Genomic DNA, 121,896 nt, shown 5'->3' on the forward strand with positions numbered 1-121,896 from the left:
CCAGATTACCCTCCAGGTTACACTGCAGGTTACACTCTAGGCTACCCTCCAGGTTACACTCCAGGCTACTCTCCAGATTACCCTCCAGGTTACACTGCAGGTTACACTCTAGGCTACCCTCCAGGTTACACTCCAGGCTAATCTCCAGATTACCCTCCAGGTTACACTGCAGGTTACACTCTAGGCTACCCTCCAGGTTACACTCCAGGCTACTCTCCAGATTACCCTCCAGGTTACACTCCAGGTTACACTGCAGGTTACACTCTAGGCTACCCTCCAGGTTACACTCTAGGCTATCCTCCAGGTTACCCTCCAGGCTACACTCCAGGTTACACTCCAGGTTACACTGCAGGTTACACTCTAGGCTACCCTCCAGGTTACACTCTAGGCTACCCTCCAGGTTACACTCCAGGCTACACTCCAGATTACCCTCCAGGTTACACTGCAGGTTACACTCCAGGCTACTCTCCAGGTTACACTCCTAGTTACACTCCAGATTACCCTCCAGGTTACACTCCAGATTACCCTCCAGGTTACACTGCATATTACCCTCCAGGTTACATTGCAGGTTACACTGCATATTACCCTCCAGGTTACACTCTAGGCTACCCTCCAGGTTATACTCCAGGTTACACTCCAGGTCACACTCCAGGCTACCCACCAGGTTACACTGGAGGTTACCGGGGAAATATTTTACATAAACGACCAGATTATTTTATTTATTTTATCAGTTATTTGTTCTTGTTCTAAATTTGCCTTCCCTTTCCCCTCAATAATTTTTTTATTTGCCAATTACGTGTACAAGTGTTTCTTTACTATTTAAATTCATTATAAATCAGCTGTTGTGTTTAACTATCTATAAATATAGGCGCGAGCTAATAATTGTACTGTGTTTTTAACATATTGCGTGATTATCCGCTCGATAAGTATAACCTTAAACCTCTAAATTTTCATCTGTCATGTAGGTTTGCTATAATCCGTTTGCTTTTATATTTATCTTTAAACAATTTTATTTGATATAAGTCTTACTTATAATAGAGCGTAAGAAAGCTTCACACATGAATCTTGAGCACGCACAGGGAAATACCACTTCCGATACTTGTAATGAAATATTTCATTGACCAAAGATCTAACGGTGACGCAAATTTTAGCTCAAAATAACAACCGAGTAAAAATGGCAGTCGTTCATAGGTTTAAAATGGCAGATTCATGAAATCTTTGAACGGCTGCCATTTTTGACTCGGTAGTCTTTTTGTGTTTACATTTGTGGCATTGTATTCTACTAATAAATACCTTCATTTGATGTACATATCAACCTATGCTTACATTTAAAATATTCTCCTGACTCCTAGCGGGCCTGAGGAAGTGGCGGATCACTGAATGTGTGATCGATTTTTATAACCAGTAACTTTGTACAAAACTTTGTAGGTCTATTTCAAATATAAAGAAAAAATTTAATCGGTCCGGGACTTTTGGTACATACTGTATAGTGTATAGTTCTTTTGTATGGTTCAGAGATATGGACGCTAACAAAAAAGATCTATAAGAAGTTAATAGCGTTCTAAAATAAAATGTTTAGAATGATATATAGTCCAATATCCGTAAACGGGGGGGAGCGAGCTGGTCTAGTGGTTAGATCGCGGGACTTCAGTCCCTGGGGTCTCTGGTTCAAATCCCCCCAAATCACCAATGGATTTTATCTATGTGATATTGCCGCAACCCCTAGGTCTAGCCTGAAGTAATGTGAAAAACAATCCCAGACTCGTGCCTAGCGTTTTAGGATAAAAAAAAGTAAACGGGAGAAAAATAGAGAAGTCAGTAACTTCTCGCAAAGAAAACTTTGTAATGAAATGTGGTAAAAGTGTTTGGAGTAACAGAGAATGTTGCAGCCATGAAGATGTGTGGCAAAATTAATCCGTATGAAACCAAACCTGTCAAACCGTGACGTAAGTTGAGCTTGAAGGGTCTGGTTGACGTCATCAATTAAAGTGGGGTAACGACGTAGTTAGTTAAGGTCATTGTCAATGTCTTTGATATCTAAAACTCGTCTATGCCATTATAATCACACACACACACACACGTCACATGCAATCGCCCTGGCAACAAGGCCGACATTTTGCGGGACCCGGAACACGTCCCGCTTCTACAGGGTAGGAAAACTCTAATTTTATTCCTCATGCGGGTCGACCACATAGACCGAAAGAAAAAATCTCCCTTACAAATATCTTTCTCCTGTAACCTAGCAGAAGCTAATAGATCTTCAGTCTTGTTATCTCCAAATGAAAATGTCTTTCCATGTGCCGTATTCTGAAACAGGTTTTCGAAAAGAGGAAATCTCAAATGATGACTTGCATGATAATATGGAATTAATGAAGATATCATAGTTTATTGTAACTATGATAATTGTTCCAGTTCATTATTTTATGAGGGCGTTTTTTTAGAGTACTTGTGACTTGTGGGGGGGGGGTTTACTTGTGGTATAACAGATTAGATCAAAAACCTACTACTAGCGGTGCCTCGTCTAAATTTGGTTATTTTGAGAGATGTCAGTTATTTTCGTCTGAAGGCATTGGACCTGTTTTGTGTGATAGAGATTATTGTTAGTTGTAATTTCCGGTTAGAATAAGTTAGTAAGAGTGGGTTTCTTGTCAGCAGACAGCGTGGGGAAAGAGTTGGTCGTTTTAGTCAACTCCATTCTCCATTTAGTTACAAAACTTACAAATATGTTTGTTTATTGTATGCAAAATATAATAGGTAACACTTAAAACACTTTTCTTACATTTTTCCTTAATCTTTAAGTAAATGTTATTCACAACCTCAAGCCAAATTTCTAAAAACAGAGTCTTTTGGCCTGGAATGTAGTTATGAGTTGTTTTTATTATTATTGTTTTCCCTATTGACCTGTCCAATTCCTGCCTCTGGACTACGGAAGGTAACTACAAGTATTCAAGAAAGTAAACTTTCTCACTACCTTTTGTACCCCACCCCCAGCATTTATTTTGCAAATAAAAGAAGCATTACCGTTGCAGACGAAATCGGAGTGAGCTTTTAATATACTCGATAGCAGAATTTGTAGGCGAATGGAAGATCAAAATATGAACGAAATTGAAACTATATTGAGATCTACCAAAAAGCACTTCATCAAGGAAAAAACAAAAGATGAAGAGAAGGAAACATGCTTGGAAGAAAACATCAAATAATAAAATGTTAATAAGAAATTAAAGTAAACCTTACCATAGCCAAACAGGAACAGAACAAAGATTTAAGTGTTTAATGAAACCAAAAAGTACATTGACAAATAAAATGTATTTTGGACCAATAAATTAAAAAGAGGTGAGGTTTTAACCTAGGGAAGACAGGATGGGGAATGAAGTTGGTTGTTTTTTTGTCAACTCCAACCCTATGTTTTAGTATCAAATGGCCTTTGCTTACTTACAATACTTAAATTATTGTGTTTATTGTATACATAATGGAAATAAGGATCCCTACGACCACCTTTCCCGGTTAATGGGAGTAACCCTAAATAACCATTGATTGGACTACATAGCATCAAACTTGCTATGTAGTCCAAGCATAATTTAATTTATTGGACAATTAAAAGTAAGCTACAGTAAACAATTAACAGATAGTACGTACCAATAATAATGTAAAATAAAGTGGGATTTAAGGTTAGATTTTCTGTTTGGGGTATAAAGGATAGGGAGTTGAATGTTTTAGTCAACTCCATTCCTATCCGGGTAATAATTCAAACTAACCGTTTGCCCTAGTTACAATACTTTGATCATTTTCTTTGTAAGCTACACAATATGATTCCTCAAGAAATGATGGAACGAGTATTCGACGGTTTTTCAAGCGAGTCGAGGAATGTCAACGTGTTCAAGGTCGTCACTTAAATTATGTCGTGTTTAAGAAATGAACAAATGACTTTATCAACTAAAAATGGCATAAGATAACCTTTGTTTTAATGTGGTATTTAGGTGTATAGTGTAAATAGTATTTAATTTGAGTTATTTATAAATTGTGGTGTTCTCATTGCCTCACCCTGTGCCTTAACAGCTGTTAATTGAATCCCGTCCGAAATTTTGTCACAACTATAATAAATGTTTAATTTCCTGAAACAGAAGTCCAAACTGAGCCTCATAACCACAAAAACTTGTGTGTCGCTATCTTGAGAGGAAATGGGCAAAGTTTCATCAAGGGGCAAGTTCAATTTAAATGATATACTGATGTTGATTAGACTATATATGTTGGGCCTAATTTCGAATTGTAAATATGCACGTATAAGACAATGGTGGTTTCTTTATACTTGTATAACGTGGCGTCTATAAGAAAAAATACAAGACATATAATAAATGAGTTAGAGTACCTCGTGAACCCAAAGTCTCTTGTAATACAGAATGTCCGTTAAGTGTTGCATTAGCGTAAAATCCTTCCCGGAACACGTTTGAAGGAGACAAAATCAAAACTGGTAAAGATAATAAATAACTATTTTAACCGAATTGATTAAAAGTAAACTTAATATGGATGCTCGAGACTTACAAGTCCTCGGATCGTGTCAAATTATTATAGTGTGTAAATTAAGTATGGAAACAAATCTGTATTTTTTAAACCAAAATAGATAGAAATATTGGGTTTGTGGCATTGACTGTTAACCAAGGTTCCGCAATTTTTTGCATCAGAAAAAATTTTTCACCCCCTCAGGGGGGGTAGGGGTAGGGGGTAACTTAATTTTTTTAAATAGCAACCCCTATTGAGTGACCTCTCATTTTGAAGGGTTTGTCAAAAGAAATACAATGCCGTAAACCCGAGGTCGATATCTTACCCCTAACCAGAATGGCGGCCATTTTAAATTTCGAGATGGGCAAACGAAATCCAGTGTGGATACCCATAATTTACCTTTTAAATGGGTTACATTGGGTAAGCCGAACTCCAGATACCATTATTAGATTGAAAAGTGGATGTTTTTATCGTATTCAAAATTTTGCCCCAGCCCCCAAAATAGGGTATTTTGGGGGCAGCCCCAAATTTTTAAACGCAACCCCCTATTGAGTGACCCCTCGTTTTGAAGGGTTTGTCAAGACAAAAGCAGTGGCACAAATCTTAGGTCGATATGTCATCCCTAGACGAAATGGCAGGCATTCAACATTTTTAATTGGTGAAATGGGCGCTTTTTTACCCAATCAAGTTTTTGAATGCCTGCCATTTCGTCTAGGGATGACATATCGACCTAAGATTTGTGCCACTGCTTTTGTCTTGACAAACCCTTCAAAACGAGGAGTCACTCAATAGGGGGTTGCGTTTAAAAATTTGGGGCTGCCCCCAAAATCCCCTATTTTGGGGGCTGGGGCAAAATTTTGAATACGATAAAAACATCCACTTTTCAATCTAATAATGGTATCTGGAGTTCGGCTTACCCAATGTAACCCATTTAAAAGGTAAATTATGGGTATCCACACTGGATTTCGTTTGCCCATCTCGAAATTTAAAATGGCCGCCATTCTGGTTAGGGGTAAGATATCGACCTCGGGTTTACGGCATTGTATTTCTTTTGACAAACCCTTCAAAATGAGAGGTCACTCAATAGGGGTTGCTATTTAAAAAAATTAAGTTACCCCCTACCCCTACCCCCCCTGAGGGGGTGAAAATTTTTTTCTGATGCAAAAAATTGCGGAACCTTGGTTAACAGTCAATGCCACAAACCCAATATTTCTATCTATTTTGGTTTAAAAAATACAGATTTGTTTCCATACTTAATTTACACACTATAGACTATCGCCAATTATTGCTACGTAGGGAGTTCGTGTGACGACGTTAGATCACCCAAACTGACTAGTAAGGATAAAGAAGAAGATAAAGGAGGAGAAGGAGGAAAGTAGGGGAAAAGGAGAAGGAAAAGGATATTTGGGTATGAGGGAGTATGGATAAAGTATAAGATATAAGAGAGTTAAGAAATGAAAGATGAGAGATAATCGATAATTACTATGTTTTGGCTTGAAAAACTATACAAAATAACACATATATTCTAAAATGTTGCCCTATTCATAAGAATAGTTATGATAATCTAATATCTGAGTTATGATAATCTAAGTCCAACAATCTGAAAGCATTTTGATTACATCTACAGTTTGAAATACTACTAGCAATTTGAAGATCTTAATTTATACAATGGAAATAAAACTTAACTAGTGGCTTGTAGGGACAAGGTCTCTAAAACTTTAATCTAAAACCAATTATTGTAATATAGTAAATCAAACGAACAAATAATCAAAATTATCTTTATTTTAGGATTTCCTTAAAATCAGATGTTATGTTAGGTCATAAAGTCAATTCAATATTGGAAGTAGTTTTGGACCACCCTTTCTGAACATCTGAAATAGTATATTACGTTACTAGTCCTGAAAATAAGTGTTTGCCGGACGAGTGTGGTTGTTCCCGTGCGAGACGAAATCGAGTACAGGATTACCATACGAGTCCAGTACACACATTTTGGACGAGTTACGTACGATAGTTTACGCCATACTACTAAATCCCTACATATCCTTATATATTTCCACCAACTAAAGGACTAAAAATCACTAGTCATAACAGAGGTTATGTTTTTGGTTACTCACTGTTACCTAAATACAGTATAATCAGCTGATTGGTGTCCGGTAAAACTCATTGCAGTACAGTAGTACGCAATGAAACCCCATTTGAATAAGCTGGCGGCAAACAGCTGTTTTCTGGACTAAATCCTTGCGTGGGAAGTTCGTCAAAATAATGTAGTGTGGCGTAAAATAATTATACTTCGATGTGCTGGAGGTTTGCCTTATGTTGAATTAAAGACACCTAAAGGCAATTTTTATCAGCAGTTTTTTTATTATATCTGCAAAACTTATATTATATTATCGATGAATCTAAGTTATATTGTTTATCCGAAGTTAGAGGATTAGAGCGACCCTCACTTTCCCACGCGCAAGCATACTCACTCGCCCAGCTAACGTGCTAAAGGTGTTTTTTACCAACAACCCCTGAGTCACTAAATCACATTTTTCATTTTCCTAACTGATGATTTTACATGATTTCTACTCTAATTACTAACTCCAAATATTATTACTTGCAAAATTATTCCAAACACAGTTAAATTGTAACAACTCTAAACTGTTAAGCTAGGTTTAAAAGTAAAGTAAATAAAACAGGACTTTTTCCGATGGACAATCAGTATTGACACCCGATTTATAGCACAGGGCAGATATCCTGGAATTAGACACTGGAGTGCTGCACCACCCTTACATTTCGGTATATTAGGTGGCAGTACTCAGTTATGCCTAAATATCTAACTAAAGTGTGAAGAGCAAGAAAGATAGTGTGAAGTTAGTGTTAAGTAATAAGGGGAAAGAATTGTTTATGATTGATGACTTTAAATTATTAAAAAACCCACTGCAGCAAACCTACAGGCAAAGTGAGTTACCATTTCTCTCATTTGATTTTAACTGAAATTTCTCCTTGAACATGTCGGACGAATTCTCTATTTAAATTATGCCTACAATCATACTACTATCCATAAACAAATACTAACTTTTTGATTGATATGCATTCTTGTCAAATATATCTTAACTTGATTCATTGATTCGATTCTGTAGGGGCGGACCTTGTCCTGTTGCACGTAAGCCACTGATGGACTTTTTGTGCTCCCAACTTGATATGTCGGAGTCCGTCAAACCTGAGTAGATTAATGAACTTCAGCATCCTATCTATGAGCTCCTCCTGAGGAAGGTGTCTGCCCCTTGTCATTGCTCCAAAAGTACTATCCCTTACCTCGTTCAGAGCTGTGCAGTCATAGAGCAGATGGTCTGCAGTCTCCTCTGACTGCCACATTTCCTACATGCAGTATCTCCATTGTGGATCCTCAAGCGATTCAGGTGAAATTTCAGGAAGCCATGGCCAGTGACCATACCTGTGATCTGTGTTGCCCCCTGTCTGTCTAAACGTAGAGCATTGGAGGCGACCGTCTGTCTGGTAAGGAGAGAAGAGGGTGAGCTTACTTATCATATGGTGTTGAAGCCTAATCCATCTTGTCCTGTGTTCCTCCTAAGCCCATGACATGACTGAGTGACATGCATACTCACGAGAGATTCCACAGAAAGGCTGTGGTCTCACGAAGTCTGAGGATGACACAACTTTTACTAGCCTGTCAGCCTATTGTGTCCGCCGGGGCTGTCTACTGCCTAGGTGATGAGTCACCTACCGGATGTATTCATACAATGGTACTCTTTCCTAACAGAATAATAATTTACCACTTTTTAAAATAGATTTGAAATCTACTAAAAAAATTATGAAAAATTATACCAAACTCGACTAGATATTTGAAGATTTCGTCTGATTATGACAAAACAAATCTGGTAGGCCTAACAAGTTTGGTTTTTGGGCGACTCATGATATTTTTTAGAGAGAGGGGGGTGTGAGTTAGTTATTAAAACTGCAATACGTGACCACTGACCAGTGTGTATAGTGAGAGTCAAGGGGTGCACATTGTGTCGTGAGTGCGTGAAATTGGGCCAGTTGCTATGTGTGTTTGGTGCGAGTGTTAAGAACTGCGTTTATTTATGTTTACAGTTAATAATATTATAAGCCAATTTAATTTGTTAGTTTTTTAATCGTTCTGTTATGCCTCCTTCAGAGAAACGGTGTAAGGTTTATCATTCCCAAGCTCGAACTAAGACTTTAAGAAAACATCTTGCAAGGGAACCGATCAGAAACAATTTCAGACCGCTGTAGGTGAATAAAGTATTGTACAGCATTGTATTTTTATTTTTATTATATTGCATTTTAGGCTATATAGAATATTATGTATAGCATTCTAATATTATATTATATTATCTTAGTATAGTATTGAAAATCCAAGGGGGAGCGATGTGGTCTAGTAAAGCGCAGGACTCCGGTTCCTGGGGTCCCGGGTTCAAAACCCGCCAAATCACCAATGAATTTTATCTAAGTGATATTGCCGTAACCCCTAGGTCTAGCCTGAAGTAATGTGAAAAACAATTCCGGACTCGTGCCTAGCGTCCTAGGACAAAAAAAGTATTGAATTTCATCAAACAGGATGTTCCACAAAAGAGGACGCACCACAGATCCTTGGGGAACCTTTCGTGATGTTCTTGCTCACCTTTCTGTTACCAGATCCTTACGGCATGGTTATGTATCGGAAGTAGTCCCTTACCAATCGGTAGATGCTGTTTGGACATCGCCAGAAGAAAGAGAGAGAGATAGAGATGTGTTTGGGCGAAGCCCAGCGGTCCCACAACCACCCCTGGTTTAAGTCAGAGACTTTTTCACCAGGCAGCTTTCCTGAAAAATCTTCGGATTCCTCTTCCAGCTGTCAGCTTCATTCTTTGTCCATCCAGGCAAATTCTGTGCCTAATCAACACCTCTCCCCTCACCTAGTACCCTTTGTACTAGGATCATTGGATTTTCTTTTTTCAATCTTCTTTCTTTATTTCGTCTTTCCTAACATTTTTCCAATTCAAATTCCAGACTGTCTTCCTGCATTTTCAAATTCATGCTTTTTCTTTCCTATCTTTCGACACATTCTGTCAAACTCCTTCGCAGATTCTTTAGTTCTCAAGAAGTTGATCTTCTCCCAAGCCCATGTGTTTTGTCAGAGGAATTCCCTCATGTCGCTTCTTTCTTCTTCGTAGAAAGGGCCCACTCCATCAGTACGTGTTGCGATGTCTCCAGCTCTCCACAATGAGTGCAATGATCATCATCAACGAGGTCGAAACTTTTCAGCTTGGCCTTGAAGTTTCCGTGTCCGCTGATGAGCTGCGTCGTGTAGTGATCTGTTTCCCCATACACTTTATTCTTCCTGAACTTCACATCCAGAACAAACGCAAATGTTTCCCTTCCTTTTGTACTTGATTCCCACCGTCTCTGCCAGTCAACGAGTGTTTCTTCTCTTCGGTCCTCGTACTTTCCTTGATGTCGACACCTTCTTCTTTGTCCCTTCTTCTCTTAATCCTTTCTTCAACCATCAAGTCAAGCGGGATGACCCCGGAAATCACTCGGACAGTTTCATGGGATATCGTTTTGTAGCCTTTGATCACACCCAACAACAGTTTTCTCTGCAGGTTCGTCAACTTAGACTTCTCACCCCGTCCCCTCATTCGTTTACCCCACATCTCACAGCCATACGGCATTATTGGTTCAAGCACACCGATGTACAATCTTCTCAAGTTCTCGCTTCTCATGCCATTGTTCGCCTTGGCCAGTCCTTTTAACTTTCCGAATGCCTTCATAGTCTTGTCGATTACTTGCTCATAATGCCCTGCAAACTTTAACCAACTTCTTACTACGACTCCTAAATACTTCGTCTCATTTGAACACCGGATTGTCACGTCACCCATAATGACACGGATGAATCTTTCAACCAACCTTCCTTTCAGGAGCATCATCACTGTCTTTTCCCTCGAAAAAGTCATCTTCCAGTCTTCGCCCCCACCTAGTGACCTGGACTCCGTTGCCAGCTCTTTGTGTCACGGTTCTCCCTCGGAAGTAGTCTCTTAATTACCAATCGGTAGATGTTGTTTGGACATCGCCATGTTCTCAGAACTCTCAGAATCTCTGGCCACCAGGCGGAGTCCAGGAACAATCCTACTAGGTATTTTTCTTCCGTCTTTTCAACATCTCTTCTCATATCCAGAAATGCGTCTACCGTTCCAACAATTTCCATGAATCCATATTGTACCGTAGTGGATTTGCTATCTTCCCTATCCATCAATTCTTTCATCCTATAACTATTAATCTTTTGCCTAGCTTTCCTACGACAGATAAGAGGGTTGCTAACCTTTAGGGTATTTTTCCTCGCTCTTCAGAGATTTTTGACAATGCCTTGTTTCCACAAGTGATGAAACCTGCCTTATCTCAGCATCTTGTTGTCAAGGGCTGTCCCAGGGGGGGGTCAGGGGGGTCATGACCCCCCCCAAAATATTTTTTATATATATAAACTATTATACCAGGGGAACTTTAATAATTTTTATTGCAAATCGTTCTGCTAAATTGAAATTCATTGTAGTATTTACACTTGTGGCGAATGAAAGGACTAATTACAAACTCTGACCTAAAACTCATCGTTTGAGTCTGACTGTTTTTTTTACGTTATGAAAAGTAGGGAAGATCGGCAGACGACGGACGCTTTCAGCCATATTCAGCAACGGCAGTGTCCGATGCTGACATTCGACGTTCGGCCGCATTCTTCTTCTTATTTAATTTTTCGGCATTTAATGTTATCATTCATTTTAACCTAGATGATTGAAAATTTTAATTGGGTTTGGGTATTGGATAAAGAAAAGAAGTTGTATCAATAGTCAAAGCTTGAAAGGTAGTTGAATATTAATTTATCTGAGTTGAGCGTTAGGAATCTGTAATTACAGTAATGTAATTCAATGATTACTGTAGAAAAATTTCAATATTAAATAGTATTCATATTTAGAGCACCTGATATCATATTTAAGAATACCACAACCCAATTGGCATGTTGCTAGCCATAAAACAACAACAAAATGGTAGTGTCTCAGATTTAGATGTGGAAGGGACAGATTTAATTCCCAAGCACAACCACAAAGTCGTTGCACAAAAACTTTATTCTCACGTTGACCCCTTGTAAAATGCCACTGGCACTGGCGTAGAAAAAATTAGAACACTGAGAACCAATTCTCCAGGCGGTAGCAGTGACGGGACGCCGACGGCAACGTTAAAGTTGGGTAGTGTACTTTGTGTAGGTTAACTGTTGCTTACTGGGCAGGTATAATGCAGTCGTTTTGGGTCCAAGTTCTTAAACACTTCTTAAATAAAATAAGTTCTCTGGTTCAAAATCTTGGTCTGATTTTGGACATTTTCCGTTTAGCATGCACATTGGCACCAGTTGAAAGCATGGTGGAACGAAAATACATCCACCATGAGTTGAAAGGGTGTTTTCGTAAATCAATAATGCTTGAATGTGTTGTAATGTTGCGGTATTCCTTTGATATTAAAACCCCAAGTCTCAATAATGCAAAAACATGGCATTATACAAGTTTATTTTTAGACATTTCTTTGACCTTTAAATAAACTGGGAAGCTTGAACACATTAAACTAGGCCCTCAAAATCGCTTCAAAACCACTCGTTTTAGCACGTTATTTCCAAATTTTTCCCCGGGGGAGGGCCCCCGGACCCCCCTCCTTTGCTGGGGGGTATTCCATACCCCCAGGCCCCCCGGTGACCCCCCCCCAAAATATATGTCTAGGACCGCCCTTGCTTGTTGTACAGGTTCAACAGCGTCCCCTTGATCCTTCCAAACATCCTGTTAACTACAACAAATGGTTAATTTACCTCTGTCAATATCCTACGGTCCTTGCGTAGTTTGTCACTACTGCAGTTTCGTGCTCGTGGAGCACAGTTCAAGTGAATATCACAAAAGTTAAAACATTTTCCTCGCCTGAAGGTCGTCATTTTTTTTTAAACACTGAAAACACATACGCACGAACGGTACGAAAAAACATTTACGAACTTGGCCAATACATTAAAAGGTTACACACGGGGTTCGGCACCGGTAGAAGACAAGTCATGACTGACGTGTGCTGTAGTCTGTAGCCCCTCCATCCTCACTTCTCTTATCAGAACCTTTTCTTTGGTCATGTCCCAAGTAGCAAAAATCTTTGACAAATCGTTGGCCCAACGTTTCTGTCGATCGTTGGCCAACGGTATGTTTTGGCACTTGGTCTTACGGTTGGCCAACCAACCAATTTTTGCTGAAGGGCCAACCATCACATTGGGCATAAACATAAAAAACACAAAATAATAAAGATTTAGTATGAAAAGCATAATTATGAGTTGAGTAAATTCTCAACATTTTTATTACATAGTTCATAAAAACTTATTTTGAAAATAAAACGAGATAACAATTTTTGGCCGGGACGGGTCTCGAACCCGGTACCTTCGACTTGTGTGCCTCACGCCTTACCTCTGGGCTGACTGTGCTTGTTGATTGAGAGTGTTTTCAAGTGGTGAAAGAGTAGCCGACAGGTGCAATGGTCACAATTAGTACTTAAAATATTTTTGATGCTACAGTATAATATGATTCTGTTAATCTGTTTAGGCCTCAAGTAGTTGAATTGTTTTTCTGGTATTTGGAGAGGATACTAGTATTTGAATATAGATTATTTAATTACCATTAGATTAGTAGGCTACTGTTATAATTGATTGTTATATAATTATTTAATCTTTTCTCTATAACTATTAAAAACTTGCTTAAATAAATTAAAGAATATTAAAAAAATGAATTATAATAATTATTATATGTTAAGCAGGTGTTCCCCACTGTATCTAGTATCACAACATCATCTGACTACATTCATTATTGATCCAAATTTTTACAATATTTGTCTTATATTCTGCTGCCATAACATTTATGTACTTTTAAATAAATCAACTTGTTAAAATTCGTTTTAGAATGTTTTATACTTAAACCCAACGAATGCCCAACGAAGGCCCAACGATTCTTTCCTTTGTAGGGCCAACGAATACCAGTTTCCGTTGGGCCAACGTTGGCAAATCGTTAAAATTTCTGCCAACCATTTCCCAACCGTGCAGACCATTTCCCAACCGTGCAGACCATTTCCCAACGTTGGGCCAACGATGTGTGCTACTTGGGGTTCCAGGATGTGAATGGCGGTATTATAAATAATGTTAGACTGGAATGAGATTTGTTCGTTTAAAATATGGCTTGGATGTACTTTAGCTGCTCGGTTAATCTCAAATTCCTCAATGCTGTCCATATACTTTTTTTTAGAAATATGCATTACTTCTAAATTTTTCTGTATCGGTATAGCTATGGTTTGAATCAATATGGTTGGCAAAAGTTGATTTGGAATTCTTTCTCGGTAAATGTTCCTTAAATCTAGTTGTAAAGAGCGTGATGTTTGTCCAATATAAAAACCGGGGCAATCATTCATGTTATTTTATACACTCTTAACTACTTCGTTCTTTATTCCATCGACTCCCGGGCTTTTCTATCCTTCAGCAGTGCAACGCATGCAGTTAGCTATCCTTCCGTGAAATCGTCCTCATCCTACTTCTGGTTCTGATAATGTCCAGGTTGCTGAGGGTGGGTGAAGAGGCTTTGGCTCACATCGACTTCTCCAGGCTTTCTTCTTATTTCTTCGGAGGGGGGGATTTCTTCGGGACGCCTCAAGATATTTACTCGAGGGAACGAGTGATGTGTATTGCTTATTTAAGTGGTGCCTTTAAATAAGGGCCACAACTTAGTTTTGTTTTGAGGCTGGTGTTACCTCAGCGAGGTGCAGTGCAAGCTAGGTGGTGCCTTTAAAGGGCCACACATGAAAGTTGGTGGTTTTTAGCTTGGTGTATGGTTTTGACCCAGTGTCCTTTCCATGTCATGCATGCACACACACTCCCACAAATTGCTTATCAATCTTTTGTTAATCATTTGGTGTCTCTTATTATTATTTACACAGTTTATAATTTGTTATCATTGTTACCATAGTCTATGTTTTGTCTTATTTTATTGTTGTTTTAATTGTTTGTTTTAAAGTTACCATCATTACTGCTTGTTTTAAACTTGTTACCATTATTAATAGGCATAGTCTACTTTGTTGTTATTTTTATTGTAGTTCTTAGGTCCCATTATATATTTATCAGCTTCATTATTTATTATTGTACGATTTCTGTTACCTCTGACCTTATTATTTGCTACTTATTTATTTAGTTATGGTTCACAGTCTGAATTAGCATTAATTGATTATTTAGAACTTTCAGCCCCTACCATCTTGTAGGCTATATCTAGTTTTATACAATATTGTATTCATGGAGAAACAGTTTATAAATAAATAAATATAGTGCATAATCCTACAGTACCTAGCTCTTATAGTGAGTAACATTTATGCAGCACTATAGAACAAAATTCGAATTATGCACTGTATGACAAATTCACGAGTAGGCAGTGTAGGATTATGCACTATGAGACTCCATGAAACTAAAAATATTGTTGTTTGATGTATTTAGTTTTTCTTACTCTTACTTTACACGAACGATACGAGAATAGTTTAGTTTGCTTGCCTTTGCAAAAATGCCAAATGCCAATCTGCCAAACAAACTTAACCTCAAAATAAGTAATTTTTAAATGTTTTAACGTTTGAATTGAACTGTATTTTAATATTCATTATCATTACTAGAGCGTTATCTTTAAGCAAATGTAATTATTGTTGTAGGTATTGACTTTGAGTGGTTTTTTGAAATGTGAATTTTATAAAATCAATGTAAAACTGGATTAGTTGCTACCGACACTAGCCTATGGTTCTCACACTTGACTTGGATAAAAACATAATTTGGTAGAAACAAAACAAGACACAATGGTTAATTTTGTAATCCTATTAGGCCTACTCTACCGTTCATTGACAAATCATGAGATATAAGACTACAAAATTACGTTCAAATCGTCATCAAGATCAAGTATAAACTCCTAATGAGGTAAGTTCAGATTTTCAGGGAGAGGTCTCTTGAAACTTCAGACAATTAATTACTACACCCTCATCTTAGATTTTTACAAGGTTAATGAACACTGACAGCTTTATGGACTCAATCTTAGGTATATGAGGACATCCTTCGGCAGTGCTAAAATTGGAAGGTAGGCCTACTTTTCTGTTAAGGGGAACATTCATTATTAAATTACCGATGATTTCTTTTCGATACATCGATAATTTTGTTTTCTTTTACGATTCATATTCCATCTGTTTTAATATCTTCAAACACATTTAAATTACAGACAAACAGAAATAGCAAATAGGCCTAGATGTCCAAGTTAATATATAGGCCTACTTAGTTCAATAACCTAGTTATTGAGTTAACTTCCTACCTGAATTACCTCCTCTTCATCGATGACCAGCCTAGGCTGGATAGATAGCGTCAAAGAAAAAATAAAAACTAATTTAGATATAGCCTATTTAAAACTGTGTGGTGGCGGTTGACAGCTAGTTCATTGCGCCAGCATACTTGAAGAACTCAGTAGTTGAGTAAAAAGGGTTCTCCAATAAAAATTTTTTAATTTTATTTGTGAACACTCTTGTGTCAAGTTCTGTTATTTTACCAGGCAGAGCATTGTGTACATCCTGACAGTTAGTGAAACTGTCTCTTGTCATAGTTAGTCTATAGCGATCTGTATTTAATTTACGGGCAACTCGGACATTATGGTCATGCATGTCACCCCTTGTTTCATGAGAGTTCAAATTACTTTCGACATGCAGAAGGCAATTATAGGTGATCTGATTGTAAACAGTAAAAACATTCAGCATTTTGAAAAGTGGTCTGCAATGTTCCCGTCTTTCGCTGCTTGTAATTATTCTTAGGGCTTGTTTTTCCAGTTTGAGAATCTTAGTACAGGCGGGTGCGTGGCCCCGGAGTATGATGCCATAGTTGATGTGACTGTGAAATAAGGAGAAATAGACCATCAGAAGATATTGTTTAGTGAGCTGGTGTTTAAGTTTTCTTTAGAGGAAATTGACTCTACTCAGCCTAAGACACACTGTGATAAAACCGAGGAGTTTGACTGGAATATCTTGAGATGGAGATGATTTACTGAGTGTGCACAGGAGCTTTTGCGTTTTAATCTTCGTTTAACCTGAGGCCATTAAGTGAGAACCAATTTCTTTCCCCTTCAAACAGCTGGTCAGATTTGGTTATTGCTTCGTTGGGGCACTGTCCCTTGCCGTACAAGGTTGTGTCATCTCCATAGAGTAGGGGATCCCTTTCTCGTCCAAGGTCATTCATTAGGATTATAAACATGGTGGGCTCTAATATAGAGCCTTGCGGCACTCCATGGTCCATCGCAGCTGGAGCGTAGAACGCTCCGTCAACTGACACAATCTGGTACCTATTTTCGAAATACGAGTAAAAAGTCTTAAGCACTGTCCCTCCAACTCCGTAACGTTTAAGTTTTTCCTACAAAGTGTCATGAGACACCACGTCGAAAGCCTTCGACAAGTCACAAAGGACCAGTGCCATTGACTGCCGATCCTCAAAGGCCTTTAACGTTTCTGTCACCAGGGAAGTAAGAGCAGGGATAGTTCTTGAAATTTTCAAATAGTCGGGGAAGATACCTTCGGCCAGACAGCCGTTTACTTGTAATTAATTAGTTTTAATTGTACAATCATTATTGAATTGGGATTTATTTACTTAAAAACTCTCTTGATATCAGTCTGTAAAAATAACCTTGGTAAGTTTGGCTAAGATATTTTTAACCACAAAATTTGCATAAGACCCGATCTCAATTAAATAAAAAATCCTTCTAACACAATCTACTCTTGTTTGTTTCAGTGATAAGCAATGGCATCGACGGCTGAGTCGTTGAATGTGGATTTTGATCATTCATGGCAAGACAACACAGAATGCTTGACTCTAGATTTTGGACCATTCGAAACGGTTCACAGATGGAAGCGTATGCCCGAGTGTGATGAGTTTGTTGGAGCTAGGTAAAAAGTTTTGGTTACATTCAATTTAAATTACTTAAACAGTAATTACTTAAATTACTTTTACCAAACCATCATTCACAAATCGTTAATTTTGAATTATTGATTTATTTGCTTCGAGTAATGCATTATTCCTCAAAGTGGCTCAAAGAAATAATTATAACATTGTCCTTCTATGGACACCAGCTGTGACCGATTTAAGAGTATTTACCTCAAAAAACAGAATAGGCCTATTAAAAAATGTCAAAACATGTTTCCTAGTCCCAATATCATGTAACTTTGTCAGTAAATTAAAGGATTTTCATTTCATTTCATTTTTAGTCTACATAAAATATATTTTTTTTAATTCTAAGTATTTGTTTTAAGCTTTACAGACAATTTAGAAATTGTTTTGAACATTTTAAGATGACAAGGAGCTGCTGTAACTCTTTAAATAAATAATAAACAAATAGCCCATGGAAAAGATTTGGTCACTAACGTTGGCAGAAACAGCTCAATTCTAAACCACGTTTCGACTTGAAAGCGTGGCAGTAAGCGGTCTATTGTCTACTACTAAGCCAATTATTGTTTACTTCTTGTACTCGACATTGCACATACCCCAGCACGCAGCTTCTATCAATTATCAATTGGCTCGTGTGTGAAGATTGTTTTTGTTTCAACCTAATATTAGTACATTAAAAAGTATCCAATACGTATTAAAAATAAATTTTCTTTTATCATTCGTCATGTTTTTATGGTACAAAATCCATACTAATAATAGTAATTAATTTATTGATCAAGTATTTTCTCAATTTTCTTGATAAAAATATTATAGTGATTCATACACAAGTTAGGTTAGTCAGTGGCTCAGTCTGTCGCGCCGCAGACGGGGGGCCTATCATGTATGCCTATTTCTTTTATAGGCTACATGATTGTATATTTCCTTTACATACCTTACATTATCACCTTAAACATGGTAAGTAAAATAATTACGAGTGCATCTTGTGATGGTTCAACATAGAAGGATTTATTCCGTTAGTTACATTAGTTACTATAGTGGTAGTGGTGACCACAGCCTCATGAATATAGTAAACACCAAGGTCTATACAACTGACATATATAACATGATACATTACAGGGCCCAAAGCTGCAATGTTGTAGGTTCAGATCCTGGTACTTACCACTACTTTTTATCATTAGTTCACGTTATACTGTACGTTGCTTTGCTGTATACGTTACATACACAGGTCCATAGCCTATTTGGATGGGCAAATGCAAGGTTAAAAGAGGCCACCGACCTCTTAAAATAAGAAGCATTTTTAAATTTGCAATTTGAACTATATATCAGTAATACAAATAAAGGCTACAGATATTATAAACACGCTTGGCCATAATTGTTTTGTGAGGCTGAATAAGTCTGGTTGACTATCAAGACAAGAAAGGATCTGAATAGTAAGAGCTGTGATTTGATTTCGGAGAAGTGTGGTTCGGTGTCCAAGGACACTTGTTGGTCAGGTGTGGACAATGTTTTCAGAATGCTGTGCATAAATACCCGGTGCTACACGCCCATATACTCAACCTTCCCCCAAAGGCCAAACTCCTAAAACGCTACTAGGCAGCAGTTGATAAACCTTAATTCTGTAGTTGAAAGTCATCAAGTTCATGTTCCTTCCAATCTCCTGGCTGTGATTTAATTGGCCCTTTTCAGGAACTCTTTAGAGATTTAAGTTTGGATCCAAGATTTGTCTTTATCATTAGGCATACAAAGATGATGCTTGGAAATTTTCAGTTATTAAATCTAAATATATACGTATATACAGGGTGTCCATAAAAAACTATTCAGGACTTTGGGAAATGAATCCTCATACTAAAAGGAAGAAAAATCAAATTTGAAGGTATATCTGAAAATGCATATCTACCCAGATATCCACATTTTGTTTTTTATACAAAACTATATTTATCTGTGAAGTTTTTTATTCGATGATTATGACATTTTGTAAGCATGTTAACATACACAAGACATATTATAGAAAGAATAACAAGGTTGGTCCGATTGTAAATTTCAAAATGGCGGCCATTTGAATTTTTATAACTTAAATAACTCAAAAACAGCTAATCCTATGAAAAAATGTCAACCATACTTTTTTTAGCATTCCCTATCAAACGACACCAAGATCAAAAAGATTTATAACTGAAATGGAAAGTTTTTTTGTTGTAAAATCAGGTAAAATTAAGTGTAGGCCCTTACTACTTGTACTCGACACTTGTACCCTACTTGTACTTGTACTTGTACCCTACTCTACTTGTACCCCTACTAACTTTTTTGGTGATTATGAAACCATTTTTGGAACTTATGAAACCAAATTTCATACACATTGAATAAAAAACTTCACAGATAAAAATAGTTTTGTATAAAAAAACAAAGGGTGGATATCTGGGTAAATATGCATTTTTAATCATACCTTCACATAAACTTTTTCTTCCACGTTTTTTATGAACACCCGTATATCTGTGATATGCAAGAAACCTTCTTAACTATCCTTAGGATAACTTTCATAAACACATGGGAGCTTAGCTTTAACAAAATCTGGGTCTATATTTATGTTAGACAGGAGTTGGTTAACTGTTGAGTAAGACGGCAATGTTAAGGCAAAGATCTGATCTTTTACTATTCAAATGAAATTAATTAATAATAGTGATACACTAACTCGCTTTGAGAATGGCTAGTAGAAAATGCCCTGAAGGCAGCTCAAACTCTGACTACTGTGTAATATCCCCCAAAAGAATTTACTCTCATAAACAGTATTAACAATTAATAATCTGATCCAATTAAAATTACCTTCATTAAAATCTAAGAACCCAACAATCCCCCCTTAAACTCTAAACTCCTATAACAAAATTTCCCCTTACCAACTCGCTGCAAAGGACGATCCTTAAGACAAAGTAACCAGTACTCACCCAACACACCTCTAGGCACCCTGCCCCGGCCGACTGACCCCTTTCCCTACCTCAGGTGGTCTACTTATTGAACTTGACAGCTACTGAGTGGAAGGCCCTCAATAGCACACATAAACAACTCCAGTTCACTTCCCAGCTTGCAAGACCTGACCACAGGTCATCAGCCCAGCTTGCAAGACCTGACCACAGGTCATCAGCCCAGCTTGCAAGACCTGACCACAGGTCATCAGTCCAGCTTGCAAGACCTGACCACAGGTCATCAGTCCAGCTTGCAAGACCTGACCACAGGTCATCAGTCCAGCTTGCAAGACCTGACCACAGGTCATCAGTCCAGCTTGCAAGTCCTGACCACAGGTCATCAGCCCAGCTTGCAAGACCTGACCACAGGTCATCAGTCCAGCTTGCAAGACCTGACCACAGGTCATCAGTCCAGCTTGCAAGACCTGACCACAGGTCATCAGCCCAGCTTGCAAGACCTGACCACAGGTCATCAGTCCAGCTTGCAAGACCTGACCACAGGTCATCAGCCCAGCTTGCAAGACCTGACCACAGGTCATCAGTCCAGCTTGCAAGACCTGACCACAGGTCATCAGCCCAGCTTGCAAGACCTGACCACAGGTCATCAGTCCAGCTTGCAAGACCTGACCACAGGTCATCAGTCCAGCTTGCAAGACCTGACCACAGGTCATCAGCCCAGCTTGCAAGACCTGACCACAGGTCATCAGTCCAGCTTGCAAGACCTGACCACAGGTCATCAGTCCAGCTTGCAAGACCTGACCACAGGTCATCAGCCCAGCTTGCAAGACCTGACCACAGGTCATCAGTCCAGCTTGCAAGACCTGACCACAGGTCATCAGCCCAGCTTGCAAGACCTGACCACAGGTCATCAGCCCAGCTTTCCTACCCTCCATTAGAAATATGTCTATAAAACTGAATTTTATGAGGGTGGACAGTGTTTGAATTAAAAGTCAAATTAAATGTTAAATTAAAGTCAGAAGAATAAAAATCCAATATAATGCATGTAGGCCTACATCCAATCATTCCTCTAAAATACTATAAATCATTACTTAAATTAAATTATATATGATTAAATCTCATTATAAAATCAAAAACAGACTAAAATAATAAACAATTTTAAAATCAACCATAGTTAAAACATTTTAAACCTTTATTACAGTTAAGTTAAGTTAACTTAAGAATAGGTACAGTTAAGTTAAGTTAAGAATACATTTCATTTGAACAAGTGATTTAGCAGGTCAAAGTGTAATGTCTGATCAAAATCTTATTTAAGAGTAAGCAAATTACTAATTAGTAAGTAAAAGTCAATCCACAGTGGACAAATAGAATGTTTCCGCACCACAATTCATAGAGGGTTGTGGTAGACCTTTCTTTACACTATCATAGATTTTAATGACCAATCAAGAGAGCAAAAACACAATTTAGAAAACACCCAATTGACCACCAAGCTGATAAAAGGTGCTTACCTCTTTAGAATCATATTTTACAAAAGGGAGACTACTACAGTGTTTCTTGTTAGTCAACATTTGACTTGTTGAATATATCTAGCATTGAACATAAAAATGTAGTGTTAAAAATAAGCATTGTGGCTGACTGCTTGCTACAAGCTGTTTCTAGTTTCTAGCAATGCAATCGAGAATTCTTACAAAGCATTTTAATTTGTCTCTACGTACTCTAGATATTATTCCTATTAGAGTTGACTATGAGAAGGTCTGATATACCAATTGTAAATTGGGGTAGTCCTTTGATGAGTGATTTGTCACTAAGCCCTAATTTATTTCTCATACAGACGAAGCAAGCATACGGTAGTAGCATACAAGGAAGCAATCTACGTGTTTGGTGGAGATAATGGGAAAACCATGTTGAATGACTTACTGCGTTTTGACGTCAAAGAGAAATCGTGGGGCCGAGCGTTTGCTACCGGAGCACCTCCTGCACCCCGTTATCATCACTCAGCGGTTGTAAGTATTCTGTTATTGGACGGTCGTGTTGTTTATGTAGTAGACGGACTAGGCTACCGTAGTTAACTTTTGTATACTGAAGTAGATATCCCATCTATATGGACCAGCTGTAGCCAATTTTCTATTTGAAAAGAACATTAATAAGGTATCTATTCAGTCGTTAAGCAAATTTCAAATTAGCAATGGACATCATCAAAAGAAATAACATTGATTACTCGGATCTTGATTATGTATACAAACAATATGCATTGAATGGACCAATATGTTTACAAAGGCTTGTTATTATTTTATAGTAAATATGCCTAATGTACTTAAATTTTTGAAATATAAAATGGTTTAGGTTACCTTTTGCGTCGAACGATCCTTGTGCAGTAATTGATAACTACAGCTGTTTCATGCCGCTAGGGCACATCTTCAGGTTGTAGAGCGTCAAGATAAAATAGCTGTCATCCGTGGATGATTTTGTCGAAATAAATATTACACAGAAAACACAAATAAGAAAACATTTAAATACACGAATTTAACAAACTTGGCCAAGTGACAAACTGACAAACACGCGAGACAGGCGCCGTTCATGACGCAACTTTCACCGGCGCCTGTCTCGCGTGTTTGTCAGTTTGTCACTTGGCCAAGTTTGTTAAATTCGTGTATTTAAATGTTTTCTTATTTGTGTTTTCTGTGTAATATTTATTTCGACAAAATCATCCACGGATGACAGCTATTTTATCTTGACGCTCTACAACCTGAAGATGTGCCCTAGCGGCATGAAACAGCTGTAGTTATCAATTACTGCACAAGGATCGTTCGACGCAAAAGGTAACCTAAACCATTTTATATTGCAATTTTCGATCCAGAGGCTAACCCATCATGAAATTAAATTTTTGGTCCCGGGTTCTAATCCCACCAAATCACCAATTGATTTTATCTGAGTGATAATGCCGTAACCTTTAGGTCTAGCCTGAAGTAATGTGAAAAACAATTCTGGGCTTGTGCCTAGCGTCCTAAGATTAAACAAAATACTTAAATCTACTATTTTGGTGATTAACTGTATTACATAATTCAACACACTGATATCTGTTACTAAGGTATGAAGTGATCCAGTTTAATTCTTTGCTTTGAATATGCAACATCTTAAGCTGATTGAGTAAAATATCATGTGATACACTATCAAACCCCTTGGTGAGATCGAGTAATATTCCAATTACATGGTCTTTTCGATCTACACTGTCTATAATTGATTCAATAAAATTAATTCTTGCAGTAAAGCCTTGTTGTTCCTCATAGAATGGAAACAGGTTGTTATTTTCAAAAAAAGAATAGGCCCTTCAGTTGCTTTTTCAAGAGCTTTTAAAAAACCTTTCCCAATACAGGAATACATTAAATAGGCTGATAACTGCTAAGTTCCTCAAGCGAGCCCTTTTTAACAATTTGAACAACTAGAGAGAGCTTGAGACAAGATGGAAAAGTACCCTCCATGGTACATTGCTTGAAACAGAAAGTCAAAGAAGTCAAAATAACCTCAGATATTTGTTTTAGCATATTACTAGATAAACCAATAGACATCTTTAGTGTAGGAACTATTTAAAGATGCTATAACCTGGCTCCCTTCCTGGCACATCAATTTGGAAAAAATACATTTTGGATTTTCAACACCAACATTCTCAAAAAACTGCAAGGAGTCTCCACTGATGATTTCACATTAGCACAGACCTCTTCAACCGATGTCAAAGAGAAATCATTGAAGTCGTTGGGAACCCGGCTTGCTGTAGTGTGTCTTGCCTGCTGCCTTGCCTTTTTTGGGGGTGTTCATAATATTTTTCATTTCTCAACTGTTTTGCTGGTGTAAGTGATTTGCAGTATTAGCAACAAACTATCATCAGTGTGTCAAGTCTCTGAACACAGATGTTCCAAAGATTAAAGTTTTTCAGCCATTCCAGCTCAGGAGTGTACCACTTTTTTTACGGCATTTCAACCTGCTCACTTTTAACTTAAACTAGAGGAAAGGTTACGTTATATAAACACAACAGTAGTTCTAGGAAAGCATCAAAATAAAAGTGTGCCCACTTATTTTATATTGTCATATAATTCCCAGGTCTCATTTTAAAACAGATATTTAAAATACAAAATATTATTTGCTGACATTTTTCTCTTAGTCCCAATTAACGACTTTACAGTACCACTATTTAATACCACATCCTAATTAAGGATTTTACAGTACCACTGTTGAAAACCATGTCCTAGTTAAGGATTTTACAGTACCACTGTTGAAAACCATGTCCTAATTAAGGATTTTACAGTACCACTATTGAAAACCACATCCTAATTAAGGATTTTACAGTACCACTATTGAAAACCATGTCCTAATTAAGGATTTTACAGTACCACTATTGAAAACCACGTCCTAATTAAGGATTTTACAGTACCACTATTGAAAACCACATCCTAATTAAGGATTTTACAGTTCCTACTATTGAAAACCATATCCTAATTAGGGATTTTACAGTACCACTATTGAAAACCACGTCCTAATTAAGGATTTACAGTACCACTATTGAAAACCATGTCCTCATTAAGGAGTTTACAGTACCACTATAGAAAACCACGTCCTAATTAAGGAGTTTACAGTACCACTATAGAAAACCACGTCCTAATTAAGGAGTTTACAGTACCACTATTGAAAACCATATCCTAATTAAGGATTTTATAGTACCACTATTGAAAACCACGTCCTAATTAAGGATTTACAGTACCACTATTGAAAACCATGTCCTCATTAAGGAGTTTACAGTACCACTGTTGAAAACCACGTCCTAATTAAGGATTTACAGTACCACTATTGAAAACCACGTCCTAATTAAGGATTTTACAGTACCACTATTGAAAACCATATCCTAATTAAGGATTTTATAGTACCACTATTGAAAACCACGTCCTAATTAAGGAGTTTACAGTACCACTATAGAAAACCACGTCCTAATTAAGGAGTTTACAGTACCACTATTGAAAACCATATCCTAATTAAGGATTTTATAGTACCACTATTGAAAACCACGTCCTAATTAAGGATTTACAGTACCACTATTGAAAACCATGTCCTCATTAAGGAGTTTACAGTAGCACTGTTGAAAACCACGTCCTAATTAAGGATTTACAGTACCACTATTGAAAACCACGTCCTAATTAAGGATTTACAGTACCACTATTGAAAACCATGTCCTAATTAAGGATTTTACAGTACCACTATTGAAAACCATGTCCTAATTAAGGAGTTTACGGTACCACTATTGAATACCACGTCCTCATTACAGCTTATCTGAGTTTAACACGTTCGCTGCTGAGCGCTAGATGCCGGGACGGCGCCAGTTGCTGAACTAACGCTCGGCCGCTGCGTGACATTGCCACCGATACACTGAATTACAGTAAAAACAACAGAAGTTATACTGGATGGCAATGTTCTGCAATAAAACTGGCTTTGGATATAGTACTAAGTGATTCTGATAGATAGCAGCACTACCCAGGTTACAGTCGGTAAAGTAGTGTCGCTATCTAGCAGGAAAGAGGTAAAACAAAGCCCTGTTCCAAACGACCCTGGTGGTGATTTGGGAAACTATATTTTTTATTGTCAGAAAAGTACGTCCCCACGAGCTGCAAAGAAATATAGAACGCTTGTGACGTGCTGGCTTATCCATAGCAACGTTTAAACAACAATGAACGGTGACGTTCTGGAACGTTCTTAGCTCCTGGCGCCGTGGCCCGGCTGACGTTCCGGAACGTCCGTAGCAGCGAACGTGTTAAAAATGCAATGCACAGTGATCCGATAATTCAGGACTACAAATTGGAATTTTATATTCATGTACGCCTATGTACATTGTCCAAAAAAGCATTTATACGTGAATGCTAATTATTACCACAATATAACCAAAATTTTCCTAAGAAATACAAAAAAACACTTGAATACCCTCGGGTTCATATAGGTCCATAATCTTTCATCCAGTGTTCACATATACAAATCAGAGAATAGCCTTTTTATTCACGATCACTTCCAAATTTTCAATCTTGTTACCTAGACAATGAATGTTTATGTAAAAAGAGCACTGTTTAGCCTCCACTAAATTAGACTTGCGCCTATTCTGGTCTTTATGACGAGGTTGTTCATTCTAAGAGTATGTTTCTTTATTTACCTATGTAAAGAGTATCTTTCATATCCTCCTCTTTTTATAGTTGTACAGAGTGTGCTACAAAATACTATTCAATTTGCTTCCTTAGTTTTTTGTTACTGTAATGGGCATTAAAGTTACTATAGCTTACAATACACTGTTTTTGATTGATTGATTGATTTACTTTCTCCCCCTATACATAGTATATGGAGAAAGTATTGTTTTCGTCAACATTTTTAAGTTTTTGTGGATATATCCGTTTTGGGTTCCACTGTACCCAAAAAAGAGGTTTTTCGAAGTGATGTATCTGTGTGTGTGTCTGTATGTGTGGATGTGTACAAAGCTACAGACACCTGTGGTTCGATTTTGATTAAATTTGGTATGTAGGTACTAATCCATGGTATCTCCAGCCCTTTTTTTATTTTTTTGAAATTTTGATTTGTAATGGTGATATTCCCATAAAAACCCATAAAATAACGGAAACATTGGATTTTCTCAAAAATGGCCCAAACGATTTCGATAAAGATTTAATATGTTGTAGCCCTTTAAATTCTGAACAAAATTATATAAGTTAACTCCCATTACTGTACAAATTATGGTTCAATCAAAAGTTATTGTAAAATATGTTATTTTCTCATAAAAACCTCATAAAAACCTCATAAAATGAGAGAAAATCGTATTTTTGAAAAAAGCCGGTTTTGATTGATATTAGTATATGCTGGTCCTTATAACTTTCCCATAAACGGAAAAAATGGATTTTTGAAAAAAAAACTATTCTGATTAAAATTCTATAGTTATGGTGCTTATAATTAATTACAAACAAAATAGTGCAACCCCCCCCCATTCCTGTAAAAATTATGGTTCAAAAGTTAATAACAATTTTGTGATTTTACCAATTAATCATAGTTACTCTCCTCGCTTACCCATGATAAAGGTTGTTGACAAGCTAATGGGAGAAAGTATGTGTCAGATTGCTGATACCGTTTATTTCAGTTTGGTGTATTCGACATTATCATTTACATCTGCAGACTCTGTGTTTTAATTCAACAACTTTAATTAGCAACAACTTAAACTTCTGGAATGTCCAGTTCTATCCATGGTATAACTTATACTGTGTAGTATACAATTTTGTAATAAATGTTCGATGTTAGATACGTTGATAGTGTTGTAGGTACACATTTTCAAGTTTTATCAAAGGTACCATTTAAGATCAAAAATTGTAAATATGTCGGCAAGTGTTTTTTTTCCCAATTTGTTTATTTGTTGGATTATAACAAATTTATTTGTTAAAAAATTATGTGCTTGAATTTCAATAAAATTTGACTCACTTCAAGAAATTAATGGAACATTTTTTTTTTGGACAGACAGTGGAGTCTTGGGAGGGAAAATGATCCATTCTTAAAAAAGTACAGTAAGTAATTGTTTTAACTATAGCAAATAAAGTTTGTTTTTATTTTACAGGTGTTTGACTCGTCAATGTTTGTTTTTGGAGGTTATACTGGTGATATACATTCAAACTCAAATCTTACAAACAAAAATGACTTGTTTGAGTATAAATTTCAAACAGGTCAATGGATTGAGTGGAAGTTTGTTGGAAGGTAAGTTTTAGCTAAGGTTCCATATCGGTATAACTGTATTAGCAAATTTTCCATATAGATAACATTAGTGAATTTGCCTGCCATGTTGGTAACATTAGCAAATTTGCCATGTAGGGAATTTTAAGCTATTTCCACCATAGGTCTCATGGTAAGACCTGGACCTGGAACCGATTTACTTTTTTTGTTTTTATATACTCAAAGGCCAAAAACACCATTTTTTCAATATATACGAGGCATGTTTTTTAATCAAGTGCCGTTTTTAAATTTCTCCGTTACAGTGCTGCAATTAGCATTTTGGAAATTTGCGCTATGTATGTGCATCTATTGGCAAGCCTGCTCCAGAAATTTTGCAACAATCGACCGTGTTTACATCCAGTTTCGAGCATTCAAAATGGTGCCGCCAATTGAGACTGCCGCTGACTGTGAAGTGTGCGGTGTAATTCAATTTTTAAGTGCTCAGGTGTGAAAGCCATTGAAATTCATCCACAGATTAGTGAAGTGTATGGCGAGAACATTATGAGTGACGGAATGGTACTCAAGTGGGTAAGGGCATTTAAAGACTGCCTTACCAACGTTCATGAGGAGCAAGGCACTGGGCGGCCATGTCATTACTGATGAATTGGTGTGTAAAGTCAATGAAAAAGTGAAAGAAAACAGGCGGTTTACGATCTCATCATTATCTGATGAGTTTCTTTTAGTTGTGAGAAGTGTCCTTTATGATATTGTGACTGAAAAATTAAGTACCGAAAATTGTGCTCACGCTGGGTGACGAAAATGTTGACTGAGGTGCACAAAACCAAGCGTCTAGGCAGTGCATTGACTTTTCTTGAGCGCTACGTGGAGAAAGGTGATTATTTGTTAGGTCAAATTGTTACAGGCGATGAAACATGGTTGTCTTATGTTAACCAGAGTCAACAACTTGGTGGTCAGCACCTAGACAACGATGATGAGGTCAAAACAACGACCTTGATGACTCACATAAAAAATCACATAAAACATCGTCCTTGGATTTACTCCTTAAACGTCGGAGTAAATCCAAGGACTATTTTTATGTGCGTGTATGTCTGTGTAAATGCGTCTTCGTAGTGTATACATTTAACGAGTCCTGGATTAAAAAATTAAGCTGAGTGAAGCCCACAAGATTAGATTATTCAATATAATAAACCTCGCCTAAAACATGTCATGCAAAAATAGGATTAATTTGTTTTTCCTACAGCCAACCAAAAAAGTGGGCTTCCTTGCACAGATTATAGTACAGAAAGCCTTACTAGGACACACAGTTTTTACTTAAGCGCACACCAGTATTCCAACCAAACAACACAAAACAGCTTAATTTTATTATGCACATAATCCGTGTACGCTTGAAAATAATTCGGCAACACTTCAAGATATTACGACTACGATCAGCTGGTGCAGTGTTTCCTATTTGGTTCAATGTTTGGATTTAACCTAACCTAAAAACGTGTTGTACAGTGTTTGAAAGACTAATTAGTAATTATATATATGATTTATTTATAGTAACTGTAGGAAAAATATAATGTGTAACACGAGTGCATACTGCCTTTGCTGCACTCGAGAAAAAATGCCACTTCGCCCACTAGTTACACAAATAACTATTGTACACCACACCCATATCCAAAATCCTAAAAGTTTTAAACCCAGTGTTCTATGATTAATACCAAATCTAACAACTACAACTGTTTGTAACAGAACCCCGGTCCCCCGGTCTGCTCACGGTGCAGCAGTGTACAACAACAAGTTGTGGATATTTGCTGGATATGACGGGAATGCAAGATTGAACGACATGTGGACTATATCCCTGCAGCCTGTGAGTACTTGTCATAAATTAAATATTTGAGGTCTATTAGTCTTAAACTAACTTATTGATCGGTCCCTTGTTAATTAGTTGAAACTCTTGAATCGATTCTGTTACCTAGATGTCTGCAAAAATATCTTAAATATGGCTTTCTCAATATTTCAAGCTGCTAAATGTGTATATCTGTTAATCATATCACACGAGTAAAACAATTTTTTCCCCGTATATGCTACTGGAATGGTTATTTTTATAACTAGTGGCACTTTGCTGCTCATGAAAGAATGTCACAAACAACAATAAGGTACATTTTACTTCTTCGTAGAAAAATTTTTAATATGGAGTGCGACAAGGACCAATCCTGGGACCACTGTTGTTCATATGTTATACAAAGGGTTTACCAGATGTATTAGATGATGCTGAAGTCTGTCAATATGCTGATAACATTAGCTTACTTGTATCTGGTAATACCCATCAAAAAGTAGAGTCAATACCAAATAACCAATTTCCTAAAAAAAATGTAAACCTTTTAGTAAATATAAATAAGACAAATTGCATATCTTTCTCCACATATCAGAGTAATAAACAAGTTCAACACAGAATTTTAATGGAAGGAAAATGTGTAGAAGAACTGCAAAATTTTGAATTACTAGGACTTTTATTGGACAAAAATTTTAATTGGAACCTTCATATTGAACATCTTGGCCGCAACATTTCATTATTGATGTTTTCTCTGAGAAAAATGTCAAAATTATGTCCTATAAAACATTTTAAATAATTTACTTGGCTTTTATTCACTCCCAACTTTCTCTTTTGGCATTACCTTATATGGAGCAACCTCTAAAAAAATAAATAGGAACAAATATTATCATTTCAAAAACAAGAACTTCACATCATGTTAAACATTCAAGATTGGAGAGCTTCAGTTAAAGAACAGTTAACTTGGTATTCTTGCTGTTTTTGTCCAATATATCTTTGATTTGATATTGTTTTTAAAGAATAATTTACCTAAATTCGAGACCTTGGGTTCATGCCACAGCTATGGGACAAGACACAGACATAAAATCTGTTTTTCAAATAAAAAAACCTTCATATGCCGGGATTAAGTTTTATAACCTGCCTGATTACTCTTTTACAAATAACAGACAAAAATAAATTTAAAAATCAACTAAAATTGTATGTTATCCAAGCCCGTCTATTCCCTAGATGAATTTTTTTGTTGACTGTGTTGTAAATTTGTATGTTATCTGTTTTTTGTATTTTTATTTAGCCTTTTTATACATGGTTAGTTTTAACAGTTTCATTTAAGTAATGCCATTCTGGTGCAACATGTACTCTTGAATAAAGATTATATGACTAGAGAGAGAGAGAGAGAGATAGAGAAATTATTTATTAACAACGATTTGTTTGCAGCAATACATTTATCAAATAAAAATATCTCGTGATTCTCATGGTTCACTGTACAGAGTGACCTGTGCGTGATAGAGGCTATGACTATTTCCCAACACTGCATGGAAATGATCACATTGCCACAGCTGGTATTTTTATTTTGTTAGCATATGATTGTGATTGGTATATATGTGTGTGTGTGTGTGTGTGTCCGTTAGCACGATAACTCGAGCTAAAATCATCAGATTTTGATGAAATTTGATACAATCATGTAAACCTACGTTTATTCAAACAAGTTCGGGAACCAGAATGATCGGACCATGGCAACAGGGTTTTAAGGGTTAAAAATGGGGTTTTATAATTTTTGACCCTCAATACATAAAACTTCTCAATTTTTCTCTAAACCATTTTAAAGAGTTAAAAAAATAAACAAATAATTTAGTATATTGAAGTGATTTTGTTAGGTTTTGTCTTTTAAGCCCTTTTTTATACTAGGCCTATATTTGTACAAAAGAACAATTGATTAGCATTACTGCAGTCATAAAAAATGTTGTTTTTACTATCAAGAATGATTATACTTGTAGACAAATTAATATTTTGTTTGAGAAATCAGCTGTTTTGTAAAATAGCTCAATTGAACAAAATGCCACTTTATATTACAACTGTAGTCGTAGTTTAATAAGTAAATACGGTTGTTCACATTACATTTACATTACATATTCTTTATTGTTCATTCGTTAAGAATTACAATAGTGTCAATACAATAGTGAATTGTACGTGTTAATTTCCATAATTTTCATAAAATTCCTTTATTGAGTAGAAGGGTCTTGCGATTAGCCACTTCTTCAACTCCTGGTGTAGCTTGTTGCCAGTCAGGTCTCTCAGGTAGTCAGGTAGATGGTTCCTCAGTTTGCAGCCGGTGTAGGAAGGTTTTTTCTCCCAAAGATTTGTGAATTGTTCATTTAACTGTGAAATCAATAAAGCTATCGACTCACTGAACAAGTCTGATCACTTAAATGTGTAATTCATTGGTCAAATAAGATTCGGAGTAGGGAAAATTGAGTGTAATTTAAATGTGTCTATGGTGCCATCAGACGTTAACAGGGCTCCAAGTACATTCAAACTTTTAGGTTAGGATTCAGCTACAAATTACTATACTTAACCACAGTTATTCGATAATTTTTCTAGTAATATTTAGCTTGCAAAATAGAAGCATGATTAAGGAAATCTAAACTTATTTTAGTTTATAACAACATTAAATGTTTTCTCTCATAAGTACCGTCTCTGAGCGACTGCTCCAGTTGCTCCTCTATTGCTACGCCACTGGGAGTGTGTCAAACTATTAAGTGTCAACTTAAGTGTGTCTATAGTCAATCCCAGTACTCAATTCAATTCATCATTTAGGGAGACCAGAAGCAATGGGAAGAGATTGCTCAAGCCGGCGACTGTCCACCTACATGTTGCAATTTCCCTGTAGCAGTCGCTCGTGAGTCCATGTTTGTCTTCAGTGGGCAGAGTGGAGCAAAGATTACTAATAGTCTCTTTCAATTCCACTTTGAGGACTTGAGGTAACCTACTGATAAATAATTCTCATTTTTTATTGTTCATTGACACTAGTGGCATTTTAAACTTTTTTTTAGAACAGTTAACCCTGGTCTTGTTAATCCCAAAACCTAATCATTCTATTAAATTGTTGGCTTTACCAAACAATATATAAATTTTTTGTAACTGAAAAAGTAAACGGACAACCTATTTAATGTCAACCATGTTTTATCAAATGCTGCATCGAGATTATGCCAGTGTAGCTAATAATATGTTTTTTATTTATTTGTTAATTTGTACTGTTTTACTCATTCTTCACACATTGTAAATTATATTTCAAAAGTCGAGGTATGCAAGCGGCTTGATTTTTAAGCCCAGCCGAACCTAGCCTACAAACTCAAGAGATTAAACACTAAGTCAGAAAGTTAAGCTCGAGCCGAGCTTATACGACCGTGATCAAAGTTTGCGTTTGCAAAGATTGTGTGATAAAATTCCCGTTTTGCTGCTGTTGCGGAAATTGACAATGATTTTTCCGTAATCGAGGAGAAGATGATGATGTTTTTTAAGATCACAGTAGGTGTCCAGGATTTTTCCAAGATCGCAGAAGACGATGGTAATTTTTACTTGACGAGGGAGATGTTGAGTATTTTTCCGCCATCGCATAAGACAGTGATGATGTTCACACAACTGTCGGTGTAAACATCGGCCGAGGAAATCGTGATTTGAGCCGAAGAAGAGATATTCACTGTTTGACCGTCGACTCGCTCGCGAGAAGCCTCTTCTTTCACGAATACGATCTACACCATACTGCTACCTTATCCATTCAGGTTAGCAACGTTTTATTTTAGACTTTTCCTATGTTTGTTTTATTTTCGTTATAATATACGCACACTCGTCTGTCACTCTTTTTTGCCTATTCAAATTCGATTTAAATTTAATAACTTAGAATTCACCGATTTTAGGTTATACCCGCCAGTCTGCTGGTCAGTGAGTTTTGAAGTGGTGGCTATAGTTTGGTTTGATTTTTAGCTACGAAATTATTAGTAACCCATTTGTTCAACGAATAATTATAACGCCCGATTGGTAATAAACGCTAAATTCTCCGTTTAAATATATTAATTAAGTCTCCACGACTCTTTAGGGATTCTAATACCGTAATTTGTTGATTCAATCGCCGCACTCTTTTATTTTCTCAGAGCCTTTAACTAATTATTTTGAAGTGTAATACGAGTAGTCTATCGCATTGGCTAAGATAGAATACTTGTAGGCCCTACAGAGTCAGTATAAAAGTTAGGCAAAATTTACCAAAACTCTTTAACGAAGGTGACGATGATATAGCTCCGACTGAGCGTCTGCAGGATTTTCTGAGCGCTTCTAGAGTTCTGAGCCTTTGATTAAATTTAAATAATGAATTGATCAGTCAAAGCCGTGACAACTTTGTACCGACCCCTGGATTTTTCTCGGCTCCTTCTGAGCACTCTGGGGAAGAAACGTGAGTGTGGCTGGTTCTAGGGGTAGGCCTAGCCTGACTTTGTGAATACCAGTTCCCCCCCCTAGAATTTTACATCACACATCTGTGGGAGATGTTTGGGATTATGCCACAACTGCGGAAATTGATGATGATGTCTACATGATCTGGGAGATGTTCAGGGTTTCACAGCGATTGAGGAAAACGATGACGACGTCCGTGACCGCAGGAGGTAATCAAAATATTACTGCTGTCACGTATTATAGTCTAGATAACATTGTGATGAATACAAATATCACTAAATTTATGATTAAGTAGGGCCTAAAAACTTGAATATAGGCCTACTGTCATTTTTACCCGTAACCATATAATAATAATAAATCTTTATTGTCATTTGGTAATATAAAAATTACAATAGACAAGGTCACATTTGTTACATGTTTTGTTACATATGTTATATAAAATATTAAATAGGCTACATAAAATGTTAAAAGTTAAATGAATCTTAAAAGGATAAACCATCAGTAATAATAAAAACTTATAATGGGAAAAAACTATAACAAGAACAAAGAATCATCAAGACTGCTTGGCCTCACATTTAGGAGTTGAAAAATCTACATTCTGCAAAAACTCCTCGACTGAATAAAAAGCACGACTTGTAAACCAATCTGATAATTTTGACCTATACAAATGAATGCTTTCCTGATTTATAAAATATATTGGAAGTCCCATATATTGGAAGCCTTCCCATTAACACTAGTCACCAGCCCTAAACTCGTCTGCAAATTCAGCACACAACATCCAGCCAGGTGCTTGAGTTCGGCATGGGGATAACTCCATCTGCTGGGGCCACGGAAGTCTGGGGTTCACGGTTGCCCTCCTGTCATCACAGAGGTTTATTCCGCCCCACCTCTCTTCGTAAACGCTGGGGCTCGTCTGGTCTGTGGGGGTCTGTCATGCCTCTTGTTGCAGTTACCGCAGTTGCGAGACGTCTGGGCATCTGGTTTTGCACATAGATCCTTGTCGGTGCTGTCGTTAGGAAATGCGGCTCATTGCACGGACCCCTGTCACTACCCTTTCCACGGCAGTGATGACCACGTGATGACTTTCCATCTTAAGTCGTCATCCCCGCACTCGTCTGCATGTTCACATGTTGTCCAAGGGGAATCTAGATCAACACACAAATCCCTGCGTCGTCGTGGTACTCTGGGGAAATATGCTGCAAACGGTGCCGGGCCCGGAGGCTGAACTGACTTCCTGGTGCCAAACACCCTGGTCTTATTCCCATCGAATAGTACCTAGTTTTGGGGGGAGAGTACCTCATCCCTACCATCGGGGCATCTTTCCCCACTTTTTGTGCTTTTTTGTGTCTCCGAGTACTTTTGTACCTTTAACCTCCAAAATATTAAGGTGAGGGTTAAAATCACTTCATAAAAAATTATTCTTCCTTAAAAAATATTTGTAATATAAACCTTTCTATTTTTGAAAGATTTTCATTTTTTTCTTATTCAAAAACTTTTTCAAATTATTCTAATATCATTTATAATATTTGTCTTGAAATACTTTATTAAATAGTTTTAATGAGTTCAGTTAGCCTATTTATTGTTGGAATACTTGTATTTATTTTTAAATGCTATTTGTATTCTTAGTATATGATGACACTAAATTTCATAAAACATTAACACTTGAAAAAAATAAAATTTATTGATTGGTGAAATTTATTATGAACTTACTTCCTTTTTTATAATCATTTAATGTACTCAAACAATTATATTCAACTCAACATCACACAATAAAGTGGCATTTTGAATAGAAAGTTTGTGTAAAATTAACTTATTATTTGGCATTATGATGTAAAACTGATATAGAAAAACTCAGCTATATCATAAAATGCAGGCACACACCTCTATTAAATAAATACATAGGCCTAAATGAATAAAAATGCCTTTATTTCCAAGCATCTCTCGGTACAATTTAACTGTTTTACAGAGTAAATCAGGTCAAATACCAACTAAAAATACAATACTATTATAATAAGACATTGTGTTATAAAATACAAATATTAAATATTAACAGGTAAACTAGTTAATTTAAAATCCTATCACTTATCACTTGTGAAGATTATATTTTTCCTTCTGTGAAAATTTAAACCACTTTGGGTGGATGCAAATTTTCCTGTTAGTAACAAAAATATGCGTACGACTAATAACATAAGTCTAGAGGGATAAAGAACTCATAAAAGTAAAAGTGTTGACCTCTCTTTTTACTTATACCGTATATATATAGTATACATAAATTTTTTTGTCCTTGGACGCCAGGCAGGAGCATTTTGATGTTAGTATAATTTTAAATATAAGAGTAAAACTAGAGAAGAAGCCAAAATAGTTACTTTGGTATGTGTTACTGTAACTGGCACTCATTACAAGAGTTAACAGTGCTGATAATTAGAGGTAACTGATCTTACTGCTGGGTGACCATATTTAGAATTTTTTTATGACTACATCTGTAATACTGATAACATTGAGAAAAAGTACCTATCAGAGAAGAGAATTTATAAAGTTGCTCTTACCTACTATCTGAAACACATTACTGTATTGCCCTAGTAGCCTATATCATTAATTTGTTCTACCATACTCATTTTATACAATTTATTTAAAGTTTAAAAAGTGTAATGACAAGTTTGTTATTAACATCAAGAAAGTTCTCTTTTTTTTAGAGAAATTTCAGGTAATCTCAATTCATTTAGCAAGCATTATGCTTGTTATCAAAGATTTTGTGGTTGGTATATTAAGCAGGACTACCTAACTGAAAAAATATTGGAAAGTAAGAACACAAAGGAACATAGAAATTTTGAAACTACTAAGTTAGGTTAGAAAATGCAATGATCCAATTGTTTATTTATACTTTCAACTATTATTGTCAGTAAGGTAAGCCTGCTGTTCAAAAAATCCACCACAACATTCTTGAAAACTGGCATAAAGCCATCCTTAAAAAAAAGTTAGTTATTACACCTCTTTACGGTGTTTTCCTTGGTGTCATTTTGCATGAATTAATTTTAAACATGATTTAAAATACCCTTGTCGCAGGAAACCTGCAGACTTAGCAAATTTCCATTTTCCAAATAGGTTTTGACTAAAATACTTCCTTAAACATGTCACACTTATTCCCTATTTAAATAACATTAGATTTTCAGTCCATGCTTCTCATTTTTTTTGTTTATAGCCTGGGGGATGGAATTTGCTTCTATTTCACTCAAGTCAGAGACACTAACCACTAGACTAGCAACTCTTTAAGAATTTAATTTAAATTTCTCAAATTAAAATTATTAACAAATTATATTCAGATTCAGTGAGCTTAACTTTATAAGTGGCAGCCCTTGGTTATTCATTTGCCTTAAAATTTTTAGGTGGAGTCGTATATCGACGGAGCACATTCTACGAGGGACGCCACCACCTCCCACAAGACGCTATGGTCATACGATGGTCGGATTTGATCGTCACCTCTATGTGTTTGGGGGAGCGGCTGATTCCACGTTGCCTAATGACTTGCATTGCTACGACCTAGATACTCAGACTTGGAGCATTGTTCCTTTGGCTCAGGACTCCAAGGTCCCTTCCGGGCGACTGTTCCACGCGTGTGCTGTTGTCGGAGATGCCATGTACGTGTTTGGTGGTACGGTTGACAATAACGTGCGCAGTGGAGAAATGTATCGTTTCCAGGTAGGAACTGGTTCATTGTAAGTAGAGCAATGGATAAAATCATCTTGATAAAAAAGACAAATAGAATAAGTTTTTTACTGTCAAAACTGTGATTTGAATGCCAATATTATTATTTATGTTACAAATTTCTCATGGAGGTCTAGTAAGAAACATGATCAATGAAAATCAACCCTCACCATTATTTTTTTTATTTTTATTAACAAATAATAACACCTTTATTGCAATTAATTAACGATGCTGCATTTCAATCGTCAATTAATTTCTTAATCTTCCGCATTTGATTTTCAAACACCAAAGGGCGCTCACGGAAGTTACCTCCGGGAGTACAAAAACTATACTAGTTAGTATAGTAGTAGTGTAGTAGTATAGTAGTACAGTATTTTTTACTATATGAGTAAAAAACCTTTACAATGATGAGTAAAAAACCTTTTAATAGAAATAAAAATGTAAGAAAAACATATTTATGTGTTACTAGTGGAACCCCGTCGAAATCGACGGTTAATCTTGAGGTTTTATGTAAATTCAGCTAACTGCGATGGATAGAGTGAAGTCATTAAAATCTTAGTTAAATGAAGGGAGGATAAGCATTAATAAGTATGACGATTGTGTTCCCTAAAAAACGTGATTGATGAATTCGTTTAACACAATATTTCCTACCTTTTTATCGGCTTTAGGTTGCCCTAAAGGTTTTTTAGGAGTCTTATAATTGTTTGTTCATGAGTTTGTTTCATACCAATGCCACTTTCACTATACGGGAGAATGAGTTCATATAATTAGTCTATCATGTTACGGAAAGAGTCAATTTTATTACTAACCACTAATTCCATCTGCTTTAGGAAAATCATTCAGATTGTATCCTGATTTATAAGTAATCTTCATCTTTGGTCATAAAAATACAGACTTCTATCAGCATATTAAATCAGTTTTTTGTTTGATAAAAATATCTGATTCTCTAGAAAGCAGAAACATTCTTACTTCGATCTCAGCAATTTTAATTCCTTCTCTTGCCACATCGACCCATGTATTTAATCATCCTGTTCTTACTTGATAATTCATTAACTTGTGGGGTAGTTTTGCCTTGGCCATATAGATCACATAAAGCTGTGCATGTATTTCATGGATTGGAATTAACCATAATTGTAGGAAATTTTATCACAAATCTTGAACATTTGCGAAACCAAATCCATAACCTAGTCCGGTAACAAATTATGCAAATGCGATGAGATGTGATGACACTGTTGTGTTTCCGAATGTTTTGTATGTAGTGAGGTTTAAATGCGTTGTTTGACCTAGCTACATGTGTACATCAAAGTAAAAACTGTGTACACATTTTTTTTAATACCTGAATTGACATTAGTTCACCTACTTTACCAAAACCATAGACTCCGTAGTTAGTCTATTCCAAAACTTGAACACAGCTCTCATCCTCAACGTACTCATCTATGACACAATTTTCAACCCGATTATCAAAAACTGTTATACCAATAAATGAATCTCAGGTGTTCTTTCTTGAATTTAAAAATAAATGATGATTGAAAGTAGGAAAAAAAGGCAAGTGCCAACCTTACAATATATATAAGCTAACCCGATAAGGAATAGTTATATGTTCCTTTGAAATTGATATGTCACATTTGTTGTTCAAAGGTTTATTGCGGACATTTTCCATCACAAATGTAAAAAACAATACACAACGTTTCGGGATCTGGAATCTGATCCCGTCTTCAGGTGAAAAAACTTAACTAACACATTACAAATAACAATACAAAAACGCCCAACCTAAGTTGGAATACACTACAGAGGGTAGTAGTCAAAAAAATATGCACTGTATAGCAGTCAAGTCATGATACAACATGCAATTAATAACAAATCACAAAACACTATAATCTATAAAAGGTTTAACGTAAAACCTAGGATTTGGATTTGGATTTGGTGTAGGATTTGGCTAGTAACGGATACCCTCGATCCATTATAAACAAATGCAAGAAAGATAGGGCTACGCGTGAACCTTTACAAAATCGCAAGGAAAAACTCGTCCACATGTCAATCCCGTATGTGTCAGGACCAACAATGAACTTCAAACAAAGAATGTCACATTTATTTCACAATTTAAAATTTTCTAATCATAAATTCATCATTTTGTAGAAACTATAAAAAACTTGATAAATAATAATGTAAACATTTAATTTTGACAGTTTCAGTAGACCTTTGAATACAATTTTAATATTAACAGCTGGTTCATTAAAAGTAGTGTAAAATTATCCATATGGTCGAAATGTAAACAAAATTGCAGAGTGAACTTTAAAGGCCACTGGGGCAGAGCCCCAAGGAAATTTACCTCGTTTATCTTTTGAGAGCTCACCTACTGACCAATACCTTTCTTTAGACACCCCTACCAAGTTTCTACGCCCAGCCGTTCTCTCAAATTAGCTGTGACAAAACCCTCGTTTTCCTCCATAAGAATAACATGGGATGGGAATTTAAAGGCCACTGGGGCAGAGCCCCGAGGGAATTCTCCATGTTTCTCTTTTGATGGCTCATCTACAGACCGGGACCTTTCTTTAGACACCTCTACCGAGTTTCTACGCCCAGCCGTTCTCTCAAAATAGCTATGACAAAGAAAAACAGTTTCAAATTAATATATAGATTACATTATTACTTAAGTTGTATTTAAAATAGAAAATTTTATAATAAACAATAAAAATACGTAAATGTTGTGGATAAAAAAGACTTACTTTTTGTACATAGTAGGCCTACTATCTTATAAAATTAAAAGAAAATTGCAATAGGATGCAATATGATTTTTTCTCATAATACCTTTGGTGTTTTTATGTCTTAGATAAAAACACCAAAGGTATTATGAGAAAAAATCATTTCATACAAGGACAACTTATTTTATCAAGGCTCTTAGAAAAATTGCATTAGTGTATGAAATAAAAACACCTATGGTCTAATGGAAAAAATCATTTGTTGGAAGAACTACTAATTTTGTCAGAGGTCTCTACTCTCTTCTAAAAAAAAAATGTCTCCCTTTCAAAACTAGCCAACAATCGCGCAATTAGTTCTTCATCAATTTTATAATATTGCAAAATAAGGTCAAACACAAGGACGCACACGGAACTAAGCTCCGGGAAACCGGTTACATCACAGGGTGCACATGGAAGTTACTTCCAGTAGTGATGCGAAACACTCCTCAAAGTCGACTGACAAATGGGAAAGGGGTGGAAGTAGCCGAAACCGACTATGCAAAAGAGGTGTGTGAGGTACGCATACAATGGTTTTTATAACAAAAACTGTAGGTAGTGACATGGAGGTAACTTCCGTGATGCGCCCGATAGAAGGTTAATACAGTGGATTCTCTTTAATCCGAACGCCTCATTGCTGTACTCTATACACAGTATAGTAGATCTTTATTGTATACTGTATTTATTGATATATGCACCATTATTGTTTCTATTGTAATGTACAGTACTTTTTATTCACTATGTTTACTATTGTATTAAATAAACACTGTATTTTGCTTTATAAAGCATTTTTCAGTTTTCCCGTAACAATTGCGATCTATTTTAGCCTCGTTTCAGCTATTGTTATGTAAAAACACTAATATGTTCTATAATCCGAACTATTCAATAGTCCAAACTACCCCCGGTCCCAATTAGTTTGGATTAAAGAGGGTCTACTCTAGATACAACATGTGTTTACCTGCTTTGCTTGATCTCAGTCATTGAGTTTTTTCAATAACACTTTTAAATAAATAAAATAAAAGAAAGTCGTATCTAGCCTGCCTAAAATGTGAAATGTTTCATTTGGTTTTCGTAATAAGAGGAATTGATCGAATAGGCCTATATATTATTTATTTCTTCTGCATATAGGTACATAAATAGCATTGATATATTTACAAAGACACTAAATCAATTCAGTAACACTAATGATTAGTGATATGTCGATACCAAAACGTATGAATTCTCGATTCTTATACCACTTTTTTAATTTCACAAAATTTTCTATATGGATTGGTTATACTGCACCAACCCCTGTTATTATGTCCTTCCCTAAATTATTTTTGGAATTCTAAACCTTTTGTAATACATTACATAAATAGGCCTACCATATCAAAGGTAAATAAATATATTTAAAAAAATATCAAAAAGAAAATGTTATAACTCCAGGTAATATCATGATTGTCTCCTACGGTCATGGAGACATCATCATCGTCTTCGCGATCACTGCAAAATCTAGAATATCTTTAATATGCAAAATTCCGGTCATCTCCCGTGGTCGATAAGATCATTATTGTCTCCTGCGGTCGCAGCAAAATCCTGAATATCCCCGAGGGTAACAGAAACATCAACATTGTCTTCCCCGATCGTGGTAAAATTCTGATCATCTCCCTCGGCTGTGTAGACACCATCGTCTCCTGCGATGAAATGTCGTCGTCGTCATGCGCGATCGAGGCATAAGCAGTAATTTTTTTGTGCAGACGTGTTGGATATTGGTATCGGCATAAATTTTTGACAATAGATTATCAATAATGATAGCAATGTCCAAGAATCGATTGTATTAAAAATCGGTTACGAGAATGGGGGATGCCTATTAACAATATTAAATTATTTGGATAAAAAATTTAATTGAAGGATACATTTCATATGTAAATACAGCAAAATCTTAGCTTTACTGATCCAAATAGGAATAATTTAGGTTTATAATATGTACCATTGTCAGATGTAAATCTGTGCTTAGTGTAAATATTATTAGGGACTTAAAAATAGAATTTCACGTGAGACCTTAAGCACTTTGTATCATCTTGAAATAAAAATCATTCCAGAAGAATATCCAATGAGAAATATATTTGAACTGAGGTTTCTTTCAGGCCTTAAAGCATTTGGACATTATCAATGAAACCATCTCTAAATGGGATCACAACATTTAAGTTTGTTAAACAATTGGTTACTCTTGTCATTTCAGTTTTCGTGCTATCCCAAGTGCACTCTGCACGATGACTTTGGTAAGTTCTTGGAGTCGAGACAGTTCTGTGATGTAGAGTTTCTGCTGGGTCCAGATGAGGTTAAGATCCCGGCGCATGTTGCCGTCGTGGCCGCTCGCTCCCAGTGGCTGCGTCATCGCATCCAGCAAGCTCAAGAGACCAGGGACAAACACCTTGAAACAGTAAGGATTTAGCTGTAACAGTTGAAATTATAAATCTATATCTTTAAAATAGCATAGTTGCGGCGTGAAGGTTATACTGTAAAATATTTATATGGCAAGGTGTCTACTTCCAAAAAATCCTAATCTCCCAAAAAAAGTCCACTATATTTAATTTAGGTCTAGGGTCAAGTATGTCCTAAAAATCATGCAATTTTGATATATTCCCAACTTTTATATTGCACTGTAAATGTTTCAATTTTCAACCAAAGAAGTAATTAATTGTCTATGAAACGAGAGCATGATAAGTGGGGTTAGAGTTTGCCAAGAGTATGCTAGCAAATTTTATTCTGAACTGAAATGTGCGGAGTCAACAAACAAGCGTCTTTTGTCAGTTGAAAACAGTGTGCCTCGTCGAGATATATAGTAGGTATTTCATTATACTCTCCTATCAAAACTCACTCAAATTTCCTGTTGGAGACCCTGTATGATCCCACTATGGAAATGGGTTTTTATGGGGTAAAAATGGGTTATTCTAATTTTTGACCCTCAAAACATAGAATTTCCCAATTTAACTCTAAACTATTTTGTAGAGCTTTAACCCTCCGAGTGTTATGTGTAGAAAAATCGACACATAACACACTTTGTGTAGTGTTTGGTGTCGATTTTTCGACTCACAAACACTGTTTACGGCGAAGGCTCTATGACTGACAAAATCGGATTGAACTGGATCGAATTAGGTATCGTTTTATTTGGCAGATTCTAAGCTTTCTCCAGAGGTCTGTCTCTAAGCGCTTTTTTTTTCTCGAGCCGATCATAATTGTAGCAGACAGCTGACGTGCGTATTTGTAAACAGCTTGGTTAACCCCGCACCGATGACTGATGTGTTTTATTACGTTTATCATTGTTTTAGTGTTAAAAATCAAAAGTAGTGATATACGTGGTGCATTATAAGAAGATTTAAGTGATTTTGAAGGGCTGGTTGATGATCCTGAAGAAGTAGGTAGTGATATTGATGTAAATTATCAGCCAGATTCCTAGCTATGGTTAGGCTAGCTATGCATTTTTAGCTAAACGCTATGTACCGAAATCTGTTTTTTGCCCATAACTTATTTATTTGCGAATCTACTTCCTTATATTATTATATTTTTGGAATCCTCATAAAATTCTGAACAAAGTGGCTATTTTCAAATATTTATAGGCCTATAATTTAAACAATTTCATTGAGCGCAAACTTATTTTTTTTTTCCAAAATATTTTTTTTACCTAAAATTTTTTTTTAAACAAATGTTCCCTATGTTTTATGTATAATATTGAAGCCCGTGATTTTCCAAACAAAATGGTATATAGAACAGTATAATTAACATTGTTTTTAAGCTTCTCAGATCCGTTTTAAAAAAACCTTGCAAATGCGCAAAAAATAGGCAAACATTAAGGCCAAAACTAGGGACACTCGGAGGGTTAAAAATAAATAATTTAGTATATTGAAGCATTGTTGTACACCTAATAGTTACAGATAAAATATAAAAAGACCTGTAAATTTAAGACTTGTTAAGTAATATATTTTGATCAAATTTGGCAACTTTGTCTATTTTATACTACGCTATTAACATTTAAATGAAAACACATTTTTATACCTTCCCTCTAGCAGCAAATATAGTAAGTACTCATAAAAATGTGTGTTATTTAAGTAGGAAATAAATCTGACAATTTTAAGGGAATAGGTTAATGAAAATCCAACCAAGTAAATGGAAATTCCCTTAGTCTGCAAGTTTGTTGGGGTATTTTTAGATTCATCAGGTAGCATATTTCAGCTAATTTCTTATTGTGGAATATCACAATCTTTTCTATCATAATTCATCTTATAATATAGGCTAGTTAGTAAATTACCACAACACTCTACACGACGGTGGTTGTCAATTGAAATGATTTACACTTACACAATATTGCATTGTTGTGGTGGACGAGTTATACATGCTGAGTGGGGGTAGGTAGCTTTGACGACAGCATAGTAGCATAGCATTGTTGACTGGTAAGTTTACAGGAGCCTTTCTGTTCAGAGCTGAAGCTTACTGTGTAGTGTTGTGAATCATCGAGATTAGTACTATTTCTAGTTACATAAGAATTTCTAGAACTTGCAGTGTGCAATGACCAATGTTCCAAGGGTCCGATACCAGGTAATATCCTAAGGCCTTTTTAAGACTAAATCTCTTTATGGAAGGTGAATAGCTCCATAATAAAGTGATTTCATAAGCAATAGGAAATATACTATCATCGTACAATCATGGGATACAAAGGGTCTGTGCAGGGTGTCATAGTGCCGGAATGCACCGGAACACAATAAAAATGTAGTTACCATACCATAGGCCTAAGAATGAATACAACATAAATGTTTTTTTTTTCTACGCCAGTGGCATTTCACGAGAGAGTCACGAGAGAATAAATGTTTAGTGGATGTGCCGAGGATTGAACCCGTCCCTCCCGCACCAAAGTCCGAGACGCTAACCACTAGGCTAGCAACACAACCATGTTGCCAAAATCTGACAAACTACACCACTTCGACATGAGTAAACTGAACGCGAGTTATCTAAATAACAACGTACGGCGGCATCAGGAATGTTTTTAGAGTTAGCAACTCTGTCGCTCTGTTGTTACTAGAGTAAAGCGTGCCAAAGCTAGTATGTCTGCTGTTACTACTATCCAAGATCTAAGTGATAGCTCACTGTTTTGACTCTCCCTTATGTCAATGTCACTTTTCAATGCTTAAGTCATGTTTTTTGTGTGTGTTTTGAGATTTTTTTGCAAATTCAATTATATTGAGCTGTGAATAAGTGACTAGGTTCGCTTTCGCTATTAACACTGTAATGCAATAGAATCCAGTTGAAAGAAAAGTGGTATAAGAATCATCTAAGACTTTACTTAGAACATTGTTTTATGAACTATAATATATAAAATAAAGCCTTTTTTATACGATAAATATTTGTAAAGCGATGGTTTTTATTTGTTTAACAGCTTTATGAAGTGTTTGTCAAATTTATCTTTGGTTATTTTTCATCCTAACCCAAATTACATTATAAAGCAAACAATATTTGTTGATGACACATAATAGTCTGGTGAGTATGTCTGCATCTCTCCATCTGCTACATTGTTTGTATGAATTCATGTATATCACTGTGAACATAAAACTCAAACTCAAACTCTTTATTTGCCATAAAAAACATTACAAATTTGAGCATAGCCCATGTAACAGATGGCATGTCAATTATAACTAGAGTGTAAATTAATTATTAAAAAATCAAATACAATGGATGATAAGATATAGTCTAACAAAAATGAGAATATATACAGTACAACCCCTGACTCAGACAGATGTGCTCATTTGAAAAAAAAAATCGTCCACTTTATAAGGACATGTTGCAGCTAGATGAGTTTCCAGTTTTTTTTTAAATGTGATAGTTTTTTTTTTCTTTTTTATCTCTGGTGGAAGGTGATTAAATAGTTTAATTGCCATGTAATATGGACCCTTAGATCTCCAAAAGAGACAATCTATGTTTAGGGTACCGCAGAGTGTCTGTGTTTCTTGTACCCTGAGTCCCCAGACTGTTATTTGAAAAATATTGTTGATGTTTTTTAAAGAATTTCAGAACTTCAAAAATATAAAGAGCTGGTACAGTTAATAGTTTAGAATTTTTGAAATATTGTTTACATGATTTTCTAAATTTTAGTTTAAACATTGCTCGAATGGCCTCTTTTGTAAATTGAATATCTTTTCAATTACAGATGTTCCACCCCAAAGGATGATGCTGTACCTAACAATTGATAAAAATAACCATGATAAACCTGAAGACATGTCTTTATATCTGAGATGTTGGCAATAGTTCTAATAGCATGAAGATATTTATTAAGTTTTTTTTGTATGGCCAGAATTTGATCATGCCATTTTAAGTTGTCCTGAAGTATAAAACCTAGAAAGTTCACACTAAGGGAATTTTCACAAAGTTCTTCATTTGGCATGAGGAATTCCTCATTTATTTGTTTGTTTCTATTGTTAGAAGTGAAAGCTAAGATTTTTGTTTTGGAGCAATTCAAACTAAGACAGTTTTTGGATAGCCAGTCAGATATTTCTTGGAGAGTATTTAAAAGCTTTAATTTTGTTATTTGTTTGTTTTGACCCATAATTATTGCTGTAGTGTCGTCTGCAAAAAGGTAAAGTGGAGTATTAATGTTGATTGGCAAATCATTAATGTACAACTGAAACAATACTGGCCCTAAAATAGATCCCTGTGGCACCCCACCCCATATTTACATACTCTTACTTGTGGCGTTACCAAAACAATCTGCTATCTTTTTGAAATGGTACAACATAAACACACTATATCAGCTTGAATAAATGTTGTTTGAAAAATATAAATTCTTATATACAGCATTGCATGATTTAACTTGCTTTAACATGCTGGAAAGGTTTTAATAATTATTTTCATAATATTTCACCTATCTATTTTTGGTGTTTCAGTTATTCGGTACCACGCAAGTCCCATTCAAAGACATTCCTCTTCTGGAAGTAAAATTAATAGATGCTGTGCCTGAAGCGTTTGACATGGTTCTCAACTACATCTACACTGACCGAATCGACCCGACCAAAAAAAGTATGCTTTTCTGAGTGTTTTGGATTGCAAAATATTGCTTGGTTTGGATATTAAAACAGACTAGGCATAAAAAGAGCTGTTACTATAGTCTGAACATTTGATGAGATTGTATTACATATAGTGATAGAGTGTGCCTGTGTCGCTGAAATCCGGCATAAGGATTCTCATTAGCACACTCCATGATCATTGTGATCTCGTCTTGATCTCTGTTGGATGGACTGCCAAATCATTGATAACAGTTAATTATGATTATTGATTAGGTTGCTTAATGCAGTTGACAAATCAATGCTCTAATCGAAATTCAGCTTAAGGCTCGTTAATCAAACAGTGTTCTCAATCAAGGAATTATTCATCTTTTAAGATAATGGCAAAGTAACCAAACCAAATAATTATTATAAAGCAGGAAAACTTTATATTTCATATATTTTGACGCTAATGTATTTACTATTTATTGAAAAAAAAAATAAATAAATGTGTTAGTCTATTGCCTATTTACAGAAAGAAAATAAAAATATGTCTAATAGCTCTTGAAACATATTTTATATTTTTGTATAACATATATTTATAACATATATTTATTGAAACATATGACACTTATACTGTTAACTCACCAGACGGTAAATACATATAAAAGGTGGTAAAAGATGATTGATTCCGATTGGACACTCCAATCATCATCGTACCCAATAGGCGAATGAATTATTTCCACAACTTTTTTTATCATACAACTTTTTTTATCAAGAAGTTGTTTATTGTCAATTGTCTAATGCAAACTAATTAATTTAGAAATGGATGTAACATATGCACAAGGACCGAGGATTGTTGTGAGGATAGCAAGAGTCCTATCTGTCACAAGAAACACCAGCGTAGAGGTATAGTTCAAACAGTAAGTGTGCAGCTTTATGTTTCATGTGCCTGTTTGGACTCTTTCCCATTCCGGTAAATCTGTTAATGTAGATATATTGTCTAATGTCTATGGAAATATCTTCACACAGTTTGACACATTTCTTTGAAGCCTAAACATCACACTTACGTGTTCTTTATTGGCAACTAGTATTTTAATTTACAGTGTGTTTTTTTGTTTCAGTTGAAGATCCAAATTCTCACAAGATTGTCCTCTTAATGATGGACGTCTATAGGTTAGCAGTTCAGGTAAATTTTACATCTAAACCTCTTTTCTTAATCTTAATCTTACTGTAAAGGACCATGAGGTCCTAAGATCGCCTCAATAAAGAAGGATATTCAATACTTTTCTTTTGAGTAGTTTCATGTAAAATTGTTATTTAGTTTCAAATTTCATTGGTAAAGTCACCCTGGAAATGAAATGTGTTTTCCTTAACTAGGGATATGACGATACTGATTCTCGATACCATCGCTACTTGGACATTGGTATTTCACAATTCAATTAAGTGGTGGTTAACCACAATTATAAGCTTATCTAGACTTGTTATCTTTCTCATCTGTGTTTATTCATGATGGGATTTCTTTACTTCAGCATACATAGAGAGGAGGATTGATTTAAGCCACTAATCGTTTTTGCTGCTGTACTAGATACATCATATGCTGACAATGCTTTTAAAAATATGTGCTTAAACAAAGATAAAAAAATCCATCATAGTGTATTAACAACACAATTAATTTTAAGACCAGATTGTAAAATGATAGATGGGGGTGAGTTTATTTCATTTTGTTTATTTCCAGGAATATGTCAACTAGGTGGTCTGTCATGGTTTTGAGGTGATTAGTTGATTTCCATACAATATTTAACAAATATCCTCACTTTTAATGTAAAATAGAACAAGTATGAGGTTTCATGAAAATATGAAGATCTAAATTTTAAGTTTGAGCAGTTCATTTACTAAAATTCCTTCAACTGATCGTGCAATTAACACGTTCAGTGCTGACTACATCAATTGATGTAGTCGTGCCACGAGCGCTCCTATCGGCCTACATCAATTGATGTAGTTGCGCAACCCCCACTACATTAGTTTAGTAGGAGCTCAGCCATTGCCGGGGAACGTTAAAATCGTTGCTAGTCTGTAGCTTAGAATGTGAGCTTTATTTTCGTGTAGGTTGGTACTAAAATTTCCCGTAAAATCCCGTCTGACAATGCTTTTGTCCCGGTTTCGGGGATTTTCTCTCTTCAAGCCATATTACAAGGCCACTGACTACTGATCTAGGCAGTGCACCTTTGGGTGTTTTAGGGATCAATGTCCAATCTCGGGGTAACGTAGTACAATCACCGCTGCTCTTTTGTTATTCGTCAGATTGAAATATTTGAATGCCAATTGCGTTCGCTGTTACGGTGCCGCGCCGCCGCCATTGGCGAGCGCCTGTTGGAATGCCTGCCGCACTGAACGTGTTAATTAGTCAAACGAATTAAAAGCTTAGATAAATTTAAAAGGTTACCTACTGGCAAATATATTTTTATATGAATACTTATGCGCTGAGGTAAAAATACATCCTTTTTGGATTGTTTTTACATAGCATTATGTAAGAACTACTTAACTTTGTCCATTAATTCAAAAACAAAATATTTTCCTAAAGTTGTCTTTGAATATAATTTTATTTTTGAATTGTCATTTAAAATTTGACCCCAAATCAATTGTCATTTTCAGTTTCATATGAAGAGGCTGGAACAACTTTGTGTTCAGTATCTTGAAACGTCCATCACTCATCGAAATGTCTTGGAGGCGCTTCACAATGCGACCACACTCAAGCTCTTCTACATCAAGGAATTTTGTCTCAAGTTCATAGTTAAAGAGTCAAACTACAACCATATCATTATGAGCAAGGACTTTGAGACGCTGGAAAAGTCTCTGATGGTAGAAGTAATCAGAAGACAGAGAATGCCTCATATAAGAACTCTACTTGAACCACAGTTTGATAATACAGGTAATTGTTTCCTTTATAGGCTTTTTCACGCGTTCACTGCGCTACAAGATCCCGAGGTCTCGTATCGTACCAAGCCCGTAGTGCAGGACCCATAATTTGGCTTCTTTCCTAAAGTTGCGACATTGATATTTCAGCGTACAGTTATCGTAAAGAAATTAAACTTGTACATATATAATGCTTTTTCTCTTTATGTATCAACTAGTAAACATGAAATGAACAAGATAAATAGATCTCGTAACACACTGAAGTAATAAATTTTTACTTTATTACGATACGAGAGCCAAAAATAGTTGTTCCTAGCACCACATGAGGCTAATGGGGTGATTATAGTATAGTAACCATGGCAACTTTTGTTGAATGCTTGGATGAAAGAAGGAAACCCAAGAAATAATTCAAGAACAAAGAGAAAGAATAATGGCGTTTTTATGTTGTTATCTTTATGAGTTATCTAATGTTTTTTAGGTTTACATAATAATTGTTTTCGACTACGGGAACATAAATTATTTTTTATTATTGATGTGTTTCTCTTCTGAAACAGCACTAACGGATGCGTAATAATGGTCATTGGTAAATTACCTAAAATATCACGATTGTGCAATGTTGTATTTTGATGTAAAAAAACAAATCATGACATTAATTCAAATATTCTCCTGGTCCCTAATAAATCATACAAAAATCAATGCAAAATAATTGTCAAACCGGACAAGGAATTTTCGATAAACAACTTTGTATTCTTTTACGATTGGAATTCCCTTTCCCAGCCCTTTAGGCCCCTTTTATTCACCGCGGGTGCCCGCTGCACCAATGTGTCACCTGCGATCGACCGCTGTCACGTGGATAGTGTAACAGTGCTGCCAACCTAAACGACCAGTACTGCCGAATGACTAGACCACGTGTAGTGAGTGACACTGGTGAATTGTGTTGGCAGCAATGCGAGAGCGACGGCGGGCACCCGCGTTGAATAAACGATCCCATACGACACAATGAATATACGAACTGCTACCCGCCGGCGGTTTCTAAGTGCAAGCAGGTGAATTTACAAACCGCCGCGGGTACCCGCAACTTCTGAGACCGCTCCTATTTGAATAAAAGCACCCATTTACAGCAATGACAGCAATGCATTTATAAAACCGCGGCGGGCAGCCGCCGTGAATAAGAGGGGCCTTAGAGAAGTGGTGCAAGTCTAAATATAGCTTCAAGTTTGCAACCACCCCCTCCACGCACTGTGGTCCGCACTCATTTCGAGGTCATTGCCCAACCCCAAAATTATAACAAAATAAATACAGTAATTTGTAAAAATATTTCATTTGTATTTTATTTAGCCTGAAATCAGCCTTAAGGAAACTATTATTATAAAAAGTGATAATAGAAAGATAAAATATATATTTTACTGCGGTTACGATTAATAGGAATTCGTAAATAAACAGTTAACACATATTGTTCTTAATTTGTTATTGTAGGAAAATTAATAAATACAAATAAAAAATGAACTATTACAGCTGTGCGGTACGAGATCTCAGGGTCTCGTACAATGACGTCATATTCACTTCCTGGGCTGGCTGAAGATTGTCAACATTGTACTGGTTCACATAAACAAACACTCAGCACTCTCTCTCGCCTTTCTTTGTGAGGTTGTGATGCCCAAAAGATTACTGTGCAACGTAATATCGGGGTCTCGTATCGCACCTGGGTAATCATAGCGGACGAGACCTATAGATCTCGTAATGCACTATTGGAATAATGCAAGAAAATATACAATGCAGTGAACGTGTTAACAACAAAAGATCCTATCTATTCCTGATTCAATGTTCGATGTGAAGTACGGAGTGTCCATAAGCCATGTACATGAAATTGCAGTCTTAGGGACTCTCGTCCGGGGATAATTAGGATCCAAAACATTTCTTTAATTCTTTAAACATTTTTTTCCTTAACCAGAAACATACTATGATAACTAACTCAGATAACCGGAGCTCGGATGATCAACAGTGTACTGTATTCTTTTTTCCTGGCTTAACACTTTACCAGACAAAAGTATTTTGTGTCACAAAGGAAGTAATTGCGGATGGAACCTGGCTATTATTTATTATTTTATTGTAACCATTAAGCAAGATGATAAATTATGTTAAAATAATCTTGTCTTCCTTCTAACCTCATGTTGACTACACAGTTACTGACATACCAGCCTGATCAAACCGACATGTAACCAAATGATGGACCATAAACATAAACAAATGCCAATTGTAAACTAAAACTATTAATCATAACATCTAGTATGGTTTCGATTTCGGCTGTCAAATATTGTTTCACACTTTCCTTTGTACATACAGTAGAGTAGACAGCTCAACTGACCATGAGAGGACCAGGCCTGTTTTTAGGTTGGATAACTTGTAAGGTCTATTAAAACGGGCAATCCCTTAAAAAACTATAAAAAATTAAATGCTATTCATTTGTAATTCTGTTATTATTATTCTTAAGTTGTGAATTCATTATTTAAAAATTAATTACACTTATCTCCTTTTTTTAAGTATTCATGATAAAAAAGTCACAAATAAACCCAAAATACGGTAAAAGTCAAATACTTTCAGTGGAACAAATTATAATCGTAGGCAGGAGTCAACAAAAATCCATATTTTAATATTTTTAATACCTTTAGAAATATTAATTTATGCTTTCCAAATCTATCGTAATACAGTACAAGACTTAAAATTAAAGATACAAGCAACCATTTTGTTATAAGACAGGACATTTATTTATACAGTAACATCCTGCAGAGTTTTGCGTGTTCCCGTCGCTGAGCGTGGGAGCAGAAATGCCAAAATTCCTAGAAAGCGGTGGTTAAACTGAACCGCTCTCGGTTAAAACGAACTGTAATATTTTATGAGCGAAGGTGGATAGTTTGATTATCGGTTAATGCGAGCAGTGACGTAGCGACAGTGGAGCAAATGGAGCATTCGCTCCAGGGCGGCAAGCATGAAATCACTGATCAGTCAAATAAGTGAATACTGTAGTGATTCGTGAGATTATGTTTATCGTGGTATTTGAGTTGTTAATTTATTAATACACCACTGTTTCTTTAGAATTGATGTTTAGTGCTAATAATGAACTATGAATGTGGTTAAAAATATTTCTACAAAGTATGCTGGTGGTGAGGTGATAAGTTTTGAACAGAGGCCCACCAAACCCTGATTTAGTTATTACACAATATCCTGTTAAAGTAGGAAAGGAATTATGTTTGTACTGTTCAATTATGCCTTAGATAATGCCCAAACGGGCATTAATTTTTGTTGTAAATTTGCGTCCTTTGCTCAGTTCCCGCTGTTAACGTGCTCTTGGTAAAGCTATCCTGTTTTGAGGAAATTTCTAAGTAAGGATAAGTTCCCTCCAATGAACTTCATTTAAATTCATGTTTTTATTTTCGAACACCTTAATCAAATAGGTATTATTATGTCTAGATTGCATAAAAACGCTAGTTTACAGTTATTAATTTTCAAAACGGACCCCCCCCCCCCACTGCCTGAGAGAGGTACTGGGGGGCAGGTTGGGCCATCCCTGCTCCAAGGCGCTCCAAACCAGGCTAAGCCACTAAATGCAAGGCCTGCTCTGAATATATTATTTGGGTGTTCTTATCGATATTTTGTTGGAAAGCATCATTAATCCTTTATTATTTTGTATAGTTTACTATTTTTGTGCATAATTTGTGCTTTGGATTGTATCCTTTTGATTTTTGCATTTAATTTCTAATTTTTTGTTCAGAAAAGGGTCCAGTCCGAGAGGGGATCCATTATAATTTGTACACTTGTTAAACAATTTCTGGTGTATTTTCTAGGTACAACGCTTGAGCAGGATATGGAATGCTTTCTCAAGTATTCTGGCAAGGAGTTTTGTGACATTACCCTGATGTTGGATGGAGAAGCCATCCATTCCCACAAGTCTATCCTGGCAGCACGCTGCAGCTATTTTGAAGCTATGTTCAGATCGTTTATGCCTGTGGACAATGTTGTACATGTAAGTGAACCATTATGAACATTTTTTATTTGAAAAATCACGTGTACCATTTAATAGTTTTATGAAATTTCCAGTTTAAAGAGTCTTAACAGGTAAGTAGCTATTTCCATTAGTCTAGTCCAGGACCACAATAATTTTTCTTGTTGTTTGTACTTCTAGATTTGGATTAAACATGTAAACGACATATGGTGTCCAGGATGATGAAATTCTGAATTCTATTAATTCTTTCAAAATTTTTGGAAAGTATGGGAATGGTTATTTGTGTAACTAGTGCGATGTGAGAAATGTTTACGCACGAACCGCAGGCGAGTGTGGAAAGTTTCTTGAGTGCTGCAAAGGCACTTTGCACTCACGTTACACATTATATTTTTCCTACAGTTACTATAAATCATAGAAATAATTAGTCTTTCAAACACGAAACAACACGTGTTAGGTTAGGTTAAATCCAAGCGTTGAATGAAAATAGAATGTTAACACAAAACAACAGGTTAAGTCGTAGTATCAATACTTAAAGGCTGTGGTTGAAACGCTGCACCAGATGATCGTAGTCGTAGTAACTTTAAGTGTTTAAGTGTTGCCAACTTATTCTCAAGCGTACACTCCTTATTAAGTACCTATTAAAGCACACTGTTTTGTATTGTTTGGTTGGAATATTGGAGTGTGGCAAAGTAAAGTGAGTGTGGCAAAAGTAAGTAAATGCATCAATTAACTACTTTGCGTGCTATAATCAGTGCAAGGAAGCCTGAAAAAACTGAAGGGAAAAACTTTATTCTTTCCCCTTCAATTTGAGGTTCAAATTGTTTAATTATCTTTAAATATCCCTAGGCAACGGCCGTTTAAAATCCCGGTATTCCTTTGTGGACACTCTGTATTTTGAGTTTGAAACGGTTTTGAGGTAAAGCCTAGGATGTGAATTAAAAACCCCCTTACTGTAACAATTTAAAAATGTTCAAATAAATAATGATGTCTCTGTTTTAAATCAGAATATTGTTAATGTTATTGATAAGCTATGCATTCATAAAACATCTGAAAATTCCTATTGGAAAATAAAATAAGCATCTTGAGCTAAGAATTATTTTAAACATGCTTACCACCAAGGCTGATTGTACAAATATGTACAGGGTGGTAAAATATCCCGGAAAGTTTTAATATACTTTTGACCATTTTATTAAAAACTGTATAAATTGGTATACCTATGAATTCCTAGTGGATCTTCCCCCCGAGAAGGTAACACATCCCTGAATATTGTTTTAAAATAGTTTTTATGACTAGTAACTTTGATCTAAGTTTGTTAGCTCTATCTTTATTATTTTTTAAATATTTAACCGCTTTGTGACTTTTCTACCATCCTGTATAGGTAACATATCTTTGTTCGTCTTCAGTCTTAAAACAGTAGTTTGGGGATTGGGATTACTAAGCGCCATTTGTTTTGTGCTTAAATGTGGCCAACCTACTGTTTGTGAAAACCTAGGTACACATCTTCAGATTCAGATTCAGATTCAGATTCAGAAACACTTTATTCAAGATTTACATTTTACAAATATAAATGCAGAATGGCGTCAATAAATACAATTAATTCTATAAAATATTATCAAAATGCTCACTAAATGAGTAGTAACATTTGCTTAATATAAATATTTTCAATTTCTTTTTAAATGTCTTAATATTATTAATTTCCATTAAATCTTTAGGCAGAGCATAAAAAAACCTAGTACCTGCAGCAGTGGGTTTTTTATTATAAAACTCTAAATTATGCCTCTGGATGGCTGGGTAGTTCCGATGCCGAGTATTATAATTATGTGACATTCCCAATTTTGGAAGTGTATGTGTATTCATTTCACTTTTTAGATTAATTATAGTTTTATAAATATATAATCCATACACTGTAAAGATATTTAATTTAGCAAAATACTGTTTTGCCGATTGGTTTTCTCCTAAGTTTAACATGATATGTATGGCTCTCTTTTGTAAAATTAATATACCATCTAAATTTTGAATGGTTGTTGCACCATATAATTCAATGCCGAATGCAATATGTGAGTTTATGTGAGCATAGTAAACCTTCAGTAAAACATTCAACGAGCAGAGTTTAGACAAGTTGTGCAGCATAAATAGACCTGAACAAATTTTACTTTTTAGTTTATCAATGTGGTACAACCAAGATAAATGTTGATCAATTATTAGTCCTAAAAATTTAGTTTGAGTCACTTGAGTTAAGTAATTGTTATCAATTTTTAAATTAGGTTTTAAAGGTTTTTTTTGGGCAGTTGAAAAATTTATGTAATTGGTTTTCTCTGAGTTAAGCAATAAGTTTTTGCAAGATAAATATTCATATATAGATTCAAGGCTACTATTGCCTATATATTCAATGTCATTTTTTGATCTACCAGAAACTATTAAATTTGCATCATCAGCATAGAGGCATAATTTACTATTTAAGTTTGTTAGAGCTGAAGGCAGGCCTTTTATATAACAGAGGAATAAAATTGGACCAAGAATAGACCCCTGAGGGACTCCATATTTGACTTGTTTTAGAGATGATTTGACTTTAAGTAATTGATTGAATTCTGTAATCGTATTCAGTTCAACATATTGCTGCCTGTTTTCTAAATATGATTTAAACCAATTTAGTGAATTACCAGTAATACCAAAATGTTGTAATATTGAAATAAGTGTCTGATGTGAAACGCTATCAAAAGCTTTACTAAGGTCCATGAAAATTCCAACAGAGTTGTCACCTCTATCAATGGCATCAATAATAGCCTCAACTAGATCAATACCAGCAGTTGTTACAGATTTTCCAGACCTAAAACCATGTTGTTCTTCGTCAAATAATTGATTATTTTCCAAAAAACTTACCAATCGGGAGTACATTGCACGCTCGTAGAGCTTAGATATGGTGGGCAATATTGATAAAGGCCTGTAATTAGATGGTACTGTTTTTTTTTTCCATTTTTGTGTAATGTTTTGATTCTAGAAATTTTTAGTTTATTTGGAAAAATTCCAGAAATGAAAGAAGAGTTGATAATATGTACCAAGGGTTTTAGTAATGCGTTTTTAGAACTTTTTATAATGGGCATTGGAATCTCATCGTAGCCTGAAGTGAACTTGTTATCAAAAGAAGATAATATTTGCTCGAGTTCTGGTTCATCTAAAGGTTTAATATGGAATTTTGATACATTATTTGGAATTGGCATTTGGACAAACTGTCTATGATTATTTAGTTTAGGGTTAATATATTTGTCAACAACACTTACAAAATACTCGTTAAAAACTTCACTAACATCTTTAGGATTTGTATATGATATTTTGTCTACAACTAATTTAATTTCATCGTTGTGAAAAGAATTTTCTTTAATCTCATTATTTATTATTTTCCACGTGGCTTTGATAACATTGTCAGCATTTTCTAGGCTACTTTCAATAAACCTCTTTTTGGTTGCTATCATATCTGTTGTATAATTTTTCTTGAGTTGTTTTAATGTCTGGTTTAGTTCCCTGTCTTTGGTTATCCTTATATGTTGGCTAAGGTCAATAATATTTTCCTTTTTCCTTTTTAATTGTGGAGTGATCCAGCTTTTAGCCTTTGAGTAAACTCTTGACTTTATTTTTGGAAAACACAAGTCAAAATAATAAGTAAAAATTTTTAAGAATACATTGTATTTATCTTCAACTGGTGCAAAATATAGTTCAGACCAAGTTTCTTGTGCCAGATAGTTATTGAAGTTGGTGATATTTTGATGAGTAAATTTCCGTTTTTCTTGTGTTAAAGGTTTAGTTTTATTTTTTACTGTGCAATCTAGGATTTCTAATAATTGAGCATCGTGATCGGATAGTTCTGTTATTATACCCGATGTTGATCATTTATTTCTTGGAATTGATGTAAATATATTATCTATACTACTTTCACCATCCAGAGTTACTCTAGTAGGAAAATCTACCAAGTATTGCATATTAAATTCTTTTAAAGTGTTACAGAATATTTTATAGCCAGGAGAATTTTTTAAAACATTAATATTAATATCACCAGCCACTACTACTCTTGAGTATTTTTTGAAAATAATATCAAGTACACAATTTAATTTTTCCAGAAAAACAGTCTCAAATTGAATTCCTGGTGTTCTATATACTCCGACTAATAAAAAAGAAAATCTATACATATTTACTTCAACTAAACAGCATTCAAAGTATTTATCTGCCAATATATCCTCAACTGCAGGTATCATTATCTTTTTACTTTTTATGGCCAGACTATTCCGAGCAAGAATCATGACCCCTCCTCCAAAATATGATTTTCTACAATAATAGTTTATAGTTCTGTAATTTACAATAGATGCATGTTGGATTTCATTTTTATTTAATTTGTGTTCACTTATGACAACAAGTTCAGGTTTGATTTCTTCTAAAACAATTTCCAATGATAAAGTTCGAGAAGAGAAGTGCTGAATGTTTTGGTGTAGAATTTTAATTTTATGTGAACTTTTAACATTAGTGTATTTAATAGGTAAAGAGGAGGGATTGGTAACTCTTGCTGGTCCAATCTGGTTATCTATAAAAAATGACCATCACTGCTGCCAGAAATGAGAGTCTTTGGCAGTTTATCCAAACACTCCGAAGCACATTTACTCTGCTCTGCACTTACACTCACTTCACTTTGACTGTTGGACTCATGATGATAATTATGTTGAGATGAGTTGAGGGGTGGAAAGGTTGACATGTTTGCCAAATCAGGAGTGTCTGCAGAGCCGTCTTTGAGCTGAGATTATGGACTTGAAAAGGACAGTGTTGTATTTCCAATAGTGTGTATAACTGAGTCAAAAGATGATTTGGAGTTGGTAGGTGTTGTACGCTTGTTGATTTCTTGAAGTAATCTTTTGACAAAAGCCTCGTGAGACAATCCGTTTCTTAATACTCTGGTAGACTTCTGGTCATAATTAACAATTATTATCTTCGCTTCAGTTTGGTTATGGAAATTCACAAGACAGGAGACAAATTGATGTAGTTCTATTTTATCCCGGACACAGCCCATCGGAGAACAGATCAACGTCTTTAGCTTCCTTAATTTAAAGTGATCCGTCAGTTGTAAAAAAGCTTGTGTGTAATCCTCATACTTGGGCTTACCATAATAGACAGGCTTCGTTACTAAAGCAAACACAGTAGCTCCTTCCTTTGAAACTTGGCACGTCAAATTGCTGTTCACTAAATCATTTTGTGAAGGTCTTCCGAAAGTTTTCCTGAACTTAACAGCTACACCGCCACTCATATGGCCATTGCTGCTGAAATCACCTGAAATCGTGTGGGCAAAGGCTACTGTGGAATCATTCTTGTATTGATCAAAGATATGTTTCACGTCCTCCTCTTTTAAAACAACGCTGTTTTCATGGAATAATCGGGCGGTATCACCATCAGTTTCTTGGGATCGTGGAAGTATTATGTTCCTAACCATGCATGCAATTTTCTTCTTGCCCTGCCTATTAAAGTGGAGGCCGTATGTTGTAAATAGATTGCGGGCGAGATCGCCAAGAGGTAACAAATATGCATGGATGGCTTTATCGACCAACTTCTCAATTTCCAAGTTAATATAACTCACTTTGTTATTTTCTTCGGGTGTGTGGTACTTAACTGGCAAGTCAGCAACAAGAACATTAGTATGAGCAGTTACATCAATAACCCTCCTCAGAGTCTCAATCACGTTGTTTCCTCCATTTTTTATATTGTCATTGGATCCTCCTATGACAATAACAAAGTCTTTTTTATTAAATGTCTTCGTTAGTGTTTCAATGTTCTTTGTCACCATGTCAAGAGTGGCATTCGGTTTAAAAATGCTACTAATGTGTTTAGTTCTAGTTGGCCAAACCTCTGACAATTCTGAGCTCAAACTCCTCCCATGACTATCAGCCAGGATTAAAATATGATGTTTATTGACATTATGGTTATTTTTTTGCTTAGACCTATTTGTTTTCCTCTTGGATATATTTTTTGTTGTTGCTTTAACATCCGTAATGTCAGTCGAGTTCTCTTGTTCGGGCTTATCTTTGGCAATCTCGTCAGGTAAAGAGAGGACCTCAAATCGGTTAGTCAACTTAAGAGTGTTTAAAGGTTGTATAAATTTATCACAGTTGTTACACAATGAAATGTCTTTAGGTTTGTAATGTTCATGTTGTAATGTTAATGTTCATGTGTAATCTTAATGTTTAAATGTAAACTTTATGTATCAACTTGTAGTTATATATTAAAGAAGAAGTCTGTTGGATTTCATGGACTACTACTTGATATTTTGGATCTGGAATCCGAAACTAGTAATCCCAAAATTACTGTTTTAAGACCAAAGATGGACAAAGGTACGTATCCTATCACATACAAGAATTATGCTATATTTTTTTTTAGATACAAATTGGTGAGATGGTTCCTTCACGGCAATCATTCGACTCTTTACTTCGATACATTTACTATGCAGATGTGAACATGCCTCCAGAAGATTCTTTGTACCTCTTCAGTGCTCCTTACTTTTATGGATTTACCAACAATAGGCTACAGGTATTTATATTTCATAGTTCTCCAATAGTCAACATTCTTTTGCTGTAGCTCTAAAGACTGCAGTTTTGACCAATGTATATCTCTGTCAGCACTTCATAATCAACCCGAATAAACCATAGAACTCCAAAGGCTGGCAAGTTCCGTAGTTGGCTTGTACAACTTGTGAGGAGTTTTATACTTTGATCAGTTAGGCATTAAGTTCAAACATTTGAACAATTTCCGCTACCAACCTAACACTTTTCTATCGTTTATTTATTATTGATTTTTAGGCATTCTGCAAGCAAAACCTAGAAATGAATGTTACTTTTGAAAACGTAATCCAAATCTTGGAAGCTGCTGATAGAATGCAAGCTACAGACATGAAGAAATATTCCTTGAATTTGATCGTCCATCATTTTCCTAAGGTGAGAATTAAGGTTTTTTAATTTAGCTTTATTTTGTGAAAAGTAAATATAAAAATCTTAGTTCAACTTAATTATTTACTTGAAACTTTTCATAACATATGGGGTTTTCCATTCTTAAGTTGTGCCTTCTTTTAAGGAATAAGGGGCCATACACATATTAGGTAACACACTTTTTCGTAATTTTAAACCCCCCCTTCACCATGTAACGCACCGTAACGCTTGAAAAATCCCTTCCCCCGTTGCGTTACGTAACTCGATCGTTGTAGACTTTAATAACAGCTTAAGCATTTATATTTTGCTAGTGGAATATAGATTTAAATAAATCATTACACTTGTAATGACTTTTACGCCACACTACATTATTTTGATAAACTTTCCACGCAAGGATTTAGTCCAGAAAACAGCTGTTTGCCGCCAGCTTATTCAAATGGGGTTTCATTGCGTAATACTGTTCTGCAATGAGTTTTACCGGACACCAATCAGCTGATTATACTGTATTTTCGTGGCAATTAGTGGTTATAAACAAAAACATTGTCATAACCTCTCTCAGAGGTTATGACTAGTGATTATTAGTCCTTTAGTTGGTGGAAATATATAAGGATTTGTACGGATTAAGTAGTATGGCGTAAACTATCGTACGTAACTCGCCCAAAATGTGTGTACCGGACTCGTATGGTAATCCCGTACTCGACTTCGTCTCGCACGGGAACGACCACACTCGTCCGGTAAACACTTATTTTCAGGACTAGTAACGTAATATACTATTGTTTGGTTATCTTTTTATGGTAAAACCAAAATTAATACAAACAAACAAGATTGTTACTAATAATGAAGAATAAAAAGATACGTGGACCTATCTTTCTATACAACTAACTGATTTAGATATCATTTTAATTATTTTTGCATTTTTAAAGAGGAATGTGTGCGTTCCTTCCCACATATAACAGAATAATGCTATGCCATACCCCCTCCCCCCTTTAAGTGCGTTTCGTAATATGTGTATGGCCCCTAATCATAAAGAAGTTTTGTAAAAAAGTTAATAATCGTAGAATAATTAAAATTATGAACATAATACTCAGCACAAGAGTGATTTTTAAGGGTGATGCATTTTTTTTTTTTTTTTTTTTTTGTAAAATAAGGCAACTATAAGGGAGAATAAGGCAACTAGGTTTCACCTCATTTTGCCTTATTTTGCAACTACAAAATATGATATTTTTACTACTTTTTCGTTCAATCTTTTTAAACTTAGTGTCGTTTGATAGGTAATTTCAAATGCTAAATAAAAGTATAATACCCCCGCCGAAGCAAACCTGCAGACTAAGCGAATTTACATTTGCCTGATTTGATTTTCAATTAAATCTATTCAAATAACATTAGGTTTAATGAGTACCTAAGTTTGCTGCCTACATGGAGGGTAATAAAGTGAAAGTGTGTTTTCTAGTAAAATATTAATAGCTTAGTATAAAATAAATAGATTTGCCAAGTTTGATCCAAATATATCCATATACAAGCAAACTACAACAATTTTCAATATACTAAATTATTTGATTTTTTAAGCTCTTCAAAATGGTCTAGAGAAAATTTGGAAATTTCTTTTTTTTTGAGGGTCAAAAACAAGAAAACCCAATTTTTACCCCATAAATCCCCCCATAAAACCCCGTTCCCATGGTCCGATCATGCTGGTTCGGGAACTCATTCGAATAAATGTAGGCTTACACGTTTGTACCAAATTTCATTTGAAATCGGATCATTTTTGCTCAAGTTATCTTGCTAACGGACACATATATATACAGGGTGATTGATAAGTGTGCCGGCTATTTTATTCGAAAGTTTTGAGAGATATAACAAAATGTTAAATTGTAACTGCCTTAGATTTTTTATTTTTAAAAAAATTTGGTCAAGATGAAAAATTAATTTTAGCTGCCATTTTTTCAATATGGCCGCCAACTTTGATTTTTCTTTGGAATACCCTATATTTTATGATTGTTTTGGAAAGTAAATGCAATTTAAAAGTAGGGGTGTGCGAGTACTCGAACCTTCGAGCTTTTTGGTCGAGCTTTTCATTATTCGGCTCGGCTCGAGGCATTTTGAAAAAGCTCGAAGTTCGAGCCGAGCTTTTAATACTAAGTCAAAACTAAAAAAAAACACTTAATTTGGGTCGTAATTGGAAACAATGTTATCACAATTCTACGTTGTTCAAGCATTCAAGGTTTGATAAGCACGAACCTCAGCTCAGTCAAGACGCAATGATTATCGATCGTAATTTTGAGGAGATAGTAAAGAGACAAACTACCACCTATCGCGATGTCTTTCTAACACAGCTATTCGTATCGTAATATACAACGCAGTGCGAGTGCGTGATTGGCTCGTCGCTATGCGTCGCTATGACGACACACGGTTGCCGTGACAACCTACAGTGCGCACTGAGCACTGCGCCTTGTGTGGGAGGGGAGATTGTACCAACAAACAATTTCAGGAATTCTATTTTGGGACGGATGAAAGATAAGGAAGAAACAAAAAGTGGTCACGTGTGCAAATGTAGTGGGCGACACAATAAGGCTGTAAACAAGTATCAATCGTCGTGTCGTGTCGTTGTTCCTTGTTTGTTTACTTTTTCAGATTCCTTATCAAACGCCCCTATCTGCTATCTCTCTTTCTCTCTCTGCTCTCTCTAACAATGTACTGATTGAACAGATTGTGGTTGACGACTTTTCTACTTATAAGTTTCCCTGCGGTTATTTTAGTTCAATCAATCCCATAACCTTTCTAATGTTTATCAAAATAATTAATTATCTGTTTTGTATTTTATTTCCTTTAAACCAACCCCTATTTACCATCTGTATTTTATAGAATAAAATGTTTGTTTATAAAGTTTGACTGGCCACACAATTTTGTACCTATTTTATTTTGTATAAAGTAACAGTTACTTTGATGATTATTTAAATATCAATAAGTGGTGGTGCTGTAATGAATGCTTTTTATTATCAAAATAAGTAATGGATTATTAATTTTTGATAATACATGGGTCATTGAATACCATAATGTGATGTAGTTTCCTATTTATAACTTGCAAATAATAATAATTGATAGTTAATCCTGGAAAATGAAAAATAGTGAATGCATTCATAACCCTGTTGTCAAAACAGCAACGCGGGTGTAAGGGTTTATTGTTTCAGAGGCTAGGGTGTTTCAAGGACAAAGTGCTGGGCCTCCCGGCTCAGGGGGGGAGGGGTGGTGGTGAGACTGAGAGAGAAATGGGGGAGGAAACTGGTTTTGGCTATTTATTGATTAGTTCACCGACCCTTCTAGATAACAGAATTTAGTGACAGTGTTAAATCATCGTGTTCATTATTTCATTTCTTGTTTACTTTGTGTGTTATTCTATTAATTTTAGTGTTTTGGTCTATTTCCTCTAAATGTCAATTATATATTTTTTAATATATAATTTTACTTTTTACTTTGTCTCTTCACCTTTTTGGATCCTAACCAATCATGTTCTTTTTTTGATTAATACGATTCATAAAACAAAAATATTTTGTGCATGGAAAACAACAAGAATAATCACGTGTTTTTATATTTATTTATTTATACAAAATGGAATAAAGTATTCATAGTAGTTACAACATACATATTTAATCGACTTGCTAGTTGTTTTGTTGTCATTCAAGTTAGCGCTGTTCTGTTATGAAAGACAATCTGATTGGCTCAGTCTGCACTGCATATCTCATCAGGCCTTCAATCATATCCTTTTATTTCTTGCATCTTAATTTAGTTCAGTTCAGTTCTTATCGTGATTATCTACTATTTGATGTCTTGACAATTCTCAATGTTTTTAGACATATTAAAATAATATTGTGTTTATTTAAAAATTGACTGAACATTATTATTATTATGCACTTTTTGAAGAAAAATGTTTAATAATTTATTTTTTTGATAATGTTCAGAATTCAGAATTATGTTTGAAATTCCAGATAGGGTTAGTTGCAAAACATTTTTTGCTGAAAATAAAATCATGACACTCTCTAATATTTTAATTTTTTACAATTTAGTTTCCGTTAAAGATAATCTGAATAAATTTGTTCCTTGCAACTCAATCCATGGGTATATCACCAGACAATCAAAAGATTTATATATTCCTCAAGCCAGGCTATCAAAATTTATCAAAAGTTATAAATATTTGCAAATAAAACTATTTAATAAACTTCCAATACATTTTAGAAATCAGGAAAGTATTAATTTGTATAGGTCAAAATTATCAGATTGGCTTACAAGTCGTGCTTTTTATTCAGTTGATGAGTTTTTGCAGAATGAAGATTTTTTAACGCTTAAATGTGAGGCCAAGCAGTCTTGATGATTCTTTGTTCTTGTTATGGTCTTTTTATTTATTACTGATGCTTGTTTAAGTTTTTATTATTACTGATGCTTTATCCTTTTAAGATTCTTTTAACTTTATTTTAACATTTTCTGTAGAATATTTAATATTTTATTTAACATATGTAACAAAACATGTTGACCTTGTCTATTGTAATGTTTATATTACCAAACGACAATAAAGATTTATTATTATTATTATTATTATTATTATTAATAATAATAAGGAAAAGCTCGGCTCGAAAAAGCTCGAGCTCGAAAATATTTTAAAAAGCTCGGCTCGGCTCGGCTCGAGGTTGAAAATCACTATTCGCACACCCCTATTTAAAAGCGTTTTTGTTCTGGGCATTTTTTCTCTAAAGCTACTCGTTTAGGAGTACTGCGTGTTACAACTAAGAAAAAATAACTTGCTGTGTACATTCTGCATCATGTAGCTCCTAAACGAGTACGTTTAGAGCGAAAATGCAAGGAATAAAAAAGTCTTTGATTTGCATCTAAATTCTAAAAAGACCATAACATACACAGTTTTTCTATTTTCAAATTTTCCTGCCATTTTGGGAAATGGCGGCCATTTTTGAAACTATGGAATCAATAGACAATAGACAATGATCTTTATTTACATGTTCGTTGAGAACAGTACATGCATCAGAATAATAACTAAAATTTGTGGATTTAATATGTCGTTAAAGCTGGTTGTCAAGGAATTACTTTTCTGAGTAGAATGGCCTTTCTTACATCCATGTTGTTAATTGGTTCTTGAAACGGTGAGTTGGTTTATTTCTAAGTTGTTCTGGTAGGTTGTTGAAATACAGGGCCCCTTTGTAGGATGGCTTCTTTTCAAAGAGACCTAGATGGTGAGGTGGTATTGCAAAGCTTGAGGCGTTCCTGGAATTGTGATGGTGAATGTCTCTGTTTCTTGTTTGATTTGTGGAGATGGCATGGAGAATTGCCTCACGGATGTAAAGTGAAGTCAGTGTGGGGATTTTTAGTTCCTTAAACGCATCACGACTGCTTTCTTTTTATTGAAGAATTTCTTGATAAGAATCAATATTTCTTTATAAGAATCGATATTTCTTACGTATGTTATGGATCTGTTTAGAATCTAGATGCAATTCTTTTTTTTAAGACTTTTTTACTCTTTGCATTTTTGCTCTAAACGTACTCGTTTAGGAGCAACATGATGCAGAATGTACACCGCAAGTCATTTTTCTTAGTTCTAGTTGTAACACGCTGTAACTCCTAAACGAGTAGCTTTAGAGAAAAAATGCCAAAAAAAAAACGTTTTTAAATTGCATTTACTTTCCAATACAATCAAAATATAGGTTCTTCCATTAGAAAAATCAAAGTTGGCGGCCATATTGGAAAAATGGCGGCTAAAATTATTTTTTCAACTTGACCAAAATGTTTAAATTAATAAATCCAAGGCAGTTACAATTTAACATTTTGTTATACCTCTCATAACTTTCGAATAAAATAGCTGGCACACTTATATTAATAACCCTGTATAAATGTATATATGAATTTGAACGGATGGTGGAACTGGCTTCTAGGGACATCAAAATGAAAAAATAAATTGGTCCCGGGTCCAAGTCTTACCATGAGACCTACAGTAATAGGTTATTCCCTATGGGAAATTCGTAAAAAATCAGCCATTATATGTCATTTAAATTTTAAAACTAAAATGGTCGCCATTGAAATTTTGGATTGGGCCAAGATAACTTTGGTGTTTAACATGGGTCTGTTCTACTTTAGCATACATACCAAGTTTCATAAAGATCGGTTGGAATAATCTTAAGATAAAAATGTTTACGTAAAAAAAATTTGAAATGGTTGATATCTGGTTAACAAAGCGATTTTGAGTACATGTGTGTTGTAAATTCCAGGGAGAAATAAAGTTATTGACAAAAACAGGCTAGGCCTGTACAAATGTATTCTGTAGAGTGCTCAGAAGGAGCCTATAAATATCCAGAGGTCGATACAAAAGAAGTCAATGGGTTTAACTGACTTTTGTAATATAATTAAGTGCTCAGAGTTTAAGAAGCGTTCAGGAAATCCTGCAAACGCTCAGGTGGAGCTATATTATCCTCACTCTCACAAAAAGTGTTGTTGAGAATTTTGCCTAACTTGTAGGCCAATTTGATCAAACTACTCATATAGATCTATACTTTACTATGCAAAAAGTAATATGAGAAATGAAGTTAAGGTAATTTACTTAATAAAAATAAATTCCTACAGATTCTTCTAGTTTTATATGCAAATACAGTATGTACAATTGTGTGTAATTTTTTGTGACAGATAATTTTATTTTTCAGGTCGCGCGTCTGCCCAAGATTCGGCTATTGAGCCAAGAGCTTCTCCTGGACATTCTGACAGCTCTTGCAGACGACATGTCCGACAGCAAGATGTGCCAAGACATGTCCAGTATAAGTCTGAGTAGTGAGACCTACTGACCTCATTTTCGGAGGGTCAAGAAACTCTCATCCCCACTGTCATGAATACTCACTCTCTATCTTACATAACCTTCGACTGACGGACGTTCTCTAACCCTTTGACATCAGTATGCCTACACTCTGTTGTGGCTCAAATCAACTTTGCCCATTTTCATTCTAAAAATGGCTACAACTTTCACCTGGTGGAATATTTACTCTTAACGAGAAGTGTTGTTTTTCTTTTCTAACGATTTACACTCAGAAAAATTTTGACAGAATCGATCAAAATGAAGAAGGATTGTCCCTGTTGCATCTATGTAACTGAAACGTTGACAGAAAACAGGCCTTTAGTGGTTGGTTCACTTCTTCTTATGTCCCACCTTCACATCCTAAAATGCTAAACTCTAGCCTGGAAACGTTTTACACTTAACTTCAGTCTAAGCCTAGAGAGCTGAGGCATGATCACTAAACTAGATAAAATCTATTGGTGATTGATGGGATTCAGACCCAGCACCTCACAAACAGAAGTTGCACGCCCTACCATTAGGCCTGTTCGCTCTCCGTAGTTGGCTCACTGAACTTCTCAGATGTCATCGTAATTTAAAATTTGTGTTAAGATGATTAAATTGACGTTAACTATTGTTCATGATTGCAGATCGCACCTCCTTACTCTCAAATGACATCTGGCTCTTGCTTAGGTAGCTGCATGCAGTTTCTTTTTATGTAAAATTTCCAGTGAAGGGGACAAAAATTCTGACGCTCTTATCTAGAAGGAAAGAACGTCTTACAGGAACAAAACTCTACTGCAATACCCCCATTTAGGTAGGACATAACAGTGTCCAAGGCAGGTTAAAGGCCCTTGGCCTGGAGAACAATCCAGGGCTAAGGACTTTAAAGTTACTAGACCTTTCAAAAAATGTAGACACATAAATATTTTTGTGTCTAAAAAATTCAATTTTTTTATACAATTTTCTTTGAGAGCGTTTATGAAGTAGGTACTTTTTCAACTAAACATTTTCTCCTGAGTTTCTCCTGGCTAATAAGCATTTCTTCTAAGCTATTTCCACATTACACCAGGATATAGATTCACTTTAAGCCAAATATGAAGATTTCTTTTTGCCATGGCATGAACTGGCTGCAAGGCTGCCTAGTCATACCTTCCATGACAACGGTTTGCTTGTATAGTGACATGAAATGGACTGTACTCTCAGCCTAAAAAGCCTTGATACCATTGTCACAGTGAGTGTGTTCCGAGTTCTTTGCTGGATTTTCTTCACAACCTGATTCTGAATCGTCTCTATAAAAGGTCTTTGCAAGAAAGGCTGCAGATTTTCACCGTCAAAAACTTTGGATGGATACAGGAAGTCATTTAAATCAATCAGTTGATAATAAACGATGTTTTAGACTTGCTATGAACATAAGAATTGTACTTATAAAATGGTTGAAAATGATTAATTTATAAACGTGTTATTAATGGTTATGAAATGTATTAACATTTTTAATTGTTGCATTATTTACAGAGTCAAGAATGATTTTGTTGTTTCTTTGATCATTGAAATATCCGTCCAGTGTGCTATCGATAGGTTGAGATAACAGCAGATTTAGTCATTTGTTCCTGGTGACAGCCAAGATTCAGCTGCCACTTGTACATTATCCAATTCTCAACATTCCGACACTTCTCTCCTGCTTAGAGAACATGGAGAGACTAGAAAGACATTGATTTGTGCTCTGCTTGACCTTCTGCCTTTACTACCCAAGGATTTCATATGTAGAGCACTGACCTGGTGGTCCAAAAAGCTCTAAAACTTCTATACCATTGTTACAATCGCTCCCATTTGCAGGATGTCTCTTCACAGAGTATTGCTATTTACAACTCCTTCACTACTCTAAGGTTCATTACGGTTTAGGGAGATACGGTTTTGTATTGTTTAATATTTATTATTATATTAAATGTTTATATATGATAAAATATTTAATATAGTCCTAAGTACAGTAGTACAAGAAAACCCCAGACAGCTTCAAATGTGTCTTTCAATTATTTTAAATTCAAATGTATATGCTACGTCAAAAACCTAGTAGTAAGCTAATTTAAAAATTATTTATAAGTCATTTTCAAGAGAGGTTTTAAACAAATAACAGTTTTAACAGTTTATGCATTTATTTTATATTTATTTAAGATATGATTTTATGACGATAAGCCCAATTATTATTTTTTAATTTAACTTAGAGATAAATGTATTATTGATTCAGAAAGTATTAGAAAGCTTATTAAAATTGTAATGCAGTCCACCTTCCTAATGTTATGATGTCAAATTTAGTTTTTCCCAGAATGTTTAGATGTGTATGTCCTTGTCTTTTAATGAACTGATAAATGTATGATTTTGTAACTATCATTTGGCGATGTATTAAGTATTAACCTCTAGGTATAACTGTTATTGTGATCAAACAAAACCTATTTCATTGTAAGATGATTATTGTTAAATAAAAATGTATGTTTTTTCCTTGTATCGATTGAGTGTTATATACCACTTGACTTGTTTGATTTTAGATAAACTCATGTTCTTAATCAAATAAATTCTCATTAATTTAATAGGAATTTAAATTTAAATTTCAATTTAATAGGACTACCATGTACTCAAGTATGGTATACAAAAACTTTATACTTTTGCTCCAACTCCCCCATGTAACAATGGCACAGGTTTTGGTATCAGACGCAGATGGCGGAAAGAAATCTGTTGCAAGAACTGCAAACATGTTAACTATGATCGAGTGTGATTGATCAAAATTTTTACCGCTGGTTTTACAGATTTGTTTAGGTGTGATATATTTTCTGTCCTTGTGGAATGATGTTTTTTAGTCAAAGAAGGCGATGTGTTTTTTTTTTTCATTACTTGCTAATGACAATTATCAGACTGAATCCATGTTTACAGCCTCCTGAGCTGTAACGTAACCAAAAAGCAGGCTGTTGTAATGATTGATAATCGATCGTGACTGAGTTAGAAAAAAATTATTGTTTTGTTAGATAGTTAATATGAAATCTATGGCAAATAGAAATATGATTTATACTGATTTTAATGGTTTTATATTTAGAAAAATGCTTCCACCGACCTTCGTTGATATTGTGGAGGTGTAGATCGGCGACATCTGGCTGGGGTACCCCATCTTTATTGCTGTTGGTCGGCCATGATGGCGTCTCTATCCTGTCCAGTATTGTACACTTGAAACTGTCACTTATTAAAAGTTTAAAGAACACAACTAAAAAGTATCTCTCTAAAAATAATCAGTAAAATAAAGATTCCTTTCGATAAAATAAAAATCTTTGCCAGGGCAAATAAAAGTTACTAGTTTAGAGTTTATAATTATTGTGGGTAGCGTAATGCTGGATGATGTAATCGTAATGATGAACGGCAGTGGACTGTGTCTGGACTGCGGTGGGTGTTTGTGTGGTGGACACATGATAAGAGAGTACAAAGGTCAAGAAAGAATTGGTTCCTAACACAGGCTTTATTTTTGTCAATCAGCTCCAAAGATGTAACTTTGGCTATGGGCCTTCCAGCATTACAATGCCATCTTCAGACACATGCAAATCTTGGCTGAAGCAGTGTTGTTAAAGTTAAAACTCAAAACTCGCACTGATATGGACACAAAAAAAAACAGGCCTGTCCTACACACAGTTTCGGTTGACATTGTCCCAATCTGAGCAAGACGCCAGCCCATAGATGGCATTGTAATGCCAAAACGGTCATTACAATAGTTACAAATTTTGATCTGATTGACGAAGGTAAAGCCTATTTTTTCAGACTGAATCAAATTTACTATTGCATTTTTATTTTTATTTATTCTTTTAGTTGACTCAGAGAAACCTCAATCTTCCCTATCTGGAGCTTTAAGTGCCTAATTTCAATCTCAGCATTTTCTTGATAGCTTGAATAGTCTTCAAAACCTTTTTACTAAGTTTCTTGTTTTCTAGAGAGTGTTTTAACACGTTGAGTGCTAATGATTATGAGTATTGAGACCCTAAAATAAAATAAAAAATTATGATGTGATTACTTACTTAAAAATGAATGTCAGGATATCCAAAATGATTAAACTAGATGTCTCAATGTCTATTTTGGCTGAAATTGGTGACGTCACTCCGGGGCGGGAATTCTCGTCCTTAGGTACTTCCGGTCCTTGTCCAACCTCCAACTATTTTTCAGCTCCACACGTCGTCATTCACACAGTAAATTGTGTTTTTTTTCACATTTAATAGTTCTTATGAAACCACTATTTGTATACAAAATATATTTACAACCCCTCCCACCCCCACCTATTAAGTCTTTTAGTGTACTGAAATTTCAACCATAAAATGTTTTCAAACCTTTTAAATAATATGTAAGAGTTTTATATTTTGTATTGAAATAATAAAAACTATAACTAAAACATTAATATTACAAAGTGTACTAAGTTAACACCCCGCACAATATAGTTGACACAAACATGAAGCACGGTCAAAAGATTGGGATGGCCGATACGGAAACAAAGCTCACCAAAAGTTTTAGCAACACTTGTTCAAAACGGGGCAATCGAACACAACGTTCCCCGTGCGAGGCTGAGCTCATACTGAAGCAAGGTTGTTGTTATGGGAGGAGGACGACATTTCCCGCCCTGGACCAGTGGTGCCACTACCATGGGGTGAGATTTCTCGCCACGTGCACTCAACGTGTTATCAAGCTTATTTCCTTCCGAGGGTAGAGAAATATTTTCTTTTAATTTATTTCAAGAGAAATAAGGATTTAATTTATTTCAAGCTAATACATATTATTTATTTCATACTAAGTATTTAATGACAGGGATCAGGTCAACAATAGCATCACTAATGTATCTCTCTGATTTAGGTTTTTTAAGAAGGATAGAGAAAAGGTGATAAAATTGGCATCAAAAGAAGACATAGGCCTAGTATAAGGTAAAAAAATTGACATTTTATATTTAATAATAATATTTTTTATTTACAAACAATTCAATAACTTTAAATACACTATATACAGGTTCATAACATTTAGTAAAAAATTAAGAGCAATAATAGTTTGAACGGTTACTCATGGTGTAGGTGTTCATAGGAATACAGGTGGGCACCGGTTGTTGATCATAATCCACGTCATAGTAGATACCACTCTGGTTCTGTAATCAAATAATTTTCATTTATTCCTTTTTAATACATATTTTAAAGGGAAGCTAAGTGGCTGACCAAGGAATCTTAGACTTAAAAGTATAATACCATCAGTGAATAGACTTTTCCTGAAAATTGACTCAGAAATTACGTATGGGCCTATGTCAGTTGTAATGATAATGATCGGTCATGATTTGTAGTTAGAAAAACAGAAGATTACTCCAATTTTACATTTCTCTTTAATATAATCTCTGAAGAAGTCCTGTATTAGAACAAAATCTCAGAGTTTTGTTTCGTGACCTTTTCGTATGTCAATTCCCTGGACACTAATTTGTCTAGGTAATCAGCTGATTCAATTCAGCTGGTCGGCCATGATGGCGTCTCTATCCTGTCCAGTATTGTACACTTGAAACTGTCACTTATTAAAAGTTTAAAGAACACAACTAAAAAGTATCTCTCTAAAAATAATCAGTAAAATAAAGATTCCTTATATTTTACTATTTTGTTTGTTTATTGTGTTTCCCTCTCTTTATTCTAAAATATTTCTTTTTCTAAATACAGTTGAACATGAATAGTTTTAACACCACAATAAAATTCAAACAGCAGGGTAAACAAATTCAAACCACCCAAAATTCAAAATATATCATTTAGTTATATTATAGCCTACTAAAATATATCATTAGTTGTTCAATAAAATGAGTTTTAAAAAGGGTACTTAGTTTTTAATCATGTATTTTTATATCATTTTTATTAATATAAGGCTTGAAAATGGAAGTCACACTTTCAATTGAATAACTTCATTAGCAACACAAGGATTCAGTAAATTTGGGTCTTACTTATCACTGTTATTTCTACTTCTTTAAGAGAAAATTTAAAGATTTGTTTACATTCATTTAGCTTTGGTGACATAATTTGTGATTGATTTCCAGTGTTGGGAAGTAGCGCGCTACAAGTAGCGACGCTACAGTAGCGCGCTACTTTTTTTGTAGCGTTAGCTGTAGCGTAGCTACTTTTAAGATTTTGTAGCTTTAGCTGCTAGCTACATTTTTAAAGTAGTTGTAGCGGAATTTTAGCTACTTTTCTCGCTACATTAACATTGTTTGAGATAGTGATTTTTACCATAACCTCAACCTTACAGCTGGTTGCAGCCGTTTCATTCCCTATTACAACGCTGTGTGGACATGGAGGCCATTAAAAATGAGTGTTATCCACATTTTTAGCTCTCATTTCCTTAATTTACTACTCTATGATAACTGTCAGATAAAATAAAATCGCTAGATGCAGACGACGTTTAAACGTTACCGGTGACAAGAGAAGCTATTGAATGCTTGCAAGTGATTGACAGGGAATTTAGTTTCTTTGTTATATTGATAGTGTTTTAACTAGGGTTTTAATGGAAACCAACCCTAAACCTTAAAATAATGAGAAAGCTGGTCATCAACCTTTGCTTCAGCTGTTGATTGTGGTTCATCATCACAAGCCCTTCCTTGGTTAGATTACAAAGATTTTTCAAAGGTTTACTAAATTAACAAAGAGGAAATTACCTGATGAGATTTAAGATATGCCTAGACTACATGATAATAATTGTAACGAAAAAATCTCCATATAACATGAAACTTATTATCATGGTTATGGTTAAAAGTTATAGCAATGTCGTTGTTAACATTAAAAGTAAAGAAAGGCAATAAACACCAATTTCAATAGGCTAGGCTCTGTAACACAAAAAAGTATTTTTAAATAATCGTTTTACAGTTTAAGTGGTCTTAATTATTGATATAAGACATCTATAAATGAATCTATATTAAAGAAATAAAATGAGCTTTTAAAATATAGTTTGGTTGAATGTCCTTTGAACTTAATGAAATTTACATATAGGCTAAGATGCTTAAAAATAATGCAATATTTAAAAATAAGTGCTAAATATGATGGGACACCCAACTATTTGATGCTGTTGTTGTAATGTTAGGTTTATAATGCCAACAAATTAAATAAAATCCAGGAATAATTTGTTTTCCAAGTAATGTTAGATACAATACTGACATTTCTTGTTTAAATGTTTGTTCAATAAAAATGTTGTTGCAATTAATTTTACATTTACCTAATGTGCATGGAATAAAAAGTAACGTCTTTGGGAAAGTAGCTAAAATTGTAGCTGTAGCTACATTTCATTGTAGCTGTAGTTGTAGCTAGCTACTTTTTTGGAACTGTAGCTGTAGCTGTAGCTAAGCTACTTTTTTGGAAATGTAGCAGTAGTTGTAGCTAGCTACATTTTAAAAGTAGCTTCCCCAACACTTTTGATTTCTACAAGCATATCAATATCTAAACTTACACAAAGAACTCAACTGTATACTTGACCTGGGGGTTTCTTGAATGATGAAAAAACAAGGACCGTCACCAGTACATTACTTGTACGCTGTATTTGTAGATTCCAGCCACATTCCATACATCGGACAAATCAATGTACCAGATGTCCCACAAAGAGGTCGCTACTTTCAAACTAATATACCAGACACATTGAACAAGCTACAAACTTGTAACTCCACCGCTACAATAAACACATATGTAAAAAAACTCTCCAGTCCCACTTGATTCTGACAATTTAGAACAAAATGACAGAGAAACAAACTTAACAAAAATCTTTAGGGTAAAATCATATTTTATAGTGGTTGATGGACGTGAGTTCAAATGAATAAGGGTTGTAAATCAATAAATTTCATTTATGATTTACCAATTTCCTATCTCTTCATTTAATTTACTTAAGAAACAATGTTAAAGTGGAAGAATAATTAGAAATAGGCCTAGTCTTGCAAATAAAAATACCCTATTGAAAACACACCATTATTAAGCTTTTTTTGTAATTACAGTAGAACCTCGATAACAAGACTCTCTTGGGGATTATTAAATAATACTTGTTATCAAGGTTGACTTTTTATTGAGGTTTGCAATAACATGTGGTTAGGGGTAAAATAATTTCAAGGGGATTTGAAAATTGCACTTGTTATCAAGGGTGGCTTGTAATCGAGGGTCTTCTTATCAAGGTTCCACTGTATGATCAGAATCTAGGACTCTATAGTCCTCGCCATCCTAACTTGAGGCAGCCCAAGGCCGCACTAGATATACAGGGCCTTGGGCTGCCTCAAGTTATGGTGGCGAGGACTATAGGGTGTTTCTTTTCACATATATAGTTGTAGATATGGAGTTTCGAGTTTGTAGTGTGTATTATACGTCTAGTATAATTGAAAAATAATTACCGCTTCAGGAAACACCCGGTTTATGTAAATAAAGATTGATTGAGTCAACTCACCGCAACAGACGACCTACTCTTAGGCCGAGGTACATGGAAGTTTCTGCTGAGGAGATCTGTGCGGTCCTCCTCCTCGCTGCAACTGCTGTCGTTGGCTCGGGTGCCATGAGCAGATGCGGGGCGAAGGCTGAGTCGAGGCATAGGTACCGGAGCTGACAGAGTCCCTCCGTAGCCAAAGATGGTTGAAGACGGTCTCGTAGGCATTCCACCTCCGGGCTCAGGCTGCAAAGCCAATATGACGATTTATATGTAGTTTATTTTTGTAATTAAAGCACTTTGAGGGATATTAAAATACAGATGTTGAAAAGTGCTGTTGACTTCTGGTGGTAAAAATAAGAGTAAAAATCGTGTCAGTTAGTATGGCGTGCAAGGTGCGCATGGGCACAAGAACACTTTCTCCACCACCGTTGCTTCTTGTTATTTTGTAAATGAATGATTGAATGAATTATATCTTTATTACAGCAGAATAAATTACAAAAATGTACAAGACTATTCAATGGAAAAAGCAAACTATATGTAAATGCAAAATAAATAATAGAATAAATCAAAATAACAAAAAAATAAATAATTTGTTAACCTAAAATGTAATATCTATGTTTAACCCTTTCAGTGCTTGGCCAATAATTCATATTTTGTAAGACTTTTTTGTTTGCCTTTTTATTCCATTACCCGTTGTTGAATTTTAACTGTCATGTTGTCACTATTTTATTAATTAGGCTAATTTTGAATAATAACACAATAAGAAAATATATAAGAAAGATAAATCCCGGTATTTGTAGTAAACATCAAATAAAACTTTGTTTTTGTTGTAATTTTCCTGGTTTTCCTATAAATTTTTATGTTCTGATAGCATTATTTGAAACCAAAATCTCACAAAATCAAAAGAGATATAGTTTACAATGTAATATTGAATTTAACCCTGATTTAGTTGGACGAGGTTATTGTAATATAGCAATTTTAGGGAAACTAATGTTTTGCAGCAAAGTCTCAGGAACACATTTACTACTACTAAAACTAAAAGATTGCATCTAAATAGTCCGTGACTATTGGAATTACTCTCAGTGTTGTTGGGAGCCTTTCTACCTATTTGAGCCTATTTGATGTGCTGGTTTGATAAGAGTGCGAAACCTGCAGAGCCTTTACTGCAAAAATTACCTTTCCATTTAGATTTGTGTGTACCTTAAAATCAACAATAGAAAACAAAAGTGTTTAAAAAGAACAACAAAAGAAACCTGAAAATTGCAGTCATTAGGACTGAAATGCTGGGAAAGTATTGTTTTCAAATTAACTTACTGCATAGTGGTTGGTGGCTTGAGCCATAACATCGGCTATTTGCGCCCATCGTAGCCTATCTTCCAGTGACACCTGGTAGGGTGAAGCTCCAATAGCCGGAGATTTGATTGTGTTGTTTCGAGCAGCTGTTGTCATATAGCCGAACACTGGAGACCCCATTCCTGCAGCCACTTTCTGCTCTCGGTTCCATCTTCGGCTAAAATAGAAAATATTTAAATCGCTAATGACAAATTTTAATTGCTCTAGCTCAGGTTTTATGATAATTGATTCATTTTCTTACAATTCCTCAAAGGATTGGCATCAAAGGTCCTCAAAGGTGGCTACCATTACACAAATGAAGCTTTTCAATAATGATTTGTCGCTGGAAATCAAGCTTTTTAATAGTTTTGTTAGAAATATAAGTGGTTTAAATACCTGTATTTTTGGTAATCCAAATGGTTGCGGTAATATTTACAAGGACATTGTCGCTTCTTCTGAAGGTCATCACAGTTCACACATGTATTTACAAAACATTGACACATTAAAAACATGACCAGATACAACGACACGACCGGCGGGAGTTTATGCAGTGATTATGATACATAGGCCAGACATCACGCTCTTTTCAAAATGATTAAATGTTTTAAAGAACACATCCCCAAGAAAATCACGTCGACACAGCCATAAAATTTTGCAGAGCATTAATCTCAAACAACCATAGCTATTCTAACACCAACGGTAACATGACTGTTCTACATTTCAATAAAAACAAGTTTCAGATCAACACATTAGAGGAATACAAGATTTATAAGGCAGTCAACTCCGACAAACAAAACGTGCTAAACGATAAGCTTTCATTTTGCATCTAATTTTATTTACAGCACTACCAAAAGATAATACAATAGAGGGTGTAGAACGAAACCTGCAAACAACCTGTTGCTGATAAGACGCACCGACCATAGTGGGCCCGGCAGTGTAGACGTAAACTCCCGCCGGTCTTGTCGTTGTATATAGTCATGCGTGTCGTGTTTTTAATGTTTCGATATTTTGTAAATATGTCTAAATTGTAACCACCTTCAGGGGAAGTGACAATTTCCTTGTAAAGCCTGATAATGGCTCCTGACAACAGGTGTTGATAAAGGCATACTTTTTTAATGCCCCACCTTCTCATCCTAAAACGTTGGGTTCTATTCCGGAACTGTTTACACATTACTTCAGGCATGTCCTGGAGGGTTGCTGCATTATCACGTAAATAAAACCACTGGTGATTGGCAGGATTTGAGCCATGGACCTCAGACTCCAAAGCCCCAAGCTCAACCACTAGACCAGTCCGCTACCCAAACACATAGTAGCCGAAACATAAACATCAATAAAACCATTTGAAACTGCAGACGATCATGGTATTTATAGTTACTATGGTTAGAATTGTTAGTCTGGGGATTAAGTAAAAACTACATACAATATTGTAATTAAAAAATACAGATATACGTAGGCTGAACTGATTTAGGAAGTAAGTTTTAAAAAATGAGCAAACTTTGATAAACTTTGTCTGAAAAAAATATTTGTAGAGAGTACTACAAATCCATATCAATTTTAGGAGCTGTTAAAGCATAAAAACAACATATCTAACTTTTTATGCAAAAAAAGTCTCTGGTTTTGCTTCTAGCCCCTTATTTAATACGGTATGTAATTTCAATAACCGTGTAAAGAAAAATATGTTACTATACCTCCACATGCAAAGGCACACAAGAGTCGAGACAATGATTACTACAGCAGCAATTGATGCTCCAATAGCAACCCCAAGAACTTCTCCGTCAATCTCACACTGAGCTCCGTAGTAACTTCCTGCACATCTGTAACAAATAAAACTGTATTATAGCAGATCCATAGGGGATGAGGGCAAGGGACTTTCTTTCAGAGCGGTGAAATTGCTCTTTTATATATTCTTACTAAGAGGTGATGTGAACAATTAATTAATAATGGGTCCAAGGTTTTAGTAGAAGGTAAAATTTTTGTATGGATTGGATATGTTATCATTATCAATCCAATCATTTTGGTTTATAAACAGCCAAAATAATTGTGCAATAATTTCAATGTTTTTCAACAGCCTTGACACTTAATTTTCAAATCTACAGGGTGGAAAAAAGTCCCAGGACAGTTAAATATTTTAACAAGTAATAAAGATAGAGGTTCAAGTTAAAAACTTGTTACACAATTACTAGGCACTACAATCATGTTAAGACATTATTCAATGAAGCGCAACATCTTCAGGGGGACGGCCCGCTAGGAGTCCGAAGAAAGTCTTAAATGTAAGACATATATGCACAAAAAATTAGAGGTCTTTGTTAGTAAAATACAATGCTGCAAGCCCGAACTCAAAAATGACTAAGAGCTATTCAAAGATCCATTGAACTTGCAATGCGATTATACGCTACCTCCTCAGGGAGGCGCCCGCTAAAAGTCTGAAGAAAATAACAAACGTATGCAAAGGTCGAAATGCACATAAAATGAAAGGTATTAGTAGAATACCGTACAATGCCGAAATATGAGCTCAAAAGAACGATTCAGTAAAAAATGTCAGTTGTTTAAATATGTATTCAAAATAGTGGATTCAAGAAATCTTTGAACGACTGTCATTTTTTACTCGGTTGTTTGTTTGAGCCGTTTGAGTAGTTTTTCTACAAATTGTGCCAAATCACCCCTCGTTTTTACCTTTGTCGTTCGATGTGATGGTGCCAGACATGATTTAACTCATAATTTCATCATCAAAATAGAATTTAAAAATAAGTAGGGGGGTAACAAACTTTAATTTTATGTACATATTCACTACCACTACCATCTATATAAGTACCAGCCTTTTACAGTTTTTTTATGTTTAAAAAGAATACACCTGTCTCTGTCGCACTCATTACGATCGGGAATAGCTGCAAAATATCTAGCGACTAATGAACAATGTGCTGTGTACAGTCCTGGTTCAAAATAATTCACTGATTTGTCTTCAGGTGCCACCACCTACCATGTTGCGTTATGATAAGAAAATCTCGTCCAAGGGAAAATGTGTGACAAGGGAGACTCATAAAACAGCCTTTAAGGTTTAAGTAGATATTATGCGTGTGTAAAAATTATATTCCTCATAAATCCTCAAATGGACAATTATTAATAAGTTTAACATTGATCATCATATTCTTTGAAGAGATTACTGTAAAATTACTTACTTGCAGACTGGTTGGTCATTGTGGTATCTACATTCTCCTCGGTGGTTGCAGTATTCTGTTGGACAAGTCTGACATTCTCGTCCGCTATGATGACTGTTGTCTACCCAAGGATCTCGGTATCCGTCCGGACAAACACACTGGTAGGATCCAAACGTGTTGCTGCATGTTGCTACTTGATGGCAGTCGTGGAGTTCTGGATGTTGGCACTCGTCCAAGTCTGTAAAACAGAATTTTTTAGCTTAACTTTAAATTTTTAGCTAAACTCTTTATTGAAAGCTGTTTGAGCTTTAACAATGCCCAAAATAGTTTTAGTGCTTAAAAATCTCTAGACATGATTTAAAAATCTGATTATAAGTAAAGAAAGTTTTATATACAGTAGCCTATATGGCATAACGATTGGTGATAACATCGCCCAGTGGCATGTCCATCGCAGAAAGCCTCCCTACTCTTCATCTAAGCAGGGGCTGTCCTACTAGTATAGTTTCTTCAGCTCACCTTTCTGTACCCTTTTCCCCATTACAGGCCAACCTACGGTGTCATGTAGATGCCATGCCGAGGGGTAGATGTAGATGGCTTTAGGCCTTTTGAGTGGTGCCAAATGGTAGTTGCAGGATACTAGACGATCCTGTGATAAGCAGCCTTGCCGAGGCATGTAGAAACAGTTATTGCCATGGGATAGTACCGCAAGACATGGGAAAGGAGGTCAAAGACCCCGACCAAGATTTATTCAAAGATATTTTCAGCCATGAGAACCTCTGGGGAAAGGATGATCCACTTAGGTTAGGGCTCAGCAGGGCAGTGACTCACTGGTACAGGGTATGAAATCTGATGAGGCTTGAAGGAAAGTTGACGAAAAGGAAAAAGCTTGAGCGTAGGAGCACGGCAACCCAGCCTCTAGCAAAGGCAAATGGGGAACATATAGTAATCATGTCTTAGAATGGGTAGATGACAAAAATGATGAAGAAGGGAGCAGCGGGTCCACCCATAGCGTCTGTTCATGGTTTACCAAGCTTGTCAAACTTTGCCGTGCTAAGGAATACTTGGGGACTACCACATTATGAGATCCAAGACTATAATCAACAAAAAATAAATTCAACCAATCAGGCGATGAAGCGCCTGACGGCAGATTGCGAGGCAGTTGGCCGCAAGAGAGCTAAGAATCTGGTGCTGTACCAGGTAGGGACTGGGAATATCAGTCTGTTATAACCTTATAGTCTGATTTTTACCGGAGTGCGGCTGGAGCTCAGCCCTACCTGCGAGGGACCCGACTCACGCACGCACACCCACCACCGTCCTAATTGCCTGAAAGCCCCGTTCTTTATTCACTAAGTAGAAATATAACATCTGTTGTATGATACCTCAAAATTGCAATTCATTTGATGTTAGATATACGGTAAAATGGTTAGTGTTAATAAATTTGTTGTTTAATTCAATGAAAAATGAGTCCAAACACGAAATGGTTATGACAAGTAGCTAGCTAATAAAAACGTGTTAAAATATTCGTAGCTTTTACACTTTGTAAGCAAAATATATATTGTTTGGTATCATTTTACTAAGCATTTTGAGCTGAAGTCAAAAGCGTTGCCAGATTTTATAACAAACGTCAAATTAAAAAAATGATAGTTTAATTTCCGTGAGCCAGCGATGACTCGAGTGGCAGGACAATGGTCCGTCCCACGTCCGTCCTAATCCCTTGCGTCTGTGTGTGTGAGGCCTGCGTGTGTGTGAGTAGGGTCGACCCTTCAGCCAGCCGCTTTCCGTCAACAATCACACTATAGTTTTTTAAGGAAAAAAAGCAACTTGGCTTTGGAGTTATTGTTAGGAGAAAGGAAGATACACAACTAACTCACCTGAATAAATGTAATACATAAAACTGATATTTCGCCTCGCCCCATTCAGGGGCTTCTTCAGAGGTTGAAGCCCCTGAATGGGGCGAGGCGAAATATCAGTTTGATGTGTTACATTTATTCAGGTGAGTTAGTTGTGTATCTTCCTTTCTGTTATAACCTTGTCAGATACTGAATTTGGTCAAGGAATTATGGCTGAAGGGGGTGCTCTAGGCATTATTTTTGGATCTTTTTGGTTACAGACTATTCTTTCCCTGTAAACAACATTACCAGTTAGAGGGTGGTAATAAATAACTATATAAAATAGCTTCTTTATTTAATGTATGATTTTGATATTTGGTTGTTCAAAACCAAAAGGTTAGTGTGATTATTTGCATCAAGATGAAAAGTATCATTCACTACTTGTGAGTTCTATTTCGAGGCTCGATTGTTGTTGTAATTTTTTTATTGCTGTAAACAGCTATCTTGGGTCACATTCTGGACTAGCAGTGAAACATACTATTTCTTGTTGTCATAAAGCTATTGATAATCAACTAGTAATATAATATTTAACTTTCTTATTTCATTGTGAGGGGAGTCCCAGTGGAGAAGTCTAAAAATATAAATATGTAACAAAAGGAATGTAAAATGTTAAGGTTATACCTTATTTCATAGTATTTACTAGTGCAACACATTGTTTATAAATGAGAATTAATTTTGATTGTAAGATTCCTAATGATTTCAGTCTAAGAAATCTAGAAAACGATCAGGTCAAATATGATACCTTGCAACTGTGATACAGATCCAGCAGGGCTGTCCACCCAGAGAGAGCTTGATCCGATGTTGTTGCTTCGTCGATGGATCACTCCTAGCAAGTGACGCTGAATGTCTTTCTTCACTGCGGGTCGTAGTGTCTCCGCACTTTCCTCAAGTTGTAGTGTTAGGTTAACAAACACCGGAGATAGATTTCCACTACTTGATGGCAACGTGTACATGTCATTCACTCGGCAACCCAGGAACTCGTCAGAGAATGGAGTCATCTGCATCGCTGAATCGATCTAGGGAAAAATTACAATGTTAAACTACTTTTACTTGTCGTAGCATTGATTTTTCAACAGAGTGGATAACAAGCAGTCTAAGGGTAAAGTGGTGAGTTGGTAGTGCAATGAACCAAGGCATTGATGTAGATTCTACTGAACTGAAATGTTGTTTCTAGGCCTACAGTTATTCTTTTTTAAGTTAACAGTTATTTATAAGCTTTGCTGGGTAGGTTCCACACACAGCCATGTGGACAGTCAAATTCAAGGTGAAAAAAGCCTCTAAACTCTTAAAAAAGACTAACATGTTTCTCTATTTTTACTTTATTAGAGAATTGATTTTGATGACAAGACAAACAATTAGCTTCCTTTTAATGAAGCAATTTTTACTTTCTCATCTCCACAACTTTTTGTTTGGGAACACATATTCTTTTGAGTGTTGTTTGGCTAAATTTTAACAGACTGGATAAGATCTTTGAAATTTAGTTGATTTGTACACTAAATTTAATTCTTTATGTGACAAATAGTGAAATAGTAGGTATGTTGACACCTATTTGTATACCTACACAACCCATAGCAAGAATTGTTATGATTTTTGGTTCTGAGCCCTAACTGACTTTTCATATACATCATCTGGAGCTGATATTTCCCCAAATTTTGCTGTGCCATACAGCACTTAACATATTAATCTCGCTAAATTATATTTTGCAAGTGAAAACCATTAGTATAAACGGAAAATTAACCACACTGAACAGTTAAGTCTCACTAATACCATAAACAGAACGGATTTGTGAACCTTTTCTTAAGTTATGAAATTGTCAAAAGTACCTACATTTTATAGTTGTAATTTACAATAAACAATAAATAATTACCGCATTACTGGACTCGTACTCCAACTGTAAATACTCTGGTGACTCTTTGTCATTGAGCCTCTCTGACCAGCTGAGGCGTTGATCATACATTCTGTCGACCCTGAGTGACATCACGATAGAGACCACACCTAGAACATCAAATAGCAAAGGTAAGTGTGTGGTATCATTGTTGTTAAGAAAGAAATATAACATGTGAAGTAATGTACTTTAAAATAAAATATCCCTTAACCAGACCACAAAGAAGACCTTGATGATTGAGACGAGTTGAAGGGAGATGTGTATAGGAGTGAGAGGCAGATAGTGAAGAAAGGTGGCGACCAGATTAATATTCTGCAGCTCATATCATATTATAATTTGAACGTTATTTTTAATTAATACAAATTGATGAAATTTCTATGTACGGAATGACTATTTTTTTAAAACTTTTGTTTTCTCTATTTAGTGATTCCTGTAACAATGGATTTTTATAGACAATGTCACCTGTTTAGTGGCTACCCTATTAAAAAATTACTAAAAAAAATTACTAAGGCGGCGGGCATCCTAGCTGAGCGACGAAAAATCGGTCTGTCGTCCGTGCAAGCGAGTCTAGTCTGACAACGGAAATGAGTGTCCACACTGGGCTGTGCAGTCGTCGTAGCGATTAACGACAGTTCCTCTCCTTATCTTATCTTATCTAACAGGGGCAGGTCGAGACCCTTAAGCACTTCATCCGAAATTGAATTATTGCGCACCCCAGACAATTGTTTTCTTGTTGACCTTACAAGTTAAGGCGCCCAATGAATGCCTGTAGCAATAAGTCCCAATAAGTTCATCCTCAGGAAGATATCTTCCTCTAGCCAGATTCCCAAGAGTTATCATTCTAGCGTCAGAGAGCTCGTTACAATCAAAGAGTAAGTGATCGGCTGTCTCTTCTGACCTATCACAGTGCCTACAGATCGGTTCATCTCTCAGTTCAGTTCCTCTCCATTTGACCATTGTTACCATGTTATTGGTTGAGAAAAGACGTAACCTCGTGCTGCTAGACAGTTCTCCTATAATCTATGCCTATCTTAAGAAGAATCTTATATCTTCAATAAGTTTCAGATTTAAATAAGAAGAAATTATTCAATGATTATATATTTTACATTTTGCTATTTATTCTATAGAAGAGTTATCCACTTATTTTAATTTATTGTTTCATTTATTTATCATTTCAGTATTTTCTGTTGGACTGAAGTGGTAAAAATTATAACAATAAGTATTATTATTGTTATACTTTGGTTTTTACTATTTTTATTTTTATTATTTACTCTTTCATTGTAATTAATTGTATTTCTTTTGTATTTACACTATTTATTTATTATTGTACCACCTTTGTACAAAAGTTTGAACAAAGCATATGAATATGAAAAGGTCCAAATGGCAAAGCCAATGTACAATGATGAAAAGTTACTCAGTAGTAACTTTTCGTTCGTTAACCAATTTCTGTTAGCTTGACACTAGGAATGTAAATAAAGGTAAACACCAGCCTAGAGTTCTGTTAAACTGAATTAAAAATTCATTATGGGTTCACCAAGAAATCCGGACTACCGGGTTATCGGGTGCAGAGTTTGTGGCAGTTCAACATACAAAATAGATGTATAAAACTTACGTATGCAGGGTTCACGATGCTTTCTGCGGCTGTAGCCGGGACGGCAGTGGCAGGATGATACACCAACCTCCGTACGACATCTCTCATTCTGTGCCTTATCACAAGTGGAGTCGTCTCCTACAATACAGGTATCAATACGAACAGGAGGCTGCGCAGGGCGGCGAGGGTAAGTCGGTCGTTTTACTGAAGGGATTTGAGCTGCAGTGTATGTTCTGAAAATTATACATCACTTGATAAAGGAGGTTTGAAGACCATTAAAAAACCTTATTACTGACACTTGGTGCTTCTTGGGCTGATCGTATCGTGCGGTACCCACTGGCTTTCTCATGTGATTTATATCATAGTTTATGTAAGAGTTTATCAATTCAGTTCCAAAGGCATTGTCTACTAAACATATTGATTTTTCAAATTTTGGAAAACACCAACAATACACACTGACACTCATACCGCGGTAATCAACAATAATTTTCAAATAAGTACCGTGTTTTATGTTTTGTGACGACATTCAATGAATGAAATTTAACGTTCATGTTTTGAAAATGACTACTTAGTAGTCGAAACTAGTCAATAGAAGTTCGACTGAGGAATTGTGGGCGTCAATAAGGTACGTAACCTGTTATGATTGATTACCAATTCCGGAAGGCTTCAACATGAATATAAAGAATGAGGTTATAGAGTGAGATTCCTTGTGTGGTGTGTGGTTTGGTTAAGACCAACAGTTGAATTAGCCAGAATCATTCATTAAAAGCCCAATGAGTCAAAAGACACTTCGGTCCAGTTTCAAACCATCAAACAGCTGCTGCCTTTTTTCAGGACTGAACCTGCGACCTTCATCTGATTGCAGACATAATGTAACTAACCCGGTCTGTTTGGTGATAGGTTGCTTGTTGACCGCAGTTGGAGACACTGAGGGAGAAGATTCCGTGTTGAACAGATTGATGTAGGTCCGTTTTCCATCAATAGATACAAAATGTTGTCCTGCTTCTGCGGTGGTGATCACAGAGACTTCGCCTGACCCTACTCCACCCACTTGGACTCCTTCGATGTCAACTGTTGTGAAGTTGGAAAAAATCACCATTAGAACAACTGTGTTAAGTCACTGTTAATTTGAGCTCTTTTCCTACTTTGGTGAGACATTCATTAATATAATGAATTTTCACAAATGATAAATGGATATGCTGTTTTTTCTCTACATAGACATTGAAAAATACCCCCAATAATAATTGAATTAACATAAACTCAATTTTAGCAGCAATTAATGTTGCTCCAACATTTTATACATATGATGCCAGACCAACTAAATAAACATTCCTTTAACAATGCAATGAATTATAACTGAATAAAAACAGCCAAAGCTATATTTGACAGGTTCTCCAATCTGCAAGTCAAGCTTAGACGAATTCTTAATTAGGCCTTTTGTTAACCAGCATCATAGGGTGGTAGATAGTCAAGTCTGGTCAGAGACAGTACCAAGATTGAGAGCTCAAATCACCTCTTGGTCAGGTCTGTGACAATCTGTGGTGGAATTTAGGCATCTCGAGTGAATTTTTAATGAGTTGCACCTCACATAAGGCATGTTGCTACTTTTTCCTTATCCTTGCTGTGTGTGTCCATTGGAAAGTTATGTTCATAACAGATTAACAGGTTGGATTTTTATGTTCATAATATGATGGGAAACATAATTAAATATGCATCACCGAATAATCCTCTCAATTCAAAGAGATCAACAGAGAATAGTATGAATGATTTTACTTGCTGTACCTGGATACACAAAGGGTTGGCCAGTATGTGTTGATCCCGGACCTTGAATAGCCGAGACTGTGACGTCAAAGATGTCACTGGAGCTAGCCTTCTTGGGAGGTGCTGTGACAATAGGTCTGTAGGCTCCTCCTGGTTTGTATTCAGGATCATCCAATACTATACCTGGCCTTGGGTAGTATTTAAATGTTGTTTCTAAAACAAGGAAATAACATTATGAAGGAGGTGAATATATTGCAAAACAGAGGATGTATTACAAATTATTGATCTGTTGTAGCTCATGGTGGAGAGGTATGATTGTAGGGCTATGAGCTGTGGGTATTTTTTTATGTGTTTAGTGAGGGGTTTGATTGGTTTGCCAATTGGTGTGGTGTTGGATATTGAGGTTTGTGAGATAATCAAGTAAAGGTGAAAGGATTACTGAAACATTTTTGAACTTTGGGGGCTGTCAATGTATTTCAATTTGAGGAGGTGGAGGTTACGAAGTACTGGTCTCTGTTCCGAGTCTAGAGATAGAGAGTTGGGACCCTAACCGTAGAGGTAGAACACACCTTTTGGAGGCTTCATGTAGTAGTCGAGGACTGTCAAGAGCTTATTACTTATAAAACAAATTATAAATCAAATCAATTAAAAACCCTGCATTTCTTGTTCTCTAAATTTCTCTCAACTCCAAAAAAGTTTATTTAAACATTTTTCAGAGGACATCTATTTCTTTTTGTGAGCAATTATATCAAGGATTTTGCCATTTATTCCAAAACAATACCGGTACCATCTCTAATTCAGAAAGTTTTAAGCTTTTGTAAAAAAAGTTTTACAGATTGAACAGCAAATAATTAAACCCTTAGGTTGAGTTTCCTCACAGACAAATACATTTTCTAGTATAGAACAAAAAATCCTTGATTATGTATTATTTGCCAAAACCAAAATAGATACACCTTGGTCCATTTTAGAGCTATTTTGTCCATCCTGAAGGAGACTTTATCGACTTAATTTACAAACAACAAAATTAAGGTTTTAGCTAATTATTTTTACTAAAAAGTTATCACCTTCAACTGAATAATATACCCATTCATAATTTTAGTAAAGTTTTTTTTTACTGTCTTGTTTAGTATTACATACCTCTACTTTGAGTACACTAGTTTCCATTACAATGTAAATAAAAATGCATAAGCAATTAAAGATTGCTGATTGACCCTACCTGATTGAAGAGGAGTTGTACTTGTTGAGCTGAATTCACCCCATTTTGATGGTTTTTGAGAATCTTGTGTAGACAAATCTGTCAAAGATGGTTCTAGAAGAGTTGGGGTGGGACCACTCAAGGGGTTTTCATCTATTGGTTTTGTACTTTCAGTTTTGTTTATTGTCTCTTTCACAAATTGTCCTTTCTTAGTAATATCTGACAAAGTACTGTTTTCAACAGTTGTTACGGTTGTTAAAACTTCAATGTTGACTATTGTTGAATCATTAAGTCCTGAAGTGGTCGCATTCTTCTTTACTTTTTGGTAAGATGCATTCATTGTTTCATACATTGTAGGTGGAATGACAACTGTACTTGCATTGATACTGGGTTCTGTATTTTGTTCGACTGTGAAAGTCGGTTTTGTAAGGGGTGTTATTTCTGTATGTTGGACAAAAGAGTTTGATGGCTTATGAAGACTCGGCTTCTTGGAGATTTCTTTGGTGTGATCTGTTTCATTGTTCAGAGGATTTCCCAATTTTGTCTTATGGTGGTCCCCTCCAAATGGATTTTTTGTCTTGGAAGGAGCAACAAACGATTTGTTGAAGTTTTCCATCAATAGATCAGTCTCGGATTTGATACTTAAACTGTTTTGGTCCTTTGGTACGAGCTGTTCTGGAAGAGGAATACCAGAAATAAACGGTTTGAGGACAGAAGTTGGCTGAGGAGGCAGAGATGAAATAGGAGGTGAAATATCAAATGGATATGGTGGGGGTTGTTTAGTGGTGACTGCTGGCAATGGTTTTGGAGGTCTCAATTCAGGAGGTTCAAAGTCCAGATGTGGTAGAGGAACATCGGTTATCCTTGGGGGACCTCGATTGTTTATCCTTGTCCTCACTGGGTAAAGTGGTCTTCCTCCACTAAGAGGATGAGGGTTTGGGTTCAATTGAGCTTGAACATTCCCGTTGAGTAGTTTAACAAATCCAGTTATTATATCGTGGATGTCTGGAGAACTAGGTTTGTCACTTCTATGGCTCGTAAGGTTGGGTGGTGGGGCATTCTCCGCCCCTGAGGCAGAACTGGGCTTCGGCAAGGGCAACGCTCTCCCTCTCGCCGAAGCCCTCATGGCTTCCCCCGACTTCTCATCAAATTTAATATTTTCCTTGGTTTTCTTAACAATATCTGGTTGTATCGAATCTCCTGACTTTGTAGGATTTATTTTGTCGTAAAACTCACCATCTGCGATATCCCTAACAACATTAGACGATTCTAACCTGTTGCTGACAGGGGTTGCTAAAGCATCCAAATCACTGTCAAAGTTCACATCTGACTCAGCAATTATTTTATTGTTGTTAGTTTCATCAATAGTTATTTGACCCGCAGATCTCTTTCTTAGATTTAAAATTTCATTATCTGAATCCACACTATCATAGTGAGATGATGAAGTTGTATATAAATCTTCAATTTCCGAAAAAGCTAGTTCGCTACTTGTAATCTGGTCAATTGAGGTTTTTGTTTCAAAAAGTGGTTGCCGTGCAGCTGATTCGTGTATGCCATCTTCACTCTTGTACAGGGAAAACCTTGACGGGACTAAGGATCCATCTTGCTGGATTTCGTCTGTAACAACAACAAAAAATCATGTTAGATGATTACAACTACGGTACATATTAATATAATAATTATGTTTCATACAGTAAATACGATAAATGTTTTAATGTACGTTGAAGCTTTTAGTAAATTCACACCAATGATTAGCCTGTTTAATACCTACTGGAATTATGTCAGACTATAACTGTTAAATAATTGAGTCAGTACCTAGCTCATATTCTGTCAAGACATCATCATCAGCAGGTAATAGATCCTGTCAATTTAAGTGGCAAGTAAAAACCCTTCCCCACTAGCGTCGCTTTTAGCAAATTTCCCTATAGGGAAATGCTATTACCGTAGGTGGCACGTTAAGACCTAGACACGGGACCGATTTACTTTTTCATTTTAATGTCCCTAGAGGCCAAAAATACTATTCATTCAAATTTATATAGATTCATACAGGGTGTTTTTTTTTTCAAACGCCAACCAAATATTACAAGTACGGTGGGCATGTGTGAGGAAAGACAAAACAATCTTGTATGTTATTGATATCCCTGTTTTCTTTACTTCATTGCCGATCAGCTGATAGGCCTATCTATGCATTGTTGCATAGTTCTCTATGAGGCTTAGTGTTACTATGGGAATTTATTGGAAATAAGACCCAACACGGTGTTTTCACAAGCTCAAATAGAGAATGTTTTGCAAGTCTTCGTTTTTTTTCTTTACTACAGATCTGGTTTCTGTAAATTTGTACATTTCAATAACAGTTAATTTATTAACCACTGGAATAACACCTGAACACTTAATTTCAATCCTTTCTTGGCATAAAACCAATGATTTCCTCGTAATGTATTCTTCTAACTCTTTTGGGAAAGGTTAAATAATTGAGTTAAATAAATAGGTGAGTTTGGGAAAACACCATGTTGAGTCTTACTTACAATAAATTCCCAATAACACTAAACCTCATAGATAACTATGCAACAATGCATACGTCATGTGATTGGCAATAAAGGAAAGAAAACGGGGATGCTTGTTTTGTCATTAAAATGTGCCTCACTGTACACCTAATGTGTACTCACTGTACTGTGTCACTGTACACCTGTGCCTCTGTAATTTGGGTTGCGTTAAACAAACACCCTTTATATATGTTTCCGTAAACGCGATAACTCGAGTAATTTTGGTCTAATTTTGATGAAATTTAGCTTGAAGGTGTAGCTTGAATGAGTTTGGGAACCAACAAGTTCGGTTCATGGTATCATGGTATTGTTTTGAAAATTTCAAAATTTGGTTTTTTACATATTTTTACCCTTAAAACATGAAAATGCCCGATTTTCATCACTGCCATCGTTTGGAGCTTAAAAACAAACAATTTTATACATTGAAGCGTTGTTGTTGTAAAATTTAACGTTATAGAGAGAGAGAAAACTGTTGTAGTTTGCTTGTTTATGGATAGATGTTGATCAAATTTGGCAGATTTATTTATTTCATCCTATAGTACTAACATTTAGTCAAAAACACTTTTTACCTTCCCATAGCAGCAAACCTAGGTTATGTACTAGTTAAATCTAATGTTATTTAAATAAGGAATAAATATGTCTTGTTTATGGAAATATTTTTGTTAAAATCCAATATCAGACTAATTGAAATTCGTCTGCAGGTTTGTTGTGGCAGGCATATTGTTATTTTGCACAGTCATATCTCATCAATTAATTAATTGCTTTAGATCAATTTAATGTCACTTTTGTCTTGTGAGTCTTTCCCTCATTCCTCCCACACACCATCTGAATTGTCAAAATATTTACTTGAGAAGGCTTAGACTTTAACTTTTCACATGTTACTGGCACAGCGAGGTCTAGATTGTATCAAGGGCCTGTTTCTTTTGTTATTGTAAATTTTGTTAACCTACATATGAAGTACATTTATTCTGTTTAAGTGATCTAACAACATCACTGGCTGAAAAATTGTAAAGTACCGTAGTAAGTAAGTTAGTTACCCTCATGATGATAGAAAAATGTACAAATATCCTTACATTGAACTATACTGATAGTCTAATAATATAATCAATAGGGATAATAGCTTGGCAATAATAGGCCTACTCCTGTCACAGCAAAGGATAAACTTCGTGAATTTCAATTTGTCTGATTGGATTTTTACTTAAATATTTTAACATGCCAGGCATGTTTCCAATTATATTACATTAGGTTTAACTGCTCAGATTTGTTGCTACGGGTAAAGAAGCAAGGGAATGAAATGTAGTTTGAAATAAATAAATTTGCCAAAATGTTATCAACAATTTCAACATATTGCCATATCCAAGCAAACTACATGGATTAAATTATTCACATGAAAGATAACATGGCGAGGCCTACATGTGCTATATTTAGCACTTGTTACCGAATTTCATTGAGATATCGTGTAACTGTTGATATATGTATATAGTGAAGTCCTGTCCATGTTTACAGAGGTATTACTCTTTGGGCTTTGTGTATTCTCTTTTAAGTGGATTTGATTTTGATACAGAATTAAAGATGTCGGCTCATAAACTGCAGCCTAATATATTTCAGTCAATGTTAATTTCAATTTATAATAAATAGTCTTGAAAATTAAGTCGTGTTTTTATTCTAAACATATAACATCAGAAATAGGCCAGAAATAGGCTTATTAATTCCATACTCCCAGTCGATCTTCTGGGGGCTGGAGACGGTCATGAAAAGACAACTCATGGCCTATCTTGAGACAAACCGCATTCTCTCGAGTGCACAGCATGGATTTAGAGGGGGTAGATCTAAAACCACCGCACTGTTGAGTCTTGTTGATACAATTACTGACGCCTTTGACCATAATGAGTCAATCCTCCTTAGACTTTGCGATCTGAGCAAGGCGTTTGATGTGGTGTCCCATAAGCTACCGGTACTGATAGGCAAACTAGCAAAGTATGGTGTGGGCGGAACTGTGCTGAAGTCCCTGTCCTATTATTTGGCAAATCGCAGGCAAGTAGTTGCGATAAATGGGGCCTTCTCCTGCGTTAGGAGTATCTCACATGGAGTGCCACAGGGCTCGGTGCTCGGCCCTCTCCTTTTTAGTGTGGCGGTGAAGGACTTGAGGCTAAATGGCTCCACCCTCCTTTTCGCTGACGACACCGCCCTGATATCTAGAGGAAGCGACATTGAGCAACTGCATATTGAAGCTGACCATCTTTTGGAACTGGCCAAGAACTGGTTTACAGCAAACCGTCTGAAATTAAATGCAGCCAAAACTCAGTCCTTGCTCTGCACACTGAAGCCACTAACCGAAAGAGATTAGGCGGTTAAACTTCTAGGTTTCTGGTTGGATGCCAAACTAAGCTGGAGCTCACCATATTGATAGGGTTATTGCCTCCTAAGGAAACTTCGGAACATCATCCCGAAGCAATTCTTGATAACTGTGTACCATGCTCTGTTTCATAGCCATCTTATGTACGGCTTGGTACTTTGGGGTCATTCACCAGCAGCACAGGACATATTATTGCTCCAGAAAAAAAAACTGTAAGAATCATAATGTCAGCCAACTACAACGAACATTGTAGGCCCCTTTTTAAAGATCTGGGCATTCTTACAGTCTTCAGTCAATACGTATTGAACATCTTAATACTTCTGAAAGAGAATGTCCATCTGTTTGACCGAAGAGATAAGTTCATCGGGGTAGCGGATTTTTATCCCCCTGGAATTTTACCCCCTGGGCAAACGTGACGTCACAAACCAGGGGGTAAAATTCCGGCCGCGAACTTTTGAGTTTCGCGACATCAGCTTGATGGATTAAACGCTGAATTAAACATATATTTTCACGGTTGTGAATTTAATCAGAACACATAAAATTATAAAAACCTAGAGTTATCCCCCCATTTTTCCCCCCCCCCCCCGGATTTTTACCCCCGGAATTTTACCCCCTGGCCAGATATATATTAGTGAGAATGATTAATTATCTTCATTTTGTTTTAATTTAATAGTCAACATTTCATCATTAGCCTACTGTATATTAATTATTTGTAACATTAACTAATCGAACAAGTTTTTAATTTTAATTTTGAGATTCTAGTATTAGGATTCAATCTTTGAAGCCAACAGTTGGTTAATATGGCGTATAAACAATCAACTGAATGATAATTGTTTCGAACATTTCTTTACAAAATAAATAAATAAAGATAGGCTATTAAATAATGAAATGTTTACAATTAATTAAAAACAGAAATAAGAAAATCAATCATTCAATTTCCAAAATCGGCCAGGGGGTAAAATTCCGAAGGTAGAAATCCGGGGGTAAAATTCTGGGGGTAAAAATCCGGCCCGTACATCTTTAGTTGTCTAAACGCTAGTTATATGGACAGGGGGTAAAATTCCGGTTTTTATCGCTAATCTAATTAATCACGCTTTGGCTTTTTTCATTAGACTTCCAAATCCGTGGGGGTAAAATTCAGGCCGCGAACAAACTTTTGACCACTCAGCTTACTACGTCACAGTGACTTCAGCTTTGCCCAGGGGGATAAAATTCCGGAGACCCAGTTCATCACCGCTATGACACCCGGCAAGCACTACACCTTGACATGCCGCGATGTCGTCTCACCCGCACCCTCAAGAGCTATCCCCGCTATGCCATAAGGCTTTTTAATACCTTGCCGGATAAGGTGCGGGATATGAACATCACCTCCTTCAAAGCGGCCATCAGAAATAGCTTGGTAGATATGCCACTGTACTCGCTGGAGGAGCTGAGTAAAGAACCGCTAAAAGTTATATAAAAGCCCTTCCTTAAAATGGGGAACACGTTTTATTTACCTTCACAGCCTGATTAAGTTTATATGTATGTAAATAGTAGTGTTTATTTTTAAATGTATATAATAACGCAGTCTATCCGACATTGTCGGTCAACGACGCAGCACACAAGTATCGTAAGGCCTACTAAACGCTTGGTTTTAGTGAATTCCTCCTCTAGGGAATAAGCTACTGTAGGTCTCATGGTTAGACCTAGCTCCGGGACCGATTTACCTTTTCGTTTAGTGCCCAAAAAAATATTTACACAAGGAACTACACTAACACTACAAATGCAGATTCTTATTCCAAACGCCAGGGAGGGGACGAAGGTAGGGAGTTAGGAGACTGGAGACTTGACAACACCGCACCTGCGATCTAACGGTACGTAACGGACCAGCAACCTGTGCCCCGGCAGGCCTGCAGAACCCAATCAACATTCTTTAGACCGACAACCAACTAACCAGTCAGAAGACCAAGATATCGCGTGCTTTTGGTTGATAGCCTTTGATAGTGCATTTCTTTAACATATTGAGTTTGCAAACGAACTTTACAGACCAGAATAAAACAATTCACAAGATATGGAAGATAGCTGGTTCATGATATCGCGTTATTTTGTTTAAAGGTCCACTATTTGTTCAAATACGAACTACATATTTAATATTTTTCTTTCAACCGAAGCATAAAAATACTTCAATGAAAAAAATACCAGAATGACACCATTAAACACAACAAAAGAATTATGTTCTTGACATCACGTTCATTTGAGATATTTTGGTTAAATACAGAGTAGGGTCTACTTGTTTTTTTTTCTACAGAGAATTTTGAAAACTACCAAAATGAACTAATGAATTAATCCACAATGAAACGGGAAAATTTGTTTATAGTGTCGCGTGGCTTTAGTTTAAGGGCCATCTATTGGTTATACCATTGACTAAAATGAACTAAATGAACAGGAATTAATTCACAATGAAACGGGAAAATTTGTTTATAGTGTCGCGTGGCTTTAGTTTAAGGGCCATCTATTGGTTATACCATTGACTAAAATGAACTAAATGAACAGGAATTAATCCACAATGATACGGGAAAATTGGTTTATAGTGTCGCGTGGCTTTAGTTTAAGGGCCATCTATTGGTTATACCATTGACTAAAATGAACTAAATGAACAGGAATTAATCCACATGAAACGGGAAAATTGTTTTATAGTGTCGCGTGGCTTTAGTTTAAGGGCCATCTATTGGTTATACCATTGACTAAAATGAACTAAATGAACAGGAATTAATCCACAATGAAACGGGAAAATTTGTTTATAGAGTCGCGTGGCTTTAGTTTGAGGGCCATCTATTGGTTATACGGAGAAGGCCCCTACCTCTTTTAAATGTTTTTTTCTTACTAAGAAGGTTTAAAACTCAACTACAAAAACCAAAATTAAACTATTTACAAGACGATGAATATACATTATACATGTAGTTGAAAACAAACGCCTCAATAAGTCCAGACCTTTGAAAATTGTTAATTAATACCATCTCTTCATTTTCGTAATTCGTGTTTAACATTCTTACAACTTACAAAAAATCACTGAAAATACAAATTCTAAAATAGGTCACAAATTTTATTTCTAGCAATGCTTTAAATTTACCTACTGAATTCCATTGGTGTAGAAGTACTTGAAAATTGAATTGAAAATGCTGGGAAAATTGTGCGTTATTCAATTCCACTGCTATAAATTAAATCGAAAAGAAATTACGCTTTGTTATTTTGGAATAAAGGACTTATGACTTATGGCTACTGTCTAATTGATAAACAATTTGCAAAACAATGTCATTAATATGTTTCTTACAATATGGCGGCCGTTTTAATTTGTATAGCTTGGATTACTATTAAAAAGAATTGCAAATTTTATAAAAAAAATGTCATGAACACTATCATTTAGTATTTATAATTGCCTTTCAAAGACATCAAGATCAAAAAGAGAGAATAACAAATAGGTGATATATGTAACACGATTTTAGTCGTACATTACTATACAACCTGCCTAGCTTAGTCCGATTTTGCCACATTTTACATTTAAAACGTGTGTTTTTTGGCAGTGAATCACATAAGAACCAGGAGAAATCGTCAAATTAAATTAAAGCTGTAAGACTTTAAAACTAACAGGTAAAACAAATACATCATTAGGTTTATTCATACCTAATTCCAGCAGCCCTCTAAATAGTCTAAATGGATAAAATATATTCAATCTTGAACCATTTTGGGGGGGGGGGGGAAGTCTAAATAGTCCAGTCAATGAATGATCCAAAAGTAGGTGTAGAGTGCGTGAGCAGGTAACTAAGCGATTCCTTCAGAAACTTGTTCAGGGGGCTTAGGGTGTTAACATACCAAAAGTCCTGACTCCTAGGTGGTGAGCCAGGGGGTGGAGGAGAGAAAGGGGAGGAAAAAGGTACGCATTTTGGGTTTTTTGATCATATCTCGAAAACTATCAACTTTTTGTACACTATAGTAAATTATAAAATTGAAGAAGATTAAATATTCTACAAGAAAAGTATATAATGTGTTTATTTTGGTTCAACAGATTACGAGTTATAACTTATTTAATTGATATCTTATTAAAATACTCCTTCCATAAGAAATACATGTAAATTAGTATGCGAAATGGGGCGAATCCTATCCACCCAAAGGAAATATAACTGATATTCTGGAAATCTTGACAAAATTTCCAGTAATTTGACACTTTAATCATGAAATTTTGTCAAAAATTAAAGCGAGGGTGAGCGTTTAAAAATGGGATGATTTAAGGTTTTTTTGTTTATATTTCCAATAAAAAAACACCAAAACTCGACATTTTGTTACCTCGCCCTCGCCTTAATTTTGGATCAATTTTAATGATTAAAGTGTCAAATTACTGGAAATTTTGTCAAGATTTCCAGAATATCATTTATATTTCCTTCGGGCGGATAGGATTCGCCCCATTTTGCATACTAATTTACATGTATTTCTTATGGAAGGAGATTTTAATAAGATATAAATTAAATAAGTTATAACTCGTAATCTGTTGAACCAAAATAAACACATTATATACTTTTCTTGTAGAAAATTTAATCTTCTTTAATTTTATAATTTACTATAGTATACAAAAAGTTGATAGTTTTCGAGTTATAATCAAAAAACCCAAAATGCGTACCTTTCTCCCCCCCTTTTTCCCCCCTCCACCCCCTGGCTCACCACCTAGGAGTCAGGACTTTTGGTATGTTAACACCCTAAGCCTCCTGAACAAGTTTCTGAAGGAATCGCTTAGTTACCTGCTCACGCACTCTACACCTCATTCATTGACTGGACTAAAACGTTGAAGGAATTTCTAGGGTAATTAAACTTTTTGGTAAGTGATTTTTAAGATTTCTGGACCCATGTATTGTGGGGATAGCTAGAATATTTGTGAACGGTGCTAGCTAGTTATTTGTAATTCGATTTTTTTTACTTTGTGTCGTTTGATGATAAGTTTTAAATACTAAATGAAAGTGTTCCTGACATTTTATCATGAAATTGGCCACTTTTGTAGCTTAAGTTATGAAAATGAAAATTGCACCCATTTTTAAACCAAATTAATATTGTTGGTAATTATTATTTCGCAAATAGCTTTTTGCTACTTATGGTATACCAAATTTCACACATACATCTTTAATACGTAGCTTTAGAGATATGCATTTTATATACCAAAAATTAAATGACGAATATCTCGCTAACGTGGCATTTTTTGAAAAATATACTTGATTTTCAATTTATTTTTACCCATAAAACCATTTCCCGGAGTTTCGCGGTTTATTTACGTGATATCCTGTATATCCTGAATCAAGAATTATTTCCCCCTACAAATATACCTTTGAAAATCGGCTGTTTTGCACTGTTTACGAATCGCAAAATAGTGAGTTCTTGCAGTCATTCCCATCCCCAAAACTCTTTTCCTTGTACTGTTCTACTTTATCGTACGGTACTTAATCGTACTCCACATTTGCAGCCTACAAAAAACCGAATAGTAAGCTCGGTACATTCAGACGAGGTTGTATACGTTTGAAAATAAGTTGGTAACGCTGGTTGGAAATACTCGCTTAACTTAAATCAGCTGTTATGCGTATTGTTACACTTCATTGTTGTTTAATGTTTATCGTCAAGAACCGTTTACACTTGGGGTCTATATTATTTTTCCTACAGTTAACTGACAAAGTGGGCTTCCTTGCACTGATTATAGCACGCAAAGTAGCTAATTGCTGTATATACTTACTTTTGTCACATACATTTGTTGCCGCTCTCCAGTAGTCCAACTAAACAACACAAAACAGTGTTCTTTTATTGGGTACGTAATACGTGTACACTTGGAAATAAGTTGGCAACAAAGATACTACGACTACAATCAGCTGGTGCAGTGTTTTAAAGCCTTTTGAATTTGGATACTACGACTTAACACGTTGTTTCGTGTTAACATTCTATTTTCGTTCAAACTCGGATTTAACATAACCTAAAACGTGTTGTATAGTGTTTGAAAGACTAATTATGTATATGCTTTATAGTAACTGTAGGAAAAATATAATGTGTATCACAAGCGCAAAGTGCCTGTGCTGCGCACGAGAGAAATGTTTACGCACGAGCCGCATTAAGATACACAGATAACTATTTTAATTAATACGATAGCATAATATATTTGACTGTCGTTGACAGTTGTTGAGGCCTACTGAACAATGTTATTGAGTTATCTAAAGAATACTTATGTAAAATGAATTGTGATCAATCAAATGAATTGGTGAATACATCTATGCATGTTTTTGCTGTAATTATTAAATCTAAGATGTACTAGAAACCTACATGTCGAAAGCAGTATTCAGATCAATTTTTAAGCTATAAACCACTCTTCATAATTTAAACTATAAGTTTAGAGTTTACTTACGTAAAGTTTCCAAGTAACTTTTTTTATTAAACTGCATTGTAGAGAAAACCTAATTTTGCATATATAATTAAATTATAACTCGAGATAAAATTTAATTTCTTAGGGTTTAAGGTTGTGAAATGAATAAGTGACAATCGTAAACAGTCGTCTAACTATGTATTGTCTTATCTCGTATTACGTTTTATTATTATTCCACGTATACATAATAATACACCTACTGCACAGGCCTGAATTGAGTTATTGTAATGGAAATTAATTTAAAAAAAACCATTACAATGTTTATTTTTGAAACCAGAAAGTCTAGGTTGTGGTTTTCTATCCCCAAACAAGATGAAACATTTAGCTAGGCAAGGTTCTCACGAATGACTTATCTAGCTGACTACTGTATATACGGAAAGTAAATAAAAGATACGTCTTATAACACTTAAAACATATATTTACGCTTATACTGTTACTCACAAGACGGTAAATATACAAAAAAGATGGCAAGTGGTGATCGATTTCGATTATTCGCCTATTGGGTCTGATGATGATTGGAGTGTCCAATCGAAATCGATCACCACTTACCCTTTTTACCACTTATACCTTTTTTGTATATTTACCGTCTTGTGAGTAACAGTATAAGCGTAAATAAATGTTTTAAGTGTTATAAGACGTATCTTTTATTTACTTTCCGTAAATTTAATAACACGTACAATGGTATTCAAGAAGTTATTTACTGTATATAGTCTGTTACTAGGTAGCGGACCACAGGACCAAAGAAAAATAAATACGAAAATAAATGATCATCATGACTATAATGATGATATTTTGTTTGGATTCCGTTATTGTAAAATGGCGTTATTAATTGAAAGAAAATTAGCAATGTTCTAAATTGCATACAACTTATTGTGTATTACTCGTACAAGTCCAACAATACGAATAAACAAAACATATATTGATAACCGACTAAGAGGTTTCTAAAATAATTTGATATTGGCCTATAACCTCTTAGCAATGATGTTTTTTTCAACCAAACTTTATAATAGTTTAATTGATGGTTTGTTAGCTGAACTTCATTATTCTAGTGCAATTATTTTAGTTTCGAAAAACTTCAATAATTGTCTAAAACATCGTTATTGTCCAAAACATCAATGTAACAAAAACATCAGTCACTTACCATCGACGCAAAAACATCAAATATTTACAACGAAACATCGACGTATCAAAAAAATCGATGTATCGAAAACATCGTTCACTAGTCAATGCAAGTCAGCTAGATATATCGCTCGAGTGAACCGGTATGTCGCCGGGTTACGAGGAATGCTAGTCAATGCAAGTCAGCTAGATATATCGCTCGAGTGAACCGGTATGTCGCCGGGTTACGAGGAATGCTAGTCAATGCAAGTCAGCTAGATATATCGCTCGAGTGAACCGGTATGTCGCCGGGTCACGAGGAATGCTAGTCAGCTAAATATATCGCTCGTGTGAACCCTGCCGGGTTAATTTAAGATTTTCAATAGTCAATTAGCTTTGATAGTACGACATTTCATTCATATGTTGGTGTTGAAGTCGTTTCCAGTTTTACAATTAAAATTGATGTAGTCGAAACGAGCTTCTGGTGGATTGTGTTGCTACAGTATCAATGAATGATTTCTGTGGTCACATTATGAGTGGTTCATTGTGTAATTTTCTATCTGAATAAGAATTGGCTTCATCTATTCCATGTAGATGGGATTTTACCTATTCATGGGTGAATGGATTCAGATAGATGAGCGTGGAATGTGTCAATAATCTCTAATGATTTGTTAATTTATTGTTTGGACTATGACCCCATATCTGTATGGTACCGCCACCACCTCCAGTATCCCAACCCAAACCTCCAGTCACCTTATGTCTGCTGCATGAGATATGTACACGTCCCGAATACGTACCTATCAGATAGTATTAAATATGTATTTGATATTGTATATTGCAGAAGTAATGTATATGGTACCTATCTGAGATGTATTTCGTATTTGTGTCATGTGGGATCTTTCGACTGGCCAGGTCTTGCAGAGTTCAACGCCCAATAGAAACTCACCCAGCCGCACTAATTAGGATCGGCTGGTCGCGCCTCAAACGGTGTCCGGAAAGATGATGATGAGGACAGGGTGAGCAAACAGAGCCTATCTATAGTCCGTCTGTTTGGCTATTAAACCCAGTGGATTAGGTTAAAGAAGTTTGGATATAGTTCAGCTCATCTCTCCCTCCCCCGAGTCACACCCCTATTTGTCCGGAATTTTCCCTGTCCTCAACTTTCCTTATCCTCATCTTTCCTGAGCTCATGAACATAGTGATATCGAAAGTGCAAACATATTTTTATTGATGGAATTTTGCCGATCTGCGGAAAATGTCATCATTTCTAATAGTCTTGCATGCGGTACTCAGGATACCGCATGAAAGGCTGCAGATTCATCACTTCAGAGTTACCGTCACTTTCTCTGATGGTAAATCTGCAGTTATGAACAAACTTATGCGGCAATTGGATCTCTGACATAAAGTCTAAAAAAAATAAGATATTTCAGTTATAAGTGTGGCTGAATGTACAGTTTAAGGTAGGATGTTAACCGCCGCATAGTTACATGTTAACAAAAATACTAACGTATTCGCGGATAACGTCCAAAACAATCTTATCATCCTAATCATTAGTAGCAAGTTTACGAATACAAACTTGTTCGAGGATACTAACATGTTAAAAATATTAGTTTCTTTGGAAATACCAACATATTCGTAAATAATAACATGTTTATAAATACTACCATGTTCAAGGATAGTAAAATTGTCACGAATACTAACGTTTTCAAGATACTTCAAATATAAGATGTTTACAAGTAGTAACATGTTCACAAATACTACTAACACGGCAGTACTATTAAGTTCACATATTGAAAACAATCATAAATACTAACAAATAATAACGGATATATTACTTGTTCACAAAGTCTGCAATTTCAAAAAAATGGTCCGTAAAAGTTCACGAGTATCTTAACTCAGAGACCACGTCGCCGTGATGAGGGGAGATTGTTTATAACAGTACTGTATCTCCGAAACTTCGCCTCGGCATCCTACATAGTTTGGACATCGCGACCTAGTATTGTATAGCTGCCGTGGAAGTCTATATATTTCATTTAATATTATTTTAGAACTATTTTGGTATAGTCTGCGGAACATTAAATAACCCCAACCGCAGAAACCTGCAGACCAAGCGAACTTCAGCAAGAATAGTTTGCTTCTATATTGACACTGAGTCATTGTATAGTTTGCTTCTATGTGGACACTGAGTCATTGTATAGTTTGCTTCTATGAGGATACTGAGTCATTGTATAGTTTGCTTCTATATTGACACTGAGTCATTATATAGTTTGCTTCTATGTGGACACTGAGTCATTGTATAGTTTGCTTCTATGTGGACACTGAGTCATTGTATAGTTTGCTTCTATGAGGATACTGAGTCATTGTATAGTTTGCTTCTATGTGGACACTGAGTCATTGTATAGTTTGCTTCTATGAGGATACTGAGTCATTGTATAGTTTGCTTCTATATTGACACTGAGTCATTGTATAGTTTGCTTCTATGTGGACACTGAGTCATTATATAGTTTGCTTCTATGGACAGAGTCATCATTGGCAAATAACAACAGCTTTCACTGAGACGGGAGGGGGGGGAGTGGTAGTAGCGCGTCCATTGCATGTGTGTAGGGCCTACACGCTTTCTGGCGCCCCACTTACTGGGGGTACAATCAGCTCAGTCTAATACACGAGTCCATTCTCAATGGGAATGACAGGGTGTTCTTACATAAAGACTTTATAACTTCGAAAACTTGGAAAAGTTTCAAAATTCAACTTGCAAGCAAGGTTTGATGCCAAAATGTACCTAAAATACTTAAAAATTGTCATCCTTCTTCAAGGTTTTCACAAACTTTGTCCATATGGCATAAACTGGTTATGTGGAATAACACTTTTTAAAGTGATTTTTTTCATCACAATTTAATGATTGAGGGGTGTATGCCTTATCATTTAACTCTCGTAGGGATATTTACAGTGGACATAAGTGTATTTTTAAAATGAAATGAAATGAAAATCGTTTATTTTTTCACGCAAAGTTAGGGCCACATGGCCCTTTCTTACACTTAACCTGACATTCAAAAATATAACAAAATAATATTATATCTAGATAACGAAATGTCGTAAAAATTTTGCGTTTTACTAATCGCGATGTTAAATGTCCACAATTTTCGCTTAGAAAATAATGATGTTAAATAACTGACCAAAATAACCACGTACATTAAAAGGTTTTCAGGTTTACTGACAGATCAAAACGGCCATGTAGCCTACCAGAGTGATTGGATAGGTTTACTGACAGATCAAAATGACCATGTAGCCTACCAGAGTGATTGGAGAGGTTTACTCGCTAATCAATTTTAGATGTTCACGTACATGAGGAACTTTTATAGGATTGCTAAGCAAAATCACCACGTAGGTTAGGTTTATGTGTTCACCCGGGAGAAAAATTAATTACCTGCGCCAGAAATGCAAGTTATTTGCCAGTTGTGGGCTTTTTAGTCACCTTTCAATTTATCCGTTGAAGATTTGACTATCACCTACATTCAAGCCGAGAACAAACTCATAACAAATAGTAATTTCACAATCAACCCCTCCGGCCTCCGGGCAATGAATACGCAAAGCTTTAGTAAATGGCGATACGTCAGCCCCGCAGCCCAGCAGCCCAGCCCCGCAGCCCAGCAGCCCTGCCCCGCAGCCCAGCCGCCCTGCCCAGCCTATCGAGCCGGCCTCAACCCCGGCCCAGTCGTCTAGGAGCCCGTCGCAGCAGTCTGAGCTGGCTCAACTCATCTCCACGCTGAGGAGCATGTTGGTCGTCGTCGAGCGACTTGTTGACCAGTTGACCCAACATCATGCGTAGACTTCGCATCCTCACGTGGAACGCCGACGGGCTTGCCGACAGACGCTACGAGCTGACACAGCTCCTCACTGACATGGACGTTGACGTTGCCCTCATCCAAGAGACGCATCTGCGCGGTGGGGACAGGTTCAACGTCCGAAACTACTACACTCACCGGACAGACAGGCCTCTGCAACAACGTCCCAGTGGTGGCTCGGCGATACTGGTTCATCGTCGGGTCACCCACAGGCCGATCGTCAGGAACCTCCCGCCTGGCATCGAAGTGACGACCATCGCCCTCCAGCATGACGGTGCAGAGCTGGAAGTCTCCTCTGCCTACAACCCCCCAGCGAGACGCCTCGACCCCGGACTCCTGGACATGCTGCTGCCCCCCGGCACCCCGGCGCTTCTGGCAGGCGACCTCAACGCGAAGCACCTAGACTGGGGTTGCAGGAGAGGCAACTTCACTGGAGCCGCTCTCAGGCGCTACCTCACTGCCCACCCTCACATCAACGTGGTTGCCCCGGCCGACCCCACACACTACCCCCGTGCTGGACACCCGCCTGACATCCTGGACATCGGTCTGGCTGGCTCGTTCGATGGCCCAGTCGAAGTCTTCGTCGTCTCCGACCTCTCCTCCGACCACGTCCCGGTGATCATCGATCTGCCACAGGGAGGAGTCCCCGACCGCCCTCCAGTCCGCAGGAAGAGGGTGAACTGGGCGAAGTTCGCCAACCTCCTGGCCAACGCCCCTCGACCGCCTCCCCCGCCACCTGAGACGGCAGAGGAGCTCGACCAGCAAGTCCTGGACCTGTCAACGCTGCTGCAGGACACTGTGGTTGCCGCCAGCTCTGACGTTGACCCGAGGGCTCCCCCACCACTTCCCCAGGGGCTGCGGGAGGAGATCACCCTGCGACGTCGCCTGAGGAGGGCGTACCAACAGTCCCGCTGCCCTCGAGCGAAGGCGGACTTCAACCGGCAGGCCAGGAGGTGCTCCCGACTGCTGGCTGAGCATCGGTCCCAGGAGTGGGAGGACTTCGTCGAGGGCCAGGCTGACACCAACGACGGGATCTGGAAGATCGCCAAGGCTCTGCGCGGCACGAAGACCCACAACAGGCCGCTGCATGGGGGACGCGGGCTCGTCTACTCGCCCGAAGACCGTGCAGAGACCTTCGCAGACTCGCTGGAAGACCAGTTTTCCCCACACCCGGACGTCTACGACGAAGACTTCTGCGAGGTTGTGGACGACTTCGTAGAGACCTACGAGCCGGACTCCGACGAAGAGGACATCCCCCACGTGACCGTCAGCGAGGTGAAGGGCCACATCGCTCGACTCCGTCCGAAGAAGGCCCCTGGACCGGACTCCCTCGGGACTCCAGCACTGAAGAACCTGCCGGCTTGGGTGATTGTTGTCATCACCTGCCTCTTCAACTCCTGCGTGAGGCTGGCCCACTTCCCCGACACCTGGAAGCTGGCGAATGTCATACTCATCCCCAAGCCCGGCAAGGACCACATCTTCCCCGAGAACCACAGGCCGATCTCCCTCCTGCCTGTGCTCTCCAAGATGCTGGAGCGGATCATCCTGGCGAGATTCCCCGAGGAGTTCTTCTCTTCGATCAGGACTGAGCAGTACGGCTTCAGGCGGGGCCACTCCACCACCCTCCAGCTGCGGCGGGTCCTCAACACCATCGCTGGAGCGATGGAACGGAAGCACCACTCGACCTCAGTCCTGATCGACGTGAGCAAAGCCTTCGACCGGGTCTGGCACGAGGGACTTCTCTACAAGCTGGCGTCCTCCCCTCTACCCGGCTCGATCTACAGGCTCGTCAAGAGCTACCTGACCGCTCGCCGCTTCAGGGTCTCCGTTGGACGGGCGACCTCCACACCACGGCCAGTCTCTTCGGGTGTGCCACAGGGGTCGGTTCTCGGGCCGATACTCTACCTGTGGTACACCAATGACATACCCCTGGCGCCGAGAGTGCAGCTCTCGCTCTATGCAGATGATGCGCTCTTCACTGCCACCTCCGCCAACCTGAGGATGTCCAGGGTGTATGCCCAGCGACAGCTGGACCTGTTGCTGCCGTGGCTGACGAAGTGGCGAGTCAAAGTCAACGCTGACAAGAGTGAGGCCATCTCCTTCACGAGGTCGAGGAGGCAGGACGATGGTCAACACCTCCACCTAGACGGGGCCGACATCCCATGGAAGCGCCGGGTGAAGTACCTCGGCGTCCTGCTGGATCAGCGACTCACCCTGACTCCCCACGTCGAGAGGGTCTGCGACCTCGCCAGGAAAGGTCTTGGCGCCATCCGCCCGCTGCTCAAGTCACGGAAGTTGTCGACGGCTGCAAGAGTCAGACTCTACACGGCCCTGCTTCGGCCTGTCCTCACGTACGCAGCCCCTGCATGGTACCACCTCACCTGCAGAACCGCTAGACGGAGGCTGCTCGTCGTCCAGAGCAAGGCTCTTCGGCAGGCGACAGATTCACCCTGGTACGTGAGGAACTCCGTCATCAGGGACTCCACGGCAGTGACAACTCTCCGAGACTTCGTAGACGGCCTTCGAGCGAGACTTGAAGAGACGGCGGATGACTCTCCGTGGGAACACATCAGGGACCTGGTCGCTGAGGATGTTCCCCAGCTTCGCCCCCGGATCGACGACTAACTCCCAGAACGACGTTGACGTCTACAGGTAGCTGAGCTACCAGGGCTTGGACCCACAGTAGACCGGAAGTATATGCTCCCAGCGAGCAGGCACTTCCCCCAGACGTGGCGCTAGTCGCCACAATCATATGAACTTGGAACTTGATGTAGATACTGTATCCCATATCGATGGCCACGGCTCCATAACCGGCTCCTCACTCAACTATCAGGCATTGACCTTATGAGGCTGGTCGCTTGGTCACTGTACGCCCAACGGTAAATCCGAGATTCCACGACTTTAAACATTGAAAATGACATGATAGCGATCTGAGTTGCTGAGTGATGAAAGTCAAAAGGTCACCGGTTCGAAACTGGACCAAGCTGTCCTTAATCATTGGGTGATGTGATGCTGGCAAGAGAAGCTGGTAACAAAGCTACATAAGTCATCTCCATTCTAAACCCATCCTTCGCTCATGGTGTTCAAATCTACCCAGTTACGTATCCATGTCAGCTAGACATGGGTAATGGCAATTCCCTTAATTAAACTACTATAAAATATACACAAAGTGGCCTACAGCAAGTGGGTATTTTCATTTTTGTGTTGTAACTACGGGGTTCTTGATTGAATGCAATTGCAACGACTCGACGAAAATGTGTGTGGTCTGAAATTGACCGTGACGAATGTGGAGGTCCATCTCCGGAAGGCACACCGAGCAGTACCAAAAGTACTATGCAGTTTCATACAACGGTAGAGTGTATTTTGTGTATCTAGTTTGTGATATTGTATCAGCTTTTTAACATTTTGGGAGCGATAAAGATGGTAAATAATTTTTTCCAAGATTTTAAACACTTGCTTAACAATCTAAACCACAATCGTTGTACGATTCTTTAATACAGGGCGTTTATAAAAGAATCATCAGGTTTTAATGGCATGTACCACATTCAATTCTCGACCCACGTTAATATTTGAAACATGGCCTTTTAAAAGCACGTTTCCAAGTTCTACAATCAGCTGTTCAATAATCAGTCTTGGTTTTTTCTTGGACGTGTTTGCATCATTTTTAAAATGATTACGATTCAAGAAAAAACATGTTGACGATAGTGACTTGACCCTTCTAAAATGGCCCCCTAGATCTCCTGATCTTACGGTGTGGGGTGTTTTGTATGGGGCTGGCTATAGCCCCATATTTTATGTAAGAGACAAAGTTTATGTACCGCCAATGCCAATGCCTCAAACGCTTCTCCGCTTCAAGGCTTCGTGGACGAATTTGCAATGCCGTAGAATCAATCAACCTTGCGGTGCTAGCCGGTGTATGGGACAATTTACAGCATATATTGGAAACTTGCTCCACGGCTAATGGACGGCACATTGAGCACTTGTAAGGGTATCTATGACAAATTTAAGAGTTCTCATTTCTGTTTATATATATTATATCCGTATTTTTTAACATTAACGTCAATAAAAGGGTTTAAAACCTGATGTTTTTTTATAAACGCCCTGTATTTTTGCTTTGCTAAACAAATTTAATAAACTATAGTAATTAAGGTACATTCTTAGATTGTGTGGCTTTGTCATTGACTAAGATCATATGTTTCATTAGTCAGAACTATCAAATTTATTTACCCCAATGTTCACGAACATTTAGATCCAGGTTCCAACCACCAAAAAGCTACCGGTTTTCTTTACTCAGGATCGAACCGGCAACCCGCTGATTACCAAACCATCACTAGATCACTACTCAACTGTCCAGCTGTTCATACATGTCTTATATTACCACACGTGATTAGTTTTATAACAAAACCATATCAATTGAGATTTCAAAAAAAATATTTCTCTCCTTTCTACACAGCTACAGCACTGCTAAAACTGCATTAATGACGCAATCTTAATAATGAACACTAAACATTAATTATGATAACAGTAAGTTAAGAAATAGCCAGGCAATATTTTAAACCCCTATTTGACTTTTTAATGGCGTCCGACTACAAAATGTATGGCTTCTGTCGACTTTTTCTCTGGAAAAATAAATTTAAACATACATTTTGTCCTTAAAACACGCAATGTTATAAAACAGACATCAGTGTAGTATTTACCAAACTGAATAAGCGATGGCAGGCGCAGTATTATATTAAGTTCCACATAGCACGAGGAATTAAACAACATTACGCTATGGGCAGTTGTAGGCATCAATACAATTTTTTCAGCAATTCAGCTGTTGACATGCTAGGGCTAAGGCGAGCGCCGAGCACGCGAGCGAGGGCGGGGAAACAGCACTGATTTCATGTTCCTATATACCTATATATATATTATGGTTGTCAAATTGCCTGCTAGCTACTAATACACAGACATCAGTCAATCAGTCAACATCGGTAGTGCCAGTATCCTATTATTTGATACTATATCGTGGGTTGTCTACTGTGACTATAGTTTATTGCTGCTGTTGGCAAATATTTTATCTGGTGCCAAAAACTGCGACAGGTCAATGCAATGTAGAAAAAACTTAGGGTTGAAAAAAGTGTCTACTTGCTTGCATGACATATAACAGGTGAAATGGAAGGTTTTTTGGACAACTGGACACGGTTCTAGATGTTAAAAATGGGTTAAAGCGTTAAAGTCACCAAACGTTAGGAGATATAGCCGTAGCTTACGGTGTTGAAATCCATGAATGCAAGTTCACCATCGTTTAATTTTTAATACATGTCTACTTGCTCATGACAAAAAACAGGTGTAATGGGAGGTTTTTGGATAGTTGGTCACAGTTCTAGTTTCAGACATTATAATGGCTTTAGAAAGTCACTAAACTAGGAGGATATGGGTCGTAGCCTGCAATATTTTTTTGAATGCAATCGCCATAGTTAGTTTTTAAAATATCTACTTGTTCATGACAAATAAAAGGGTAAATGGGAGTTTTCGCACACAAAGCTTTAGAAAGTTGCCAAACGGCTTTTGGAAGGATATGGAGTCCACAGTATGTTTTGAAATTCATGAATGCAATCGTCATAGTATAATTTTTTAAATGTCTACTTGCTCATGACAAACAACAGGTGAAATGGGAGTTTTAGGACAAATAGGTACAGTTTTATGCGTTAAAAATGGCTTTATAAAGTCACCAAACTGCTTTGAAAATTCAAAATTTTCCCGGGGAAGGGCCTCCTGATCCCCCTCCTTTATTGGGGGTTCTCCACACTCCCCAAGCTCCCCGGTAGCCCCCCCCCCTTGACAAGGTCCTAGAACCGCCACTGATCACGACGTTTCGGGATCTGGAATCTCATCTCGTCAACTGGTGAAATAATATCTAAAACTTATCAAGATACTTTCCCACCTGAAGACGGGAGATCGCAAAAAAATGACTTCAAATCAAGAAAATGCCAAATAAGTTACCCTTGCAAAATATTGTAATTCCCCGTTAACAATGTTTTAAAACGCCTGCAAACAATCACAAATATTCTACAGATATGATCAAGGAAAGCTTTAAAATGAACATTCCAAAGTTCGTGATAGTGTTCGCCTTCAAATCTGAAGTTTGCTGGTTCGAGCCCAAGCGAGATGTCATTTGTTTATCAATAGCCTAATATTTTCTAGCTAAAAGTCGGTGTTTGTATCAAGACCTAGGGTGTGGACTATTTCCTTAAAAGACGCAAAAGTGCCATTTGCCACAAAACTTTATACCTACCTTTGAGGGATGGTGTCAGGGTTATATTACGTGTTTTATGGGAAATACCCGTTACTGTACTGTGTCAGTCGTGTCACAGAAAACGTACTGTGGTCGTGTAGACTACGTAAACCCGATGACAACACTAGCACACTTTCACTTTCTCTCTACCCGGATCTCTTCTTTGTCATCGGTAGAAAGTGTCATACACTGTGCTCAGTCTATGTTCAATTAAAATGTGGTACAAGAATGCCGTTAAAGGGACAGATTAATGTGAACTTTATTGCCAGACTGGTTTTCAGAATAAAACACATTGTATGCAAGTTGTTAAATTCGTATATGCGCTTGGTATAATATTTTTAATAAGACTCTAACAATGTTTAGTCGGAGATTTTTTCTGTGATATATAAATTCACAACTTTGTGATAGGGTGGGAATTTTTGAACACAATAATCGTAAATATGTGTGTATAAATATTAAGATTAAAGTTAAAGATAACTCACATATCTTGACTGAAATCTCTGTATCAACTAGGTTACTGTAAAGGAATAGATTATCCGATCTCCCCTTCGTATCCTCATTATAAACAAAAATAAAACAGCTTGTTTGGCTTAAATGGCTAAATTCATTTTTTACTGCCTTGCTGTATTGATTGGGGCAAATTCAACATATTTACTCAGATTCCTGAGTGGTTTCAAAATCGCAACTTATCCAGTGTTAGTACAATTTTAAAGGATTGTTAAAAATGTCTGATAAATCTTAAGATATGATACCCATTTGGTTCTTCTAGTCTACTGGAAAATAAATAAAAATGTTGTTAATAGACAATCGATTTCGATGACAGGCCTCCACTATATTTGAAATCCTTCTCAAAAGGAGATAGTACATCATAGAGCGTCAAACCGTTGGGCCCGATTTTCGTTGTTTAAATTGGTTGTTGATGCCGAACCCACTACATATCAATAACAGACGAAGATTGGAATGTTCTTAGGGAAGAATAATGAAAGATTTCATATATAGGTATCCGTTATCTCAAGATTGTTTTAACCATAGGTTTAACGGAATATAGACCTCACAATAGACCACAACTTTTTTCTTAGATTATAAACTGTTCGCTTGTTTCAATCCATTACAATTTAAATCCTCTGCATTCCATTGATGTCAGTAAACTGTCTATTGTTCTAACATCGTCAAAATTATCACACAATCACACAGTGGTTTATGCATTATTTAATTATGAATTAATTTCCTATACCGAGAGGAACACGATCTTCAGATACATTTGCTCACTTGTACTTACCAACTAACTACTCTCTCAATCGTGGATTGGCCAGATTTGCAGCGTCTTGAAAACAAAGTCGGATCACAAGATGACTTCAACGAACAGTTGTCTTCCTTCAGAAGGAAATCCTCTAACGTTATCTTTGTTATGCCTGTTTTGTAGCTGATGTATGTTTGTTTTGTTCCTAAATCTCTTTCATTCAACTGCCCAAAAAAAACCTTTAAAACCTCATTTAAAAATTGATAACAATTACTTAACTCAAGTGACTCAAACTAAATTCTTAGGACTAATAATTGATCAACATTTATCTTGGTTGTACCACATTGATAAACTAAAAAGTAAAATTTGTTCAGGTCTATTTATGCTGCACAACTTGTCTAAACTCTGCTCGTTGAATGTTTTACTGAAGGTTTACTATGCTCACATAAACTCACATATAGCATTCGGCATTGAATTATATGGTGCAACAACCATTCAAAATTTAGATGGTATATTATTTTTACAAAAAAGAGCCATACGTATAATGTTAAACTTAGGAGAAAACCAATCGGCAAAACAGTATTTTGCTAAATTAAATATCTTTACAGTGTATGGATTATATATTTATAAAACTATCATTAATCTAAAAAGTGAAATGAATACACATACACTTCCAAAATTGGGAATGACACATAATTATAATACTCGGCATCGGAAATACCCAGCCATCCAGAAGCATAGTTTAGAGTTTTATAATAAAAAAAACCCACTGCTGCAGGTACTAGGTTTTTTATGCTCTGCCTAAAGATTTAATGGAAATTAATAATATTAAGACTTTTAAAAAGAAATTGAAAATATTTATATTAAGCAAATGTTACTACTCATTTAGTGAGCATTTTGATAATATTTTATAGAATTAATTGTATTTATTGACGCCATTCTGCATTTATATTTGTAAAATGTAAATCTTGAATAAAGTGTTTCTGAATCTGAATCTGAATCTGAATTCTTGTTATTCATTCATAGATTTATTGTTGATTGTTGTTATTTTTCACGTAGAACTTAATGTCATCATAGTTTATATAGGCTATTGTTAAATCTTGAGGAGATATTTGTTGTTGTTACTTTCAAAATCTATATGCTTTTTCTGAAGTCCAAATTAATATTAAATATTTTTTGTTATTATCTGTACAATACTTTGTTAATGTTATTATCTGTTATTGTTGTTACGTTGTTGTCTTGTTATTATTTTTTGTTGCAATGCTGCTTTGTTTAATGGTCATTATGTAACTTATCTTGTTATTTTTTTTGTTATCTTTTCATTCTGTTCATGTGCTTAACACACATCTATTTTGTAAATGGTGTATCCGTAGCTATGAATAAATAAATGCAATATTCATCAGTATCGTGCGTGGCAATCATTTATTGGAGGATTTTGGACCAGGATAAATGATACTTCTACATATAAATCATGGACTGAACAAACTACTAATAGATTTTATCACCCTTAGAGACGCGCTGACAATAATTCTAAGGATGTTTCAGAATGTTTTATGTAGAGGAAACAATTACACTGTTTATTTATTATTATAACAAACTTTAAATTAAACTAGTTTAACTGAATACCGCTAACTATTGCTTGCTCTCTTGTATTAACACCAGAGAATAGCCCTTATTCGAAAAGCGTAGTGAAACTCATAAACCCCACTTCATATTTACAATACAATACTATTCAAAGTCAATGTATGGAGCGTATGGCTTCGGTCCTTGAGGTCCCGGGATCAAATCCTGCCAATCGGAAAAGGATTTCATTCAAGTGACGATGCTGCAACCCTCTAGGCCTGGTCTGAAGTAACGTGAAAACAATCCCCTAAAATGAGAAGGTAGGTAAAAAGTCCATGTACTTACCAGGCTGCACTGGCGAAGAAAGAACGGCCAGAACCACCAACAGTTCCCACATGGCTGTCCTAAGTAGATCTTCAGCACACTGGTGGATCACATCACTTGACTATAGATCACTGTATCACCTCACGAATTTCACCTTTGTTTCCTAAAGTAGGAATAGTAACTCAAGGTTAAAACGTTAAATAAAATAGGGTGATTTAGTTTGATAATACTTCTTACAAAATAAAGTTTGGAAAGCCCATTAATAATTTAGATACGTTGTTCATAAAGTGTTGTTTTATGTAGGAACTTGCGATTTATTAAATCTGTTATGTTAGGTTAGGTTTTAATTTTATAACGGTTTACGACTGAGACGATCTACACTTAAGAACTTGGAAAAAATGTTGATATAGTGCTCAAAGTGTATTTTTAGATACCCTGTTAGTGAAAAATTCACAAAACATTTCCACAAATATGTTTTTCGGTGTACGATGCTAGTACGGACGGAAAATATGTATGTGCATTTTGTATTTGCTATACGCAATTTTACCATTGTCGGGGTCCCTCGATAAGAAGAGGTAAGATATTATTATGAAATAACAATTTTTGTTGGATTCTCAAAAGCAAACGTTTTTAACATATCGGATATGTACACACCTTAATTAAAACAATTAGCCTACTTTTCAAAAATGTTTTTAAAATGTTCAGAAGTAAAATGTCCTCTGCTCAGATTATCTTGTCATTACTGTTCTGCCGTGTACAGCGTGTGCGGAAAGAAGTGTCGGATTCTCTTTGTCTTGGGAATAAGGTTTGACAATATATCTTAGTTCATGGGGAGACCAGTTCCTCGAAGAATCAAACAAACGTTTTAACGGAATGTAAAGTTTTTTGTTGCGTATGTTTAAACAAAAACAGCACAAGTCAATTTCTCAGAATAAATAGAATAGATCAATTCTTCTATATCCCAATGGGAAACATAATTTGTTATCTCCTCCGGTAGATATTTTAGGTTTAGTCGACGACGGACAAGGCTCGTCTGGACCTTTCTCTCTCCCCCCTGTAGGAAAAGAAGAATCGGGTACGCTTTGGACTACGACTCCTTTGTGCTCTGGTCACACAAAGATTTAAATCACCTATAATCCGTCCTCTTATTGGCATACTTTCATTGAGAATTGATCATTTATATTTGTCCTAACCCCACACCACAGTTAACCATGTCAAAATTCAACCTAAATAAAATTACATTGGAAAATCGTGAATCATGGCCAAATGAATTATCATGATCCAACAAAGAATATTTTTTATTCATGGATGAGACGTGTTTAATAACTATATAATTATATCAAATTACATAATTATCAGCGATTTGGGGCAGTGGTGATAAGATTGAATGTGATATGTTAAATGTTTTATGGTTGTAGCCTGTATCCCCCTTTTTAAATGACATGGCTGTAGTAACTGCACACAAAATCGATTTAAATTTCATTAATGTTGAAAATATTAAATTTTTTTTATTTATTAGTACATTAATCTCTGTATTTTGGTAGTAGTTCCCAATTCTTAGTTAGCGGTGATAAGATTATAGGCTACTGTTGTGGTGGATCCAATATCAGAGAAGAAAGACTTGTACGGTGGGTAGGGCTGAAGGCGGAACTATTGTAAAACGTTAAATCATATAACACTATCGATCTTTTCCCCGATCAAGACAAACAACCCACAAAATTATAACATAAATGCCCATAACATATAACGGCAACATGTTATCCAACATTTATTTATTTTACCAATAAAAAGAGTTTAATTGCCATATTAGCCTAAATTAGAATTAGAACTATCAACAGCTAGCCCAGGCGGCCGCTCGTTGCGGCGTTCGCGACAAAAATATACCATGACACACTACCGTACATTGGGCCGATCTTTTCTTTGATCTTTCGTCAAAAAACCGCCTCCAGAGCGCTCGTCTCCCTGCTCGTCCTGATGTCTGGTTCGCCATCTGGATCGGTCATACGGACCCCTGACACACCTTCGACCTCCCTTCTCCCTGCTCGGTTCGGGGTGTTGATCGAGGAAAAGATCGATTTTATTGTTAGACTGTAAAATATTATAAGATTTTCTGGTGCGCCGAGTGGTCCCCCGGTAACTCCCACATAGAAGTGTTCAGGATAAATTCTCGAGGACATGAGTTTCAGTTGCAGTATCCCCCCTAGGTATCTCAGCAGCATTTCATTATTGAAGCTGGGCGTAGGTATTAGTTTATATTGATATTAAACATATTAAATCAAATGTTTTTGTTAACACGCTCTTTGAAAAGCTTATTTATCTTCTGGAGCATGTCTTATTTAGTACGAAATCTTGTAATATATAGTTATGGTGTGGTGTATTTAAAATTATGAAATGATAAAATTCAATACATGCATGTATTTTTGGTTGAATTACCCAGTAGGCTCGCAAAATAAAATAGTACAGTATTTGCATTCGATTGTTGTAGTATTATTTAAATTGACTTATGTCTAAAGTCTATTTTTTATAGGATCTATTTAGTCCGATACTTTAATTTCAATTTGACATATGAATTGGTGGATATCATAGATTAGTTTTATTATTACATTAGGATATTGATCTTATATTTATATGAAATACACCATTATTATTTTTTTACGGTAATTGACAAACTCAGCGATTGTAATCCTTGGGACTACAAAGAAATAGTTTACGTAAAATTACTTCATGAGAAGTAGACTTACTTTGGTGAATGTTAGTTCTTTGCAAAACTGTTAGAAAGCTTCAAATGGTTGTTAAACTAAAGTTTCATTTTCTTTAATTTTTTAGTTCTATATTTTATTCGCCTACCACGATTTTAGTAGCTGGTAAATAACTACCTCGTTTAAAGGGATCTGCCGGCTTTTCAATTTACGATATTTGAATACATTTATAACAATAGCTTACCAGTAACCGATATTCGCTCTAACAGTTAATACCGGCTTCGCTAATCACATATTTCGTAAAACCTATTGAACGCTACACATACATGTACAATTCAAAATGAAGTTTGTTGGAACCAACGAGAGTATAATACTGCTAAATCAGCCCTATGGGTGAAGGTGAGATATCTGCGTGAACATTTTTTATAAATAAAAAAACACATAATCAATCAAAAACCATCTAAATTACAATCACTTTAAAATACCTTTTATAAATTAAACTTAGCGCGCACCAAACTAACCACACTACAACGTTCACTACAAGGACACGTTTCAAAACTGACTGAGACTGGCTTCGGCTTCAGTGGCTTCGGAGTCGGTACAGTCTCATCAGTCAGGTACTGAAGGTACAGTCCGCTCACCCACCTTCGGTACATTGACCCATTTATTCACACCTTCCATATAAGATTACAGTTCGCCGCTATAAAAACTAATTAAACTGAGATAGTCTAGTAATAATGGGTTAAGAGGAACAAAACTATCTACAGGTGTTTTATGTAATAAGGATGCCATAGCAGGGCAATATTGTTCAGATATTGATAATGATATGAAAAACTTTATTGTAGTTTAATTAAGACTGGCAATCGCTCTACAACTTACATTACCTATAACAAAACAAATGAAATCGTTAAAAAATAGTCACAAATTTATACATTTTACTTTGCCACAAACATCACGAAATAGACATTATTTAAAAGTAAGCCTAAATTATTTTATCTAGACCTACATGTTTATTTGAAACTATAGGTATTATATGGTATTATCTAACGATTAAATTAATTAATAGTTTTGTTTTTTTGTTAGCCATTTAAGTAACTTAGGTAAATTTCTATCTCCTGTTTCATAATCTTGCAATATGGCTCTTTTAGTCAACAATGCACTTAGCCATCATCAGAACATCACATTCTGTAGTGTATATTTAGTATATTATAGTGTATACTATAACTATATTTTAGTATAGGTTAACCAAAGTTGAAAGATTGGTTTTACAAATACAGTTACAGTTGACAATGTGTCATCTTGGTTTTACATTCATTATTATTCTAACTGCCTTTTTTCTGTAAGCTTACAATTCTATCTATGTCTATACCATTCTCTAACCCGTTGACAACTAACTGTTGGATGGATGTTTGTAAAATGCGCCAAAACATGCATTTTTCTACTTTCACGTGATCGAGCTACCATCGGTAAGTAGGACTAGGCTATTACCATAAACTATTAATATATTTTAGTCAATACAACCCTCAGCAAAATGAATCCCCTCCCTCCGCACTATACTGTATGTACCATCATTTGGGTAGCCTAGTTGTAATACACTATTTGTGCATATTGTAACATTCGCAATTTTATTTCTACTTTCAAATACAGAGGTTGGCCCCCTCATGTAACTCAAGAATTTATTCGGCTTTAGTGCTAGCCTACAGTCTGCGGGAAACCCAATAACTTGCAGGAGTGTTCACATTTTGCCTACTGAAATCGAAGGAACTACAAAATCCCAATTATACCAGCCCAGCTGTTAGCCCAGCTTAGCAATTTCAACTGAAAGCTTCCGTCAGCTGTTTGGATGACTCATCAGTGCCTGTATTATCCTGTTAGCTGATATCAGGTGGACTGGGGTTTAGGTTTGTCTTGTTCTTTTGGTCATGGAAGCTTAAGCAGATTATTCACCCTTCAGATTTCTGGATTCATTAAGGTAAGAGTTAAAATCCAAATCCTTTTCAATGCAAACAAATTTAAATATTGAAATATTAAAACCTCAACCACTCAAAACAATATGCCTATATTTTAGTGCTTTGTTAGCTTCCTCGTTTTTTTTACCCTGTCCCCAATTATTGTCAATTATTAATACTTATTATTATATTATTATTATATACTACATTATATCTTAACAAAATTACAATGGAAACCACAATCATTATAATCCGACATTTTCGGTAATTTAAAACCATCTTGATGCCTCTGTTGGATTATCAAGAGACAAGTGTAAATAACTAAAACTTACATAAGGAAAATCACCTGAAAGTAGAAAAATGCATGTTTAGAAGTAAGTTATGTTATATCTAAAAAATCCATTCATCCATAAACTTTTATAAGAAAAAAATAATTGTTACTTTTTAGGGCAGGGCTGACACCCGGATAGCACTCATATATATAACAAAACTGTTATTATATTATATTACCATGTTATTATTGTGTTGTTATATATCTATGAGTGCTATACGGGTGTCAGCCCTGCCCTAAAAATTAACAATTATTTTTTTCTCATAAAAGTTGATGGATGAATGGATTTTTTTAGGTATAACTAACTTACTTTTAAACATGCATTTTTCTACTTTCAGGCGATTTTCCTTATGTAAGTTTTAGCTATTTACAGTTGACAATCCGACAGGGGGACTAAGAAAAAGTTACCAAAAATGTCGGATTATTATCTTGTTAACAACGTGATCACACCAGTGTAGACTATATTGAAGAAATACAAAATAGTGTAATTATGTTATATTGAACCATATAATCATCTAAAATAATAAATGTTGTATTATTTCAACATTAATTCTCTTACATTTCATATCAAGCTTAAGTTCAAATTTAAAATCGACCTAAAGTTTCAAATAAATATTTTTCGAGAATTTTTTTCATCAAACAAAAACGCTCACTGAAGTAAACTATTATTTTAAGCCTCGTCCACACATGGCGATTTGTCTGCTGAAACATTGTCTGCCGACTGTCTCCGGAGTGTTGCTATTTTGTCTCCAGTATGTCGGCCGACTGTCGGCAGACAAATTTCGATGTTTCTGGAGACAAAATACAGTGTTTTCTGTTTCCCGTTCGATCGGGAAACATGGAGACAAGAGACAAGACTTTTGTCTCAAGTCTGCATGTGTGGACGTGTCTGGAGACAGGAGACTGAAATACAAGCCGAAGGTGTTCACCATTCAGCCCAGATTTAGTTAGACTGCAAAGCGGTAATATTACGATTTTTGGGCGGTAATAAAATAGATGGATTGAGTTTCTTGAATGTTTTGGAATTAGTTTTCAATGATTTATATCATTATATGACATTTTATTGAATTGTTCATGTCTTCAAGTTTAAAATCGAAGACCAGCAACAAAGCCCAGCAAAATTTCAAAATCTTTAGAAGTGAACCTCGTGAAGTTCCTAAATCCTCCACCTAATCTGAAGGTCTGACAGAAGATTGCGACCATTGTACGAACCTTGCTCGAGAAAATTTTGAGTCCATCATAGTCTCTTCCTAGATTCATTAGGCCCATGGCTCAGAAAAATGAAGCCCGCACAGAATATAATTACGTCCTCCTCGGTTACCATACCAACAAACATGGAAACACTGGCTGGCTAGTGTGGACGCAAAACACATTGGAAACTTGTATCTAAAACTGTGTTGACAGACTCCATGTGTGGGTGTGGAATAGGCTTTAAGCTGACGATTCCCAATTGCTTAATCTCGTCAATACCTACTTAAACATATTT

At 36.1% G+C, this 121,896-nt stretch overlaps 3 protein-coding genes across 3 annotated transcripts in view; 1 reads left to right on the plus strand and 2 right to left on the minus strand.

Moving 5' to 3' along the window:
• Nucleotides 1-7,857, minus strand: part of LOC128998108 (cysteine-rich, acidic integral membrane protein-like) — an 8,705-nt gene extending 848 nt beyond the window's left edge. The window contains exons 1-2 of the mRNA XM_054424105.1: nt 7,798-7,857; nt 1-481 (exon numbers count right to left, since the gene is read on the minus strand). The exon at nt 1-481 is cut by the window's left edge and continues 848 nt beyond it. Coding sequence (XP_054280080.1) covers nt 1-481; nt 7,798-7,857 — 541 coding nt within the window. The remainder of the gene's footprint in view (nt 482-7,797) is intronic.
• Nucleotides 7,858-15,108: 7,251 nt separating this feature from the next.
• Nucleotides 15,109-71,031, plus strand: LOC128997954 (leucine-zipper-like transcriptional regulator 1). The gene is made up of 15 exons (XM_054423815.1): nt 15,109-15,502; nt 17,345-17,499; nt 22,241-22,412; nt 28,031-28,167; nt 29,878-29,995; nt 32,774-32,937; nt 37,786-38,098; nt 43,061-43,261; nt 47,751-47,883; nt 48,971-49,035; nt 50,502-50,778; nt 54,605-54,783; nt 61,171-61,320; nt 61,590-61,724; nt 68,408-71,031. The coding sequence occupies exons 2-15, from the start codon at nt 17,354-17,356 to the stop codon at nt 68,543-68,545; spliced, it is 2,328 nt and encodes a 775-aa protein (XP_054279790.1). The 5' UTR covers nt 15,109-15,502; nt 17,345-17,353; the 3' UTR covers nt 68,546-71,031.
• A 2,466-nt stretch (nt 71,032-73,497) lies between these two features.
• Nucleotides 73,498-118,688, minus strand: LOC128998442 (uncharacterized). Its single transcript, XM_054424567.1, has 13 exons — nt 118,616-118,688; nt 115,453-115,594; nt 89,786-91,381; nt 88,591-88,782; nt 87,690-87,879; nt 86,830-87,041; nt 85,200-85,327; nt 84,075-84,348; nt 81,465-81,681; nt 79,977-80,102; nt 78,271-78,466; nt 76,978-77,199; nt 73,498-73,684 (listed from the first exon to the last, which is right to left on the minus strand). The coding sequence occupies exons 2-13, from the start codon at nt 115,502-115,504 to the stop codon at nt 73,574-73,576; spliced, it is 3,516 nt and encodes a 1,171-aa protein (XP_054280542.1). The 5' UTR covers nt 115,505-115,594; nt 118,616-118,688; the 3' UTR covers nt 73,498-73,573.
• Nucleotides 118,689-121,896: the final 3,208 nt, after the last annotated feature.

The sequence above is a fragment of the Macrosteles quadrilineatus genome, unplaced genomic scaffold, assembly GCF_028750875.1.
Source record: "Macrosteles quadrilineatus isolate MER2022 unplaced genomic scaffold, UCM_ALF_1.0 Scaffold_7__1_contigs__length_78375512, whole genome shotgun sequence".
NCBI lineage: Eukaryota > Metazoa > Arthropoda > Insecta > Hemiptera > Cicadellidae > Macrosteles > Macrosteles quadrilineatus.

Coding starts and splice junctions, on each gene's coding strand:
- LOC128997954 (XM_054423815.1), top strand. CDS start 17,354: ATGGCATCGACGGCTGAGTCGTTGAATGTGGATTTTGATCATTCATGG. Junction 32,938..37,785: donor TTCCACTTTGAGGACTTGAG/GTAACCTACTGA, acceptor TAAAATTTTTAG/GTGGAGTCGTATATCGACGG. Junction 61,321..61,589: donor TTACCAACAATAGGCTACAG/GTATTTATATTT, acceptor ATTGATTTTTAG/GCATTCTGCAAGCAAAACCT.
- LOC128998442 (XM_054424567.1), bottom strand. CDS start 115,504: ATGTGGGAACTGTTGGTGGTTCTGGCCGTTCTTTCTTCGCCAGTGCAG. Junction 91,382..115,452: donor TTCTTCGCCAGTGCAGCCTG/GTAAGTACATGG, acceptor TTGTTGTTACAG/ACGAAATCCAGCAAGATGGA. Junction 85,328..86,829: donor GCATCGTGAACCCTGCATAC/GTAAGTTTTATA, acceptor TTGATGTTCTAG/GTGTGGTCTCTATCGTGATG.